This window comes from Enoplosus armatus, chromosome 22 (genome assembly GCF_043641665.1).
Source record: "Enoplosus armatus isolate fEnoArm2 chromosome 22, fEnoArm2.hap1, whole genome shotgun sequence".
Classification (NCBI taxonomy): Eukaryota; Metazoa; Chordata; class Actinopteri; order Centrarchiformes; family Enoplosidae; genus Enoplosus; species Enoplosus armatus.
The window spans coordinates 8692598-8836776 of NC_092201.1; the positions used below are offsets into that span (position 1 = coordinate 8692598).

At 41.3% G+C, this 144179-nt stretch overlaps 2 protein-coding genes and 9 non-coding genes across 11 annotated transcripts; 8 read left to right on the forward strand and 3 right to left on the reverse strand.

The window, feature by feature from the left end:
* The first annotated feature begins 1783 nt into the window (after nucleotides 1–1783).
* LOC139305367 (uncharacterized) lies at nucleotides 1784–4481 on the forward strand. The gene is made up of 4 exons (XM_070929341.1): nucleotides 1784–1976; nucleotides 2078–2146; nucleotides 3309–3512; nucleotides 4067–4481. The coding sequence occupies exons 1-4, from the start codon at nucleotides 1784–1786 to the stop codon at nucleotides 4288–4290; spliced, it is 690 nt and encodes a 229-aa protein (XP_070785442.1). The 3' UTR covers nucleotides 4291–4481.
* Nucleotides 4482–8298: 3817 nt separating this feature from the next.
* On the forward strand, nucleotides 8299–88728 carry LOC139304841 (ELKS/Rab6-interacting/CAST family member 1-like). The gene is made up of 19 exons (XM_070928728.1): nucleotides 8299–8802; nucleotides 10073–10150; nucleotides 10394–10549; nucleotides 22819–23072; nucleotides 23157–23328; nucleotides 26401–26475; nucleotides 27766–27921; nucleotides 30407–30574; nucleotides 30716–30883; nucleotides 33684–33821; nucleotides 35823–35963; nucleotides 38063–38203; nucleotides 40119–40312; nucleotides 43926–43941; nucleotides 53039–53170; nucleotides 61430–61590; nucleotides 78745–78892; nucleotides 88267–88374; nucleotides 88702–88728. Exons 1-19 carry the CDS (start codon nucleotides 8299–8301, stop codon nucleotides 88726–88728), a joined length of 2937 nt encoding a protein of 978 aa, XP_070784829.1.
* On the reverse strand, nucleotides 66111–66183 carry trnak-cuu (transfer RNA lysine (anticodon CUU)). The gene has a single exon. It is a non-coding gene; the product is annotated as a tRNA-Lys (tRNA).
* trnak-cuu (transfer RNA lysine (anticodon CUU)) lies at nucleotides 81075–81147 on the reverse strand. Its single transcript has one exon. It is a non-coding gene; the product is annotated as a tRNA-Lys (tRNA).
* On the forward strand, nucleotides 84583–84655 carry trnak-cuu (transfer RNA lysine (anticodon CUU)). Its single transcript has one exon. It is a non-coding gene; the product is annotated as a tRNA-Lys (tRNA).
* trnal-caa (transfer RNA leucine (anticodon CAA)) lies at nucleotides 87839–87949 on the forward strand. Its single transcript has 2 exons — nucleotides 87839–87876; nucleotides 87904–87949. It is a non-coding gene; the product is annotated as a tRNA-Leu (tRNA).
* A 26102-nt stretch (nucleotides 88729–114830) lies between the features above and the next one.
* On the forward strand, nucleotides 114831–114941 carry trnal-caa (transfer RNA leucine (anticodon CAA)). Its single transcript has 2 exons — nucleotides 114831–114868; nucleotides 114896–114941. It is a non-coding gene; the product is annotated as a tRNA-Leu (tRNA).
* An 872-nt stretch (nucleotides 114942–115813) lies between these two features.
* trnal-caa (transfer RNA leucine (anticodon CAA)) lies at nucleotides 115814–115926 on the forward strand. The gene is made up of 2 exons: nucleotides 115814–115851; nucleotides 115881–115926. It is a non-coding gene; the product is annotated as a tRNA-Leu (tRNA).
* A 6780-nt stretch (nucleotides 115927–122706) lies between these two features.
* On the reverse strand, nucleotides 122707–122779 carry trnak-cuu (transfer RNA lysine (anticodon CUU)). The gene has a single exon. It is a non-coding gene; the product is annotated as a tRNA-Lys (tRNA).
* A 10904-nt stretch (nucleotides 122780–133683) lies between these two features.
* Nucleotides 133684–133796, forward strand: trnal-caa (transfer RNA leucine (anticodon CAA)). Its single transcript has 2 exons — nucleotides 133684–133721; nucleotides 133751–133796. It is a non-coding gene; the product is annotated as a tRNA-Leu (tRNA).
* A 534-nt stretch (nucleotides 133797–134330) lies between these two features.
* trnak-cuu (transfer RNA lysine (anticodon CUU)) lies at nucleotides 134331–134403 on the forward strand. The gene has a single exon. It is a non-coding gene; the product is annotated as a tRNA-Lys (tRNA).
* The last annotated feature ends 9776 nt before the right edge of the window (nucleotides 134404–144179 follow it).

The window sequence follows — 144179 nt, forward strand, 5'->3', positions numbered from 1 at the left end:
TGAAGACTCTGAGCTATATGATTCTACATCAGAGAGTGCCGATGAGTATGTTCCAGATTCCACCTCCGAAAGTGAAGACAGTGATTCTGCCCTTGAACCAAACTTAAGGAAAAAATGGCGGCCTCTTGATGATTTATGGAATGACTCTGGCTCATTGAGTCCCCCTGTCTGTGACACCACAACACCAGACCACATGACCTTTGAAAGCAACAGCATTACATCTGAAGTCACTGGAGCAGAAGAACCCTGCTCAAGTCAGGACATGACTGACGGCATAGTTGTTCATGCTTTCCAAAAAAGAAACGGCAATAGAGTGTACGACAAGAGACATTATTGCTTGTATTGCAATAAGCCTTTTGCCAAGATGGCAAGGCATCTAGAAAGTGCCCATGAAAATATATTGGATGTGGCTAAAGCTCTTAGCTTACCAAAGAGTTCCAAGGAGAGAAAAAAACAGCTAGATTACATTCGCAACAGAGGTAACTATGCTCACAATGCTGCTGTTATGGAGTCAGGGAAGGGGAAACTAGTACCATGTAAACGACCTCCTAAAGAAGCACAGGGAAATTATTTCATGCACTGTGCATACTGCCAAGGACTTTTTACAAGAAAGGTCTTGTGGCGACACATGCGAAGTTGCAAACTTAAACCTGGATCAGTCCCCCCAAAACCAGGAAAGAACCGCATTCAGTCCATGTGTACATACACAGGGCCTGTGCCTTCACACGTGAGTAAACAAATGTGGGGAGTAATCGGTGCCATGATTCCTGATCCAATCACAGATATAATAAAAAATGACCATGTCATTATTGATGTTGGGCAACACCTGTTAAACAAAGGTGGGATGTCGGCCAAGAATCAACAGTGTGTACGAGAGAGGATGCGAGAAATGGGAAGACTGATTGACAATGCCAGAAGAGTTACCACCTTAAAAACAATGAAGGATTTCATAAATCCAAAGAATTACTTGGAGACGGTCAAAGCTGTCAAGAAGACTTGTGGCTATGATAGTGACACTAACAAATTCTCGATTCCATCACTTGCAAATAAACTTGGGAATGCCTTGGTTAAAGTCAGCAAACTCTTAAAAGCTCAGGGTTTGATTCTGAACAATGAAGAGCTTGTGAGGAATGCCACTGAGTTTCAAGAAGTCCACAGTGAAAAGTGGAACGAGATGATATCTGCAACAGCACTAAGGAACATCGCTGAAGCAAAATGGAATGTGCCCACACTAATGCCCTTCACTGAGGATGTTCAAAAAATGCATCAGTTTCTCAGTCAAATGCAAGATGAGTGTAGCAGTACACTATCTGAAAGTCCTTCTACAACGGCCTGGATGGACCTGGCAAAGGTGTGTTTAGCACAGATCATCCTCTTTAACCGACGCAGGGAAGGAGAGGTGGCAAGCATGCCCTTGTCTGCATTTTTGTCAAGGGACACGTCTGATCCCCACCAGGATTTGGACTGGGCACTCTCCGAAGTGGAAAAAAAACTTTGCAGACATTTCTCAAGGATAGTCATCAGGGGAAAGCGGGGTAGACCGGTTCCAATTCTTGTGACTCCGAAAATGCTGTTTGCATTACAACTCCTGGTTTCGCAGAGAGAGGCTTGTGGGGTTCTAAAAGATAATACTTATATGTTTGCAAGACCTGCAGCTAAGACGCATTTCCGTGGTTCAGACTGCCTCCGTGGCTTTGCAAAGGCGTGTGGTGCAAAGTGTCCTAAGGCACTGACATCCACCAAACTACGAAAGCATGCTGCAACCCTTTCAACAGTGCTGAACATGACAGACACAGAGATGGACCAGCTGGCCAACTTTCTTGGTCATGACATTAGAATCCATCGTGAGTTCTATCGACTCCCTGAGAAGACTCTGCAACTCGCCAAGATCAGCAAACTTCTAATGGCACTCGAGCAAGGAAGATTAGCGGAGTTCCATGGCAAGAACTTGGATGAAATCACGATAGGTCCAAATGGTATGTTTTATTTTTATTTTCCTTTGTCTACCATCATTTTTCCATCCTTTTTCTTTTTATTTGATCACATTTATTAGCTGTACTTGGTATGTCTCCCATAGAAAAAGTTCTGGGCAATGATGAGGAAGACAGGAGCGGAGAGGAAGCACACTGTTCATCTACTGTTGATGGTATGTAGTGTCAGTAGTTTAATGTCAAAAAGAAATAGGTGCGTAAGTTTATTAGAGCATAGTCACCAAAATCATTTAGTGATACAAGATGTGTGTGTGTATATATGTGTATATATATATATATATTTCTTTGTTTTGTTAAAGTCCCAATCTGTAAAAAGGCCTTCAGCAACCTTACTTTCCAACCGTCGCACCATGGTTGATTCTACCTCATTCTTTGCTGAGTGCTGTTATAGGACATGTGTCACCTAGGCAGCTGCAGAGCAACCTGGTAGTTAGATTAATTGGGCCTCGTGCAAGAACGTTTTAATATTCTTGTTCTAAAACCTGTTGGTGAGGAGGTGCACGTTTGTGAGATTTGATCATTAGCATAAGCAACACCACTAAAATGACCATACAAGACTACCTGTCTTGAATGGTTAGTTTGTGAGCATGTTTTATTTAACAAAAACATTACCATTGAGTAAATAGAAGACACACTGTGTCTTGCTTTTCTAAAATCAGCAGCTAAAAATAAGTGTGAGCAGAGGCTTCCCAGCTTTAGTGAACTAGCTTTGCTACCAGGAACAGAAATGTATTAAATAATGCTGATATTTAAACATAATTTAATTGACTTGCTAAAAAAGACGAGACAAGGAAGGAGAGAAAGAGAGGGATATAGAAAGTGTACACGCTTGGGTGATCAAGAGAGAGGAAGTGTGGACAGACAAAGAGGTCGAACTTAACTTTTATCAGGTAATGGTATTCCTCTTCTTCATCTTCCAATCGGTGCATTCATGCCACCAAATTCAAACTGTCACTTCAACGTAAAAACATGAAAGGCCCTGTTTGTCTGTTCTGGGCTACTGTAGAAACATGGCGGTGCAACATGGCGGACTCTGTGGAAGAGGACCCGCTCCCTATGTAGATATAAAGGGCTCATTCTAAGCTAACGAAAACACGATTCTTAGTTTCAGGAAATTATATTAATGTTATATTCCATTTTTGATAATGGATCCCCCTAAATCCGACACACTGAACCTTTTTAATAGTTGAATGCACCTAAATGTTTTATAATTAAGTGTTCCTGCAAAAACAAATGACACATTGATTGGGTATGGTCAGCATTCTTGTAGTACATGTGAAGTATGCATCTTATTGAGAATGTTATTTTTTTTCATAGAACCATCAGCAGAGGAGACTCTTCCACCTGCAGAGGGGAATGAAATCCCACCAACACACAAGAGACACAAACCGCCATCAACAGAGGAGACTCTTCCACCTACAGAGGGGAATGAAGTCCCACCAACACGCAAGAGACACAAACCGCCATCAGCAGAGGATGAGGTAGCTTCTGGAGTCAGTGTTGTGAGACCCTCTTCCAGAGGTAAATTTTAGTTATTCTAGTAACGGACCTATGAGCCTGAATAGGTTAAACAGTGTAACCAACGGATGGATGTATAGTAAGAACTAGTTACTCATTTGGTAGAAGCATATGTGTTAGTGTTTCAAGTAGTTAAAGTAGCTTTAATATTAATTGACATTATGTTCAAGAAGCTAACATTGCTGAAACCATAGTAATGTAGTAGTGCTTTACTTTAGCATGATGGTTATCCAAAAGGTTTTTAAACGCATTCTACTTTTTTAGTTTGATTGCATAATGCCACTTAAGCAGCCTTGTGTCAAAACCGATATCCTCAAGCACAGTATCTAATCTGGTAGAAGATGATGTATACGTGTATGATAAATATTGTTGATTTCCTCTTCCCCAGTGTTCATTTCAGCCCAAGTGGCAGAATGCACAAATTGTTGAACGCTCAATTTGTACTGTAGATGTTGGCATATACATATACTGATACCGGCTTTAGAACTTACAGGACTTGTAGCTCACACCCTTCCTTCTACTTTTATTTACAAATTAGTTTTTCTGCTCACTTACAGGTAAAGCTGGCCAGAAAAAAACACCCTGGCAGCAGACAGAGGTGCAGGCGGTGGAGAGGCACATGAAACAATTCATCACTTCTTGTGTTGTACCGGCAAAAAGTGACTGTGAGAAATGTTTAAGGGCTGAACCAGAAGCTCTCAAGAACCGGGACTGGCAAACCTTGAAATTTTATGTTTATAACCGCATTACAGCCTACAAAAGAAAAGTTCAGTGTAATTAGTATGGTGATTACCAACGCACAGGCTGGTTTACATTCAAATTCCTCAGCAAAATACTTAAGGTGTTGAATGCATGTTAAATGCATTTCCTAGTTTCAAAATATATTTGCAAAGCAGTTTTCAAATGTTTTGCATTGTTCACATTCAATATTTGCTTGCTGTCAGAAGTGAAATGTGAGAGAAAGAGACTGGGCAGGCCTCTGAGTTTTCCAGTTACCTGGAGTCATTAAAAAGTTTAAATGTGCAATTTAAATGAGAGTTTGATTTCTTGGAATTTAACTAATGACAGTCACTCCTACAAACTACATGTAACTTACGACAAATGTGTGAGATGATTGGTAGTATTATTAGGGTGGTGCTAAGTGCCATTATTGTGGTTTGTTTCCGTGTCTGTATTTGGGTATTTGGTCTCATCCCTATGGGTAGCAGGTGGCTAACTATGAAAAATTAATATGAAGACATAACCAGGGTGGTCAAGGACAACTCAATTTCAGCCAGGTAGCAGTTTACAGTACATGTCGCAGGAGCAACTGTGTATGCTCAGCCATTTTTATTGTGAGTCAACCTTGTGAGAAGTAAAATGCAATAATCTGAGGTTTGACTTGATATAGATGTATATAATTTGCCATTTTAATGTAGAAATAATACTTATAGTAATACTAATAATGATAATTCTAGCATGGTCCCCAGTAATCAAATGGGAATCTGTGTGAGTTATGCAAAATTATGCAAATTATATTTAAATTCGGTCCCCGTCAACCCTGTTCACTGTGTTTTTCATAGGTCCCCAGTTAGCATGGTGAAATCATTACTTCATCAATGTAGAGATTTGAAGGCGTGTATAGGCTAACTAAGCAGTGGCAAGTGTACCTAATTTTTTTCACACTTCTAGGCCCTCTAGAAAGGGTGGTCCCCGCAGGTGATGATTAAAAAGTTGGTCCCCATTATAAATGAAAACCAGTATGTGTGTGTGTGTGTGTGTGTGTGTGTGCGTTTGTCCAATAAATCCTTAAATAAAGGCTCAAAAAGAAGCTAGACACACTGAACAGTTTTTGCATTATAGGCAGAAATGGGACATGAGCATATACATTATCTACAGGTCAGCAGGTCCAGAGGGGAGGAGGAGGAAAGCCCTGAACACACACACACACACACACACACACACACACACACACACACACACACACACACTCTGTCTCTGCAGTCTCAGATTGACATCAAATGAAGCATTACTGTGTGTGTGTGTGTGTGTGTGTGTGTGTGTTGTTAGTGACATGATCACTCACGGCCACTGAGCTGATGTGCATGCGTGTTCATCTGTGAATATGTCGTCTATTCACGTTTGTTTGTCTGTGGATTAATATATCTGTGTGTGTGTGTGTGTGTGTGTGTTTGTCGACTGATTGTGTGGATCTGCACATTTGCACAGTTTTTGCACGTGTTTGAGTAAGTGCATATACTGCATTTAAGTGTGTGTGTGGGTGTGTGTGTGTGTGCCTGTGCTAGAGGCAGGGCCCTGGCCTGTTTCTGTCCAGGTGTGTGTTTTTGGCCTGAGGGGAGACAGAGCAGATGGTCCCCTGTTTGCGGTTGACTCTGTGTGGCTGTAACTGACTGCTTGTCAGAAACATCTCTGTGGCCAAAGATCTGTGCCTTGCAGAACATCAGCTGAAAAGATACACCACTGCAGGGCTGTCAAAGGCCTGGGTCGGGGCCCAAAGTAGGGGTCAACTGATGGGCTGCACAGTTAATCAGACTTGAAAAGAAAAGAAGTTTTGTAGCCAGTAATTTGTAAGAGGCCGCATTTTGAGGGAAAGATATTTCAGAAAACTACTCAACAAGAGATGTGTAGAATATCTGCCTTACGGTACAAGCAAAGTAGTGTTTCTATATCTTCTCGTTATATAAGCTACTTCTATCGTCCCCATCCAATGTTTATGTGTATGTTCAACTTTTGTTAGTAATGCCACTCTTTTACAGTATCTGAATATATATGTCATATTGTGCAATAATGGAAAGCGGCCCAGACTTCTTGTTAACTGAAGCTCTGGGTAAATGCAACAGCTTAACATTACAGACAAACAGTAGTAAGTAGTTTTAAGGTCAAAGCCACAGAATGCACTATACTAGAGGGTAAATATTTTAAGATATATCATGCCTTATAGAGAAGAAACAAGCCAGAGAAAAAATACTTTTATGCTGAGTATTTATGAAGTGGTTTAAGTTCGCTTTAGTTCATTCTAGTAAGGGGAGAGTGTGGATCAGATGGCCAATGTGTGTGTCCAGTGGGTCCACTAACCTGAGGATGACATCACTGTCTCCAAGGATACCCAAATGGCTGAATGATGAGTGTTGACCAATAACTTTTCCCCAAATTTCTAAATTCTACGCTGACAAGTATTCACACCAAAGAAACCTACTCTATCTTTGCTGCACTATTGTTCACTAAGTGTATAGCACATGGTGGGTAGTTCAAGGGGCCTGGGAGTTCACATTATTCACAACAGAAAGCTTGAAATCTCAGAATCTGAGGCATTTATCATCATCATCATCATTTATCATTTTTTTTGCAATAGACAGTTAAAAGTTTCTGATTACACCTTCAAAGTTCATTGATGTGATACGAGTGACATTTTTCATTATTGTCACCACTGTTTTAATTACAAGGTTTCTTTTCTTTGACCTGTTTGACTTTATCAGTTTTAGTATTTAAGTTATTTATTTCATCCAACACACACACACACACACACACACACACACACACACACACACACACACACAGACTACTCCCAGGAGGTAAAAGCATGACAAGACATGAGTTCATGGTGTTTTTGCTTCATATGAAACGTTGTGAGTGTGACTCATGATTAACAGGACAGATAAGCATGTATTTATATTTTTCCAGTATTATGTTTTCTTCCCACATTATTATTGCAGAATAAAATGGATTAATAACAAGATTTAATTGACTGAATAAAAAAACATGGATTATTCTATTTTAGTACATGTAATTCATCCAGAAGGCAAACAAATGATTAGCCTGTATGAATATTAAATCAGCTGATTGAAAGTTATTTATTACGGCTGCAGGACAGTAACTTTGGTGTGATGGTGGTAGGACATCATGTGATATTAAGAAGAAGGTGTAATGGGTGTCGGAGAGACAAAGCAGCCTGTGTGATCATGCTGTATGAACTGACACACCAGGTGATGCTTGCGCCTTTGGCAGTGTTTATCTGTTTGAACAGTTTGGTTTCCTTTACAATATGGGTTCCAGCCTTGTAGAGCCAATAATGTTGTTGTAGACGCCTTTGGTCTTTCCCATTTTATACCCTGGAAAAGTCAATACCATACTCTAAACCCAAACAGATTACATTTCAACTGGTATAAAATTAAGAGAAGTTTGACAAACCATGGCCAACAAGTGTGTAATTTTACTTTATTTATATGATTAATTAATCACTTCAATTGATTTTCTGTTGAGCGCCTAATGGATTATTTGGCCGTACATTCTGTTTTGGCTTTACAGTAGTGCACAAAGTAAATACTGTACACCAAGAGTAGGTTAATCAAAACCATAACCTGGTAAAAACCCAGTGTACTCCTTTGTACCTTAAGCGCAGTATATCTTTGTTCCACTGATCACTAAGTCTTTGTCTCTTTCTTTCTTTCTTTTTAGGTGATCCCATCATCCCTGGCCTTGTGGAGTAACTGCCTTTATCTAAAGGGATGCCCTATTGATTACTGCTTTCTAACAAAGCCCACTGATTACAGAGGGGGAGTTGGAAAGGCCTTGCTCACTATGTCAACTCTGCATCAGGATATTTAAAGTCAAGAAGGACTACAGGGACAGGAGTTTGTGTTTTCAGCCGTCACATTTAGCTTTTCAGATTTTTTTGGACATCCTTCTTACTTTTTTTGTATTTACGCTGATGTGTGTGTCATTTCGAGCATGTATTTCTGATTCACTTGCTTTATTCATTTGAACCAAATACACACCATATTCTCTTACCATGTACGGTAGCTCCCGTTCCGTCTCAAAGCTGGATGTTGTCGGATCCAATGGGAACGGGTCAGTGTCTGGGAGTCCTGGTCGCTCCCCACGCCTCCCGCGTTCCCCACGCCTGGGACACCGGCGAAACAGCAGCAGCAGCTCCACCGGCGGACTTACTGGCTCCGGTAAAACCCTGTCCATGGAGAACATTCAGTCTTTAAATGCTGCCTATGCTACAGGCGGACCCATGTACTTCACTGACTCAGTTGATGACCCGGTCGGCATTGGGAGCCTCGGCAGCGGGCTGAACCCCTCACTGCCCAAAAGCACCATGACCCTGGGCAGAGCTGGGGCCAGGGTCCCCTACGGAATCAGGGCAGCTGTCATGGGGAGCAGTCCTAATATAAACACTGGAGGAGGGGGAGGTGGTGGAGTGGTCATGCCCAGTGATGCAATAGCATTTGGGGGGGAGCTGCAAAACCAGCTTTCACAGGCGGCTACTGTGCCCCACTCCATGAGACAGGTGAGGCATCGCAGTATTTTCTTCTTTTTCTTTTTTTTAACCTTTGGTCAGTGCCAGGCAAGTCTCCAGTCTTTATGCTAAGGTAAGCTAACTATCTCCTGGTTCTAGCCTCACATTGAACAGACAGATATAAGAGAGCTTCTTATTTACTACCTCTTGGTAAGAAGTTTTTTTTCTGGGCATAAAATCATGAATCCCCTGCAACATTTCATTGTTGAAAATTGCTCTCAAATAGAAGGCAAAACTGCTGAGCTCAAATGAAGTCTAGAATAAACAGATAAGGAATGTGTGGATGAAATTGATTTAGGGCATAGATAATCTTTGTTTCACCTTTGAGCGACGAGGGAGTCTGAAGTAAACATGGAAAGATAAAAGATGAAATCAATTGTGCTTAGCAAACAAGATGTTTTGTCACACATGAATTGTCCACCTGTTCAATCTAGGAGGGAATGTGAGTGGTTAATGTTTTCTTCTTAAGTCACGCTTCAACTAAATAAAATAAGAGTTGTGTGGGTATTCATACTGTATGTTTAAATAGACTAAGGTCTGCCCTCTCACTCCCTCTGCACCATTAGTCATAACCTGAAAGATGCATCTCTCCTTCCTCACACATACCTCCCTCCTCCATTTTCTAATGTTTCTAATGATGAATGAATGAACTCTCTGAAGCTTTCCTCTATTGCATGTCACGTTCATGTACTGTATGTTATGTTTATTGTGAGGATGCTGTGACTTGCTGCAAATTTCCCCCGCTGAGGGATTAATAAAGGATCTTATCTTATCTTCAGTGTTTGATTCTATTAAAATTGTTAAACCTATTCTGCCTTTTTGCTTGCAGAACTATAAGACGCTCAGCTAAATACCTAAAATAAGTTTTTCAAAACCAAAGCAGAGTCTGTTTGTTGTTTAAAAATTAATTGAAGATTCTTTAATATACTCCTGTCCTCATGTCAAGATTAATTAAACATTTTTATGGGGAGCATTTTCTCATTAATATTGCAGTTAGGTGTGCACTATGTGAAGAAATGCGTATTTGTAGTCTTGACAAGTTTTAATCACAGTAACAGTCTCAAAGTGCTTCACATACATATTTCCATGTTTGTGCGTGGTATATTTTTCAGCTGCAGCAGTGGCTTTCAGAAGGAGTAGTTCACTCTTAGAGGTGGCATCTCCTAATAGACAAAATGTTTATACTGTGAGACGTGAACAAAAATGATGATGTTCCTGTTGTCAAACATTTTACACTGTGTGTGTTTGTGTGTGTTACCAGGTGAGAGACGGTGCAATGTCGGACCTACAGACACAGTTAAGAGAAGTGCTGAGAGAAAACGAACTACTACGCAGAGAAGTAAGGACACTTGCAGACACACACACCTCTGAAGATATAAAAAATATTGATTTCACATTTTATTTAGGTGTTTGTTTACGTGTGTGTTCCTGAATTTAAAACAAATATTATAGCTATAAGTAAATTGTAAATTGAATAAGTAACATTAGGAGGCAAGTAATCAATGTGTTTTTAAGGTCCCAGTCAATAGAAATAAACATTTGTTAAAATAAAGGAACAACGTTCAATGTTGATTTCTTTCAGCTGGAGGCTAAGGAGTCCAAGTTGAGCTCCTCTATGAACTCCATTAAGACGTTTTGGAGTCCAGAGCTGAAAAAAGAGAGGGCGCTGAGGAAGGACGAGGCCACAAAGATGACCGTGTGGAAGGAACAGTACAGAGTGGTGCAGGAGGAAACACAGGTAGGAAAGAGGCCTCTCTGTGTATGTGTGTGTGTGTGTGTGTGTGTGTGTGTGTGTGCGCAGCTATGTGTGTTGCGTGATACGTCAACAACAATATCCTGACCAGGGTTGGGTTAATGTCATTGTCATCGCAGCTAATCCAGGACCTGGAAAGTCAGGAAATCCAAGTTAGAAATTACGTTTTGGCCAAACCCTGTTAGTTTTTGCTTTGGATAAGGTTTATCCTTTGCTGCCTGTGATAAATTAGTTCTACTCAGTGTATGGACCGGCACAAAAGGAGAGCATACCCTGATCATTCTGTGGACTGTTCTGGTGGATTTGTCTTGCCGCTTGAAGACGGGTAAACAGATGAAGCGGGCTGCCTGGTTGGGGACTCCCAGCTGTCTGTTGGTTCAGAAGCCATCTGGATGAGATGGAGGCACAGCTAGTCTGGCAGGAGGCTGCAATATTATACAAGAGATGACTTGCACACACACACACACACACACACACACACACACACACACACACACACACACACACACACACACACTGGCAGTTGCTCGCTGCCTCTCAGTGACTAATTTCACACGCTGTCATCTTGAAACCGGTGCAGAAAGTGCTCAGTCCTCGCTACATTTATTCTTAATTCAAGGAAAGAATCAGGTCATTAACCGGTGCTCTTATCTCTGCATATATATGTGTGTTTGAGTTTATTTGGGGCTTTGATGTTGCTCCAAAGACTCCCAAGACAAATTTAATGTTGAAATGATATGTGGGAAAGGACTTCAGGTTGTGGAATTACATCACCAGATATTAAATCACTCGCTTACACAAATTTACAGCCAGTTTGGCGTGTGTGTGAACATGTGCAGTATGCATGTGTGTGTGTATCCATAAATCTCTTGAGTTTAACTGTGTGTCTTGTGTGTGTGTGTGTGTGTGATGCCGTGTGAGAGAGAACAAAGGAACAGATGATAAGTTGATCAATCTATCATGTATTTGGCCTCCTATCACCTCTTGAAAAATCCTCAGCTGCCTTCACACTTACACACACACACACACACACTCCTCTTCTTTGGGTATGTTATAGTCAATACACATGTTGAGACATGTAGGAGTATTTTCTGATCTCTAATGTTGGGAGATATGTGAGACACTCTCTGTCTTTCTTAATCTCTGTCACTTTCATTCCCTTTCTTTTCCTCCAGACAAATCACACCCTTTTAACCAAAGGCATCCTTTTCATTTCCTGCTCTCATTATCCCTTCACTTTCTCTCTCTTCTCCCTCTCCCTTTCTGTTCTTCTCTGGCTTTTTTCCCCCCTCTGTTCTTGCTCATTCTCCTTCTCTTCTTCTATTTCTGTCATCACATGGTGAGTCAGCTCTCACTTTACTCCCTCCCTCCCACCTTCTCTCCTCTCTCACTGTCTTTGCCATCATCTTCGTGTTAGAAATTGAATTAAGTTACCTCCCAGTAATTCTGGGACACATGCACGCTGTGTCACGCCCCTGCTGAGGAATGCGCATCTCATCTCCACCCTTCGTCCTTCCTCCACACTTCCTCACTTACTCACCTCCTCCTTCATGCTCGGCCCACTATCTTCACCTCTCTTCCGCCCGCCTCTGTCTTTATCTCTTCCTCTCCTTCTGCCTGAATCCTTTCCTCTCATGTTCTTACAAAGTGTCACCACAGATTCAAAACCAGAATAACAGACTCTCCTGATCTCATGTTTGTACTTGTTAGGCACAGGTCTTTGTAAAGAAGATCCAATAAATGATGGTATAATAATACAGTATTGTCATTATAAATGTCTTGTTGTGTATTGCATATTTTGGTAAATATACAAATATTTTTATATATGTAATGCTTACAACAATTGATCAGTTATTCATTTAAGTCATTTATTAAACAAAAATACCAAACATTTGCTGGTTCCAGCACTAACAATCGGAGGATTTGCTGTGTTTCTTTGTCTCATATAGTTAGACAAAATAGACAGTTTGAAGATGTCACCTTGGGCGCGAGGAACTTGATGGGTATTTTTTTTACTGTTGTCTTACATTCACTAGACCAAACAATTGGTCAACAACTATTGTTAAAGCTGCATGTAAGGCAGTGAGAGCTTTTTTTGGTTGAATGCAAAAATATTGAGTTATGTGAGATCAGGAAAGCAAATTCTGCATGTTGATGTTAACCAACCTGGTGGGTGTGTGATGCTTCTTACTAAAAGATAGCAAAGTGACAAGAGGGAAGAGGCTCCGATGTTAGAGGGCCCAGAGTGCTTGCTCACAGCTGTTTGGGAGAAAGATTGTTTTTTGTTTAACATTATTACTTTCTGTCTGTAGGAAAGTAAATTAAAAACAACATTTTTCATTTCTCAGGCAGATCAGATGGGAGGCTCTTTTTTTTGCTGCTTCCCCGCTGAGCTTTAAATTATTATTCTCTCTCTCTATATTGCCACGTGCTTTCTCTTGTTTCTCTTCCCACATCCAGTCATTTTCTCTTACCACACCATCCGCTCATTGTCACCACACTCTCCATCTCTTTCTCACTGGTCTCTCTTTTTCTCTCTGTCTCACCATTTCACTCCCACTTTCGGACGCCCTCTCTTTCACGGCCCCCCTGTCCTTCTTTTCCCTCTCCTCGCTCTCCATCTGGGCCTGTGGAGCAGTTCCTGCCACAGAACTAAATTCAATAGAACGGACACACCCTGTTCTAATGAACCTATTGACTTGAACACGGATGCCGGCTGTATTTAGCCTAATACTGCGGCCAGTGTTGTCTGTCTCCTTTGTCACTTTTAGTGCACTGCCTTGCTTTGGTTTCTGTTGTGTGTGTGTGTGAGTGAGTGAGTTCACCCAATTTGTTCCACCTCTTTGATCCCAGCAGGTAAGTTTGCAGAAAGAAAAGAGAAGCACAGAAAAAAAGTGAAAAAATATAGGAATGTTTGGAATGCTAAAGGAAAGCTTTACATTCTTTTTCCTTTCCGTCCCTCTTCTCTTCTCCGTGTTAGTTAGTCATCTCTTTTTTTCCCCCTCTTCTACCCTCTGCACTCCTAACAGCGGTCCGTTTGCTTTTAATAAATATACACGCTCAAGCAGAAGGCGAGCAGCAGTTAGCATTCATGATCGTAACCATGACGTCCAGGGTTCAACTCAGCATCACTGTTACCAAACTCTCCTGAAAATGAATCCATGTAAGAAGAGTTTAATGCTAAAATGAAGTCTGAAATAATCACAATAAGGTGTAATATGATATTGATATTTGCATTTTCCTCAATTAATTTATGAATAACCATTAAGTTTTGAATGAGAGTGTCTGTTCTACATGGTTTGTCCTGAATCATACCAGCTGAACAATAAACACTCTGTCTGTCCGTTTGTGGGGCTGCTAGATTCAATCTATCATCTACTGTACTCCAGGCGAGCCATGTGACGTCAGAGCCGGCATGTGTGTGAGTGTGGGAGTGTGTGTGTGTGTGAGAGAGAGAGAAAGAGAAAGAGAGGGAGACAGTTTATATGTTTGAAAAAGGGGCTTGTATGGTAATTTGGTTTTGTCAGCAGTCTCATACATGTTTCAGGTGTGTTTGAGACTGTGTGCTTCTGTATGTACACATGCATATATGCTGCATTTTTGCGTGTGCGTGACTGATTTCTTCATTTAATTTGGACATATGCATTTTTCAGGGGAAGCAGTTGCCAGCTGTGTTTGTGTGTGGGTTTGTGAGAGAGAGAGGTAGGGAGAGAGAGAGAGAGAGAGAGAGAGAGAGAGAGAGAGTACTGAACCAGGAGGGAATCTGTGTCCTTGCGTGTTTGTTGGCAGCCTTACGTGTGTGTCAGGACAATTGGGCTTTTTGTGTACACAAGTGTGTGTGTGTGTGTCTGTGGAGGTGCAAATTGCACAGTTGCCTGCATGTTTATAATTGTGTATTTACATTTGCGTGTGTGTGTGTTAGTGTGTATACAGTATGTGCACATGGAGACAAATATGCATGTTTCTGTGCATGTTCAGGACTGCTCTGTACTGCATCCACCATATCTAATTTTATCAAGTGTGTATGTTTTTGTTTGTATGCAAACAACTTGTGCGTGTTTTATGGAAGTAGAAGGTACTTGGCATTGGTATGATGTCAGAAGTTGTGTGTGTTTGTGTTTGTGTTTGTGTTTGTGTGTGTTGGAGAAAGTGCAGCAGCCAGTGGCTGTTGTACTTTGACTGCTGCACTGTTTTCATTCTCTTTAAATATTTAACCTAATAGTCAAGGTGCTGGTTGGGAATAGAGGGGTGTGTGTGTGTGTGTGTGTTTGTGTGTGTGTGTGTTTGTGTGTGTCTGCTAGAGAGGGAGAAAACATGTCTCCTCTGATAATATGTGAATCTCCATGAGATTGTTTACTGGTTCAGTAAGATCATATCATCGTATTGGTGGAAGACTATTTGTTCATAGACTTTCATCAAAATGTATATTGGTTTATTTTCAGCCCATAGGTTTTGTTTGTTTTTGGTCGAATTAAAGTGGCAAACTTACTAACTACTGAGGCCAGTGGGCGAAAGGTCTGGTGGTTTGTCAGCTCTTGTGTGTGTGTGTGTGTGTGTGTGTGTGTGTGTGAGTGAGGAGGTTAATCCAAACAGGCAGGTGAACACAGTGCCCGTTACACCAGGGTGGCACTTTGCCTTCAGGTCGAGGGCGGGATGACAGAGATAGAGAGATGAGATTGTCTTTCCTCTCTCCTACCTTCCTTTTTTCTATCATCTTTCTTTTTTCTGCCTTTTTCTCTTTTGCTAAGAGCGACAAAGTTAGAGAGACACAGAGAGAAGGAGACACAGACTGGCACTTGAGTGTATTTTCCACTCTATGAACATGGCAGTAAATCAGGCCTTCAGGTTAATGTGTAAATCCACGGTGCCACCAGACCTCTGATCTTTTCCCTGGAAGAATAAAACAACCTGAAACAAGTTAAATAATCATAGCCAACAACATTTATTAATTTGTTTTTATAAGAGCACAAGAGCAATGTTGTACTTAAACACATAACAGATATTTTACTGTAAATATACTGTAAATGCACCTTGGACTAGGAGTTTTAATCACTGCTCACTGTACTTAATGTTATTACATCTAGATTTGAATTGAGCATCTTGCATTTCTGATTTCATTACTCCAAGCTGGCATTGAGTTTGTCCCCATGGGTTCAAATTAGTTCGGATCCAATAGAAATGGACGGTGCCAAGTGTTTCCTGCGTGAGATTTCCATTTACTGTACAGGGAAAAAAAACTGTTGCCAGCAAGAGTTTCTGTGCCAACTGGCTGCAAAAAATGCTCGACTGGCAACCCGTATACCAGCATAGACCTGAGAGGAAGAGAGAGGGGGAAGATGGATTGAGATGTAAAGATCTGTAAAACGTAGAGAGGAAGAGGGAGGAAATTAGGAAAGTGGATAAGAAGGATAGATCAAACCGGAAAGATTTGGATGAGTGCCAGGAGGAGGGAGGAAAGCAGGAGAGATGAATGGATGGCATGGATGAGTTGAGCTGGAAACAGCAAATGTAATGCAGAGAAATGGAAAGAGTGGTGGATGCTGATGTGACGGGAGAGAAACGGGTGAAGAAGAGGAGGGTGGATGGAAAGATAGAAGTGACAGATTGACTTAAAGAGAGGAGTTAGCGATGAAGAAAAGAGAGATGTGGAAATACGGGTAACTGTAGGAATTTACAAAATCTCTTGTTATTACGAGCCATTTGGTAATGATGATTTTCAGTCATAACCAAGTTGAATTGTACTGAATTGAATTTTTGTTTTTTGACAAGATATCTTCTGGGTTTCCTTGTTAAAAACTTGGATGTAAATCTTTTGGATGGGAGTTATAGATGAGCCGAAGGAAGGGGAGAGGAAGGATTTATGGAAAGAGAGTCAAAGAGAAAAAGCTGAACATATACACACACACTCACACTCACACAAGGATTCTGCAAACATTTTGTGCATTCCTCAGGAGTCACGCTTCTCAACTGCAAATCTGCAACTCTGCAACTGCATGATTCTTGCAATTCTCGGGTTGTATCCACATGGTTGAATGCACTTATTAAAAGCCGCTTTGGGTAAAAAAGCATCATGTTATGTAATCTCTGCTGTCTCTCCTCTGTTCTCTGCTGAAATCAGTCAGCTGATCTGGTCATTAGACAGGTCATTAGTTTGTGTTTTTTGTCAACCAGTCATCTTGCCCAACATCTGATGAGAAGAGTGTGAATGTGTTTGACTGTTGTGAATATGATGCAGGACAGTCGTTGAAAAGACACACAGGCTCAGCAAAATTTAAAAAGTGTTTTTTTTCAGCCTGTTTTTGATACACGATACAACGCTTAAACTACAATGACCATCATCTCTCTGCCTACCTTGTCTTCCTCCTTCTCTTGCCTGCAGTCTGCTCCTCTTGTCCTCTGCTCATCACCCTATTACTCATTATTCCTCTTTCCTCTCTGTTGTGTGTGTGTGTGTGCTCATGTCAGCATACTGTACATGCGTGCAACGCTTACTGCCCCCACGTCTTAGAGTTCAAACGTCCTAACTAAAAGATAAAAACTTCCAAAAAAGCGTTGTTTATTGCATCTATTATCTCTGCATATGCACGTGTGTGTGTGTGTGTGTGTTGGGTGGGTTTTGTGTGTGCGTTTTTTCACACATGAATGCTCATCAGTAGCAGATGGTCCTCAAACCTGTGTGTTTATTTAGCCAGGATGGAGAGATAGGTGAGAAAGAGAAAGAAAGAGGGATGGAGAGGAAGAGGGGATAAGGTAAATACAGGGGATGATAGCGGGGGGAGAAAAAGGCAGATGGACGGAGGGAGGGAGAGAAAGGGAGTTGCAATGAATCGACTTTAACTGAGAAAGAGAGGAGGAAGAAGGAGAAAAAAAAGGAGGAGCCTCCTACACTCAGGAGTCTTATAAAACTTTAACTCTAATGCAGAGAGAGAGGGACTAGCTCGCTTTTCCTTCTGCTTTCCTTCTAAATAGGCACAGTGTTCCTTTTATAGTGGAAAGAAATAGAGAGAGATTTGAAACAGAAAGAAAAGAGCTTTCCTTCTTTTCCTACAAGGCTGTGATTTTGTGAGTTTCTCTCTCACTTTCTCCACTTTCTCTCTCTCTAAGTGTGTGTGTGAAGGCCTGTGGTAGCCATGTCTTTCCTTATAAGGAGTGGGTTTGGGAAGAGTTGGTGTGGAATGAACAGAATTACAGTGCAGTCACTCCCCTTTTTCTCCTGCTGTTTTTTTCTTTTCTACTCTGTCCCTCTAAAACCTATCTATATACCAGTCTATATGTCTGTCTGTCTATCTGGTTCAAAGAGCAGAACATCTGTAATGCGTTTATGTTAAATAAATGTGACAGCTGCAGTGTTTCTTCTCTTTAAACCCACGACTGACCCTGATGTTGCATCTCAAAGTGACTGATTAGGGTCAACATTTCTCTCTCCCCTCTTGGCCATTTTTTATTCATTATTTCCTTCATTTAATCTCTTGCCTCTCCCTCTCTTTCATCCTTACTCATTCTTGTCATCCTCTTTTGTTTTCAAACGTACGTACAATCTATTTTCTTCCATCAGCTTGCTCTTCTTTCGGAAAAAATTAGGGATTTTCTCTTTTGTTTCTTATGCTCGTTTGTCTTTTTTTTTAAATGTTATTTCCTCCTCTTCATTATGTTCTTCATCCTCCACCTTTATCCTCAGAGAGAGGAGAGAGAGAGAGTGCGTTAATCTCCCTGTTGTCTGATGCCTGAGTGGGCGACACTTTCAAACTGCTCACGGTCATTACACACACACACACACACACACACACACACACACACACACACACACACACACGTCAAGCACACGATAATGCCCTCGCGCAGACAGAGGCAGTGGTCATGCTGTTTTTGTGTGTGTGTGTGTTTCTGTCACAGTGTGTGTCTGTTTGTGAGGAGGGGGAAGAGAGTGACTCACCCGGCGAGGGCAGAATAAGCGAGGGACGAGACAGAGGAGTAATAATGGAGAGATGGTTAATATTGAACGACAGATGAGCAGCGGCCTGAGGGGAGGATGACGAGCGGATGGAAAAATTGTCACCATATTCACAAACGGATTTTCTCTTCTCTTCTTCCTCTAAATATGGAGTGGAATTATGCAGACTGCCCATTAAACAAGAAAGGATCATTCGTTTTTCTGTCGATGTTTTTTTCTTGCAACTTAAATTCAGTCATGTTCTGTTGTCACAGTGTTTAATATGAATTAAAGTTTAATTGTATTTCTGCTTCCAAAGATACAGTAACATATCCAGTATATTAAATGCCACCTACAATTTTCTAGTTGTAAACTCTCTGTTGCTGAAGCCATCCAATTTGTGTGAAGCCCATTTTAATCCCTCTAGTGAGGTGAATTTAGGTCTCGACCCTCATGTAGAAAATTCATAATAAGGTCACGTTGAGTCCCCCATTTGCAACCTCTATGTGACTGAAAACTAGATCTCAATTCAATCATGAAACCTTGTGTAAGGCAGTGCTGTAATGCAGTGATTCCCAACCAAGGCCGGGTAAGGGGTTACAAGTAATGGACTGAGTGCCGGCCAATGGTGGTTGCAGCTTCTTTATGAGACACTCTGAGATTCATTTTAGGTTCTTTCACCAGCTTTGTGGTCATGAAGCAACTCAGAAATATGTTGCTTAAAAGTTCAAAGAGTAAAAAAGAATGCAGTGCAGTACAGTGTGATCACATGGATCGTTTGATGCCTCCGTGCACTTTTGTTTCTGATATCGGCTAAACTGAAAACACAGGCACAGGTGGCCACCAGCCCTGATCAGAGCCAGACAAAAACACAGATGGATGCTGATGGAGGCTCTCACTTTATCAGCAGCTTGTTGGAGGACCTGGTCACATCTTCTGTTTGCATTTATTGATTTCACGACCAGAGTGGCCACTAATGTTGTAATTTGCCAGTGATAGATTGCTAAAGTTCAGCAAACAGTTCATTTTTTTTATTTACAGCAGAGGGCTGAAGCATAAACCTGCTCTCTACCTGCCGGCTTGCTTAAGCAATGTCATCCCCCTTTTTCAAGGAGGCTGTTGGAGTAAACTCTGTTTTTTGACTAACCTGGTTAGTTAAGTGCTGGTGGTTTCTACAGATAGTATTTACAGGCATCGTGACGTTTGAGGAGTTGTCTGTCTGTCTCGTGCTCACACAGTGCACAGACATGACATTTCCACTGGGCTCCAGTGTGTACACGTAAATACATTCTGTCTTATTCATAAAATATGAGGACTGTTCAATCAAACTCACAAGATATGATTTGTTAAACATCACTGGGATCAACATAATTTCCCATCTTGCACTTGTTTAGATCAGCCTGATGAATTTATCTGCTCCTCTCTTCGACATGTGAAGGAAAGATTCGTCATCTTGATTTGTCTTCTTGTTTGTCACATTTATACGCAGTTTAGATTTGTTTCTCTGTCTTGCTATTTTATCATTTGACTTGGAAAATAAACTGAAAACTGAAGTGTGAATATAGTGTTGAGACTTTGTTTTGTTTTCCTGTTTGTAGTTCAACTCACAGTGTTAATGTGTCCAGAGTGTGTACAGTAACATGTGTGCATGTTCTGTCTCTGTTCACCGTGGTGGCCGACCCTCTCAGTCCCCTGTGTAATCAGGAAGTGTCTGACAGGGTCAAAGGTCAAGCAGCCAAAGATGACTCAGCAGAAACTGAGAAGAAAAACACAACTTGTCTTCTGACCCTCTCTCTCTCTCTCCCCTCCTCTTTTCATCCCTCCTTCTTTTTCTGCTGGACACAATTAACAAACCGTTTCCTTTAACTTCTCTCGCTGCCGTCTCCTTATCTCCTTCAATGTTTTTGTTTCTTTCAGCTTGCTTCCTTTTTATATTTCACTCCCTTTTTTCCGTGTCCCTCTCTTGTGGTCTGGCTTTTCTCCGCTCTACATTCCAGCTGTGTGTGTGTTGGTGTGTGTGTGTTCATACTGTATTTGCTTGACTTCATGCAGAAACACACTCATATGCGTTTCTGTGAGCAAAGCTATTGAGGCTTTGTGTGTGTGTGTGTACGCACATTAATTTCTGCAACTCTGACATACACTGACATACTTTTGGATGCTTGATGTAAGTGTGTGTGTGACTGTGTGTGACTGACTGTGATTTCCTGACTGATTACATAATATAATGACCCATGTAGGCATGCAAGTGCATTTCTTTAATGCCTAAATAGCTCATGAAATATACTATATCCTATACATATTACTGTAATGACCGTATGTGTGTGTGTGTGTGTGTGTGTGTGTGTGTGTGTGTGTGTGTGTGTGTGTGTGTGTGTCTGTGTGTTTCTCAGGCAATCCTGAAAAATTAAATAAAGACCTAAAAACAAAAGTAAAGCCATCAACAGCAGAAGTCAGCAGAAAATACCAGGGTTTTAAGCTTGTTAGTTGGGACACACCTTAGATCCTCTGGTAATTTATTTTCAGAAAATAAGGGCAAAAGCCCATTGCAAGTTTCTAAAGGCCAAGTGGGTATCTTTCAGTTGCTTATTTTGTCTCAACAACAGTCAAAAAATCCAAAAGGATGAAGTTTATAATGAGATGAGATACAGAAAAGCTGCAGAACCATACATGTTTCTATTTTTCTTTTGATGAAGTACTTAAAACAAATTAGAATAGTAAATCATATGTTGATCGACTAATAAATCAACTATGCACCATTCAAAGCAATTGAGATTTTGTGGAAATTCTTTATTTATTATACTATTATTTATTTTCATGGTAGGGCTGCGTCAGTGTTTGCATGTCTGAGGGAGGAATCATAGTTGGCATGGAGACAGAGGGATTTGACCAGAGAGGGGATATTTAAGAATACTCAGTGTCTGCCTGTCTGTGGCTCTCAGTCTTCAGGGAAGTCCTGTAAATGTCAGTCAGCCATCAACGTGTGTGGGTGTGTGTGTGTGTGTCAGCAGACCAACCCGCTCATCCACACAAACACACACAGTGATACAATAAATGATCTCATTTATTGTATCACTGTAAAATGATCTCATTTATTGTATAAATAAGGAGAGGAAAGGATAAAATATTATAAAAATGCTTGTATATTATTCTGTACATCTGTCTCAATAGAAATATAGAAATGAACATAAATGAAGAAGAAAGAGGACACAGCCGGAGACAAACTGCCCTGGCAGTCACGCAACTGAAAGCAGTGTTATCATAAAAGACAGTTGTTTTGATATTATCTAATTACCTGTCATCCTGTTCTTTCTGTGTGTCTGTTTGTGTGTGTATTTGTGATCACAATCTGCTGCTTTGCTTTTTTCTCTTCCTTAATATCTAAGAGTTGTTTTTCTTTGCCTCCCCTCTCATCTGTCTCTTTCCCTTTCCTTTTAATCCTGCTCTTTCCCTAGTCAGAGTTGATTAACGATAGCTGCAAGGGAGCGATAGCATCTCTGCCTTTTTTAACCTCTTCACTTTCTTTTTCTTTTTTAAATCTGCGGTTTGCTTCTCCGCTCATCCGTGCACTTTCTCTCTCAGCACTTTGCTACCTGTCTCTGGAAATACTCCCATGACTCATGTGGCGATGACGTGGATGTTGTTTAGGTTATGTGTGACGCATTTTTAAAAAGCTTGGGGACATCATAGTGACAACACACACACACACAGTTTAAACTCTTCTTTTGTCTGACTCAGGGGTAGTCATGTCACGTTGTCCTCAGCCATGATGGTAGTATTACTAACCTGCCAACACACACATTTATAACATACTCACTCACTCACTCAAGATGACATGCTGTATGCTGTCTCAGTCAGATATAATCCTTCCTGCCTGGGTGGTTCTCCCAGTCCCAGACTCTGCCAGGACACCTCATAGAGGAGGTGGAAAACTGGCATCCTCGCTTTAATACAACGCCAGCAAGACTGCAGCAGATGCCCTCAAGTGACGTCAAATTTCACAGTCTTTTACCATCAAATTACCACAAACCATTTGACACACATTGAACTGAGGATCTTTAGGGGCCAGGTGCCTTGCATTGGCATCATATGGGCCGTAGGTTTGGAAAGCATCTTCTAACAAAGGTTAAGTCGATAGTACTGATTGACAAACATGGCAGATGTCTGCAAATGTTTTATAGTCCTGTTGTGCAATAGAACAGTAAAAATTTTACTTTGTACTTGCTTAGCAACTCCACCGCAACATCCACACACACACACACACACACACACACACCTGTTAATCTCTTACAACTCTAAATTGAACTTCTTTGTCTCCCTCCAGCATCTTCAGTGCAACATCCAGGCTTTACAAGATGAGCTCCGAATCCAGCGAGACCTCAACCAGCTCTTCCAGTCCGATTACTCAGAGTCCGGTCACCTCGGGCAGCCCATCCCCCCTCAGGAAATGACAGAGGAGAACTTCCTTCGTCTCCATGCCGAGTACGAGCGGCAGGTCAAAGAGCTCTTCCTCCTGAGGAAAACTGTGGAAGAGATGGAGCTGAGGATAGATACACAGAAACACACCCTAAATGCCAGGTAAAGATAAACAGCAAGGTGGAATTTACATGTTTCCAGGGACTTTCTGTGTAGCTGTTCTTCTTCTCTGTTCTTCTCTAACAGGGATGAATCCATAAAGAAGTTACTGGAAATGTTGCAAAGTAAAGGCCTGTCGTCACGGGCGACCGAGGAGGACCATGAGCGAACGAGGCGACTGGCCGATGCTGAGATGACTATCCACCAACTGGAGGGCCTCCTGGAGCAAAAAGACAAGGAGATGCTACAACTCAGAGAGGTGTGTGTGTGTGTGTGTGTGTGTGTGTGTGTGTGTGTGTGTGTGTGTGTGTGTGTGTGTGTGTATGAGAGACGGGCGAAGAAGAAACAAATGCATTCAAGCATTCCCATGTGTGCGGGTGTGTGTCTGTGTGTACAGCCAGATGTGAGTGTGTGCAAATCAGACCATGTCATATCCAGGCAAAGCCCTTGGCTGCTTCCCCTCTTGGCTCATAATTCTTGTTTTAATACAACACAGAAACATCAACACACGCACATAAATACACAGGAATGCACTCTTTATTTTTTTCTACTCTCTCCTGCTCGCTTTGTCTCTTTTCTAACGTCTCTCTCAGCTGTTCAAACTCTCTCGTTCATCGTTGTGTTTTGTTGTTTTGTACAACAGCTTCCTCTGGTGGTAAGATGTTGTTAATGTACAACAAATGATCAAATGGACGTACAACTTTTCAGTGACAAAATGTGTATTTCAGTACACAAAATACCTTTGATGCACTTTGAAACATCTTTCCACCAATAAATCACCAATTAAAGTAACGAATAAATGGAAATGGTGAAGAAACAAACACATTGAGTTACAGAAAAGAGTGTAACAGACAGGAAATGAATGAAAATGTCTCCCAAGAGAAACATACAAATACATGAAACCAATATAGTAGACAACAAATATAGCAGGAAAGCATGCACAGCAAGAATATGATATGATATGATACTAATACATAAAGATGTTATACAGTATAACATTAGATATCTGATGATAACATTTGTCTTGTTAAGAGCCACCAGGCTGACAAGTGTTTCAGTTACACTGAAAAATATACAAAACAACTGATCTCAGACCAGCCTTTTATGACCAGCTCCAAATGCACCAAGGGCCACAGCTGTGAGGGAGAAACACATATAAACACATACACTCACACACACACACACACACACACACACACGCACACACAGAAGAGCAAGTGATGCATCATTAAATGTATCAAGAGGCAGCAAATGACTGAGAAAGAGAGTTAGGAAGCAGGAACTCTGGCCCGTGTTTCTTCACATTGCATCAGTGTGCTGGATAGAGTTTTTTTTTTTTTTTGACAGTTTCTTGACAACAGATATTGTTAATTGCAAAAAAAAAGCACCTCAGGGAAACCAGAATAAGATCACGCAATATCTGGAAGATAGTGTCAGTGTAGGTTAAAGTGGAAATTACAGTAGTAAATAATGTGTCTACTGGGCATTTGTCTTTCAGACTTCCTGCTGCACTGCTGACATGTCTTTTTTGGACATTGTTCATTTCACTAATTAACAGACCAGTCCTTGCAACTTCCTGCGGCTAAAGAGAGAGCAATATTTTTAAAAACGTCCCTAGTCAGACTTCTGTATGGAAGCAAAGACAGGCTGTAAGGATTTGAATCTAAGCTACTGAATAACTAATTGTGAAATGTAATCACTTGACTTTAATCACTGATTGAAATGTAAAAATGTACATTAACACATTACATTAAATTGTGCTTCATGCCAGGAAGAAACAAAGTGAAAACATGAAGCCCGTGCAGGAAGTACAACATAGGGATTAATCTAGTAAGAGTCCACAAGAGTAAAAGTAAAAAGAGTAAAACAACAGTTATCCCAACGGTAAGTCAGCAGTTAACACTACTTAGAAAGTTGCATTAGGCAGACGGCAGTAGCTGTTAGCTGTGGTGGCTAGCTTGGTACCACATAAATGCAGATAGATGGTTTTCATAGTAAAATATCCCAATGCTAATGTATGTAAATTTCAACATCAAGTATTCAGTAGTGATTCAGTTTTACTCTTATGTATCCTGTAACACTCCCCAGGAGGTAATTACCGAACAAGAAACGTTTTTTCAGTGAATATCTGAGTGTGTGTGTGTGTGTGTGTGTGTGTGTGTGTGTGTGTGTGTGTGTGTGTGTGGCCATGAGCATTCATAGCATTCATACTAGCGCCTTAAGCCATGGCACCCTACTATCCTTTTCACATATGTGTGTTTTTGTACTTCCTGGCTCATGCATTAGCTGTTTTTGTAAGTGTGTTTTCTCCAAAGAAAAGCAGTGATGCATACACTGTTACGTCCTCTCCTCTGCTTTCACTCCCTCCCTCTCTCGCACACTTTCTCCTTTCTGTCCCTTTTTGTGCCTTTACATCTACCTCCACACTCCCCCTTCTTTCACTCCCCCTTCGCTCTCACTTCATTTGACTAGTGAGATGTGATGTGGTAACAGCCAGACAGACAGGATTTCGTTGTATGTTGCTCAGTAAATAGCTAGTAGTTGAAATTTTGACTTTGGATAATTTTTTGAGAATTTGGGGGAATCTAGTGTAGATCTGCCAAATTCTTGCAGGATTTTCAGTATGTTGCAGTAGAAGATTTCTTCAATTGAATTTGTGTCTTAACTTGGACTTCTTTTTTTAAGATTCTAATTTAAACCTAAAGGCTTCAAATCTGGAGCATCATTTCAGGCTCATTCAGATTTGAGGCTGAAACAGAGTTAGCTTAGTTCCTCACAGTTTTCAAGGATGTGGGACGGACGGATCGACCCAAGGAGGCTAAAAGCCAGCACCTTTGCAAGAGGGAAACACCTCATTCCTGCCTCCCCCTCCATCCCCATATCTCCCTCTTTTCCTGTTTCTCCCTCCATCCCTATTCCACCTCCTTTCCACGTGTCTCCCCCCTTCCAACCCTCTCCTCCTTTCTCCCCCGCACGCCATCACCCACTGTGCTCCTCTCCCTCCTTCCCCGCACCTTCCCCTCGTTCCCATCGCCACTCCATCCATCCCGTCGTTCTCCCCTCCTCCTGTCCTCCCCACTATCCCTCTTTCCTCGTCGCCTCCTCAGTCCATCCTTCCCTCCAGCGCTCGCCGTCCTTCCCTGCTCCCGCTCCTCGGCCTACCCCCGCCATTCAGCCCTCCCTCCATCCCTTTCCGCCTATTGTTGTCGCCTCCTGTCCTGGCCCTCGACCTTCTCCTCCTTTGCTCCATCCCTCGCTCCATCCCTCGCTCCATCCCTCTGTGTCTCTCTCTCTGTCGTCTGCTGACCATCGTGGTGTCTGTGTCTCTCAGGAGCTGCACAGGAGATACGAAGCAGCTCCAGAATCAACCAAGACCAAGGCCTTGCAGACAGTCATCGAAATGAAGGTAAACATGTGTTGTTGATTAGTTCATGTAAATGTGTGTCTGTGCTTTATATCAAAATACGCATTACTTTATTCTATAGTATGATAAATGTAAAGATGCCCGTTTCAGAAACTTAATCCAAACAGACACAATAAGCTTCTTATGTGTCTCCATTCAAAGTTTGTCCACCAGAGAACACTGACAAATTGATTCCTCAAGCGTAAAATGTCCCGCTCAGTATGTGTTGTGATATATCGTTACCTGATTTTTTTAAACTCCCAAATATTAATATCAGGTATCAGCTTGAAATATACAGTATCAATCAGGGGCTGTATTTATTAGCAATCAGTGTAATCATACTGATATTCTTTCAGTATCATGATACATAACCTGAAGTTAACACTATGCACTAACACTAGTTACTGATTCTGAGTTTTTGCAGGATGATTTCAGTTGGGAACATCAAACTGAAAATTACATTTTTAGTTTAAAATATCAACTAATCATCATAACAGATTATTTTTTACATGTAATCAGATGATATCAGTAGAGGGTCTTCTGAAACGTTATTGTAATATTAATTTTTATTGCCCAGCCCGACCCAAAGTGTACAGTAGAAGCATATTTACTTGCATTTATCAGTTACTTCAGTCAAAAGTTTGTCCACAATCTGTTGCAAACATGCTTGAAACATTGAAGTTTAAAAACCCACAGCTATTTTCTTTTTTTTTATCTAAATCCCACACTTTCATATGTATCATACAATAACATGCTTGACTCAAAAGAAGGGAATAGAGAAAGAGAAATGTCCTCTCCTCCACTCTACCACGACTATCGTCAAAAACCTCATATATAACTCAAATTGCTCCCTCTGGTGGAGGTACTTTGTCAACAGGAAACAGTGTTTCTGACAGCCTCCTAAATGTATCCAGTGTAAGACATCAGATAGGACAAATCGGACAAGTTAAAGTCTATACCTGACTGAAGGGTTTGTAATGTAGTATAATAATGATGCATGTTAACATCAGTACAGTTATTGTTTATTGTCAGCTACTTCATATTGTCCATGTTTACTCTGCATCTCCAAACCAGCTGGCTACATATTCTGTTCGTACCTCAGTATTAGCCTGTTCCATGTTCCATTCCTCAAACTCCTTTCACTTGGACTTTCTTTGCTTGAATTTCCATCTCTGCTCACCTCTCAGAAATACCAAAGGAGTATGTTTCAGTTTTTGATAATATTTATGGCCCAGGCACAGTGAATCACACCTGGTCTTTCCTCTTAACACGAGCATGTTGATGTCCTGCCAGGATGCGAAGATCAGCTCGATGGAGCGCGGCCTGAGAGAGCTGGAGGAGGAGGTGAACATGCTCAAGTCCAACGGAGCTCTGAGCAGCGAGGAGAGGGAGGAGGAGATCAAACAGATGGAGGTCTACAGATCCCACTCCAAGTTCATGAAAAACAAGGTGACAGATTCACACACACACACACACACACACACCTTATCTGCTTGTTCCACTAGTTTTTCTGTCCGTGTTTTGAAAGATTGCTTGCTGGGAAACAACTCGACTTCTCTACACTTTGACGGATACAACTTTAGTGTCAAGAAACAAAAAGTGTTACTGTGGGAGCCGCGCTCATTAAAACAAACCAGTACTTCTGTCATGTGGGGAGATGAAACAGTTTGGGAATTCAGTAGATGTTTTGTTTGCTTCTTTTGCTTGTTTGAGTTGAAATGTGTGGAAGAAAGTAATTTAGCTTGGTTTTTTTTGTTGTGATTTCATCGTTAGCATGCATTCTTAGATGTTTATAGTAAACACTAAATGCCTTGCTTCCTTGTTTTAGCAATACAGACATTATCAGCATGTTTGCAGATGTATTTAAGACCTGAGGCAGCTGTGTTTCAGACCTGATTCAACAGCTTTAACAACAACAAACCTCCATGTGATTTATTAGTTAAGAGAAGCTATGAACCAAGATAGCTGCTCACTGGTTCAAGGATCAAGTAAGGCTGTTTGTAAGTGCACAAAGAAGCCATAGAAACAGTTGAGAGGAGTGTATTCTGATTAAACTATAGCATCAATATCCTAGATTTTGAATTTGGGTGGGGATTACATTATTTTATGTAATTGTCAATAAAGTTATGTGTTTAATTACTAGAAAATGATGATGTTGTACTGAAAAACGTTTTTCCTATTATGGTTGTTAATGTGAGAAGCCTGTTATGTGACTCTTGTGTCCTGGAAAAAGCAAAACATCAAGTATAAAGACCGTATCATTTATTCCAAAAGACCTTTTTTTCCAGGCACATATTATGACATTATAACGGTGCTACTCATTGACACACACTCATACTAGTACATGATGGTTTCAGGGATGCAGGGTAGGATGTACTATAGGTGGTTTTCATGTATTATTACAGCATGTGAGGTGAGGTGGATATGCCGTGTGCTTTGGCAAACTAAATCACTCTGGTTACTCTCACTCGCTGCGGCACACACACTTTATGCAGAGCTGTCAAATGACAATAAGCTGAGCCTTGACATGAGCAGGTTTATTTTGCCTGACCAATTGTGGCAGCTGATTTGTTGTGGTCATGGTGACGCCCCTCCTCTCCTGCCAGGTTGAGCAGCTGAAGGAAGAGCTCACTCACAGCCAATCAGAGAAGGAGGAGCTAAAGCAACGAGCCAGTGAGCTTCAGCGGGAGGTGTCTGCAGTAAGAGACACACCTCTGTGCTCTTTCTTTCTTTCTTAGTTTCTTTCTTTTCTTAATCTCTCGCTCTTTCTGTCTCCCAGGTTGACTAATGGCTTCTGCTTGAGTAGAAAACCCAATAGTGTGACTCTGTGTTCAGACAGCAGTAAGCAACTATCACTCTCAGATGCTGTTCACTCTAAGTAGCTGACACAAAGTACTATTTTATTTTGAGAGTAGGAGAGCAAGATTTTAAATCTATGTACGTTTTGTCATTCTGTGTTATTTTCATCTTAAATCAAGACTTTTTACAGTATCACATTTGACCTTTGTGCTTTAAGTACTCCAAACACCTAGGGTTGCAAAGATGTATTTGTCAGTTGTGTAAATGTACTAGGAGACATTGTTTCATCTTTATTGTGTGGTGATAATGACTCAGTCAGTCACAGTTCAAGTAAAATTTGTCCCTGAGCAGAATAGAGGGAGCATGCATGTGATTTCTCATTTTTATATAAGTTCACATATATGTGTATATATATGTTCACATGAACAGGTTGTGTAGTCTTTACTTCCCGTCTTGTCTCTGATCAATGGCTGTTGACAGTAATAGTTGTTTCTAGCAGTCTGAACTGTACAATTACAGACTTCCAGCTGAGGACCCAGCCGCACTGTGCTGCCGTATGCTCTAACCTGCCTCTCTTTCCTCTTGCATGAGGTTTCTCTTCAACTAGTGGCTTGGATTAGTTTGCTGAGGTTTTTATACTGTGTGACAGATTTCCCTGTGTGGTTTGGGTCCATTCTTTTTATGTGTCATGTTAAATTCACTCCCAAAATTACCATCAATCACCTCGATGAGTTGCCAAAGGAACTTTGAAATGTGTCACTTATGGAGATTAAACAGGTTTTTCGCTTATTTTATTTAATCACTTTTGTAATCATAACGGAAAGAATTGACCCTGACCCTCTTGTACAGTACAAACAAGTAGTTGAGAAGTACAGTAGATGTTTTAATAGCTGTGTAATACTGCACTGCCTTTGATGTCCTTCTAACTGTTGTTTGCTTTCCAGGAGAACATTTTGAAACAAGACAACATTTTTCCTTTAACCTAAAAAGTTCCTTAATGTATCTAGATTTGATCGAACTCACAATTACATACATAACGATATAAGTAAGCATGTAATCCTCTCTAGTACACACTCTAACTGTGTCTTTCGTCTTTCTATCTCCTCTCTTCATGTGATTTGTGTGTGTTGCTCAGATGGAACAGGCAAAGCAGGACCTGAGTCGTAAGGACAGCGAGCTGTTGGCTTTCAGGACCAAACTGGAAACTTTGAACAATCAGTTTTCTGACAGTAAACAACATGTGGACGTACTCAAGGAGTCCCTCACTGCCAAGGAACAGAGAGCAGCTATACTACAGACTGAGGTACAGTTACTCTTCAACTAAGGGTTAGGGTTAGGGTATGTAATTGTTCTTATCACAAGAAAAGCTTTGGTCTGATCTTTGAAGATCTTTGGTTTGTTAATATTTATTTTCACTGTCTTTTAATTATGTGTGTGTGCGCAGGTGGATGCGCTGCGTCTGCGTCTAGAGGAAAAGGAGTCTCTCCTCTCTAAAAAGAGTCAGCAGATATCAGAGTTGACAGAGGAGAAAAGCACTCAGCATGGAGAGATCACCGACCTCAAAGACATGCTCGACGTCAAGGAGCGCAAAGTTATTGTGCTGCAGAAGAAGGTAAGAGAACAGCAAATACACCGCCACTGAAATCGTAGAACTCATCACTTCCTATTCAGTAGATTCATTTCTCCTGGAAAGACTTCGATCAGACTGATTTTGAGAACAGCAAAACTGTGAAAACTTGAATTGGACTGGCTATACTGTAGGTTCAATCAGGCTGAAGAGAAATAGTGATCACATATTTAGATAAATATGTTGGATGATAATTATTGCCTAAAGCTGTTTTGAAAAAAATGAGCAATGACATACATGGAGACACATGCAATTCACTCTTTGATTGGTTGTTATCAAGAATATGATTTTGTCATGTAATACTACAACCACTAGATGGGGCTGTAAGACAGTGTGTAGTTTGGGAGCTGAGCCAGGTCAATGCACAAACAGACAGACAGGTGAGCAGACAGACAGACAGGCAGGTATACAGGCAGCCAGAGTTACAGGTGCTTTCTGCATATTTGCATGTGTTTTTTGTGTTTGTATCTCTATGGTAATGCTGTCAGTTAGATGGACGGGCAGGAGTGACCCCCTGTGTTTGCTGTCTGGCACACACACACACACACACACACAAAGACAATGGTTTAAGATGGATGGGTAGATGAAGGGTAAGGAAGGGTTCAAACAATTGTTTGGACAGTAACGTCTAACAAAGTAAGTGTAAAAAAAAAAATCCAGTATCCAGTTGAATTCTCCCATTACCGGCCTTTTTTGCATCTCTTGCCATAAACATTCAACCTCTTCCTCTTTTTCCTCCCCGATCCCTCCAGTTGTCACTTGTAGAAAAAAATGGAGAGTGTGAGCAGGTAATTGATAGAGACAATCAAGCAGACAGACATAAAGCAGGACAGGGAGGGGGAGGAGAGAGACAGAGTGTGTTTGAAATCAGATGCATACTAATGAGTTCCTCCTGTTCAATAAATGATGACCTCTGTCGTCTTCAAATAGAATACAGTCCGGTGTCTGAGAGGGAGACAGAGATGCTGCTGACTCCTCGTTTGTCCACTCTGCACTTTCCTCATTTCTCCTCTTTTCTTTGCATGTGGAAAAACTAAAAATACCTTCTTTCCGTTTCCACTTTGTCCCCCTCCTCCTCCTCTTCCCTCTCTCCCTCCTCATGTTTTTACCTGTCATTACATGTTAGCAGTGAAGGAAATTACCATGAGTGCATATGATTAATTGTGAGGGTATTCTTCTGATCTCCCATCATCCTCGTCTCTTTGTTGTTAAATGTAATTTTCTGCTTTATGAGAGGAACGTCATGACATAGATGAAGCGAAGCGTCAGCCTGTTATTGTTTTGTTAACATATCCTGGTTCATTATCAGAGGCGATTTTAGGACTGAAATAGGACCAGACAGGCAATGAGTGGGTTTGTAAATACTGTATATGTGTGTGTGTGTGTGTGTGTGTGTGTGTGTGTACGTGTGTGTGCCAAGCATCCAGAAGTTGTCAGTTTCAGGAAGTGCAGACGGGATCAAAGAGTCTCACTGCCTCTCAATGTCAAGTGTGTGTGTGTGTGTGTGTGTGTTCGTGTGTTCGTGTGTGTGTGACAGAGAGAGTGGAGGAGATGTCAGTCAAACTGTCTGGTGAACAGTTGATTAATGAGGCGCTGGAAATGTTTTACTGTATGAACACACACACACACACTCACAATCTCCGTGGTACTGTAAATGTGTGCGTCTCACCTGCAGTGGAGTCAAAGGTTACATACCAATCTGAATTTCTTTGTGACGGCTTGTCAATTGCTTGATTTCCTTTTGTCTCTGGTGAAGCGAAGGAAAGAGAGACAGAAAGAGAGGGAGGCGGATATTTTGTAATTTTACAGCCCAAGTTCACTCATAACGTTACATAAGATTTCCATCTCTCTCCTTTTTCCTCAATTTATTATTTCTGTGCTGTTCAACCTTTTGTTCCATCCATTTTTTAATGAATACCACAAAGTTGACATAACTCCTTATCTTTGTCTGTGATCTCTCTCTCTCTTTCTCTCTCTCTCTCACACACACACACACACACACACACACACACACACACATGCAGGCAGGCACACACACTCATTATGGGCTCAGGGAAAGAGTGAGTCCTTGCTGATTTTGTGTTTTAACAGAAAATTAATCTGCTACCAAATCACTGTGAGAGGAGAGAGGAGGAGAAAGAGGTGGAGGTAAAGAGAGTGTATTTTTGGAGTAAGGGTTAAAGGTGGCAAAGCTTCGGGAGGAAGTCTGTATTTGACAAATCTCCGGATAGAATCACATGCTTTTAGATGAAGAAACATCAAACAAATCATAATCTAAATCATCATTATTTGTTTGATATTATTAATTGATATTTGTCTTATTGTATATTTATTGGTTTCTGCATATACTATATGCCGTATTGTAAGAAACAGGAATTTGCGAGAACAAAAGGAGAACATTCAATTAATTGCAAAAAAACTCATAATAGAGTAGAAGAGAATAGAAAGATCATAATACATGCCTGCCCTTATCATACATCAGATTGTTTTAATTGTACATGCTGCAGATTTGTATTTTCGAGTCTTATTCACATATATTTTATTCGATTTGTTGTTGTTTATGGTGATTATTAAAACTAATTTCATTTTCAGCTAAGTTTTAAAAACAGCATTGCTGTTATTTGGTGTTTCATTCTGTATCATCTGGGCTCTAGTTGCAAGCAGCTGCCCCAGTGTTTGAGAGCAGATACACTTGCCAACATTATATCATTCTTTGGTAAATAAGAAAATTAACTCATCATAAACATCAAAAACAGCTCTGTTTATGTGTGTTTTCTCTCTGTAGATAGAGAACCTCCAGGATCAGCTGAGGGATAAAGAGAAACAGCTGGGCGGCCTGAAAGACAGAGTCAAGTCTTTACAGACGGACACCTCAAACACGGACACAGCACTGGGAACACTGGAGGAGGCTCTGGCTGAGAAGGTACACACACACACACACACACACACACACACACACGACGCTGGTCAACCTCAGGTCAACTCCCGAGCAAGGTTACATTAATAAAACCACTATGAGCAAAACCACCGACCACCCACGCGATGACCAAATGACTCTGGATGAATGGAAATGAACCAATAATCACATTGGCTGTTTCGTTATTAAATCATTCACAGCCTTTGTTCATAAAAAATTAGAGAACCATCCAACATGCAGTCACGTGGCTCGGACTGATGGGAATAGAACCAACAACCACACGGTCACTGTCTGGGTCGAAACATTCAGGTGCCATAAAACGGTCCTGAACCACCTGAGCATGGGAACTGAACCCTCAACCGTCTGTTTGATGATCTGTTATTCCACAGTCAGGACTCGACCCTGATTCTGGGAAAGGAACCAGTGACACTTACACCAGCAGACCACTTTAAAGTGTTTGATGAGAATATATTTTTGTTCTGTAAAGCGCGATTGTGTTACCGTCTCGATCTGCTTCGCTCGCTCGCACGCACGCACACACACACACACACACACACACACACACACACTCACAGGAAACAGGGCGATTAATTGTCCGGTGACTAATATTCAGGGTGTCAGCTGGATGTGTGAGTGTTGGCTGGTGGAGGTGGCCGACGACTCTAACTCCACTCAAACGACTTTCACAAGCTTTTCCCCTCCATTCTCATTGTTTTGGTGCCTTTGGATATCTTTCCTTTTTTGCTTTCTTCTCTTCAATTTTTCCATCTCTTACTTTCTTTATTTTGTTACTCCTTTTCTCTGTCACACACACACACACACACACACACACACACACACACACACATTGTTTTGCACTGTTATGTTTCAAAGCAGAACAGTACACAATAAATTGTTACCTTTAAGTGTTTTTACCCTGTTTAACATTTTGTTTGTGTTTCATGCTATTTAGAGTTTATTGTTCAATTTTGTAGTTTTGTCTGTACAGTATAAATAACACTACCTCCACTGAATATTGAACATTCACAATCACCTGTTTGCGTGACTATACTTGTGAGGATCCTCATTGACATAATGCCCTTACCCTAACTTTAACCGTCAAAACTACATTCCTAAGCCCTATTGTTATCTTAATCTTAAACTAAACCTCTAAGTAGAGCTGAAACAATTAGTTGTTTATTCAGTTAGTCACATGACAAAATTAATCAACAACTATTTTGATAATCTATTAATAACATCAGTCATTTTTTTAAGCAAGAATGCTAAATATTCACTGGTTCCAGCCTCTCAAATATCAGGATTTGCTCCTCTCCTTTGTTTAATATCATTGTAAATATCTTTGGGTTGTGGACAGATGTTTGGATATAACAAGCATTTTGAAGACGTCAACTTGGTCTCTGGGAAATTGTGATGGCCATTTTTCACTATCTTTTGCTGTTTTATAGACCAACCGATTTATCGATTAATTGAGGAAATCATCTGTAGATGAATCGATAATTTAAATAATCCCTAAACCAAGTCTTAAACATGAAACAGCTTTTTAAAGAAACAAGGCTGGCCAAAATATCCTCACTTTCAAACGAAAAATGCTTAAAATACTTTACTTGGTCCTCACAAAGATAGAACTACAGTACAAGAACACACACACATGGCACAGCCAGGATACACTCTGGGCTTTTTTGCGCTGCTTTTGTGTGTGTGTGAACTTTTATACTTTTGCTTGAACTGGCTGCTGTGTTGTTCTATAGCTGGAGAGCGTCTATAGTGTTTTAGTGGTTGTGAATATTACATCTTGTGCCAGAACGTATTACGTGTCTAAAATCACTGTTGGCTGTTAGATCCTGTCAAAGCTGCCATGTACATAAAGTTTAATGCGACTGTTATTAGTATAGAAACTTGATATTGAGTGACTGTGAATAACTGTTGGACTCTTTCTGTCTATTCTTCTAACTTCCATCCCTCATTCCTCTCCTCCTCCTCCTCCTCCTCCTCCTTCTTCATGTCCAGGAGCGAATAATCGAGCGGTTGAAGGAGCAGCGGGAGAGAGAGGAGAGAGAGAAGGGGGAGGAGATGGAGTCCAGCAAGAAGGAGCTGAAGGAGTTGAGGGAGAAGGTCTCCCAGCTGCAGGCTGACCTGTCTGACCGTGAGGTAGAAGACACACACATACAAACACACTCACCCATATCTGTGCTGTAAGGCAGAAAAACGCACACACTCTCTCTCTCCTCTCCCTCTCTGTGTCAAGGAAATGTGATTGATCTATCACTGTAGAACAGACCTCAGATCCTCCCAAAGTCCTCGTGCTGAAGGACAACACCGATAAACACTCACATTTCCTTGACAACGATATGCTTCACAGCCAATGAAAGCGGGGATTTTTGCTTTGTGATTCATACAAAACGCCACAGCAGAGGCAGTGAGGGAGAGACAGAGGATGACAAAGCATTTTTAAGCGATGTCTTTGCTTTATTCATCCTGCAGTGGTTGGACAGCACGGTTACAATTAACCACTTCATGGAAATCAAAATTTAGCCAATGTATTTTAACTATTTTAAGTATCCCTCAGGAGGCATAAGCAGGTGTAAACCTAGTGGACAAAAATGACCAAAATGTCAATAAAGATGGCACCAAAGAGGAAACTGATTTTAGTTTATAATAAACCAAATTAAGCTAATTAAATTAATTTTCAGTAAATGTCTATAATCTGGCTATAGCTACAACAGCTATTAACATTTAACCAGAAGTCCAACTGACCAGCTTTCTTTTACTGGTTATGCTATAATTAAGGGTAAACACATTTAACGTTATGTTTGCCTCAATATAGATTTTAGGTCATAGGGTTCAGACCTAGATCTTATCCCACTGGTTGATTGGTTCAAATTCTCCCCACTTACTCCACTTCTTTCACTACCAGGAGGGACAATAAATGTTTGCCCACACACAAGTGTATGTGACTTTTTTCAGTTTTGTGCAGATAAAACAAACCACATGCAGTGTTAATTACTGTGCTTTAGAGGTGCTGCTTGGCAGATTTGTTTTTACCTTTGGACAGAGCAGGACTAGCTGTTTCCTCCTGCTTACAGTCTCTAAGCTAAGCTATCCGCAATGGAAATAAGCCTTAGGGCTTTATTGTGTTATGTAAGCACTTACTGCCTTGGCAAAGCTGCTCTTTTTGTAAATTGAAATTGTCAATCAATCAATCAATCAAGCCTGCTGGCTCCAGCTTCAACCTTAACATATAGACGTGAGAGTGGTATTGATTCCCTCATTTAACTCTCAGTAAGAATGCACACATGTTGTTGAAGTGAAAAGTCCCGTAGGCCTTTTTTGACTTGGATTCTTCAGCTAATTTTAGTGATTGTGGGGTCATAAAACCTGTTACAGTCCCATTATATAATTAGAGAAATACATGGGAAAACTACGGGGGAGAAAACAAGCATTCCTTTCTACACTGCTAAACGCAGATGTGGGGTTTGTCTGACAACAGCAATATATATGTACCTAAATATAATCTGTGTGAGCAGCAAGGTTTCTCTGACCAAAGCCCAGTCAAACATGATGATCCGTAGTCTGGAGTTGGTATTGTCAGTCAAGGGTAAAATTACACGTCTGAGTGTCTCTCCTTCTGGTCCCGTTGGTTTCTGTTTCGCTGGCCCTACCAAAAGAGGAAAAGACCAGAAAAGAAAGGGAGAGAGACTTCATGGATGGAGGGATTGAGCTGGAAGAGTGAGAAAAGAGACAGGTCATGGGAAAAGGTTTTGAAGAACAAGGGACAGAGTTGATCCCACCACTGTGTAGGGGGGCCTTAAAGGACAATTCAAGTTTTATTTTTGTAAAATTAACCATCATGCCTATTGTTAATAATAACACTGTAATAACCAAGTTCATTGCTGAGATCTGGGATTTCAGAAAAAATGCCCCAAAGGGACAAGAGACAGGAGTGGTCAGGTGATCACACGTGTTTTAAACTTATTTGGGTGAGAAAATGAAGGAGAACAGTAAAAACAATTTACAGATTTCCTGGTTAAACGTTTGACTTTACTTCATAATAAAGTTAAGAGGTGTTACTTTGGTATCATAACTGGTAGAAAAGTTTGTGGGCTAGTGGCAATACTGTGCATGTGCCGATGAGCAAGGCACTTAACCCCCAACCGCTTCAGTAGAGCTGCTCAGTGTTCAGACATCGTAGTGCTGACTTCCTTCCTTATCTCTCTTTGTCTCTGTTGTCCTTTCCTTTTTCCTTCCAGACGTCAGTGTTGGATCTGAAGGAGAAGGCGTCCTCTCTGGCTTCCTCCACTCTGAAGAAGGACAGCAGACTGAAGAGTCTGGAGATCAGCCTGGAGCAGAAGAGAGAGGAGTGTGTCAAACTAGAGAACCAGCTCAAGAAGGTTAGCTGTCCAGCTGCACAGTGCGTACATACATACTGTACCACTCAACAAGATGCTGACAAGAGTAACGAACCAATTATTAATGTATAAAAGCGTGACAATGTCCAAGTTTGGCACCTGTCTTAGACTACATTTGGACCAAAACAGGTGGTCATGATAAATGGACAACATTAACCAATTAAAAACATCAATTATATGAATCTCAGTTCAGACAGAAACACAAATGAACACAAATGGAGGATGTTAAACTAAAGAACTCCTTGTCTCTTTCTCCCCTTTGTATTCCTTTAACTGTTTCCAAGAGAGATGACTGCCGTGGTGTGTGTGTGTGTGTGTGTGTGTGTGTGTGTGTGTGTGTGTGTGTGTGTGTGTGTGTGTTTGCATATCACATATTCCATCCCACACAGCAGCCCATAAAATGGTGTGTGTGTGACGGCTTGCTGACAGCCTTACAGTCATTTTCACAGAGTGGAGAAGACAGCGTTACCACCACACCCGAGTGTGTGTGTGTGTGTGTGTGTGTGTGTGTGTGTGTGTGTGTGTGTGTGTGTGTGTGTGTGTGTGTTTGTGTGTATGTGTGTGACAGAGAGAGACGGAATGTGTATGAAGGTGTCGGTGGATCTCTGGTGTTTCTCTCATCAGAGTTTATTTCTTAGTCTCTTTCTGTTACCATGGATGGAAAAAAGACTGAAAACGTGTGTGTGTGTGTGTGTGTGTGTGTGTGTGTGTGTGTGTGTGTGTGTGTGTGTGTGTGTGTGTGTGTGTGTGTGTGTGTGTGTGTGTGTGTGTGAACTGACTGACACTGAGCATGTGACACTGTGTGATGTTTTTTTTTTTCCTTTCTTATTTGTCTTTCTCTCTCTCTTCCCTCCACCCAGATCTTCTTATAATATCGTCAGACACCCAAACATTTCCTCTCCACATAAAGATCTGTAAAAACTGTTGCGCACTTCCAAAACTAATAGGGTTTATGTATTGTGTGACCAAGGCGTGCGCACACACACACCAAGTCAATCTGTCCCAAGAGCAACATTTGCTTCTGGGAAACACACACAGCTGTTCTAACCTCTAAGCTGGTTCTAACATTTTTTTCTTTGTTTTATTTCATTTGTGCCTTTTTCTCGTTTTCTACATCTTCTGGGTTGCTTAGCAGAGCAGCAACAAGAGGACAGACAGTTTAATTTGCTTTTTACTTTACTCACCTTTTCACGCTCATGCTAATCTTTACATAAATCAGCTTTATGTGTGTTTGCGTGCTGTGTGTGTGGAAACCAACTCAAACCCAAGACACCATCACTGAGCCAGACTAAAAGGCTTCGACTTAATAATAACATACTGTAACTGAATAACACACACACTTATAACACAGCAACATTTATAAGATGACATATTTGTCCAATACTTTGGTTTATAGTCAAATACCTGCAAAATTAATGACATTCCCATGAGCCTCAGCAGTACTTTGCATTTGGTGTTAATTACCAAATGTTAGCATGTTAGCCACACTAATCTAAGAAGGTTGAACATGGTAAACATTATAGCTATTAAACATCAGCATGGTAGCATTGTATTGTGAGCGTATTAGCATGCTGACAATAGCATTTACCTCAGCTTCACAGAGCCGCTAGCGTGGCTGTAGACTCTTTGTCTTTTTTGCTAGTTTTTACTGAAAAATATGCCCAACAGTTTTTTTAGGAGCAGATCAGTTCAAACTGATTTTCAGCATTATAAGACCAATTATAGACCAATTATACTCTTAAACAGTTTACAATGGCACGTATCACTTTCATCAGATCCATCCAACCTATCCTCAACACCCATGTTGTTATTGGCGTATTCGCTTCCATGAAATGGCGGTCACCTAATTTTGAAAGCTAACGCTCGGTTTATTTATAATAATTAATTTTTGTTCCAGGCTCAGAGTGCAGCGGCAGATTCCCAGGCCAGCACTGAACTGTCTGAGCGCATCTCCTGCCTGGAGCAGGAAGTGACCCAGCACAAAGAGGATGCTGGGAAGGCCCAGTCCGAGGTGGAAAGACTTCTGGAGATCCTGAGGGAGATGGAGAATGAAAAGAACGACAAGGAGAAAAAGATCCATGAATTGGAGAGGTGAGAGATGAGGATAAAGAGATGCGTTGATAAAGAGCGATGACAAAAAGATGGTGAATTTGAAAAAGAAAAAGATATTTTAAAAAAATGAACTTCTAAAATATTACTGCATCTTTCCTCTTTTAACCGAAATCAGCAGAAAACAACCAAGACTGTCTTTACTTGTTGAATTGATCATTTAATTTTAGATTGGACTCCACTTTGTTGTCCATTTTCCATTTAATTTCAAGCTACATACTGTTGGAGTCTATGCTAATCTTGCCTGCAGTACTAATCCATTAGCTTTCCCCTTTTCTCACCCTTACCTCTCCCTTCTGTCTTCCACTTTTCTCCTTCCATTTCTGCTTCTGTCATCACTCATCTTCTCTAATGTTTGTCATTGTACCTTATTCACATGTGTGTATGCATTAATATGTATGCATTCATGTGATTCTGCATCTGTGTGAGTGCGTTTTTACGTTTGTTTGTTTGTGTTTGTGTTTGTGTTTGTGTGTGTGTGTGTGTGTGTGTGTGTGTGTGTGTGTGTGTGTGTGTCTGCGCCATCCATCCCACCCCAGAAACCCCTCTGCTTCTCATCTGTGGCGTTCTCAGCAGTCACGAAAACAGGCCCCTCCCCCTGCTGCCTCTCAGCAGCCAATGGGGGGGCTGATGTGGGACTACCTGGGCACGTGAGTGGCTGGTGGCCCTGTCAGTCAATTAGACAGATGCACGACAAAACTCACTTTGCTTGTCGGAGGACGGGATATGAGAGCACTATAAAAGCAACCAGTCCCATGTGGAAAAGCTAAATGGAATTAAATGCTTCTTTATTGCTTCAAAAGTGAATTTGGTGGACAATTTTCTCCCTAAGTGTCATAATTTTTCCCATTGGGAATTGAACCTCTAACCTCCATAGGACCACAAGTTGAGATCCTAGATGAAATACATGTAGCAGATCAGCACACATAAGTAGGCTGAGGTTAAAATGTTGTCTGATAGCATCTGACATGTACAATATATAAGCTTGAACAATAATTTCAGTCATTTTTCTAGCAAAATGTTCTGCTTCCAGCCTCTCAAATGTGAGAATTTGTTGCTTTTCTTTGTCATATAAAATGTTAAACTGAATATCTTTGGATCAGACAAAACAAGAAATTTGAATACGGAAATTGTAATGGATGTTTGTCTCTTTTATAGACAACGCAATTCATTAAATGATTGAGAAAATAATCAGCAGATGAATTGATAATGGCTGTTAAGTGCAACCCTAAAATGCTTCTTTTTCTCGTAGTGTACCATATTAAAAGAAAATAAAAAGACAAACAATTGTGACTTGTCAAGAGATTTCTCATGTTTGCAAGCCTTTTCCACATGGGACAGAGCTGAGTATGTTCACTAATAATCACCATAAAAGAGTTGCAGCATTTGTTGAATGTTCACCAAGCCTCTCTAAAACGGCTTATTTGGACTGTGTGCAGATTGAACCCCCCCCCCCCCCCCCCAAAGTTCAGTTACCAGCGCCAGTTGCACTCACACATCTGTGCATCAGCAGAAGTTTTTGTCGTCTGTTATACTGCAGTATGACAAGCCAAACTGCTCCCAAAAGTTTGTAAAATGAGGGCACAGTTTGGCACCAGAGTCTCTGCTGTGCAGCCTGAAATTCTTTGAGCCTCTGTTCCTGTCAATGATGCAACTCTTTCATTTAGTGGCTCTGTTTTCACGCTTCACTTTTGTTTTACTTTCAGCCGAGGATGCCTGACATTCAGAGTTTTAACACTTTAACTCTTTTTCTTTCATTAGGAGTCTGGACAGTTAACTCCGTTTTTATGTATTTTCTTTATGCTAATAGGAATGGTTTGTCTGTTTCTAACTACTTCTCTACCTGTCTGTGTAGTTTTGACTTAACCTGTCTGTCTCTCGCTCTTTATGTGTGCCTATGTACACTATATCTACCTCATAAACTAGTCTTAATCTATCTTTTCTTTCTGTCTATATCTGATTGTCTGTCTGCCTGCATGCCTGCCTGCCTGCCTCTATGTTTACCTGTCTCCCTGAATATCTGTTTGTGTGTTGTTCTGCCTGTGTATCTGTTCATGAGCATTTCTGTTTAAGAGGGCTACAGAAAAAAGAGCCTCGCAAGATTAAGTCAAGGCGTCTTCATCTTATGGCCAACGGTCAAATAATAAGGATAAAGAAACAGTTTGAAGTGTACAAAGAGGTTAAATTGGGTTATATTTTAGTTAGAGTTGTGAGAGCAAAGTTTGTTAGACAGATCAGAGCTGTCTGTGGTTGTGAAAACTGGTCCGTCCGTCTGTCTGTCTGTATGCCTCTCGACGCCTTTGATTTCTGAACTATCATGTCTCTTTCTGTCTCTTTAATCTTTTCCTCCGGTTTCTTCCTTGGACACGATGTCTACCCATTCCACTCTAAACTCCCCTCTCTCTCTCTTTCTATCTGTGTGTTTAGTAGTTTGACTGTAAGACTAATGGTTGTTAATGATTTTAGGGAGATTCAGTGTTTCCTCACTGTGTCTCCGTCTGGCCAGTAGAAATACTAGACTATTAATAATTCAGCACCTGCTGACTTCAAACTGGTGGGTTTTAACTGTACGTGTGTGTGTGTGTGTGTGTGTGTGTGTGTGTGTTATTTAGTCTGCCAGTAGCCACAGATGCAGATTTACAGCGGTGCTAGCTTTGTGGATAACATTGTAATGTAACTTTATAACCATTTAAAATTGCAGATGGTCTAGCTCTTAAGCTCTTACATCATTTGTATTTGAAAGATGTTTCATTCTCCCTGTGGATTACAGTAAAATAAAGGCTTCTCTGCAACTGATATTTAATATCTGAACTTTGCGGGCTGCTCTTAGGAAACTGGAAAGGTATTAAATCTGGCATAAGTACCGTATGTTTGAGAACAGTATCCTGTAATAGTAAAATTAAGATTAAGTAGATTTTTATGAGGAAATCTAACTTTGCTTTTACACACTGGCACACGCACACACACGGTCATTACTGTGAAGTAAGCGGTTTGTAGAGGTTATATTAGAGGGTGTAAGACCTATGATACTTTTTACATCTTCACATTTAGTGGTTTCATTTAGCTGTTAGATGTGTGACGAGGGAATCTATAACTGGCTAACTTAAGGCTGTGGTTAAGTGTTGACATGGTGAAACACAGTCATGAAAAGGGCAGAACTGTTTGCTAAGACTCGTCCCCCATAGTTACTGTTTCTAAGCCTTTCAAATTTTCCATTCTCGCATGAAACACACGCAAATTCACCACTCAAAATTCTTGGTAATTTTTGAAATAACACAGTAGGTCCTTGATTGCAGACAAAAGTAGACAAAAGCTTCTCATTTCTAGCCGACAATTGTCAATTTTACTTGCTGAAATGAGAGCTTTCGCTAGCAAATTAAGCTAAGGCTAGGTCCATAAGTTGTTTGAAAACACTGTATCTGGCTGACTTTTTAATGTTGCCATCATTTAAAACTAGAATCTTAAATACGCACTTAGTGGAAAACTAATATAAGATTAGACTGTTTTCATATAACTGTTTCGTATGCTTTGCCGCTTGTGTTTTTGGTTTTGGAAAGGATAAAAAAAACACTCCCCAAACTTTTTAAATCCAGAGAAGCGCTCTGCGGCATGTGGAAGAATCCAAATCTTGACAGGCCTGCCGTGCCTAGTTGCGGTTGCTGTGGTATAATTGGACAATCACTGTTCGGGAGAAGGGGTTTAGTGAACGGTGAATTGTTTTCTCCTTGTGTTAGTCGTTACTCCTGCCTCAAAAACTACTGTCAAGGCGCCATTGAGGCGCTTTAACCCAGCTGCTCTTTTAGTGGCTGTTTACAGATGTCAGTATTTGTAACTGTAAAAATATTAAACATGGTGGTTTGGAAAGGCATGGATTAACAAATGTTCCCTGTTTAAGATTATAATAACATATTCAGCAACTAGGCTTTTTTGAACCCGCAAGCACTGACCCTGTAACATAAAGTGTACTAATACTGACTTTATCCTAGGGCTACCTGAACCTGCTGTGAATTATAAGACTTAGCCTCGAGCTAACAGGTACGTCAGAGGAGGATACATTCGCCTGTGGCCAACTCTTAGCTTGGCACCAAGGCTAACCCTGGGCTACGAGTGTGCAGCGGGAACATTACTAATGAAAAGATCAGATGTGGGTGAAACAAGGGTAAAAATCAACCCTCTCTCTTTCTCCTCTAGTTTAAATCCAGCTGTAATGGTACCAGGTTATTTATTTCAGTAACTAGGATGGTAATTGGAGCAGACTGAGTGACTTCACACTGAGGGGAAATGAAGCTGAAAATCTGCCCTGATGGCCAAAATAAAGGATTTGGATGGAAGAGTGGAAAATAGAGAGGGGGAAAGAAAGAGGAAAAGGGAAAGGAAGGTGGTGGTGGAGAGAGAAAAACAGCGAGACAGGAATAAAATAACGGGTGGAGACATAGAGAGAAAGAAAAGAAGAACAGACAACATGGTGGGGAGAGGGAAAACAAAACGAAACTGACAGGAAAGACTGGAAAGGGAAGAAATAGAGAGAAAAATAAAAGAGGGTTAGAGAGATGTAGAGTATAAACCTGAGTAATGGGAAATTAGAGAAGTTTATTGCGTGTTATATTGTTCTGTAATGGACAATTTGTCTCTGGCACGCCGTCATTAGCGCGTGTTCCCAGGCATAAGCTCACCCTGGAGTTTGGGCTCTGCCAGTTCAACCAAACACACGAGGAGTGATTGTGTGGAATCCTTTCGGGGTCAACCAATTTAGGAAGTGGATTTTCTTCAAATTTCATGTCTTAATGATTACATGCCATATGCCTTTTGGCGGAGACTCCACCGTAAATCCACGAGCGGCGCACTTCTCAAGTGGCCCCAGCGGGACGCGAAAGAAGTCGTCTGCAATATAAAAAACCATTGAAGAAGAAGTAATTCATAGTGAGCACATGCTTTGATTGGCTAATTGCTCGCATTCTATGGTTTGTGATTGCAGTTTCGTCTGTGTGTGCGTGCCCTTAAATGCTTGTTGAGGTCATGTGAGGTGAGCAGGCCTCTCATAAACCTGCTTTAAACCTGTCTATGTGACTGTCTGTCTGCCTGCCCAGCTGTTTGCTTGGTCATGCCTGTCTCCCTGTGTATCTGTCTGCCCGCAGTGTCTCTATAGTTAATTATGTCTCTCTAGCTGTCTCTCTGTCAGTTCCTCTCATCTCTTTCCTCTTTGAATAGTGATCAAGCTGGCTAACCTAGCACTCAACTCCTGTCTTCCCTCTCACCTTTCCTTCTCCTTCTCTGTCTCCTTTTCCCTTTCTTTTATCTTTACAATGCAACGCTGTCTCCTGCTCTACCCAGTCTTGCCTCAAGGTTAGTACTGCATGCCTATTTTTCTTCTTCCATCACTGTCTCTCTCTCTCTCTCTCTCATCGCGCTCTCCTTCATTGTCATACTTCTTGTCCTTGCATCGAGACACTCTCTCATCTCCTTCACTCTGTCATAAACTCTGTTTTTAATCATTCTCATCGTGTCTGTCTGTCTTTGAAGGAGACACCTTGACTTTCGCTATGCTCTCTTTCTCTGCCACATCACTGCCTCTTTGAGGAGGAAACGGTATTGTTTCTTTCTTGCACCCTCCATTACAGCAACCTGCTAGTCTTGTCACGATACGAGCACTAAGTTCAAGTTTCAGGCTACCACAGCAAACAAGACAAATGTTCAAGCAACGTGTCGCCATCATTAACTCAGACAGCAGTGAACTTCTGCTCAGAGTTCTTCTAACTTTTGTTGGGTTTCTGTCTTTGTGGCTTTGTGGAAATCACAAAACATTTTGTTCCTGTCACTACTTTCGTTAAACAGTTCAGACACTATTTCAAATGTTCAACCAAGGTTTCACAATCTTTAATGGCCAGTGGCTCTATGTTTAGTTCCCAAAATTGTCATGGATGTTGCAATTTAAAGGAATAGTTCGACCTTTTTTGGAAATACTTATTTGCTTTATTGCTGAGAGTTGGAGGAAAAGATTGATACCACTCTCATATCTGTATGGTATATATGTCGCTTGAGCCAGGAGACAGTTAGCTTAGCTTAGCATAAAGACTGCAAATAGGGGAAAACAGCTAGCCTGAATCTGTCTTAAGGTATGAATAAAATCCACCTACCAGCATCTCTAAAGCTCACTAACTAAAACGATCCTGTTGTCGTCACCATGAGGTTGCCAGGCAATCAGCAAAGGCTCCAGGAAGTCGCTGTTCCTAGCCAAAGAATAATCCAGAAAATAACCGCCTGTAAAACCACAACTTGTTTTAGTTTTTCTTTGGATTAAACAAACTAGATATACCGTGGTAATTAGTGAGCTTTAGAGGTTATAGTAGGCAGATTTTTTACCTTTGGACAGAGCCAGGTTAGCTGTTCCCTCCTGTTTCCACTCTTTACGCTAAGCTAACTGGCTGCTGGCTGTAGCCTTATATTTTACAGACAAGTATCATCTTTCTCTTGTCAAGAAAGTGAACATGTCAAACTTTTTCAAAGTATGGCATCGTAAAGCATCGTCCATATCCCCAAGATTATAGAACTCTCTTCTTTTTCTTGTTCCTATCTGCGCTCAGGAGGTGACTCTTTAATGAGATTTCAACATGCAGAACCCAAAGTCTGAATTGGGTCTTTTCTAACAGACATATCAAAGTCATATTGAAATTTCTCTGACCTACGCATTGTGATCGACCACATAATAAGCACTTCTCCCTTCTGTTTCCTGCATAAATCTGGTGGTCTGAGTGTTTTGTGCGCTCTGCTCTGCTGTGAAGGTCTCGCCAGTGCAAGCTCCTTCTTTGCTCTTTCTTTTTCAACTTCCAGAGCCACTCTTCCCCCTGCCGTCTTGTCAGCTTTTTCATCGCTGTTGTTCTGGTGTTTTGTGATTCAACTCTAGAGGGGGAAAAAAACAAAAGAAAAAGTTAGCATTGCCTTGCTGTCTGGGAGACGACAGAAGACTTCTTTTTCTTCTTCTGTCCTTTTTTGTGTTTTTTTTTCCCGTCTTGTCTTTTTTCTGGTTGTTTTGATCTTGAGCTAAGGAACTCCTCATCCACTGCCAAATGTCTGACATCAAGGTTCCTGTAGCTTAAAAAGGAATTGCATTGCTTCTCTATGTGTGTGTGTGTGTGTGTGTGTGTGTGTGTGTGTGTGTGTGTGTGTGTGTGTGTGTGTGTGAGTGAGATCCCTTTGAGGTCCCGGATGACTCTGAGCATTGAGGTGGTGCAGGGATTTGTCAGCTAATGGGTGACAACAAGCAGGCACACACACACACACACACACACACACACACACACACACACACACACACACACACACACTATCACAAACCCATGCACATTGTTTTTTTCTGTCTTCCACACACAAACACACATGCAAGAAGGACTTTGCCAGCTAATAGATGACAACAATACAGCGGGGATGACTGCTGAGAGTTATCTAATTAAAATACCTGCAAATACACCATTCCCAGTTTTTGTTTGTTCAGAAAATAGACACCTACATCTACAGTTCCAGCTCTATGTAAATTATGCTTTCTTATCCTTTTATATTCTGATTCTGATTCTGATTCTGATATTTGCTTTGTAGTATTATTATATTAACCCTTGTTTTGTTGCTTCACTTCATTTCACAGACACAGAATGCAAAATCAACCATTTTTCTTCCCTTTAAATATTTTATTGACCTTATTAAAACCCAATATCTAGTATAGTATAGTATTAGTATTGTAGTATAGTATTAGATTGGTCAATTAGTTTGTGACCGAACTGTTAAAACTCCAATAACTCCAATAAATCCAAATAGGCTTATTTGGGATTTGGGAGGAGTAATGCTGCATAAAAAGTACCATCAACACTAGAGCTGCAACAATTAGTTGATTCATCGATCAACAAAAAATTGAAAGGCAGCTGTTTTCATTTTAGTCATTTTTCAAGCAAAAATGATGCCAAACCAATTCCCTTGTTCGGGCTTCTCACTTGTGAAGACTTTATGTTTTTTTCGTCATATATGATAGTAAACTGAATATATTTTGGTTTTGGTCAAATAAAACATAAAACATATGAGTGGATTTCAAGTTGATAAAACAGCATTAGATATACAGCATTAACAACAAACCAAGTATTAAGACCTAACAACAGTAGTCTTTTTGTGCTGTTGACTCGTCTACAATGTAATCCAGAGTTCAGATCAGAAGATGAATATGAGGCTAAAGAACAGAGTGTCAGCATTTAACTCTGGGACTTTGTTGTTCTCCATGTTAAACAAAGACGCTGCCAAGATCAACTCCAGCTCTCTGTCACATGCGTACACTATTACTATTATCTAAACACTTTCCCTTTAGTTGTATGTTTAGTTCTGAAATGTGGATATATCCCGTAAATGTGATTTATTTTCATAAGGACAGATGCTATTAAAAAAGACATTTCATTCTGTCTGCTGTTGTATCGTAGTAGTTTTTACAGCTCGTTTCCAGTAACCCACACTGTGGAGGTATGCACACATACACATGGGTCTCAGCTGCCTTACCTCCTTATTTACCTTGAAAATTTGCTTCTCTGCCTGAGGAATTATCTACAGTCATTCCGCAAACAACAACATAAGTATTTCTTTCTATCCCTCCAAAATGTCCTGCTTGTACTGGAAGTTTTTCTTCCGCCCCGACAGTGGGCAAGACTAAACAATTATGTTTTTTTTTCTTTTTTATGTTTTATAGTTTTTAATGGCGTAGTAAACCAAACCAATATTTCCTGTATTTTCAAAGGAAATACTGAATTCCAAATGGTTAAAAGGAAATCCTTGATGTTAATGTTGGGTGAACGATGTGCAGTAAACATACATGAGGCCCCCGAGCATTTCTGATCAAATATTTATACAGGACTCCAAATGCAATATTAATATTACCTTAATGTGGGTCCCTGAATATCAGCAGCATGCTAATGAGGGAGGTTAAAAAAAATTAAGACTTTGAGGTTTACTGAAGTTTATGAGATTGTGTGTGTATGAGTGTGTCTCATGAGTGTGTGTGTGTTTTCATTTTTACTGCTAGTTGCCACAACTTTAACTTTTAATGAAGGTTATTCTATGTTTGTGTGTATGTGTTTGTGTGTTTATATATAGCATATATAAGTGTGTGTGTGTATGGTCAGTGCATGAGGGTATTTTTGAGGTTTTGCAAAATTTAGGAAGTTCAAAGTGCTGTCAACAAGTATGTTAGAGTGTGTTTATGTTAGCGTATGTTTACTGTATATGTTGGCATGTGTATTTCTGTGCAAATGTTGTAAAACGGACACATTGTTGTTATGTTACACAACTGTGTGTGTGCTTAAAATATTTGCGTGTGGTCCGACCGAGAGACTCTAATACAAAGCAGGTTGTGTTTGGACCGACTATGCATGTGTGTGTGTGTCCCACTATCAGCACAGTTTTGATAAATTTCATGTGCACTTACACTGTGTGTCAATGATTGTGTGTACTGTGTGTGTGTGTGTGTGCAGACGTGGTTTTGCTTCACATTTGTATGTGGTGTTTACAGCGTTGTGGCTAAAGTGAACTCTCCTGTGATTCCGCCTCCTCCAGTGGTTTTGCAGCAGTTGTTGAGAGCGATTTCAGAGGGAGAGTGAAGGAAGTATTTTACATATTAAAACCGCTTCCAATGGCACTTTGCCTCCACTGAGCCGAGCCATCGAGTTCACCGAGCAACTTCTGCTCCTTAAAGCAACGAGTGTAATGAAAGTATTTTAGTGTTTAATTAAACATGCGTACATTAACGTCAACGTAAATTAGATTTACATGCAGATGATAAACCGTTATTGAGAAGATGGAAAACACCAAATTTGTCAAAAAAAAAAGTTTGTGATTGTTTGGAGGAGTCAAGGGGAAAGTAAAGCACAGGAGGTGGAAGTGACAAAAGAGGGAGTGGAAGGAACCAGGGAGAGGAAAGGAGAGACTAAATGATCCATGGTCTGATGACAGTATTTCATCCAGAAGAAAGAGTAATGTTGCATTTGGAGAGGGAGTGAGTATGGAGAACACTGAAAGGACAGGGGAGCGGTGAGGCGAAGTACATTTGTCCTTGAGCAGTGGTCGAATGCAAATAAATGATTGCTTTTCATGCAAATAATTATAATGCAACATGCAAAAAAGGGCAAATAAGTGGATGGAAAGAGTTTTTTTTTTCTTTTGATGAGCAAGAAAATTCCAATGAAAGGAGAGAGGAGGAGGAGAAGGAGAAGGAGGAGGAGGAGGAACTTGCTGTGGTCTGATGAAAATGCGCGATAGTTACCCATGCAAATGATCTACGTCCTGATACAGGCAAACAAGTGAGGTTTGAGCAAAACAAGTGTTTAGCATTAGCAGAAGAGGAAAGAGAGGGCTCGTAAGTGGGAACTGAGTGTTGAGTCAATAGGAAACGTTGCAAACTAAAAGTCTATTTCTCATGCACATGCACTCACATACGTACAGTAAATGTAGCATGAAGGGGGGAAACCTCTGAGAGCTAAGCAGATGGTTGGAGCTTCCTGGAAATCCTCCAATAGGAACATTCCTGCCTGTTTATGACCTGTTACACACTCACACAGGGCGTAGAGCATAAAATTGATCCCAAATATTCAAATAACTTTATCCCACAGTCATGGTGCAAACTCAAATCAGGACCGAACAAAGGAAACACAAAAAAACACCATCATGCATCTGACTCCACGCTTACTTCATCTGCTTTCCTGTTTAACATTTGAACCCAATTTAGATGTGATAATGATGCAACATGTAGGCCTTTGAAACGCACAGAAAAACAATACAAGTAAAAACCGCACATGTGCACTCACAGCTCAACACACTGATTATTATTCTGTGAGCTTTGGGCAGCCAGGTGCTGGAGAGCAGTTTTGGCCCCGTTGTCGCATTTCAATTTCAAATCCAGCTTCCCAAATTTCTCTGAACGGTTTGGAATTGGGCCCCCTGGACCTTTTAGCAAACACATAGAGGATTTTATGTTACCATCCTCTGCCAATATCATTTCTCAACTTTTCTGGCAGTGATGCTGATGCAAAAGCCGTTTGATGGATTACTCCCATTACTTTAGGTTAGTTTAGCAGGTAGTTTGTGGCTTTGATGGACAGGAAAGATCAAAGAAAGGGGGTGTGATCACGTATGTAGACACTAGAATATGTATATCACTCGGGATGTAAACAAATAAACTTTATACTCTTAAGACAGAAGATTGCCCCTAAAGGAGTAAAGCGGTGGAAATAAAATAAGTGAAACAGTGAGATCATATTGTAAATGGATTGTAAATGGATTGTAAATGCATGGAGTTAAGCTCAGAGATTTGTGGTGTACAGACAAGTGCACATGCTTTGCTGCTGGTGTGAGGCAGAGTTTCCCGTGGATTCCCATCATTGGAGGTCAGCTCTTTTACCGGCAGCTGCTGCAGTGGAAGTGAAGAAAATGGAGCCAGTAAAAAATATTAAAAAAATGCAAACATACAAAAGACTCACATGCGTAAGCAGAGCGAAAATAAATGACTTTTGTCGAGTTTGATCAATTTCTCAAGTGTTAGTCAGCAGTTTAGTGTCTGTTGGATGTGTGTGCGTCATACACATTTATCCTATCTGTTTGACTTATCTTTCATCTGTGTCATGATTCAATAGACGCTGTTAAACCTTACTGGCATTAGCCTGGGTTAGCCCACATCTGTGTGTGTGTGTGTGTGTGTGTGTGTGTGTGTGTGTGTGTGTGTGAAAGGTATGAAAGATCCTGATCAAGTCAAGCTGGTGTGATAGCTGATAGGTCTGTGACAGAGCCACAATGGCTTCCAGACAGCTTAAACAGGAATTAAGCCCTTTCTCCATCTCCCACCCCTGCTGCTCCCATGAGGACTCTCTCTCTCTCTCCCTTTCTCCCTCTTTTACACTTGCGCTCTCTCTCCGTCATTCCCCAGATGATGATTTAAACTCTGCTTCCCAACACCCCATAATCCCTCTGAGAAAAGACCTTCATACTTGCCAATATGGAGAAATCTGAAATGTCATCTAGTCATTAATTCATAACTTTTTATTGAATTCCTTTACTGATCTTTACATTATATTGGCCCCTAAGGGATTCCATTACGGCATTGTATTGCACAGAATAGTTAATCAGATTGTCTTGCAGTATCATCTTAATGGCACTAACAGACAGCGTGCCCTGAATATGTTTGGTGGGAGACGGTTCCACTCTATATATTAAATATCAGCTTCACTCGTGTGACCTGCCAGTGAATACAGGTGCATTCATTTTGGTAGTTGTGTGTTTGTGTACATACATGTGGGATCGATGATGGCATTTAATGCTCTTGAAGCATAAAGCTGGTACTTGTTATGGCTCCAATATTTTTTTTTATTTTGTGAACGAAATGTGATTTCAAAGCAGGAGGAAAATACTGATATTTACTGCGTACTGTAACTTCTAATTTAGGGTTTGAAAGAGAGGAGGAATGACAGCAAAAGGTCCCTGACCGGACTTGAACTGGGGATGTTGAGCTTATATGGTCAGCCACCAGAATGCACTATTTTATTGAGGCATTTCTGCATTTTTTGGAACATAATCTAAGTGGCTAAATGAATACAGGCCCATTTGTCCTTTTCCTTGAAGCTCTTACTTTTAGATTACTGTTTATAATGTGTATTGTGTGTGTGTGTGTGTGTGTGTGTGTGTGTGTACAGGCAGATGAAGGACCAGTCGAAGAAGGTTGCCAACATGAAACACAAGGAGCAGCTGGAGAAGAGCAGGAATGCCCAGATGATGGAGGACGCCAGGAAGAGAGAGGACAATCTGAACGAAAGCTCCCAGCAGATAAAGGTATGGAGGGAGGAAGAGGAGAGATTAGGTAGAGGAAGCTGGAAGTCAGAGGAGAGGGTGATGGGAGGGGTACGAGAGGGAGAGAAAAAGTGAGAAAGAAAAAGTTTCTCTCCTTCTCTCTGTCCTACCTTGAATATTGTCTGCTATCACAACAATGCTTCATCATAACGTGACAATTGTGACAGGGAGCAGCCTGAGGCAATGTCAAACACTCTCGCTCTCTCTCACACACACACACACACACACATGCGCGATGCAGCTCTGGCTAAGGGAGTGTTTGAGAGCGGGTAACTGAAGACGATGATTGACAGGGAGAGCAGATGGAGGATGGAGAGGAGAGGAGGGAAAAAATGGTAGGAGAAGTGAAGGGGAGAAAGGAGGTGAGGAAGAGACATAAGGGACCCACACGCCAAACTATGTAGTGAATGCTGTGGGTTTTAAAATGCTTCCTGTGGTGTGAGAGGATCTCCTAATTGTCTGCTGGGGTGTCAAGTGACCACAAGATGAACAGCCATGCTTTGACTCTGCTTTTCTTCATATTTCAGATTTTCTTTCTCTACCTTTAATTTCCACCTTTTTCACCCCTAATTTCCCTTAAACTCTCCCTGACTTCCTCTTCCCTCTGTTATTGGTCCATCCGCCTCTTCCTCCTCCTTCTGCTCTTCCAGTAATCGTTAACCTCCGTGGTCTCTCTGATTAGAGGCAGATGAAAACACTTTCTGTGTGTGTGTTTGTGAGAATAAGCGTGTGCTTTCTCTAGCTAAGATTGATCTTTGGTTTCAGGAGTTTGGAAGTTGTCATTTGTGTGTATGTGTGTGGTTAGGAGATGAGCTGATAGCTATGTGAGTCACTCAGACTTATGAGACCGCAGCGGTTACAACCATGACTAGTGTGTGTGTCAATTGTAAGCCATTCTGCACAGTTTAACCAGCACTGAAGGCTGTAAATGGAATGTGACTATAATTCAGACCATAAATTTCATTCAATACAATAAGAAGATTTAATCCAATTAAAGTCCAACTCAGTCTGCATAGTTAGACACCAAGTAATGCTGGATCTGGAGCAGGATTCACAGCACATGTGTTGGAGATGTCCTGGAGGTTTGATCATAGCCACTGTAATGTCTCATCCTCTGTCTCCATAAGTTATTCATTCAACTCTTAATTTAACCAGGAAAGCCAGTTGCCTGGCAAGAGGAGAAGTAGCTCTTTATGGGGAATTGGGGGGAAGTTCATGTAGTGATTTTACTTAGAAACAGCTTCATGTGTGATTGGGAATTCCTCAGAGTCCTCGGAGGCAGATGGAGATCAGATTGTCTAATTTGTGAGTCTTTTGCATCTTATTCCAGTTGCTGGGAGCCGCACACTGGAATGAGGAGTGTCCAAGGTTTTCACCCTGGGGACATGTTAAGCAGGATGTGACAGGAAAAGTTGCTATGACAGGAAACTGATGTGATTTAGTAATACGTAGTCTGTCAGATATGAAGGATGTTAAATCAATGAAAGTTTTGTACTGTATATGAGTAAGGCAATGGATTCTCTGTCTGGTGTCTCTTAAATAATAATGATGACCCAGGATGAGAAAACTCTAATATATCATAATACTGTATTTCAAGTATGTAATACTGTGTATTACAAGTATCTAGGACTGCCATTTATGAATGGTCTATAAAATATAAGAAAATGGTCATCACAATTTCCCAGACCTAAATAATGTAAGATAATCACCTTGCAATTATATAAAGCAAAGAAATCCCGACATTTGAGAAGCTGGAACCATCGAATGTTTGGCATTTTTAGCCATGCTAGCAGCTTTTAGGGATGGATGTCCATCACATTTTCCTCTAGCGCCACCATGAGGTTGCCGTTTGTGCTTATGAGTAACTTTGTCTCCACAGCTTTTGGGTGGATTAGCACAAAATTCACATTCATGTCCCCCTTCAGGATATCATAGTGTTGTTCGTTAATAAATGCTGGATTAATCAACTGGCGCTCTCAGCGCTGCAACAGTTTATGCTCTCTTTACATTGCACACTCTCTCTCTGTAGGATACGCTGCGTCAGAAGGAGGAGCGCATTGAGGAGCTGGAGGAGGCGCTGAGGGAAAGTGTTCAGATCACAGCGGAGAGGGAGGTGGTGCTCGCCCAGGAGGAGCAGGCACGCACACACTCCGACAAACAGGTACTGCTTCTCTCAATAGCAAATATATATAAGTGTGTTGCTGCATGTCTAAGGAGAATCAAGATCCCCAACCAGTAAATATGTGACCCGAACCTTTCCTCAAACTCAACCCCTATCAGTTGTTTTTTGTTCACATAATACACAAATGTCCTAACTTCTGAGGATGTCCTTAATTTTTCTGCCTCTGTGGGACATTTGGACAGACGCACAAGGAAACACACACAGACAAACATCTTCTGGGCAACATAAAAACTCTTTTTCACATAGCTAAACATTGCTAGGCAGTAGTGGCTAACGGCAGCGGTAACACACATGCTCTGTGCCGACTGAGCTCATTCAGGTGTGGCTCTGTGTGTGTGTGTGTGTGTGTGTGTGTGTGTGTGTGTGTGTTTGCCCAGTCACTCCTCATTTGGAGGAGAGGTAAACACATCCCTATTTAAAGCACAGCTTGTATTTTGTCCGCTTCAGCCGGCAACACACAAACAGCTTTTTCTTAAATAGACCGCGAGCCGACCACTCCAATTTGTAATCTCTTTTATCTATATTGAGACAGTAGGGAAGCTCATAGCGGTGTTAAGGGAGGCTCAGAAGGGAAGGGTTTAGTGGATTCAACCTCAGACCAGTGGGAGTGTGTGTGTCGTTCCCCTGGGTGCCAGTCCCTTAACGAGGCCGTAGAGATGGGAAATGTTCCTCAGAGCCTGGATGGGTTTTGACAAGTGGGAAAAAACAGCGTGGGCTGTAAGGATGAAAACTGCCCTGAGAAAACATGGCCCGCTGTAGCTGTTGGCAAAACGGCTGGACTCCATTGTTATTGCTGCCTCTAAATGTTGGCCGTCCTCTCTGGCCTTTACTTGCCAGGCTACTTCTGGACAGACACATAAAGGCAGGCATGCAAATACACGTTTTACTGCTGACACCCTAGTCCATAGTTAATGTCAATGGGTGCCACAGCAGAATTAGTTCCAGAGAGACAGATGTAAAAGAAGAAAGACAGACCACGAGGAAAGACAAGCAGATGGATGTAAGAATATGATGGACAGACAGACAGATTGTTGATGGTTGATTTGGTCATCAAGGCTTATAAAACTAATTTGTCTTCTTCAGCTCCCTGTGCCGACCTCTACTTTCAAACTCACAGAACTTTATTTCAAATTCTAGTCGAGATCCTGAATTTTCAAAGATGCTAAATTCTACAGGAAAACGTGTTTGAAATGATGCACACGACAGCTGGGATTTTCCTTTTGATGTAATGATGCAACCAAAAAGAAATAGCATTTTGGAGGTGGATATTTGACTCAAAATATGATGGGTTTGAACAAGCAGAAACAGAATATGTGTGTGTGACATTGTACGTTAAAAAAGACTTCACTATAACTAGAGATGCCTTGTTTAACATCCAGTCACATGCATTTTTTTGCCCTACAAGTTCTCCAAAGTAAATGTCAAAGTACATCATTTGTAAAGTCAATCACTGCTGAAAGATGAATCCATTTTATAATGTAACGCCTTTTGTGACTACAATAATAACCACGTGGCTAAGGTTAGAGAAGGACTGCGGTCATTGTTAAAAGAACAACAGCGTTGACTGGTGAAAGGAATCTGGAAACGAACTTGGTCTCCTTGTTTAAGTCTGAGGTTTTGTCCCTGTTCGGGCGGACTTGAGTTGATCGTCACTGTCAAACACAAACCTTATGGATGCTACGACTTGTCTGCGACTTAATTCACACAGGTAACAATCACTGGTTGCCACTAGTATCAAAGGTATGTAGTTTGGTTTCCAGAATACTAAAAAAAGCAAGTAAAAAGAGAAACAAATCTTTATTTGCAATTTGTTTCATGTAGCCTATGAAAGCTGAAATATATAACCATGAAATAGTTAGAAGATTGGATTGCAGACAAGCGTTCTGGAGTTCCCACCTCTGCAGGTCTCCTTTGCATCATTTCTTTACATCCACAGTAACTACAAAGAACAACACGATTAGTCTGTATTGTTTCCTCCTCATTTTAAAATCCATTACCAGACTAATTTGCTTAATCCTCATGGTTCTTCAGATTCGGCGGGAACGCAAACAAACGTATACGCTAAAGGGACTTTTAGTTCCTAGCTTAGTTCCTGAGTTTAGTTCCTGTGGTTCTACAGTTCCTGGAATAATTTGGTCAGAAAAGATGATGCAGTCCACAAAACAAAGGCACAGTTACAGAGAGGATTTGGGTCCTCTCTCAGAGCAAACAGGCCTAAAGCTTTGGGTTTTCACAATAGCAAAGATTGGAACAAGTGAAGGACAGATCACGTCCAACATGTTCATCCTCCTCAAGTTGACTGTGAGTTCATTTGTTTACAGGAACTGTGCCAAGCTATCACATTTAATTTGGCAGCAATATATTGAAATACTTCAAAATGCTACAAGTGGCAGCTTTAATTAGTGAGAACTGAGGCCATTTAGGCCAGGACAGGGTGCTGGAGAGCGTCCTCGGGCTAAAGTGCTCCAGTGAAGGAGGAAGGAGAAGAAACGTCAGCATGTGGTGAACGAGTGGAGATGGCAGCCAAACACTCAGTGCAGTCCTCACCCAACATCAACAACACTAACTCAGCCTTTCAGCACAGACACACACACACATGTGTGCACACGGTACACAGACAGGACAGTAACACACAAGACAGCATCCCACATACATACACACACAAACATGGCGGAAAGAAGTGCTAACTGCTATTTAAACAGCAGCAGCACAGCATTGCATTCAGCTGGAGCCAGAAGGACGCGACGTTGGTTTTCTAACTGGAAACGTGTCTCTATATACACGAGCAAATTGTAAATAAATATTTTTGTGTTCCCGTTTTACAACTGCGTCACTGCAATTAACCTTTCACATAATGATTTATAAAATGATGACAGAGGGAGAGACAATTTCCTCCCTTAATGAGGACAGCCTGTTCAAAGGCACACACATAGCTTATTATAGCGTTGGCACACACACACATGCAAATGCAGCCAAAACCAGGCATTTACACACACATCCTGACTCCATATTGGTAGACATACACGCACACACCTTTAGTATAAAGCCGTATGTTGACAACCCATGTATGTGTGTGTGTTTGTGTGAGGGACTGTCCCACGGATAGGGTTTGTCCGGCAAAATCGGTTGACCAAGACCACATGAAAATATACTGAACCTTTTCTGCTAGACATGAGTCACTACTGTATGTGTGATCACTGAGGAAAGGTGTGTGTGTGTGTGTGTGTGTGTGTGTGTGTGTGTGTGTGTGTGTGTGTGTGTGTGTGTGTGTGTGTGTGTGTGTGTGTGTGTGACAGAAGTGAGTCAACAGTATGACACACTCCATCTGTCTCTTCAGACACCAAACTAAGGAGAGACGCTCTCTTCTCCAGCTTTCCGTCTTTTATTAACCAGACAATTTTAATTTTTGAACTCGCTGCACCCTCTTCTTCCTTTCTTCCTCTTAAAATAAAGTTCTCACACACAAAAACGCACGAACACACACATTCAGGAGACTGAAGGGGTTGCTGTCCTCCTCACCCTCCTCCCCTCCAGCTCCTTCTTTTCCAGCCGGGCCTCGTCACTCCTCACCCCTCCCTGCATCCCTGCATCCCTCCATCCTTCAATCTCTACATCTCTGATGTCGGCCAAAGGTCTTTCTTTCTTCCTTTCTCTGCCTTTATTTCGGTCCCTTCCCCCCCCCCCCCCCCCCCCCCCCCAACCTCTCCTTCTTCTCTCCTCATCTCTCCTCTCCTTTGTCTGAATTGCATTTTTAACGCTGTGTTTCTGACTGCTCAGTATTTTGCGCTCTGTCTGCCTGTCTTTTATCTGTTTTATCTCTCTCTTTCATGTGCTTAGCATTTGCTTCTTTTCACTTGAGCATTTTTACAACTTTTCTCTTTCTTCTCCTCTCCTTTTCTCTGCTTTTCCTCCCTGTATGTCTGTTGTTTTAATCGTATCTCCCCCTCTCTGTTCTCCTCCTGATCACCTTTGTTTGTGCCCCATTATGATTTTGTCCTGTGTTACTCCTCTCTCCTGCTTTTATATTCTCTTTTCTCCCTCCTTCCCTCTGCCTGTTCTTTGTATCCCTCTTTCCCTCCCTAATTCTACCCGTGCTCTTTCTCTTTCCTTCCATTTTATTTCTGTCTCTTTCTCTCTCTTGCCTGCATTTTGTATCCCTTTTCTCTCCTCCCTCACTGTTACCATCCCCATCCCTTTCTCCATGTTTTCTCTCTCTCTCTCTCTCTCTCTGCTCTTTTTGTATGCAGCTCTCTCACATTCCAATGCATGAGTTCACCACAGCCGGCTTTAGGTGGTCAAAGGTAACAAACAATCATCACAAACCTCAGTCGCCAGCCTTTTACTGTCCAATTCACTAGTCATTCATGTCTTCACCATTCAGCTCTTCGTTCATTCTGCTCTGTCACATTTTTTATTTTGGTGAACCACAGGATGGGAAGTTGAACACAAATCCTCATTTACTGCCGCTGTTATGTTTTACAGTATATGCTGGCCAGTAAACTGGTGCAGCTATCGTGGAGAATGTGCCTCATCAGGATCAGACCTTGACTTGTTCTTTTATTTATTCATGCCAACGTTATAGAAAAACCTCCTGTTGCGAGCGTACAGAAGAGTCTTCTACCAGCAAGGACTTTGCACCAGATAGAATGAATGAAGAAAGTATTGTGGATTTTTTGTCTCCACTCCTTTCTCATTTTCCATCTCTTTCACATCTCTCATCAGCACTGTTTTTTCTGAAAAGAGGGAAAATGTAATTGGAAATGTATAACAATATATGTTGAGAAAGACTCCACCAACGGGTAGCATCTTCAAAGGCTCATGGAGATGTAGAAAGGAGAGAATCACTCGATGTGAGTCTAGGTGCTCATAGAGGTGGAGTAAAGCCAGAATGTATAAAATGGGATTTCTCAGGTCATCAACCTGAAGATGACGGTGGTGGTGGTGGAAGGAGGTGGTGGGTTGCCCAATCTTAAGTCTGCAAGAGAAAATGACAACAACTTGTTGGTTCAAGGAACGCTGGCAGAAAATATAGTGGCCAGATATGACGAAAGAACGTGTAAATGAGAGGAACTGACGGCTTGGGAAAGAAGAAGTGATGGAGAAGATCAGAGGAAGAAATAGCAAATATTCATCAACAGAGTAATGGCGGCAAAACATGAGAGAACTATGTTTCTTCTTCATTTGAGTCCCGTCTTCATTCATTCATTGTATTTTTTTACTCAAATGACAAGACTCATATTTTGCCTTGGTCCCCACTTCTCTCTGAACAGAAGCTTCTCACAGATCCAGCTCATCTTTAGGGTTTCTTTTTTATTTCTGCTGATGCCATCTATTTTTTGAAGGAAATAAATGTATCTTTGTGACTCTCTTTTTCTTCTGTTTTCTGTCTGACGTTCTTGCTCTTCTTTCTTTCTTTAGAGAAACAGGGAGTCTGTAACTGGAAAAAAAGGGAAAGAAGTATCCAAAGAGAAAGTGTGTGTGCTGTATTTGTGTGGGTACATGTGTTTGATGGTCTACACATGTGTTTTCGTGTGTGTGTGTGTGGTGGCAGGCCAGATCGTCGCCACGCTGTGAGAAAGACACTGACCTCGACACTCCGACCTCACAGACATTAAACTGACAAACTGATATACACTGAGAGAGAGACTTAGATAATATATGTCAGCGAAGAGAAAGAGAAACAACACAGAGAGAGAGAAAAGAAAACAGGGAGAAGAAAAATGACACGTTTGATGTTCTGCAATGGAGTGTCTCATGTAAAAACAGAGAAATTATTATATAACATTTCAAAAGCACAGTAGCTGTCAGATGCACACGCACAAACAGTGAGAGAGGAAGATACAACGCACACACACAAACATAAACATAAAGGCCAATATCTATGGAAAGCAAAAGTAAATGAAGTTGATGGAAAAAATGAAACAAAAATATCAGATTGAGACAGAGAAGATGGAAAAAGTCATGTTTGAAATGTCTTACCATTTATGTGTGTGTGTGTGTGTGTGTGTGTGTGTGTGTGTGTGTGTGTGTGTGTGTGTGTGTGTGTGTGTGTGTGCCAGGTGGAGGACCTGCTGGTCGCCATGGAGAAGGTGAAACAGGAACTGGAGGTGATGAAAGCCAAGCTGTCATCAACTCAACTCTCACTGGCCGAGAAGGAAGGTCACCTGACTGCCCTGCGGGCCGAGAGGCGGAAACACCTGGAGGAGGTCCTAGAGATGAAGTAAGAACACAAAAACACACACTTTTTATTACTTTTATTTATGTTAACATGTAAACCAGCTGAACATTAACATTGACTTATGTCCTCTGTCATGTTTCCAAAGACGCAAACACACCACTGACAAACACAGTGTGAAAAATATCTACCTACATATTCATCAGTCCATAAATCTCTCCATTTTCTATCCTTTATGCAGATGTAGACACATTCATATGCACAGAAAATTGCTCTTAAAGAGTTAATTCACCCAAATCACCGCAAAACATATTTTTCCTCTTATCCAAAGCATTCTTAGTTTTACATGCTCAGGTTTTGAGATATATCCCGCTAAATGGAATTATGTTTGTGTTCCTCAAAGCATCAATAAAATAAACTACAACACTACCCTGAATGATTCACAGACCTTTGGAACCCTCTTTTAACCAAGACATACTCCTGGAGAAATTATAGTCTTTTCAACTTTAAAAATATGAGTGTTTGGAACACACTGAGCTGGACAGACAGTTTAGACATTATGCATTATGCTGCAGGAGTGGTTTCTATGGACAGTTTTTAAACTCTACCCATGAAATTGGGTTGCCGGTAAAAAAAAAGCATTGTAACTGTGGAGCATACAAACTGGCTACAGCTGCCATCCTCTGCAAACGAGCAAGATACACACTTCTCAGTGCCACCTTTCAAGTCTTCGGAGGGCTGAGTATTTCACACTCACAGTCACAGTACTGTACATGCTGTTTTTGCACACGGGTGTTTTGAACAAAATGCTAACGTCAGCACGCTAATATGCTTACAATGACAGTGTGTTAATATGCTGTCACCATCTTAGTTTTAGCACATTCAGTCTGGACCAAAGTGTTTTTTGCTTTACTTTCCTGTATTGTTTCATCTTCACCTCTTCAGTCAACACGTACAGTATAAAGTTTCCAACCAGTTGTCAGTTACTCTAATTATTACAGCTCAGACATGACCTTCAACACTTTCCCTGAAATTAGAAACTCTTATGATATCTCCAGTAGTTTCCCATGTTGCTTCAGTGTTCTAGGAAGGTTGTCGCCGGTCACATTGACATGATATTCACCCGACACCTCATCAGCTCTCTCTTTCCTCTTACTTCCTGTCTTTACCTCTCTCTCTGTTTCTTCTTTTATCTCCTCTCTCTCTCTCTCTCCCTGCACTTTAAAGCCATAGAAGTAAGTAGTGTGTTAATGCAATAACCATGTACTGCTGTCTAGCTCTTCATATGATTGATTACATACACAGACACCCGCACACACTCGTGCACACGCTGTAACTCATGGTAAGTTTTAATGTAAATTTAATAGATGGGTTTGCACTTTAAGTGCAGTTAAGAGGAGTCCTGGAGTCCGATGATTCCATGTATTTTCTGCTGTTTTACATCCTCACTGAGACCTTACAACGAGGTCTAATTTAGTGGAACAGCGCTTTTGGCTGAAATAGAAGCCAAGGATAATGTCCGTGTTAGCGTGTCCTGCCTGTTTAAACACGCTGTGGGACTATCTTTTACTGTGGCATTATGGGAAAATTAGGGCATGTGCTGTGATTTAGTTTTCCCTCCTCTGTCCGCGGCGTTTTCTACCAGCTTTGCATTTCTTTGTTTTTGAGAGAGAGACAGAGAGAGAGTGTGTGTGTCCAGCAGTGTGTCCATTCACACGCCAGGTGAGCAAGTTATTGGCCATTTTATTGCCGTAGTAATGACCCATGTGATTATTACAGGCATCAGCGCTTCAGAATGCGTGGCCTTGTTTTCATATGTGAATTTGCATGTGTGAGTGTGCACGTGTGCAAGCACGCTATGATTGATTTATTGATGTCCGACTTGTCCAACGTTCCTTTTAAGAAAATACAGCCGCCATGATGAATATTTATGTAACAGGCACACACATGCATCCATACTTCATGTACACACACATACAAACACAGACCACACAAATGCACAACAACACACAAACATACAGACTCTACACACATGCATGGTTAGATTTAACGGTCTCCAGTGGGCAGTTCAATCTGTCATTTAACTTCACTGTCCCAATGGCAGACTATGCACATGTGTATGTAATGTATAAATCCATTGTGGTTAACATCACTATGAGGCTCCAGTCACCACTTTGTCCCAGCTCTGAACTGTGGTATGACTGTTTCCATACACAGATCATACCTACTGTGCAGAGACCAAATATTTACTCTGCTGATCGTCTCTGGTGTTTCTGTTGGAGATACACAACTGCACTTTATATGTTCCGTCATGAGACAAATATCTATGACTTATACATTCAGTATGTGATTGCAAAGTATTTATTTGACCTTTTCCATTTGATACTGAACACCATCTCTACATAGAAGTTGTGTATCTTCAGAGAGACTGAAACCTCAGATTAGGTCGTTTTTAATACCTGTGAAATTATACATTTGTAACACATAACACATTAATACATTAATAGTTAAATAAACTTTCAGTTTAAATCATAAAACCACTGCCTGCAGGCCTTACAGATGAGTTTGTTACTTTCCCCACTTTGTGCTCTAACAGTATTTCTGTCCCACCAATATTGATTGTTTTTAAAGATTTTTTTTTGTTGTTTGTTTGTATATTGTATGTTTGCAACACTTCCGTACCACTTACTTTTTCTACCTGCATACTGGTTGTTTTCTGATCAAATAAGCTCCAGTTTTCACACTGGAAATTCTTCTTTTAAAGGCTCCCATGAATCGCCTGCAGGGGCTTACAAAGAATTGTTGCATTCATATGTGATTATTAACAACTTACTGGGAAAAAAAACAACACTTCCATGCCCTGCCTTTGCATAATACATGATATCTTTCAGGCTGCAGTCAGATATTCTCCCCACATATTTGTGATATTGTGTATTTTTGTGTCTGTTCTGGTAGCTGCTAGTTGTCTCTCTGTGAGTTGTGGACATTACACCATTGCTCATATTTTTCACAAGACATTAGGGTTTGGTCAGCAAATACGTCATTTGTTTCTGGCTTTCTCCCACATGTAAAACATGAGATGTTTAAGGTGGCTGCGTCCTGTGTGTCCATATATCTTGTTGTAATGCACATGAAACTGTCTCTGCACTCGCAGGCTGCCGTAACTCTTCGGGGTTTGATGTCTGATTTGTTGCCCAGTTTTACATCGGTGTAAGGTTTAATGTTACTGTAAGACATGATATATGATACGGCATGTTGCAGAGGTTTCTGGGACAGACACAGAATATATTAACACACATGCACACACACTCACTCCCATGCAGAAATATATATACCAACTACAGCTGTAATACTGACATTCTGTCTCCTTTCTCGCCTTCTCTTGTTTCCTCCCTTTTCTTCTCTTATTGCTTTATAAACACACACACACACACTGTAATGTAGTTGTGAGAGTGTCTATCTATCTTTGTGCCATAGTTTTCACCATCTGGTTGTATATGTCTTCTTTACTCCAACACTATGCTAACCTTCAGTCCCTGATGTATATTGTTAATTTGTGTGTGTGTGTGTGTGTGTGTGTCCAGGAACACACTGTAGCTAATACCTTCACATGTATAATATGCACATAAAACCACATGCAACATCCACAAACATGTAAATACACCCATGCCAATACACACTAATCCAGAGACTGAAAATACACAAACAGACCTACACACAGATACACACATCTGCCCTGCAGGGCCCCAACGTGTGTCTTTCCCACTGATAAATCATCTGTAGCGACCTTCACACACTCGTAAAACACACACACACAGACATATTTTCTTTGTGATATACATTAAATATGCACATGCTCGTTTTCTTCCCAGGCTCATGTGTGCTTGTGGGTATGTGTGTTGTCATGTGTTTGTGTGGTTTGGAGTATGCAGGTGTGTGTGTGTGTGTGTGTGTGTGTGTGTGTGTGTGCCACGCAGCCAGCTGGAGGAATGTGCTGACAGTGTGTGTGTAACAGCAGGGCGTCAGGTCTGAAATCCCAATCTGGATGAATTAAAGGCTATTTTACTCTCCGCTGTTCTGCTTTACTGACATTTAACACACATCTCAGCCTCACTCTGATGCTCTCTGTGAGTCTTTCGCACTCCTCCAAGCTCACACATGCATGTCTCTCTGGTACAGGTATATGTTTGAATCATTTTGAGGTGTAACGTCCAATGTAGTACATGTGCAACAAGCCTTCATTATTGTAAGACTCACATACAGAAGGTTTGTTTGGCTTTTGGAGAGTTTCAGCTATTTGCAACATATTTCCTAGTGTAGTGTTTTTACCTTGATGAAAATGTCATCACTTGTGTCACCGAATGTGATTAAAATACATCTCAACACAATGATACCTACCCTGCAGTTAACTGTCTTAAACAGGTGGAATCTCACATCATTTTTCGTGAATATTACAACCGCCTCTCCTCATCTCTTGGATTATTGTAAACATTACAGCGATCCAGAGTCCAAGATATTGAAGGGAAAGTGACTTGATGAGTGGACAGAGTAGTCCAAAATGTTGTCGCCCAACGTGGGGCTCGAACCCACGACCCTGAGATTAAGAGTCTCATGCTCTACCGACTGAGCTAGCCGGGCTATGTCTAGGGAAGATATGGGTCTGGATTTCTGCGTTGCAATAACTCATGAACTGAGCACACTCAGCCAGGTGGAGGGCTGGATTTCTGCTTTGAACAGCACCCTACACCAGGTGAATTATCAGAAGCAAAAGAATATGATGTCTTTGATTCAGTTCAAAAGCATTCTTTATGTGTTATACTCAGAAAGCCCATGTTCAAAATCATTTGTGTAAATTGATTTAAAATGAGGTTTGGCACATTGGATGAGGAGAGAACAAAAAAGTAGACAAGAGAGGAGGTTAGAGGAGAGAAGATAGACAGGAGAGGACACAAAACAAGAAGAGGAAAAGAGTGAAGAGTGGACAAGACAAGGAGAAGAAAAGCGAGAAAAGAGGTCAGGGCAAAAGTTATAAATCTCCTTTTTTTGGGAGGGGGGCAGTAGGAGGATAATAAAATGAAAGAGCAGGGGCAGAAATGTTTTTATGGCAGAGAGAAAAGGAGGGAAAGCAAAGAGGAGAAAGACAGCTGTCCAACAACAACTTAGTCGAGCCAACAAAACTGCGTGATATCCCAAAGAAATTATATTTCCTCCATCTCCGTCTCCCTCGCTCCTTCCGTTCATCCATCAATCTTTCAGACAACAGTTTATATTGAATATATAACCACTTACGTTATGTCCTCCTCCCTTCCAGTTAAGCAATGTCCCCTTTTCACCTTATGCACAAAATTGTCGACTAATTTATTGGTCATTATTTCTTACCAGACAACATTTTTATGAGCATTAAAATCAGAATTCATTTGTTGCAACAAATGTTCTGAAACATAAAACAGCAAGACACTGTTTTCTGTTTATTTGCAAGGTTGTTATGGTGATTGTAACATTAATGATACTTGAAAAGGCCATTTATTATGAAAGAAAACACTGTACCGTCACAATGAAAAGACCCTGCTTTAGAGAAACAAGGGCGGCAATGCACATGGTCAAGGTTTCCAGCAACCGGCAACAAAGTGAGTTATGTTACTTTTGCTTTAGTAGGGAAATAAAACATGATGTTATAGTTGTGCTCTCTGTGTGGGGGAGGCTGTGACGAATCAGGTGTTGGGTAGTGATTCACTGAGATTTGGTTAAAACTGCCAGCAATGCCAAAATCTATTCTGATTCACTGGAACGGGATCTTCTATATGCCCAAAGGAGTAACAAAATTAAGCTTTTAGTGGATTAACCATCTAGAATTAGGACAATTTGAGTCTGTTTACACACAAACACTGTTTTGCGCCACATGTACAATTAGACTATAAAGAAAGTCTGCAGAAACACCAAGTTTCTGCCCTGACTTCAGCCTCCTGCAGAGAGAGCCTGGGCTGATGCCTCAAGGTGAACGCTATAAATTCAATTTATTTCTCCTTTGCTGCTCTGTTCTTTGTTTTATCTCCCACCCAGCCTCCCTCTAACCTCTCCCAGCACCTCTTCCGCCATCCCTCCCTTCATTCCTGCCGTCCCTCCTTCACTCCATCCCTTGCTCATGGCATTCCTTCCCTCCCACCCTCCTTTCACCCTTTTTCATCTCTTATTCTTCTTCCTTTCCACCTTCCCTCTTTCCATCCATCTCTCCATCTGTCTGGAAACATCATTATCGCCTGATTTCTGTCTGGCAGGCTGTAGTCTCACTATACGTCTATCTGTGTCTTCACTGTTGTCACTACATACTGAAACTTATCAATGTTGTGTGTGTGTGTTTGTGTGTCCCTTCTGTTTGTGTGCATGTAGTCAAAGATCCTCTTTTCAATGGAACAACTAACAATAGGACTGCACGTGTAAAAGACACACACAAACACACACTCACGGCAGCTCTCTCAAATAACAGTAACATTAGAAGTACATGTTGCCTTCAGAAAGAAGGCACACACGCATACACACAGGAGTCCCTTACAAAACCAGATGAGACAGCATGACTGCTTAGACGTTTTCACTCCCAGAGGAATGCTTGGAGATGTATATACACACACATACGCACAGACACACACACACATACGCACAGACACACACACACATGCATAAAAATACATCCTCCCACACAAATGCATGTACACATGCTTATGGCAGCACACCAAGGAGGTGTGCTGCCATAAGCCAGAGACAAGCGCTTTGATCCCCCTCAGACAGCAATGAGATTAATCCACAGTGTGCCAACGCAAGTCTGTGTGTGTCTGTGTGTGTGTGTGTGTGTGTGTGTGTGTGTGTGTGTGTGTGTGTGTGTGTGTGTGTATTTGTTGTGTGTGTATGACAGACATGTTGAGAGCTTAGTATGACAAAAAGGGGCACGCAGTTTTGACACTTAGTCTTACAAGCTCAAATCAGGGCGCCTCGCTCTCCCGTCTCCCCCTTTTCTCTCCATTTTTCATGCGCTCTCTGTACTTGCCTTTCTTGCCCTCTTCTCTCCGACTCTGGCTGTCTTCCTCTCTCCTTTTTGATTTTTTTCTTCTCCCTTGTGAGAGAGACTGAGGGAGAGATTGAATTGGGAAAATAGAAGCAATAAAATATGTGCTTGAAGTTAGAAGTTGTATTCAAATAACAGGGTTTTCTGAAAGTCTCTGAAGCCTTGCAAACCAGTGATCTTCAGCTGAATATACAGCAGAAAAAGAGACGGCCTTGTTTTATAGTGCTGACTCCTCTGTATTGTAATGTTACGTGTAATCTGTACGTGTGTTGCAGAGCTCTCACACCAATTAAGTACACTGAGCTGCTGAATAAGAAGAGGAAAAAGAACGGGATTTAGAACAAGTACAAGGAGCCGAGAACGAGAGCAAAATGTTCCGAAAGATGGAAGGGAACCAAACACATCAGAACAAAAAGAAACAAGTGGAGAGAAAGAACAGATAAAGGAAAAAAGGATGCGGCAAAACCTAAACTCGCCTGTTTTCCTCGGCTGATTACAGGTTGTGCATGCCAGGCCATCACACAGATCATTAAACAGCAATTAAAGAGGGAGAGGGAGCAATGAAGAGGGAAAACATATCAAAAAGTAGAAAACAAAACATGCCTTTTTTTTCAAAGCCTCTGATTGTACGTTACGAGTGCCAAACGATTACATTTCTATTCTGGAAATAATAAAACTGTAGTAGACAGACAGGCAGAGGAGGCCAGACTTGAGACTGATACTCTGAAAAGAAAGAAAGACATGAGATGGAGTGAGAAATTATGACGGCTCTGACATCAACAGTATAATCACGGTTATAAATTACTGCACAACTACAATGTAAAGATGCCATTTCCATTTTAAGACTTTATCCTCCTTAATAGGAAAGTTGGCTCACTGTGAGGCATTCAAGTCAGTGGATACACACAGTGAACAAAGAAACTGAGCACATCCAAACTCTGATAATGAAGTCAATCATCAGGCTTTTATTTTGCTCTTAAAATAGCAAATTTAGCCGTTAAAGATAATGCAAATAATTATCATTTTATAGTCTTTTGCAACTAACTGTGGCTGTTTTTTATTAGTGCTGTGCCACTCCAATGTAAAAACAAGTGTTAGTACTGCCTTGTTGATGATTTCGAATTCATGCTGTAGAGTTTCAGTTTCAGGCAACTATTTGTTTTCACTTATTTGTGTACAACATGAAAATCATCATTTGTCTTTTCTCAAAGGCATTCATGCTGTTGAGTTTGCATGCTGATCGACGATGCAACAAGCACCTTGTTTGAAACATACGGACACCTTTACTTGCAGTTACAGTTTACTGAGTCTGAAGAAGTCACTTTGTCTCCATTCACTTATAATATATGTATTTGAGCAGTTTGACCAACAGGCAGTAGAGTAGAGCTGCACCACAGGGAGCATCTATAGATACAGTAGATCGACAGAAACATATTTGTCACTCTCACATTGTCAAATAAAGCAAAACACGTTTTTAAGAATGTGGTCTTTCATGAGCAGTTGGGAGTCGCAGGTGTCCATTACGGTTACAGGAGTGAGTTTGTGCTGACAGATTGTAAGCAGATGTCTTGGTCTCTGTAGCGCAGCATAGAAATGGATTCACTGTAAAGAAGCACAGTGGAGACAAAGCTGCATCTTTAGTCACACTCCTCAGACTGTGTATGTGTGTGTGGTCCCATGGAAAGAGCAAACTCCCGCGGACCATGGATAATGCATTTTTACACCTTTCTTATTAGTCACAGTGTGTGTTTTTAAATGTGTGTGTGTGTGTGTGTGTATGTGTGTGTGTGTGTGTCTGAGAGACAGAGAAAGAGAGAGGTGAAGGAGCGAGAGGAGCGAGTGTTTTTTTAAGAGAAAAAAGGGAGCGAGAAAAAGGGGAAATGTGTCAAGAACAGATCCTCATTCTGTCATGCAGTAGTCCCACCTGCCCTCCTCTCTCTCTCTCTCTCTCTTTCCCTCTTACTGCCTTTGTCTCTCTGCCTCCCCTTCCTGCTACTCTCTCTCTCCCCCTTCATGTCTCTTTGATTTGTTTTCCCTCCAAATCCTCCCGTTATTTTATTCCCTTCCCTGTCAATGCTGTTTCTTTCTGTGTGTGTGTGTGTGTGTGTGTGTGTGTGTGTGTGTGAGTGTAAGCCTTCTCGCTGTCTTTCTTTAAGCCTCTCTGATGTACAACTGCTCCTTGAGGGGAGCTTTTCTCTCCCTCTCAAACACACACACACACACACACACACACACACACACACACTCTTATCCTATGCACCAGCTTTAACCTATTTTCCTAACATTCTCTTTCTCTCTCACTTTTTCCAATTCTCTCTGATGGTCTCTCGTCCCGTCTTCTCTCTCCTTACTAAATCATTCATATCCAGTGTTTCTGACCCACTTCCACTATAGTTTAAGACACACACACAGCTTTCAAAAAGATCTCACCAAAAATCCTGCTGTTCTCAGTGTGTTATTGTACATTATACAGTGGGCTACTTTAATCTAAGCAGCACCAGTCAAAAATAAAACAAAGTTTATTCTAAATCAGGACCTGGCTGCTGCATTTACACTCTTTTCAGTTATTTAAAGTCTCATAAACAAGAAAACTCTCCAGATCTGTAAACACATATTGGCGTTGAATAAAAGCCTAGAGGGCATTCTTAACTGTAATTCCCGATAATCATTTTATCATTATTCTGCATTTTCAGCGTATCCCTTTGATGTGTTTGGCTTGATGTAGCCCTCAAGAACAATTTCAAAGTTTTGAATGCACATAACGACTGCGGTAGGTGTCGATCATTTTCTCTAATAACTTCTGTTGTAATCTAGTGAAGTGAAACTCCGTGTTGCAGGAGAGAGCGAGCGGCGGTAAATGGTTTACTATCAACCAAGGCTTTATTGGCTGTGTTTGCTTTGATGCGGCACACATGGCAGGCCAGCACTAACAAATGTTTCATAAAACCAGCTCTGATGTGTGCATTCATTGCCCTGTGTTTTCTCTTGTAGGGCTATAAACCAGTAAGTGTGTGTGTGTTTGTGTGTTGGTATGTGATGCTGCTAGAGGCAGTGGCGCAAAGCCTTACTTTCAAGGTACTATCAACTCCATGTCAGATATGCATATGCTGTACATATGTATATGTATAGTTGTGTGCGTGCGTTAATGGGTGTGTCAAACTTAAAGGAGAGGCCCTGCAGCGTCATTTTCTTGTTTCTTACTTGTGTTTCTTACTTATGACTTTCACACCTCAAACGTGTGTGTGTGTGTGTGTGTGTGTGTGTGTGTGTGTGTGAGAGAGAGAGAGAGAGAGAGCATGGAGCAGATGAGAATAGGGGCCCAGTGCTCGCTGGTTGTCTGCCCCAGGACAGAAGCTGTCAGCTGGGAGAGAAATACTACTTTGCAGGGCCCCTCTCTGGAGACCCAGAAACTAAACTAGTAGCTGTGTGTGTGTGTGTGTGTGTGTGTGTGTGTGTGTGTGTGTGTGTGTGTGTGTGTGTGTGTGTGTGAGAGAGAGAGAGAGAGAGGCAAAGACAGAAACAGGAATTAGAAATGCATTTCATTTTACATCCATGCGTACAAGTAGATTATGCACAGTCATGGACACCAGAGCCAGTCATAAAGGTGTGTGTGTGTGTGTGTGTGTGTGTGTGTGTGTGTGTGTGAGGTCTGTCAACCGAAAGCCACCTGATTATCAAAAAAAACTGACAGAAAGGGAAAGAAAGAGAGGATTTAAGGAGAAAGAGTGGAAATAAAGATAAAAGGAAGAAAGTAAAGGGTTTGGCAGAAGAGAAGGATGAATCAGTTACTCACCTTCTCTATCGCAGATTTCTTCCATCCATCTTTCTATGCTACTTCTGTGTGTGTGTGTGTGTGTGTGTGTGTGTGTGTGTGTGTGTGTGTGTGCCTCCAGGCAGCATTAGCTACCACTGAGAGCCAGCTGTGCCCTCCTGTATCTCACTCCTCTCATCTCTCCTCCGCTCTCTCCTCTCTTTAAAACCACACCTTTCTTATTCAGTTATTCAAAATATTCCAGACACTCTGTCTCTCCTTCTTATTTTCTTTCCGACATACAGAACAGTGAAGACTGTGGATAGGATCCAGGATTATGAGTTCATTGCATGCATACCACGATCATACAGTTTTTTTTTTTTTAAGTATGAGCCAAAATCTATAAATGTTCCCAATGGTGGAAAACACATTGTATGTGCATATACATCAAGCTTAGACACTGTACTTACCGTATACTGTACATCTTGTGGTTCTCCTTGACGTATCCTCAGTGTCATACTTACAGGCTCATCAGGTGTTTTGCATGTTTTAAATGTCTCTTACCTTCCCCAGGGTGAGCCAGCTGAGGCTGATCTCACCTCAGCTTGTATCAGGGTGGCCACATCCCTAACTCCCAGTAGCTGTGGATGAAATAAACTTCATATTAAATCACAACAAAGTGCAATGTATTGAGGCTGAATCAGCTGCTAAAATCAACAAATTTAACTACACTGTCAGTGAAATCACAGCACCCCATCAGTGCAGTCATTGTGTTGCTGATTTGTAGGTTCTTTGATCTTCCAGTGATGCTTCTCGGACCTGTCCAGATCTAATTTCAGGTCCTGGTTTGAAATAGGCTGCCTTTGCTTTGTTTTTATTGTTTAAAATGAATATATATTAATGAAATGAAATACAAGTATACCAAAACTCGTTCAATCTACTTTTGTTTAAAACAACCCAAAGCACATAGCCCTCATGATTACAGTAGATATGATGATCACATTTTTCTAAATCCTCTGTCTTTAGCCAAGTTAATCTGTTGATTTCACTCGTGTCAGCTCACTTTCCCGAAATTGGTCAAAGTCTAGGTAGGATTAAACAAGTCTTGCATATGGGTCTCTGAAGCTCGGCATGTAGAGGGAAACCTCCCCTCACAGAAATGAGGTCGAGCTTGACACGCACCACGTCCCACAGGGGTTAAAGAGTAAACTCTGGCGTCCTACAAGCAGCCTCCTGTGTAACCAGAGCAGACAGTGTCACTGAACACAATGGAGAGCTGCTTTGTTCAGTCGGAAACAGAGAGCAGGGAGAGGGGATTATTTCTAAAATAGCTCTGTGTTTGTCTTAGACAGACACTGGCCAATGTCACACTGGACTGAATCTACTTTATACACACATACACACACGTATGCACACGTATGCACAGGATAAAGCCTTGAACACACCCAGCCAAATTGTGAACATTCACACACACTGAAACCCACATAAGTACATACTTATGAGCACATACACACAAACAGAAAGACATGTTGTCATAAACACAGACATACAACTGTCACTTGAACACACACACACACACACTATAGACTGCAGTAGAGGGTGACAGCATGGAAGAGATAACGCAGCACACACGGGAAGCTGTTTTGGAGGGTGTGTGTGTGTGTGTGTGTGTGTGTGTGTGTGTGTGTGTGTGTGTGTGTGTGTGTGTGTGTGTAGAAATATGTGAGTGATCTAAGACCAGGCATTAGTGTTTCTGATAAAGTGAGGGGCCTTAAGTGGTTTTAGGAAGGAGAGAGCCCCCGCGTATGTATGTGTGTGTGTGTCTGTGTGTGTGTTGGGCTTGGGGTCAGGTGCCTGGTGCGTTTGTATGTATCTGCTTACTGTCTTGCCTTGTCGCCACGGCGATGACATCATGGCACACGACCGCCGAACGACGGAAAGAATGCCTCCCGTCTTCTTTACAGACGGAGAGAGAGAGAGAAGAGGTGGAGAGATAGAACGAGTGACTAAGGACGGAGGAGGGGAGGTGAAGAGGAAGAGATGAGAAATGCAGGGTGGGCGAGAGATACTGATAGGGAATAGGTGAGAGAGAGCCTGAAAGGAAGTGGGAAGAGAATATAACGTCAATGGAAACTTGTTGAATTTTGAATAACCTGTCAAATGATCATATAAATACATGATTGTTCTACTGCTTACCACCTGTATGAAACACAGTCATTCAGGTGTTTTCTATATACTTTTACAGTGTTTTTTTGTAAACAAACAGTATCAGTATGACAGTTTACATCCAATGCCAATGTCCATTGCCAAGGAAGAAAGAAGTGTGTCCTGGAGGAGGCTGGAGACGTGGCTAGGAGTGTAGCACGTCCAACTTTAATGCAGTGACTGAAATTTGCGTCCCATACTAGACCTACAATATTATCTTTTTTTTAGACCATCTTTCTAATCTTTCTCCAACCCTAACCAAGTGTTTTAGTTGCCTAACTTTAACCATACCTTAACCACAGTGTATTTGCCATAACCACAATCTCTCCCTAACCTTAAGTATACCATAGTTGTCATGGACAGATATTGGAGAAAAAGAGAATTTTAAAATATTAGTATTGAACGTTTTGCAGAATTGTCCAGTATCTAAGTTCTTGTGATAGGGTTGTTGAATGAAACAGCAGAACTAGGTGTTAAGCTTAAAGCCTTGTCAGATGCCAAAACATTGCACAGAAGTTAATAATACGGACAGGATTTCTACAACTCTGGAAAGTTGTGAGGTAAACAGTAGACTTACCATGTTCACATTACAAATTAATTGTGATTATTATATTGCTTATGTTAAAAGTCTCGCCAGGTTCAACGTTTTTACTGTACAATCCTGCATTTATTGCTAGAACTCCCTACTTTGGGACCCCATCTGTGCCAACACAGTGGTCTCATTGAAATAAATTAGGATGCTGCGTTTTAGTGAGGGCTTTAGTTGGTCTGCGTGCAAGCTAACAGCAGATGCCATGGCTGAACAGTCAAAGAACAGAGTGACGCCTGAACAAACTTTATCAACACAAAAGCACTGCACACACAGATTGATAAGTAATCTCTCTAAGATGTGCAGTGCAAAACTACCACAGAATTTAAGAGAAAAGATGTTGCCAAAATAAGGAAGTATGAGTATGTGAGAGGTAACCTCTATAACAAGCTTTATTCTTCGCTCAGTAGACCTTAGTAGACCTTCTGTTATCCTGCTGTTCTCTTCATATTGCTGCAGAAAGGAAAGACTTGAAAGCAAAGTCACAGATCTAAGGCTGCATATCCACTGGGAACCTTTGTTCCTCACCGTGCTGGCTGCATTGTCTTTGTTAGTTTCAATGGTAAGGACACATTGCCAGCAGAGCTGAGAGCATACTATGTCTTTAAGTGCCCTCCGACAGTAGAATTATCTAAAGATTTGGCAAAAGAGAGCTGCACTTGAAACAGATTTTAATGATCACATAGCAACAGCAGTAGCCACAACCAGCACTTGTTATAAGCGTGTGTTTAGCTCTGCAAGCTGAGAAGGCCAAGCAGAGAGTCTTTTAAGTGTGTGTGTGTTACACAGAGATGAAGGGAGAACCATTGAGAGGCCCAGAATGAGACGAGCGCATCTGGAATAAATATCATTTTATCACCGGGGTTTATAAGTGCCATGTGCTGGCAGGTAACTCTCAGATATGGTATAAAACTAGACGCACTGTTAGCTTTAACAAGACTAATGTTCCATTAGCCTTTCTCTGCGTGTGTGTGTGTGTGTGTCAGTCTGTGTGTGTACCAGAGTTTATATGAAAAAAGAAAGGGAAAGGCTGTGACAGTGTTCCAGTGTCTCACAATCTGGAGCCAGAACGATTGAAATGGTCAAAACACTGATGAAGAGAAGGAGCAATTTGGATTCCCCAAAAATGACCAGGGGCTTGTTGAAACAGAAATAAATTAAATTTGTATGTCCAATGTAAAAGACGCCCCTCCGTGTGAGGTTATGAATGCTGGTTCTCTCAACAAACAAATACATTAAGGTTACAAATACTGAACTTCAATACTTCTTTTGGGTTCCAACCAAAATGTGTCTCTAGTACAGAGTATGAGAAATTGTTGGTTATCGAATGTTTGCATTGAACACTTGGTCAGATTCTAATAATTTTGTTTCTGCTGTATGTCAAGACAAAATTAAACACTGATGCATTTGAGAAGTTGGGCTTCTTTTGTTTGGTAGAAAAAAGGGTATTATATTAATCTATGTGGGATATTGCAAAAAGTATTGTTTGGCGCTGGTATCAAAACATTTTCAATTATTGTGAGAGTTTGAGATTTCCCTTTTTTGTTTTTCAGTTAGCACCTCCTCCATGTTAAATCACAAAAAATGCCATAAACCGCCCTTTTTATCTCAAAATGTTGCATCCATATTCACAAATATGAAACGACTTTGATTAATAAGCACTGAGCAGACTGACAGTCACCAGACTTGCCCAGGGAACCGATCTACCAACCCCAGCCTCGGCTCCCTCAGTCCCTGCTCCTGACAGGATTGCTGCAGTCCAGATGCATGATGGGACACTTGTACACCGACAGTGTGGTCAGTGAGGTTGACCAAAGAATCTGTGGGTCTTCACACAGTCCAAACATATAATCTGTCTTCATTTAGACACTCATCACTGCATTCCTCACTGCACCACTGCATCTGTGTGTGTGAGAGAGAGAAAGAAAGTGTGAACAAAAGATGTAAATGAAATATGCCCCTGTCTGCGTTAGTGTGGATTTGCGAGTGTATCTGGATAATTGTATGTCTGAGTCTGTGTGTGTCTACATGCACGCTTCTCTGTAGGTACAGTAGTGAGGAACAGGAGAGGAGTTGATGGTAAATAAGCCCTCCAAATTTTCTACATCTTTTTAGTTGACTTTAATTTTGTGATCTAGAAACTGACACTTTATCTTTTTGAAAGTCACTCTTGATAGGCCTAGTTGAATAAATAAACGTGATTGCAAAAATGCAATTTATTTTAGAAGCAAGATTCAGAGAGACGGATGAAGAGGGAATATTTTTGTTGTTTCATATGCAAGTGTGCATCTTTGTGTGTGTTTATGCGCATGTGTGATTGTGTGTGGCCAATCTTTGAGCCCTGTGGGATTGTGGAAAGAACTTCTCTCTGGAAACGGACAGAATTCCGAGAATTCGGAGCCTTGGGTGTCCTCAGAGGCGACTTAGCCAGATCTGTGGCTGAAGGGATGGATGGGATGCGGCTTGTTGCCTCCCGACCACATGGAATGCTATCTATCTGTCAGTCCGACCATGCAGGCAGCGGGAAGAGATAGAGAGACACAAGAGGGCTGGAAAGACAGAGACTAGAGAGTAATACCTGTCCTTAAGAGTAATCAGTACTTTCTCAGTATAGTCTCCCCATTAAGTGTTTCAGTATTAGAGAGAGATGTTTGTTGTTCCCCCACCAGAAAGGACAAAGCTGCTCTGCGTACATAAATGCCAAAAAGATTATTTTATGCCATCTTTGCTTTTATTGGATAGTAGATGGTATGGAGAGAAACAAGGGAGAAAGAGAAAGAGTGAACATACGTCATAAAGGTCCCCAGCATGAACAAACTGGAAACATCTTGATTGCATGGTATGCGTCATACTTGACCTCCAGGAAGCCCCATATTTTTGCAAAAATACACCACTTTTGTCCTCCTAAATCACAAAGTGGTGCTCCAATTAAGAGGACTTCCCTCGAATTGCTGACATGCTATGGGTTCACCATGACATTAAAGTATACCCAAATTAGTATGTCGCCATGCAGATAGTTTTGGTTTCCTTTGTCCAGATTTTGAAATATCCATCTCTTGGATCTCCGTCTCCACCCCCAATACAAGGGAGGTGGCTGGAATTCTTTTTGTGATGCTCATGAAGTTGTAAAATGACAATTTTAAGGAACATCCTGTGTTTGGATAATAGACATTTCAAGAAAAAGATGTTGCTGTTGAATCATTTAAATGTCATTTTTAAATGATGTGAGCACGACAACCATCATTGTATTCACCTCCATTGTGTTTGTGTGGAGGCAGAACTCTCCAATAACTCCAAAACAATCTTTGGCTGGATACCACTAGATGGAAATGCAAAAATATTTTTTTTTTGTAATTTGGGTGAACCAACGCTTTATGGTGTGTCTCTTTAATAGCAGTGATTAAGCAACAAAACGCTGAAACTGCATTCTCCAGTGTCTTTTACGCTACATCATTTTTGTGTCTTAAAAGTTATGAAATTCAAACTCTCTCGCTGCAATTAATGTCATCAACATGGGAATATCAGCAAGTGCGGCTTTAATTTAATCAAATTAAGTTAATTTCTATTGCTAACAAAATGTATGGTTGATCTGTACAGGCAAGAGGCGCTGCTGGCAGCCATAAGCGAGAAAGACGCCAACATTGCCCTGCTAGAGCTCTCCTCATCCAAGAAGAAGAAAACCCAGGACGAGGTGGCAGCTCTGAAGAGGGAAAAGGATAGTCTGGTTCATCAGCTCAAACAGCAGGTAGGATTACTGTGCACACATACTCATACTTTGACATCCAAGTGGACACCTGGAAAGGTTTTTGGTCAGTTATTTAAATGAGTGGAGAGAAGATGGGAGAGGAAAAAGTGTTGAAAGAGAGCACAGGTGAGGTGGCAATGACGAGGGGAGCAAAGAAAACAAGAGCGGCAGAGAGAAACTCCAGATGTGACCACAGTCCTCCGACCACAAAGGGTAAATTTAGGATTAACCTACCCCTCCCACACTCGCCACACACAAACACACACAGAGTTCAAATGCTCTACAAATCTCCAGTGACAACACTTTCATATGAATTGGTATTTATTCAAATTTTCTGTCTGCAGATACACACCCTAACACACACAACCTTACACGTCACTTCGCTGGTATGGATACACCTTCACAGAGCTCAAGCACACACAAGTGTACACACACACACACACACACACACACACACTGATATGTACACACTCACCCAGGCCAAAAACAAGGATATAAACATGACCAAATGCCTCTGTGGTTCCACACAGAGGTCTATTCACACACTCAGAGACACACTCACACACAGTAAAGGTTCTCGTGGGTCTAGTGAATTAACCAACCCCTTAGTGGATGAGTCTGCTGGGAGTTTGGTGGATTTCTTCTTCACTGTTCTCCTCATCTGTCCTGTTTCTTCTCACCTTCTGTCCATATCTGTTTCTCCTTTTCTTTTTTTTTCACTTGTTTCCCTCATGAGGCATTTATTTGATGCTCAAATTCAGGTTAGCTTAGAGTGCAACGGCAGATGGTTTTCCTAGATCAACATGAATAAATAATTTAATATATAAAAAGGTGCTGGACTTAGTGCATCAAAGTCAGATAATACAAAGAGTTTTTAATACAAAGAGTGTCTGGGACGCTCAGAAAATTTTTGTCATTGATTTACAGTTGTTCCTTTTGTTCCCCCCATGCCAGCCATCCATTCCTATCTCAAATGATCCCATCTAATATTAATAAAAATACAGAAGGAGAAAAAGGGCCCTACACACATTGCATGTACACCATGTTTATGTTCATCTCGTGCATTCAGCTTATACTGTTACCATAGCTACTTTCAGTACCTGCATGATGTGGCATCAACACACATGGCACCAACCGCCAAACACGCCGACACAGTAATGGCACCTAATACATCAAAAGCAAACCAAGATTGAAGAGCTTTGTGTTCACTTTTATCTCCCTTGATTCACAAACTGTGAAACCAAACTGCCGTTCAAATCATGATAATGGAGATGTCATCCTCAAAACCGCTCAAACAGATAAGATGTAACAATCCTTTCGTTGCTAAAGTTTTCCAGTTATTGAATATTGCCAAAAGTCCACTTAATGGATAGAATAAGCTCAAAAGGATTCAATAAGACAGACGCTGCACGCTTAAGAAAGAGAGAAATCATGTGCATGTGTCAAAGAGTGTTTGTAAGAGAAAAGCAAAGGGGTGTTAGAGAGACGCTGTGTCAAATGAAGTCATTATAACATGCATCACTCTCCTCTCTCGTCCTCCCTCATCCCTCCGTCTCTCTCTCCGTCCTATTTGAAGTCATTTATGACACCTCAGGGTCTCGAAGGTGGTTACTGACAACACAGAGACTCTACTGTCTGCTGCTATATGTGTGTGTGTTAGTGTGTGCAAGGGTGAGAGTGGTCTTGGTGTCTCTCCCTCTCTCTCTCTCACTTTCTCTCTCTGGTGTCATAATTTTCAGTCCCTCAATGATGGATCACAGCCGAGACTTCCTCAATATTCCTTTTTGTGTGTGTGTGTGTGTGTGTGTGTGTGTGTGTGTGTGTGTGTGTGTGTGTGTGTACATGTGTTTGCAATGTAACCATCCAGAGCTGAGGCTGGTGTAGTATATTTAGCTTGCTCCTTCAGAGGTATATATACACACACTTTGCCACTGATAACCTGCCGGCCAGTGGACAGAGACAGAGCTGTGGTATGAAATTATAAGTGAGTGTAAATCAGTGATGAAGTAAATGATTTGGTGAGCTGTAAATTCTGGTTGCCATGAGGCCAAATGTGGCAGGTATGAACAGAAAGCAGTATTTTAGATTAGTGAAGTCTGCATACATGAGACCTGTTTGTGCTCATCCATCATATCTAAGGGAAAGTGTCTTGATGAGTGGACAGAGTAGTCCAAAACTCCATCGCCCAACGTGGGGCTCGAACCCACGACCCTGAGATTAAGAGTCTCATGCTCTACCGACTGAGCTAGCCGGGCTACGTGTATGGAAAAAATGGGTCTGATTTCATCGCTGCAATAACTCTCATGAACATTCAGCCTGGTGGAAGACTGGATTTCTGGGTTGAACAGCACCCTGCAACAACCACAGATCTGCTGAGACAGTGACAGAGTTGACATACTTTAGGGTAAAAACATGGTCCATGCAAGTGACAACGCCTGGACCGGCCGGCACAAAGTTCATACATAGAGAGGAACACACTGACTGAGCTAGTAAGCTAAGTAAATACATAAAGAAGACTATAAAATGAGACGAAAACACAATTTTTGAAGCATTTTTTGGCGGCCAACACTGGTCGGTAATTCAGAGGTCAGAGTCAGTGTTTTTGTTCTTAAATGGCGCTGACATATCACGAGAGAGAGAAGACTCTGTCTATGTGCAATACTTACACTACATACATAAAAACACACCAATATATGTGTGTCCCTGAAAGTGTTTCCTGCGTTTTGCCCTTTGACCCCCAGCTGCAGTGTAGGCAGGAGGCTATAGATCAAGGTGACCTCAGCTCTCTTCACTCCTCTTCTCCTCCTGTCTTTCTCACAGCCTCCTTCTTTGTCACTTTTATTCTCATTTTTGTCTTTTTTCAGCAATGTGGTGGAGAGACAGAGACTAAAACCATGAGAGAAAGAGAGAGAGAGGGAAGTTGTGGTGAAGAGTGTGTGAAAGCAAAGAAAAGAGGGAGTGATTGTAATATTTTATGAAATGGAACAAGAGAAAGAAGAGGGGGGAGGTGAGGAATATACCACCATCTGCAGCTGAAAGAGACACATGTGGTTAACATTTCAGGTGGTGTATGTGTGGCCGAGGCCTTAGCCATTTTTGTATTGGCTCTAATATGGGCATTTTTAAGACTTTGGCTCTTCATATGAATGACTTTGGATAGCTCTGTAAGATGATGGTTTTGTTATTTTCCAAGTTCCTGGTTAAGTATTATTTTTTACGAACAACAGTCTTAAATGATATTGCAGAAACACAAAATAACCTTTAAAAAGATCCAAAAAATGGTTTCGATCTAAGACATAACACTCACTTGTGCTGTGGTGGAGACAACACCTTCAGCCACTTTAAAACTCTGAAACTTTCAATCCTTTAAACGGATGAATGTGTGATTCCTTTAATTTAGCAGTAACTGCAGTTGTAATTTGATATTTCTGGTCTTCAGGACAAAAGTCTCAATCAAAATGAGATATCAGTCCCTGTAATTCATCAGTGAACCAGTTAGACACAGATTTCATACTGCATGTATGTGCATGTCTGAAAACCATTTTTTTAGCGTTTCTCTTTTAGAGTCATGGGGATTTTATTTATGTGTGCGTCTCATCTCCTGTTACTGTCGAAAGTGAAAAAATGTGTGTCTAATTTAATTTATTACTCCATAGAGACTTATCAGAATGAAATAATTCCCCTCAGTGCTCAACTCAGACACTTTTCATTGTCATTTGTAATTTTCCACTTATCAACAACTTTCTCTTCTTGACAGAGAAATGGGGAAAAAAACTAATCTAATTTTTTATCATGATGAAATAGTTCTTGTCCAACCATGACTCAGCAACTTTTCATTATTGATAATTGCACAGATATCAACAAAGGTTCTTCTTTCACCACTGGAGGGAAAGACGAAACAATAATCTAATCTAATATTCCCCAGAGCCTTATCTCGATGAAATTATTACTTTTTTCCCCCGAAGCATGACTCAGCGTTTCCCCCCCCCCTCACTTCACTCCGTGTCCATTTGTTTCTCATACTGTCCGTTGTCAGCGGGTTACAGCGGAGCCACAGGAATTATGGATGGAGGGAAGAAGAAGAAGAAGAAGAAGAAGAAGAAGAAGAAGAAGAAGAAGAAGGGGACAATGAGGGAGGAGGAGGCGTGAAATAATTGGGTGATGATTAGATTAAGTGAGAAAGAGAGAGTTGGCACAGAAACAAGTGAGCTGAGGTCAGCATTCCTGGCAATTAGAGAAAAGGGGAAGATGTAAAGAAAGGCCAGCGAGGAAAAGGAGAGAGGAGGATGGGGGGAGTGTTCATTTTTTCTTTTCCTTCAGTTCTCTTTGTTCTCCTCTCACCCTCTTTATTTCCCCCCTCACCTTTACTCACCCTGCTCTCTCCTCTCCTCCCTGCACACCTCTTCATCCTTTTCTGTCCTCTGTTCTCTTTTTGTCTTCACTCTCCTTCTCCAATTCATGGTTTTAAGGGTTTATTGTTTTGGGTTCAACAGTATTAAATATGGATAGAGGACAGACGAGGGAATAGAGAAAGACAGAGGGAGAGAGTGATAAGTATTCTGTGTTTTAGCGAAATATTTTGTTCCAAAGGCTAGGTGAACTACTGTCGCTGGCGAGCTAACCAGGCAGCCAGGACATGCTAGTGCTAGTCAGTCACAATAGCTCCCAGAGCTTTTTTCTGTCCCTAACCCTCTGTCCTGAGCTGTTTACTCCCCCCTGGCATTTTGTTCTCAGACTTTTACATCATTTCATTCAACAAAGAGTTTTAACATCTCAGAGCTAACGAGCTTGATAAAAGCTTCTCAACTGTCAGTTAGTAAGCTCGTTAGCTTTGAAATGATAAATTCCCATGGTTTGTTCAAAACACCTCCAGCTCCTGGTGTAACCAGGCCTTTTAGTTTGAATATGGAGATTTGACCACTTGGAGAAAGATATTTTGATATGTATGTTGTTGGACTGTTGGAATCTTTGTTGCATGTGTGTTTCAGATATCGAAAAGATTGTTGAAATCAGAGCAAAATGAAAAGGGCAAAAAGAACAAAGGGGACAAACGAAAAACTGAAAACTAAAAAAGACAAAAGAAACCTGTGACAAAGACGGAATAATGACAAGAGGAGAAGGAAGGGAAAGAAATGAGGAGATGTTGCCGAGAGGAGGGAGGAAAAGAGTGGGAGAGAGAATTAGTCACGGATACAAGGGCATGTTAAGGAGCTCAAAAGTCAGGAGGGAGAGAAAGAGGAGGAAAAAACTGCTGTGTCTATAGAGGAGAGAAAGAGACTTAAAATCAATGTTCAAAGCTCAGATCATTAAAGAAAGAGGTAGAAACAAAGGACAAAGGAGCAGAGTATTAGGTACATTTTGTTACAGGATGGAGAGACTTAATCATAAACAGTACTGTGTATGAGAGCTGAGAGATAAAGACAGGAAGAGGGACAACTTTGGGGATTATTTGGATTGAGAAAGCGCTAAGATGAGGAGAAAGAAAGAACTGGACAAAGACAGATACAGTGTGTTTGGAGAAGGATAGGGAGATTTGGACTTAGAAAAGTCATGTTAGAGAGATCAGAGATCAGGCGCCCTTTCTACACAGCTTATTCTCTTCAATTTAACTCTGCCACATCTCTATTCTCCTTTGCTGTCCATGAGAGTTATTGCAGCGACGAAATTGGATCCTTTTTTTATTGTGCATAGCCCGGCTAGCTCAGTCGGTAGAGCATGAGACTCTTAATCTCAGGGTCGTGGGTTCGAGCCCCACGTTGGGCGATGGAGTTTTGGACTACTCTGTCCACTCATCAAGACACTTTCCCTTAGATATGATGGATGAGCACAAACAGGTCTCACGTACGCAGACTTCACTAATCTAAAATACTGCTTTCTGTTCATACCTGCCACATTTGGTCTCATGGCAACCAGAGTTTACAGCTCACCAAATCATTTACTTCATCACTGATTTACACTTACATATAATATATCATACCACAGCTCTGTCTCTGTCCACTGGCCGGCAGGTTATCAGTGGCAAAGTGTGTGTATATATACTTCTGAAGGAGCAAGCTAAATATACTACACCAGCCTCAGCTCTGGATGGTTACATTGCAAACAGTGTTTTCTCATCAAGGCACTTTCACATAGAGGGCCACAAACAAGGTCGAGCTACAAAAGATTTGTTACTGTTACTGTTACTTCCACTTCATATGAGAGCACGTTGAGTATGTACGAAAGTTGTGTTGTCACTTATGTCAACTCTGTCATTGGCCCACAAGATCTGTGATATTTGTAGGGTGCTGTTCAACCCAGAAATGTGTCTGACAAGTCAGACACTTTTTCTTGTCAAGTCGATTGGGTGAAGGAGCTTTTGGATGACATGGTTAGTTAGTGGTTAGAACTACCCCTTGTGTTTCAGAGTGCATCAGCAGTAACTGCAGTGTTATGCTGCTTTGAAAGCTGACAATGATAAGTAGCTTAATGGGTGTTGTCATTTTTAAAGTCTCCCATAAATCTGGAAACCTATAATTCATGTTTAGATGTAAATCGTGAAGTCCAGATTGAACTTTTAATCTCAGTTGTCAGGATGGCCGAGCGGTCTAAGGCTCCAGACTCAAGGATTGACTCCTTCCTGCGTTAAGGGACTTCTGGTCTCCAAATGGAGGGGTGGGTTGAGGAATGTTATTTTGATATGTTAAACTCACGATGAATGGACACAGACAGACTTGAGTATTCCGACTCTGTCAATGTCACCTGAACCCTGGACACCTGTGGTTGTTGTAGGCTGCTGTTCTGCTAACCAACATCAACAAATACAGTTTGAGAAGTTCATACACAGCACATACAATATTTATTAGGAGAGGACTCTTTTAAGGCTTTTAAGTTTTTTTCTTTTTCAGTGAAAGCCTGGCTAGACTCTTAATCTCAGGGTCGTGGGTTTGAGCCCCACGTTGGGCGATTGAGTTTTGGACTACTCTGTCCACTCATCAAGACACTTTCACTTAGATATGTTGGACTCGTGATCACAAACAGGCCTCATGTACGCAGACGTGTTTTAGGGTTGATCAAAAGGGAGATGTTACTACTGAGAGTAATACTTGGCTACTCATCTTACAGTTAATATGAATGGAAGGGATCAAAGAATGTGAGGACTTTATGAGAACAGTTGTGCTCTCTGTGTGGTTTTAGACAAAACAAGGTAATGGCACAGAAGGACTTCTCCATTATCAGCAAAACATATCAAGAAACAATTTTTTCTGACGTTCAAAGTTCAACAAAGGTGAACGTTGAACTGAAAATTTGCTGTGTTCAACATGATGCTCCAGGCATTGTGTGAAAGTGATGTAATTTACTCCACCACTATCTCTGCAATGTTAGAACAGTAGAAGCACCACCTCTGTGTGGTCCATGTTTCTGGTAGCATTTCACACTCATTCTGGAAAAATTAGTCAAGGTTGTGTGGCCCTGCAACACAAGTTGAAAGCTGAACTTTGACACCATGCAGAGCAGAGCTGCTTCCATGTTTTTGTGTTGAAATACTGATACCTGGACATTGTTCATTTACTTTGTCTCTCTATTAATGTTTGTTAACCAGTGCTATGATAAAACTTGAAGAGAAAAAGCTAGAAAAAGAAACAACTGTTGTGGGTTGAAAAAATAATTTGTGGAATAGATAGTCAAGACAAACAGGGACGAATAAACATCACTCTACAGCTGTCTGTGTGTGTGTGTGTGTGTGTGTGTGTGTGTGTGTGTGTGTGTGTGTTTGTGTGTGTGTGTGTGTGTGTGTACAGGTGCAGTGGGAACTCAATGTTCTGTACTTATGTGGTTTCACGATGAACTGTTTACTTTCCTTGTTTGTTTTAAATATATGCTTGTGTTTATTTTAAAGCCGTCTTTAGAAAACGAGGAAATGAATAATGTGTGTGTGCACGCCAGGGGAGGCTCTCTTGACTTATGTATGTACATAGACACACACACACATACATGTTTATGTGTTTTCCTATACACACCAAGTGAAACACTTTTAGAACCACTATCTCCTGCTCACACACACACTCTTAAAAATGCAGTCTTTCATTTAGCTTTCAAACAAACACATATGAAAGTTGGCATTCACATTTTTCTTTCAGTTTCTGTCAAACACACACACACACACACACACGTGCACACACACACACACACACACACACACAACTTCAGTCTGGCCTGCTTAGCCCCTGTTCCTTTCAGGGCTCAGTGAGAGGCTAAGGGGATTTAGATTGTACAAGACTGACAGATTTAGACTGACTCCCCCCCCTCGCTTTCTCCCTCTCACTCACTCCCTCACTCTTTCCAGGCCTACTGTAAAGCCTGAAGTGTAACTATAACATGTGAAACAGATGGAGCAGCAAGAGAGAAACAGAGAGGAGGAAGATAAAGGACATTAGGTAGATGAGGGCACAGATGAGAATGATGGAGGAAAGAAAGAAAGGGAGGAGAGGAGAGGAAATGGAAAAGACGAAATGAAAGAAAGTCTACACACTGCATGTTGATGTGTGTTTGTAAATCAAAGTGCTCCTGTAAGTGTGTGTGTGTGTGTATGTGTGTGTGTGTGTGTGTGTGTGTACAGTCTAGTTAGCAGGCCTGTTATTTTTCTCCACAAGTTAACAAGCTACACAACAGGTGGCATGTCAAAGGGTCTGTGTGTGTGTGTGTGTGTGTGTGTGTGTATGTGTGTGTGTGTGTGTGTGTGTGTGTGTGTGTGTGTGTGTGTGTGTGTATGTGTGTGTGTGCAGTTCAAAATGTGCAAAATACATGATGTCTTTATTGTTAAAAAAGACAGGGCCATTAGCGGTAACTGCAGTGCTGTCAAGCTGACAATGATGACATTTTTCAAGTTTATCTATTTCAAATCTGGAAATCTATACTTTGTGTTTACATGTAACTTGTGAAGTTCAGACTGAACTCTGAGTGTCATCTGTCAGGATGGCCGAGCGGTCTAAGGCGCCAGACTCAAGGGGTGACTCCTTCCTGAGCAAAGGGACTTCTGGTCTCCAAATGGAGGCGTGGGTTCAAATCCCACTCCTGACATAGATTTAACCTTTGTTTCTGTGTAAAACAATTTTTGCATGATGTCTTTATTGTTCTCTTTAAAGTGGAACCAACATAACATATAAGGCTCACACACACACATACACACACACACACACAAGCACAGAGTGTGTGTTAGCAAAGGCAAAGCTCATGGCAGTTGTCCAACACTCTCCTCTCTTCTTCCTCTCTGCAAATCCACTCCTGGAGGAGTTCAAGGCTCGGGTTTTCCTCTTATCTCACACACATACTGCTTTGCGCTGTTCTCTAAAACATGAATGACATGAATGTCTCTCTATCTCCTTCTCTCTCCGTAGACTCAAAATCGGATGAAGCTGATGGCGGACAACTATGAGGACGACCACCTGAAGGTCTCTTCTCCAAACTCAGAGCAGCCCAACAATCACAAGCCCTCCCCAGACCAGGTGAGATCTGTGCCCAGGACAGTGAGCCCTCACCTGGGGAAAACCTCCAAATATCATCCCAACCCCCACACACCAATCGCTAATATCATCACTCTTATGTGGATGAAAGCATGCTTTAAAATAACATCCCTAAATCTTCCTACTATTTTGTCTCATTTGTAACATTATTTATATTTGTTTCAACTATTACTAGCTAATGTTTTTTTAAAAGTTTAAATTTTTCAACATTTCTGCTCTTACTATGTTTGTCTACACTTTTCTGCTTTGACAAACTAACTCCCTGCTTTCTCCAAACTCACGCTGCGGTTGGACTGAACTAACCAATAGGACGATGAGGAGGGCATTTGGGCCTAGCGAATCACATGCCTTCTTTCTCTCTCTCGGTGCACCATTTTGTACAGAAGGGTGAGCGTCTTCTTTATCTGGATCCGATCACGTTTGGATGTGCTCATCATTCGTCTTCCGTCCTTCTTACTTTTGTTTGTGATCTGGTTCTGGTGCTGTGACATCATTTCACTTCATTTGTTGACTTGCTTTTTGATTTCTTCCATCCTTTCATTGACATTCACTCTTGAATCTCTTCTTTTCCTTGAGAGTTTCCTCCTCTCTTAGTAATTTCATTTAGCGTTGATAATTTCTCATTCTCTCGTGTGAGTGACTGCAATCTTTTTTCTCTTGAATTATGTGCTTCATCTGTTCAATATCTCATCTCATCAATTCATTTTCTTCATTTTTCGATCATTTGTTCCACAATCTTCATGTTGTGAACTTCATTTTCTTCATTTTCATTTGCTCTAGTGTGTGTGTGTTTATTTTTTTCTATATCTATATCATTACTTCTTTCCACCGGATTTCTCCGGACACATGCTGTTTTTTTCTCAAATTTTGCCTTCATCTCTCTTATTCAACATCATCTTCTACATCTTTGTTACTGATCCTCTCATCGATCAGTGCATCACTTTCTTATTTTTTATTGGATCCTTCATGCTTCAGTCTTCATGCTTTATCTTCCTTTATGACATTATAATCTCTCTGCTGAACCCACTCTATGTGTGGGATGTAGTGGATGATTTGTGTACCATAAAAAGTTTCGTTTTTTTAGGAATGATGAAAGGCAGATTTTTCTCTGTACTGATTTTTAATTGGACAATGGAGGGTTTCCAGTATTTTCATGGCCCAAAGGTCATTAATCGCACATGCATGACATCCTTCAAGTCAAGCAATGACAAAAAACACACTGCTACAAATCGATCTCAACACGTCTAATGTAGAATAGTCTTTCATAAGACAAGAAATTTCACATTTGCTTTTCTAATGCAAATCTAAATGTTTCAACAGTATTCTTTAATAAAACATGTTAACACTCGTGGAGGATCTGATAATCTGGCAAAGTTACTTGTTAATGTAAAATTCTTGAAACAAGTGAATTGGAATTTTGTAGAAGTGGCATTAAGTTTTGAAATTATGTAATTCTGAAAAATGTCTCATAAGTTTGGTCTCACATTATGAAAATGGTAGTATTGGTTTGATTTACTGACAGGACAGTGGAGGCAGCACCACATATGAGTAGCACATGCTGCTTTTAGCACTGCTCAGTTCCTCCAGTGGGATTTCCCATTGGGATGCTAAAAGCCCAGAGGTTCCGTAACGGATCTAAGTTTGACCCTGGTTATTAATTAGCGGTTGCACCTCCCTGCTGAGAGAAGCAGGCCAGCCAGCACGCACACAGCTGACACTCAGTCTCCTTCTCTTTCTGTTTTCATGAGCAGTTGTACACACACATGTACAGTATAGACACACTTCTCCTTGGTGTGTAAGGCGAGTAATTCGCCATAGCGCATTACATCAGAACAGTGAGTGATTGTGTCTCTTTCAATAAGGGAATTCTGCACTACTTGGAGAATGAAATGCTTCAGAAATAACTGTAGCAGGGAAACACAGGAGAGCACTCTTAGCACACACCGAGCATTGTCGTGCACTTTTTTTTATGGTATTTTGCATTTTTAATGGTCTTCAGTGGTATTAGATGCATCAGTGAAAAAAGACAAGGAGGAGGTGTAAATGTTTATTTCTATAAAGGAGTTCAGTGTTTTTGGTTTGTGAGGTTTTTCAGTATTTTAAAATTACTTCATTATCAAAGCTAAACAGTAGCTCAAAAAGTATATATGAAAGTCCACTGATGGATGTTTGACATCACTGCTGACGTTAGTTAAATTAAAGATTTCTTTTATAGATTATTAGTGAGGTTAATTATTCATAGCTTATGTGACAGAATACAATTAGAAGACTCTAACATTCTTTCTTGTTTGATTGATAACAATTGATAAATATTTAGTGTGTCATACACACATTGACAAAAAGAATAGATACTTAATATATTGGTTAAACTGCTTATGTGAAAAGGGTCACTTGAGTCAGCATCTGTCAGCGCTGAAGACGGCAAGTTTGAAAACAAAACATTTCCAGTCGGTGGTCGACTTGCATTGTGGGTAATGCAGGCGCCAGGTTTTGACAAGGTAGAAGAAAGAGTGGAATAAAAAAGACGATATCTCTGGTTCTGCTGCATCGATTTTGATCCTTTTTATTTTTAAACTGTCCATCGTGAGTCTGACGATGTTATAGGAGTGTAATGCTAAATGCTACTCTGTTTATATCCTTAGTTTTGATTTTTACCTATGTGATTCTCATGATTCCAGCACTGTCAAAGTGTTCTGCATTGAAATCCTACCTTCTCTATAGATGCTGTACCTGGTACCTGTATTTGTGCTTTTGTGCATGTGGGAATGTATGCCTGTGTGCATGTGTGTGTGTGTCTCAGTGGGATCTGTGGAGAAAGACAAATCCTGATTTTATCGTATAATGTGGCCATAGAAGGTTTTTCAAAAATGCGGGCAGTGAGTGAGGCTAGCTGAATGTCTCTCTTTGGAGTTGTTTCATAGTGCAGAAGGAGTGTGGTAGGCAGGCATGGGAGGCTAATAAAGACAAACACACACACACAGTGCCGTATAAAATTATGTCTCTTCTGGGATTGTTTCATAGTACAGTAAGACATTGGAAAACACTGTGGACTCATTAAACACACACACTACATACGTTGACTAGTGCAGGTTGTGTAATATAATAAAAACATGTAGGCACATACATACTGTACACCTTAATAAAATCAGTAAATTCAAAGACTTTAAGCGCTGCAAAGACCTCCAGAGTTCAGAGTTTTGTTCATATTTCATGTTATTATTACAGGCTTATTTTTAGATATTTGTTTCTGTTAGTCATTGAATATTTCTTCAAAAGGACAAGAAAGCACTGGCGTGTTATTTCTCTGTAAATGTCTTCCTTATATCGCCATCATTCCTTCCATTCTTTTCTGTCTGTCTGTTTCTCATTTGTCTTGTATTTGATCCTCAGAGCTCTGCTGCAGGTCTGGAAAGTGTGGACAGTCATTTCTTTTAAAGCTTTCTGACAGAATAGTCCGGATTAGAAAGTATGAGACTACAGCTGTTGCACACATGTTGAATATGTTTTTAAAGCAGTAAAGTCAGATTTTAAGAGATGTGTTCTCATATTGTCATATAACACAACAGTCTTGGAGCGATAATGTCAGTGTTGCGTTGCCACTGGTGGTATACAACATACATACAACATACATACAACATACAGCAACAGAGATGTTTTGAAATGCAGATTGTGTAGGATCCCTGCAGCCTTTAACTCCATCCTTTTCTCTTTGCCTCTCTTTCCTTCTCCCTCTCTCCTCCGGGGGGAAATGTTCAGTAATGTATTTCGTAATGGACTGTAAGGACTAGCAGGTCCTCGCCGGAAAATACTGTAACTAGCGCCATTTACAACTTTGATAACAACCCTGTGTGTGTGTGTTTGTGTGTGTGTTTGTGCACCCACACATAGTTTATATAACAGTGTGTGTGTGTGTGTGTGTGTGTGTGTGTGTGTGTGTGTGTGTGTGTGTGTGTGTGTGTGTGTGTGTGTGTGTTTGTGTGAAAAAAGAGCAGTTGTGAGACAGGAAGGTGGTTGAGCTACTCTTGAATACACCAATGGAGATGGTCTTGGAACACAACATTACTCCTAGTTCTCATGTTTGTGTGTGTGTGTGTGTGTGTGTGTGTGTGTGTGTGTGTGTGTTGTGTTTGCAGTAAATAAGGTAAGGACTCAGAATCAGAAGTGACAGTTACTTTGATTTACTGTCAGCTTTCATTGTTGGAGAAGAGCGTGCAATAAGACACAAAAACCACCCACATCTAGTTCTTTCATTTGTTTGCCAGGATTCTCAAACACGTGAAGTTATTGAATAATGAATGTTGGATATATATGTAGTGAGTTTTATATGTGATGTTTTATTCAGACATTATCACTGTCCTGGCATCTGCCTGTCTGCAGTTTGTTTTTTCACTGTTTTGACAGCTGAGGCTGGCTTTCAGATTTATGAAATATGTTAAAGCCGTGTGTGGGATCACATCAGTCATTTTGAACACAACACACGAGCGATGAGACAGCATCAGAGACACTTTATTTAATACAGCATATGTACAACAAGGTGTCCCTATTATGTTATATAGTTATGTATTTCTTATAGTGTTATATTTTATTGTTGTCTTTAAAATCGTCATCTGTTTGTCAGTTTAACCCATGCTTGGTTTGTTCAACCAGTCAGCTGATGTGGCATGGAGCGTCAGTATGGTTGCTATGGTTACATGCAGTTTAATATTCCCTGCACAATTATTTGGAGCAGTGTTTTAAACTGTTGACCAAAACTATGCTTGGGGTGATATCAGAATCAGAAAACTCCACACTGCGCAGAGAGACACTGTAAAAAAGTATGTCACAGACAGCTCTGAATTCTTTCTAAATTAAATGCGTAAAGAATAAAAGTGAAGTCAAAACCTGAGCTGACACCACATGCGTGTGTGTGTGTGTGTGTGTGTGTGTGTGTGTGCTGAGGGACGATGAGCATGAAGTTAAGGGTGTGGACAGACGCCGCTGGGATTGAATATACACTTTAACAGCCCTCTTAACATGCTTCCTCTGCACTTAAATCCTTCTATTCCCTAAGGAGAATAGTGTGTGTCTGTCTGTCTTATCTGTGTGTGTGTGTGTGTGTGTGTGTGTGTGTGAATGTGTCTCTTGGGGGGTCTTGTCTTGTACCTCCAAAATGTGTGGATAACTGTTTAGCTCCTCATTCCCACACTCACACACACACACATTAGTCATGGCTACTGTGAGACAAATGTTGCTGTTAAACGAGGGGATCGGATCTGCTCCTCTCTCAGTTTTATCAAAGCTGTTAACTTTGCAGTCTGGATCAATTCTCTCTAAACAAACTAGAGAAACCAAATTGTGTAACAATTGTACATTGTAGTTAGTTGGCTGCAGTTACGATCAGTGCTGAAAAAACAAAATTATTCCCAAAAAAATGTTTGGTCTTTGTCTCTGTTGTATAAAAGGCCAAGTTTTCTGAGTTCGAAAAGAAAATGAGAGGGATCGTTCTCTCGGATCTGTCTTCCCCATAGTTATATTGTCTGTGCGTGTGTGTGTGTGTGTGTGGTCATGGTGTAAGTCCAAACCAAACCAGTTATGATCAAAGTAACAAATTTCATGTCACATACACAGAAAGAGTGTTTTTTTTTTTTCCAATTTTGGCCTTTTATCATTATATCTACTGTCCGCCATGTTATTTTAGTGTCTGAATTCTGAACAAAAAAAGGTAGTGTCTATGGCATGTACACTACTCCCTGCTAACAAGCCCGCAATGCAATGTGCCAGCGAAGATGCAAAACGATGGTGATTCAAAAGAGTCCGAAATCTCAATTTACTGCTCACTAAAGAGTAAACTCTTGAGTAGTGAATGAGTGAACAAGTGCTTTCAGACTCAGCCAATCACATGTAAATACAAAGAAACTGGTGTTTTGCGTTGAGGTTAATTAGCTGGAGGTCTATATATGCACCAGAGTGTTCCTTCAGTTTGCCCTTAATGCCTGTAGAAGATCTGTGACTGAAAGCTTGTATGTCATTAAATAGAGTGCACAGATTTGTGTAAACTCACATCCGATCCATACATTATAATTAATGATTATCCTGGAATAGAATAATAACCATAACTAACAGCATTCACTGCTCTCAGACCACCTCTTTCTCTCTCCTATTTCTATGTTTCTATTCCGGTAAAATGTTTTTAACAGTTGTCATAGAGCTTTTTTTGTTGTTATATTTTGCGTAAGGAATGAAAATGAATCCCTCTCGTTTTTGTCTCCTATCATTCCCTCCCTCCTTCAGATTCTCTCTCCTCTCCTGGATCTCAATCACAATCGCAGCAAACTGAAGCTGTACATCAGTCACCTGACCTCGCTGTGTCAGGAGCGAGACCCAATCATATTGCAGGACTTCGCCCCGCCCCCCGCCTATCACCGCTCTGACTCCGCCTCCTGGCATACACAGCTGCACAGCATGACGCAGGAACAGGTGAGGCCGCTTGTGTGTATTTGTGTGTGTGTTTGCAGATGACAAAAAAAAATCATGCAGAGTGAAGACATTTGTCAGATCTCACTTACAGCTCTGTGTGTGAGAGAGAGAGAGAGAGAGAGAGAGAGAGAGAGAGTGAAAGTGTGTGTGAATGTGATGAAAAAACAAGGACATTGTGTCACTCCCAATTTATCAGTTCCTAAAATCAGCCACTGAGTGTGTGTGTGTGTGTGTGTGTGTGTGTGTGTGTGTGTGTGTGTGTGTGTGTGTGTGTGTGTGTGTGTGTGTGTGTGTGTTTTTGTGTGCTTGCTTGTACACATGTGGTGACGTCTGTGAGTTTGTGTGATTGTTCTCGCTGTGTGTGTGTCTGTAACTGTGCGGATGTGTGTGTGTGTGTGTGTGTGTGTGTATAGGAGTAGGGCACACACTGGTCGGCCTGGCAGGTTTTTGGCACTGACTTTGACATTATGGAAAAGATTTACTCCAGCGGGTCACCTGACGACAAGCTCCTGGCTGCGGAACAAATACCATTTCAGACATTTTATTTTACGGGGAGTAAACTCCGCTTGGAGCTTTTGGCAGCAGGAGGAGGAGGAGGAGGGCTGGTTCATAGAGAGAAGAGTATATTTATTTAACTGGCGAAAGGGTTGTCATCAGAGAGTGGGAGGAGAGCAAAGAGAAGGGAAATGAGGATAAAGAAAGAAAAGGTGAGGATCGGGGAAAGGTTGGCTAACCTGCTCGCTTCGATGTAGCTCCGTTGTCTGGTAACAACTTGTGTTTTCAGATATTGAATATAAACAGTATATTAGTAAAATTTAAAATTTTGTGGCTGTCTACGGCCTCATCTCTCTCTCTCTCTCTCTCTCTGTCTTTTTCCTCCATATTGAGAACATATCAGACATACATGGTCGCTACATGTGGTATACATTGAAGAACGGTAACTCTAGACACACACACACACACACTCACAGAGCAATGTGACAGAGTGTGTGGTTAGGGTACAGCAGGACTAGTTTCCTACAGTCCTCATGAAAGCCCTATTGTATGTCTTAATTCTGGGAAATGTCTCTGTTTAGCATGAGCGCTTAAGATATAGCACTGCATGGTATGGTGTCACTTTAAATAAACTTACTGAATATACTGAATTAACTTTTCATTTAATCACTGTGTACATTAAAGGCACAGAGAAATGGTCTGGGGGACTTTCATGGACAGACAATTATTGTACATATTTTTCATCATCAGCTTGTTTTCACGCGAAAAAACGCAGAAAGCAATCTGCAGTCCAGTGGCCGGGGATCCGCTTTTTTTTTTTTTTTTAAGAAAAACTGATTATGTGGGCTGCTGTGAAAACTTATCTAACAAGATTGAATGCTTTTAGACGGCCAATAAATTACCCTGCAAGATTTTATTCCCACCTTATATTTATAAAAACATTTAAAAACACTGAAAACATTTCAACCAAACTGTGCCCATGGCCATATCCAAGACAAATGTACTACTGAGGGGAAAAAAGATCTTAAAAGACAGTTCTAACTAATTTACCACAAATCATTTATACTTTAAACATTTTCAAGACATGCTGCAGTGTCTGCACATTTGATTCAGGCATTTTGAGTAAGGTAGTCCATCACAGAAAACCTTGTGTCTGCCTTTTTTTAAGTTAAGTTGCGACTACAAAGGGAGCTTATCAGTGTCTTCCAAAATCACCCGTATGCTACAAAACAACTCATATGATCACATTCGCAATGCATTACGATCTCTGGTCAAGGGCGGGTTAAGGTTAACCCTTTTAGGTTAGGAATCGTCGTGGTCATGGTGAAAAGAAACCAGTGCGGACGTTTGGTACGAGACAGGACGTGAACTGTGCTCCAGGACGTGAACTGTGCATAACTTAACATGTTAGCTGTGATCTGCCCTATCACGTATGTTTTCAGTCTCTGCACCTTGATTTTGTCCCTGGATGGAGGTGAATGAAACCAGTGAATGCATGAAAGGTCGGGAAATACATGAAACCATCTAAAACACCATTGTTTGATTTGGAAATCACAAACAGCATTGCTAGTAAATGGTTAAACACACACACTAAAACACTGGCTGCTCCTTCAATGCCAAGTTTTTCATTGTCTAAAGAATGACATAAAAACTTTTTTTAGCATGTGTAAGATTATCCTAAAATACAAAATTAGAGATAAAACCAAAAAGAGGTTATTTTAGAGAATGCTTGTTGAATTGCTGAGCGGTAAAAAAGCAGTTAATTACTATACTTGCAGAGCAACAAGCACACTTCTTTTATTCTGAGGTTTTTAGGTGAAAACTCTCAACTTCTTCATCACGTTCTTTCCATTTCTGCCACCACTCTCTCCACTTCCTTCTTTCTTCAGGCCTTTGTGTTTTCTTTCCCCTAAGGAGGACCATTCATCTTTCCCTTATTTTGCTCTAAAGTGCCTCCATCATCATTACCTTTTACTCTCACTTACTCCATGTCAGTGTAGGTAGTGAGTTTTTAAAAATGTAAGTAGCTCTTTTTTTCTTCTCTGTTTTTGGCGACATGTTTCCCTTAACAACATCACAGTTTGAATCTTTTTGCCTCTCCTTCCCTCCCTGTCTAAACCCACCCATACCCAGGCAGTGCCACTTGGCGCCATATGTCTGCTTTAGACCCCGACCCTGCCTACACACAATCGCAGACACACACTGCCTGTCTTTCATTCGGGCCCGTGTTTCTCGTTTTCCTTCATCATGTGTCACCATCACCCTGGCTGACCCCCTTAATGCACACACACTCACACACAGACTCCCTCCAGACTGCCATGTTGCAGTGTGCCAGCCTCTCTTCTCTGTCTTGTGGTGAGTGTGTGTATGTTTTACAAGCCTCTCCCTGGCTCTGTTAAAATGCCTGGCACTCTGTAAAGCCATTAGAATCATACTAAAATAGCATGTAAAACACACATGGTCAGACACACAAACACTCACATGGAAACCTACGTATCCCACCCCAACACATGCATTAACATGAAGGCACAACAATCATTAATGACCACTGGAGGCTTGTGTAGTTTACTAACACGATGTCTGATGTAACTCTCCTCTGTTCTGTTAAACTGGAGCGAGAGCCGACAAAGAAGCCTGGCTCGCATGTGAGAGGAAAGGGTGGTGGGTGAGAACAAGTCAGTCTTTAGGGTTTATCAACTGGGCACCTCCCAGTACAGATAACTGGTTGCATTAAGAGCAAGAAACCCTCAAGGAGCCTCAGCAGTAAATGCAGTGCCAAATCCCTGTTTTCTGTACTGATAAGCTAAACTGATCATACTACTGTAGATGGCTTTGACAAACCTTGAAAATCCTTGAGTATTCAAAAAACAAAATCTCCAAATAAAAGCCTTAAATGTATACGTATACTGCATTTTTAAGGGTGCAATGTTAGAGAAGTTATCAACCGACACTTCATTTTAAAACAGCAAAAGTAATGTGTGTGCCTTAGACTGCTTTTATCACAAAAGCTTAAATTTTTATCAACATGTTTCGGGTTGTTTCTCAACAGGAGATGTAACAGAACAAAACATCTGCTTCATAATATGACACACAATATGAACAACAAATGCCCAGTCGTTTTGCATCAGTCAACAGATTTTGTACAAAATGCATGTTGAATTGTTTTAATCCATCGTGTGAACTGAAGTAGGAGCCCTTTATTGAACAATACAACAATGAAAAACATTGTTAAAGCCCTCCTCCCCCATTCAGATGTGATGATTTAGACACAGCCTCGGACATTTATTGCATGTCATCTTCCAGTTTCGTCATTTTTAACCCTCTTCAATGTCATTTTAATAAAGCAACGGCTACAACAGCAAAGCTTCACGTGAGGTGATGTTTTTAGCTGCAATGTCGGTTGGCCCAACACTTTGGTCCAGACTGAAATATCTCAACAACGTTTATCTGAATCGCCATGATTCTGACACAGAGATTACAGACATTTGATTTTTGGTGCCCAGAGGATGAACCCTAATGACCCCCAGGCTTTTCCTCAAGTGCCACCACGAGGTTGACATTTGTGGTTTTTGAGTGAATTGCCTATTGTCAACTATGGGATCGATCGCCATTAAATTAGATAACATTTGCTAATTAGTGTTAATTAGTTAGCCAGCAAGCTAGCAGAGAAACACAACCCAACATCGGAGCTCCAGAGCCCCCACACCGCCGCGCAACCAACTGCTGGTCATTTCATTGAATCTGACATTTGAACGGCTGACTCCTTTCTTGTACATCTTTTGTAATGACATTTGCTTGGACTGACTCAGGTACTAGACTCATATTAAATTCAGTAAGTCTTCACACGGCATGTCTTTGACCAAAACTAAAGCACTAAAGCAGCATCAAGCACAGTGGGGACCTGTTAGCGAAGGGTAAGCTTTCAAATGATGGATTTGCTGAAGATATTTTTTGGTTGTTCTGTTCCTGTGTATTTGTTTCCATGTCTCTCTTTAACCTCGGCTGAACTACAAAAGTAATGGTGATTCCAAAAGTGAGGTTTTACTAAAAGAGCTGTTTTCTGTGCCATAGTCATAATAATAACCTTTATGGCTCAATGACGTCTCTAATGAGCACTGAAGAGAACTGGCATCGTATTCCACACACACACACACACACACACACACACAGGAAGTGTCTATCTCCCTCTCTTGCCTGAAGTGTGAAACTATAAGAATTGGTTGTTTGTGTGTATGTGCTTGTGTGTGTGTGTGTTTGTCTATTTCTACATGTTTCATTATATGGAAAAGCTATCAAGATACATTTTACACATGGTGTGTTTTTATGCATGAACGTACAAGCGTGGTGTGTGTGACTGTGAGTCTGTTTGACTCTGCACATGTACATAGGCATGTGTTTGGTATTTAAAAAAAAACGTATTAAGTGTTATTGGCTGAGTCGGACGTTATATCGCTGCTCTTATGAATCCAGTATGAATTGTCAGCCCATGACCCTCTATCTGCTGAAACTAAAACGGCTCCTAGTGAGTGACTGCGAGTGTGTCTGAGCCAACTCAAGCTGGAGAAACCTCAGTGAAAACTGAGTCCACATATTTACAACTCTACAAGTCACTGTAATGAAGGAAAATACCACACGATTACAGACTTGTCATATCATTGTTGTTACAGTGTAACCTCCAAATACAAGGTTTCTCAGCGAGGAAGAGGGGAATACTGCATATGCATTTCTAAAGTTATACAACAGGTTTCCAGGGCCGGGCAACTGAAGTGAATCAAATGACTTTAAAACGAACTTCCAATGCACGAAAACAATACTAATATGCTGCTGCAGCCCTGGCGACTTTAAGCTCTGTGGATCCCTGCTTATGTCAAAACACGTAATAAGGATCTAAGAGCGACCATTTAATTTTTATGAAGAAGAGAAAACCAGAGCAGACTGCGAGGCCATTATGTGGAGATGCTAGCAGTGAGACTGACAGTGCAGCAGTCATTCTTATGTGTGGTCCAAGTTGGATCATTCTGGTTATTTACATAGGCACATTTAACTAAATCATTGACATAATGACATGCTTGTCTCTGCACAAATGTTAGATATGAATAAAGCTTGTCCTGCAACCCTTTAGGTTTCAATTGGAGACAATCATTGTTGTTTCAGCTCTGCAGCCTGATGCCTCTGTGGCAAAGTGATGCCCTCTTCACAGACTGGCAGGAACTGTGTGATTTATGTGTCTGTGTGTGACGACCCCTTGTGGCTTCAAGGTCACTGATTGGGTGAATTTTGACTGACAGGAGATACAAAAACAGGAAAGGGCGGAGCTGGAACATCAACATCACAGCTGATAATGTAGAGGGTGACTACAGTATTACAATTGTACTGATAGTCTGGTTGTGTGTGTGTCTGTGTTTGTGGAACGTAAACATCCCTGGTGATAATAGTCTGTGTGTGTGTGTGTGTGTGTGTGTGTGTGTGTGTGTGTGTGTGTGTGTGTGTGTGTGTGTGTGTGTGTGTGTGTGTGTGTGTGTGCATGACAGAAAGTTTTCTAATGAAAAAAATCCTGGAGCTGCCGTTGTGTTTGACAACAGTGTGTCTGCCTGTTTGCTTGTCTGTCTAAGATGGTTATGCCTTTCTTAGAATAACTTCACATTGAAGCTGAAAACAGAAATAGATTTAAATCAAACCTGTATACAAAACTCTGGCAAGACCAAGGAACAAGGAATAAAGGAGCAGAAAAGGTAATGTAAGCAATAGAAAGAGATGTTGATGACTTACTGTAAATGTAAACTGATTACGTTTTTATTTACCCACGAGAAGTGTAGACTTGAGATTTGATACTTGGACTTGACTGCTTTGAGACTTGATGCCCTAAAGACTAAACTTGACTTGAGACTTGAAAGAAAAAAAACCCTCTTCAAGTTTTGACCTGGTAAAATAATTTGTTTTGTAAATAAGTTAGCAAAGACATTTGACTTGGATTTTCTAAAAAAAAACAAAAAAAACCCAGCTCTTTTTACCTCGACATGTAACAAAGGAAAGGCGTCTTTGTCTGTGTGCAAATGAACTTGTAAGACTGGACTGGAGTGAAGAGAGGACAGAGGGTGGAGGAGGTGGAGTAGAGGGGTCTGGGGGGTTGTGTGGAGCAGAGACTCAGACCCATCCATTTGTGCTGCGTTGTGGTCTGGGGTCTCTCTAGGCTTTCATTAGGCAGCTCTGCTTCCTGCTCCAAGGATGATTGTTTTCTCTCTAAATACGACGCAGAGGTCCTCAACGACCATTAGAGACACACACACAGCGAACACACACTCAGGAACACAGACAAAAGGAGAGACAGTCAGACGCACTCACACACATGTCCGACCCTCTCACACACACACACACACACACACAGGCCTTTGCTGGTCATTACAGACTAACTGCTGGGTTTTTATGCAGATTTATTGAATCCAGGCTTAATGGCTTTACCAGTCGACCTTTTTTTACATGCATTCGTCTTTTTTTGTCTGTCTCCCTTGATCTTTCCCTCTGTCTCTGGTTATCACTCTCTCCTCCCCCTCCTCTTGATTTCTCTCCTCTTTCTCTCCCTTTTCTCTATTCTTTTAAATCTTTCTCTCTTAGCCAGTCTTTCACAATTTCTCCCACTCCATCTCTTTGCTATTGTCACTCGCTCTTGATCAATCTGCCTCGCCCCTTTTCTCTGTGACTCTATCTCTCTTTCAGCTTCGGTCTCTGTCTTTCTTTTCCATCCTCTGTTGTCTGTAATTAGAAGACAAGCTGGTGATGGTGACAGGTGAAGGCCAAAGACTTAAATTAACACACGAAGAAAAGCACACAGAAACATGCGCTGCACCCTCACACTCTTCTTGTCTCTATCTGAAGCCGTTAAATCTTCACTCACAATGGCAGCCATTGTTGAAGTCCAGCCTCACGTATTTTTCTCCTGCGTTATTGCTGCAGACATTTCCTTTGACAAGTTCAAGTTCCTTTTACTGCCACATGGCCATGCTGGAGGAATTTATTTCAGGACAGCCATAAAACCATTGTGACTTTTACGAACACCGAACAAACTTCAATGGATCGATTAATTTGAATCACTTTAAAGAGTACAAAGGCCATGCATACACTGTGTTATGTAACCGAATATTGTAGAGTTGAACTCAAAGAGAAGGTTGTAAAAGAAGATGAGAGCTGGTTGTGTTAACTGAGGATGTATTGTAGTTGGTCATTTTGTTCACTTTTTAACAGATGTGTTATTTTACATCTCCAATTAATATTTGAGGATGTATTTTAATGATCTATTATAGACTGTGGCTCCCTTAACCATAAAAACATTAATTATTCACAGGTTGTATCATTGCCATATTATGCATAACACAAGATTCATCACCAGTCTGCCTTCAGTGTTTTTCATTTTACAAATTTAAAGCAGGCGGCTTATATATGGCACTACAATTGACCAAATCTTAAATTTAGGGTGAATATTTAGCGATGACGAGATGATTTATGGGATAGGAAAACAATTTCAACCATATCAATTGTACTATTTCTGTTTTTCCTGGTTCTTTTTGGCCAAATAAAACAATATCTGTCCAGGTTTAAACAGGTTGAACATTTTGCATAAGCAGCATGTAAGTGTACTGTGTCTTTCCCACAGTTATGCTCCCAAATTTGATCATTGGCCACAGACTGTGCAGGTTGGTTTAGATTAAGATAAAATACTCTCACACGCTAGCTTAAACTTGTTTAATGCACCTCAGGCTTCCTTTTGTCACACCTGTAGATTGTACTTTCATTGCCATTCGAATAAGTAAACCAAACCCAAAAATCTCTGATATACGACCTTAACACTGTGAATCGGTTTGAGCTAAATGACTTGGCCCACTGGGAGGTTACACCTATACACAGACAATGCTGGAGTCTGTTTCTGCTGTTTATTTCTGCAGCCATTAGTGCTGCTAGTCCAGCCATGTATAGTTGCTCCTAGTGGGCCAGTTTAAGGTTTAAGTCTCTTTTTATATGCTTTATAAGCCCTGTTCTCTGTGAAGGTATTCCACTATAGTTACCACACTTACATTCACAAGCCCACCTCTGTCTGTTGCTTAACTTGCATTAGTAGGTGCTGAAGTGAATGTTGGAGAATTGAACTAATAGAGTTGCCAGACTTTAATAAAATACCGGGTGGGGAGTTGTACATCTGGCCTCATGAGCAAGGCACAGGATGGTGGAGAGCTCCCAGATTTGAGTGTGTTTAATCTGTCCCCTCCTAACTAACTGCTCCCCGAGGCCAAGCCTGCAAATATGAATATGTTCCTATAGTCAATTTGGCTGATTAAATAATGTGTTAAACTAAAATTACCAAGTGATGTTGAATTGCCCACAACACACACACTTCCCTTGTGTTTTCCTTAAGCTGTTGAAGGAGTATTTTTTGTCCTCCAAGAGCAGTTTTAGGTACAAGTCCTCAAGCTCTAGTCCCACTGCAGCTCGTTAGCTGAGCTGCCTGGACTACACACACACACACACACACACACACACACACACACACATTCAGTCACATGGCTCAGGTGCTTTTTGGGCTTGGCGCAGTACAGGCAGCCAACTTACAAAGCAGTCTACATACAGTGTAAGCCTGTAAGAACCTAATGGTTTAAATAGAGACAGGCGGAGAGACAGGGATTATAATAGTCAATATAGGCCTATTATACTTTATCCCTTTGCTCTTACTTATAATGATGTTTCTGCACCGCTGCTCAGGGCTGCTGCTGAGCAGTCTGGAGCCTTTTTAAACCTCCTGATCGTATCTTTACTCCTGCAACTTGGTACGTTATTGCTGAGGAATAGTAGGTCAAACTTCGCCCTACAGACTTTTTCTGCGTCCCGACCTTCATCCTCTCCTTCCCCTGTGTCTTCCTGCTGGTTTAGTTTAAATCTGGAGTAAAAGTTTTCAGAGACAGTCGACCTTTTCACCTCAGTTTTTATTTTCTTGCTGTCCACATTTCCTACCTGGCAGTGCTGCTCTGTCACTTTTTCTTATGCTTAAGCTTATGTTCTGGCAATCGTGCAATTATTAGAAAACAGTAAGGACCATTTTAAAGCTAATTAACCCCCTTTTTTTTCATTATCATCCAAATATGTTATGTACCAACGGTAAGATTGGATGAAATTTGTAGCAGATGTGGTATTTTGCAAATACTTCAAAATGGTGGGAAATGGTTCCAATGTGTAGGGTAGCAATGTAGGAAAAAAAGTCATTTTGCTTCATTACTTAAAGCATAAAATAAAATGTATAAATTCTCACATGGTGGCGCTAATTACACTCAAAACTGAAATGCTCTTCCTTGGTCCATGATCTAATTCTTCACTTCATTTCATGAATCATTTCAATAAAGTAAAATCTTTGTGTGTTACATTTATGATCCAACTTTCTGTAGCTGTTTTTTGGCTCTCAAAATTCCTTGTTTCATACATGGCATACATGCTTTCATATGCAATGTCACAAATCAGTATTTTTTTCTCAGCTGTTCTTGTTTCTAAGTAAAACAGAAACATAAATGTAACATTCTTAAGACCACTGTAGGAGTAACTACATTACAGTGTGTGTGCAGCACTTGGTATAATAAGTGGGTCAGTGGGCCTCACTGTAAGCAGTCCTGATCTATGGACACATCATTTCCCCTAAACCAGTCAAAACAAGTTGAAGTTAACTGTTTAAAATGCACAACCATGAAGATGATGGAGACAGTTTTCTGATAAAAACACACCTCTGGCCTCAGAATCATCTATAAATTAAAAACTGTAGTTTTGTTCCAGTTTTGTCGTAAGATGTGGCTCAAGGATGGGCTGATGCTCTCCAGTTAGACAATATATTTGTCCTGTCTCGTTCCCTTCCTCTACCCCTTTGTCATATGTTGCTCTCTCTCTCTCTCTCTCTCTCTCTCTCTCTCTCTCTCTTTCTCTCTCTCTCTCTCTCTCTCTCTCTCTCTGTTAATCTCTCCGTCTCTATCTCTCTCTGCTGAGTTATGGTTTCTTTAGAAAACATTAGCATTCCTCTGCAAAGAGGTTCAAGCCCTGCAATGTGTGTCAAGGGGTCACACACACACATCTCACCCTCATCCCCGTTCTCAAGCTGACAACCTGTGTGTGCGTGTACATGTTTGTGCACAAGTGCGAGGCTTCAACTGTGTTCATTTGTGTGTGTTAGTGTGTGTGTGTGTGTGTGTGTGTGTGTGTGTGTGTGTGTGTGTGTGTGTGTGTGTGTGTGTCTCCAGGCCCCTGATAGAGCAGATAATGATCCATCACGATAATGGAGCTTTAATGGCTGCAGTAAAAATCATCTTCAACAAACCCTCTCTCTCTATATCTCTCTCTCTCTCTCTCTGTCACACACACACACACACACACACATCTCACCACTTACCTCTGTCTATCTCTCTGTCTCTGTCTAATCCTCTCTATCTCTCAGTAAATCAGAACTTGAGCTTGCAACATACACTTTAGCCTCATGCTGTGCACTCACACACACCTGTCATATCAAACACACAAACCCCTGTATCACACACACACACACACACACACACACCCTGACACAAACAGTCAAGCGCACACACACACTCTTACAGAAGTTATGAATCTGGCAACACTATCTCTCTGCCCACTTACATGATTTCATCTGCATTTCTCTGACCACACACTGTGATCGCATGAGACGTGATCCATGGGAGCTCATAAGCACAACATCCAAACTTGTACCTCATAACTGGAAACTGTATCATGCAACATTGTTTATATTTAATTTCTTCAGGCCATAAATGAAGTTTATTGCTTAGAAACATGGGGACTTTTTCCAATGTGGACGATTAAATTGTGATTACTTTCTGAGGAAAATTGGGTTTTATTTTTCTAGTTTTGGCTATCGTTCATATCAGTTACGAGAGTATTTTCCTCACCGGGTTAACTGTAGTGATTTAAGGATGTGGCAACTCTGTTGGACGCAGCTTTGCAATAAAGTCCAGTAAGGCAAACAGGTTTTAAACTTGTCCTCAGTTTAACCACATAATCTAAAACAACTTTTTCAGACCTGCTTCGTGGTGCAACCACCAATTGCAGCATGAGTGTGCACACGTAGTTTTCAGGTATACTCACCTTCGGTTCAGATCAGTGATTGTCTACCTGGGAGGTCGGGACTTTCTGATGGGTCACATGATGAATAATGGGATAAAAAATGTAAACAATTGTACTACATGCATACAATCCTTGTTTTGTGTGAAATAAAGGATAGTTTTACCTTTTTAAGAAAAATATTCAAATGAAATCATATGAGTTTCGCGGGATTCAGCTCACAGACATATTTAACCTGTGAGAAGGGAACGCAAGAAAACACTGGTTCATTTTAAGGGGTCACAAACTAAAAAACAGTCATTTAAGCCTGAACTTATTGTACTGGGATTATGTCTAAAACCTGTTTTACTGCCATTTTTTGCCCCAGAGAGTTCAGTTCTGTGCCTCACAGCGCTGCTATGTTTAGAGATTTCAGCACTGAATTTAGCGAGTACCAAATTATCAGTACCAAAACACCTGAGTTTTCCTTTAAACCTCGAAGCGAGGGGCTTTGCATGCAGTAAAAGCAGCCTGTAGCTACCGAGCGCTGATATTAACAATGTTGTTCTTTAGTTTAAGTAATAGTACTACATGGACACTAGCAGCAACTCACAACACTAACCAAACAAGAGTTTTATTTATACTGTTTTCTGAAAGACATTATTGCTTGGATGATTGATTGGCTTTCATTAAATTCCCTTCTTAAAACTGTACCGATCACCACTTTTATATAGTTATATATTATATAGACAGTGCTGTAACTTAATATCATTTCTGTATTTCTCATATTTTGTATATTCACTGTATACGATCCTGTTTTAGGTATGTGGCAGTATTCACTTTTCGCTGTTGTAGGTCAAGGCTGTGTGAGTCAGAGAGCAGAGGACAGCAGACACATACTAAACCATTTATCTCTCCTCAGTCCTCTTACAACCTTATCTTTACTGCCCTGTTTTTCTGGGGGATTGCAACTAAAATGCAAAGCCATTAAGTTGAATTGCCCGCAAACATACGTAAAGTGACATGTAGGAAATATGTCAATGTATGTGTATGCTTCACAAAGGAAGGAGGATATTGGCCAGAGGATGTTTGGGCGTCGTGGATGAGGATAAAAGATAAAAATCAAGGTGTAGACAGTGATGACTGATAGAGCTCTGTCATCTGTTCAGGTTTGGTAGCACACAGCAAAATATACTTTATGTTGTGCGTGTGTGTGTGTGTGAGTAGCTGTCTGATGCTAATGGGGCTAGCAGAATGGGCCAAATTGTGCCTAGTCATGCACACACACACACACACACACCTCATTGCTTCACTCACATAGCTTCATACTCTCCTTCACCTCCTCATTCACTCCCTCACTCTCTTTCCTCCTTTCCATTAATTTCCTTGTCTTCGTCCTCGTCTGTATTCTCTCCTCAGTGTTTTCCTCTGTCTCTCACTCTTTCCTCCTGTCTTTCAAAGATAGCATTTGCAAATACTTGCTGTTCATCAGGTTTCATGTCAGCGTACAGTGAATAACCCAGATGTAAACACAGTACAGTCTTCCACCAGATTCCAAACAATAACATCGTAGAATATTATAAATATGGGTTATTCAGTAAATAAAGCTGTTTTATTGTGTGACAAACAAGTACTTAGTATTATTGTGTATGTATTGATTACTTTTTGTTGTACTGCAGACTGTTAATCACAAAATAAAATTCAAATAGAAAAGGGCTTTATTGGCATGACCATATAGATATCACTTTTGTAATTTTAGTTTAGTGATGCACTTCCATAAAGTTGGTGCACTTTTTAAAAGGCAGATTTGGATCAGAATGATCAAGATTAATGCTTTTATTCCCTAGTATGGGCCAAGCTCCCAAATGCATCCTACATTTCCCAGTATGCAACTTGATCACGTCTTTCTTTAGACCTCGCCTGCCTGGTAAACATCCATATCTTTCAAACTCCACACGCACAGTTTTTGACACAAGCTTTCTGTTACAAATGTGTAATCTCCAATAAATCCCAAACAAACGTAGAGTGTTGCCAAAGCAATGTGTGAAAACTGACCCGAAGTTACTGTGTATTCAAAACATAAATAATACAACAACATAATAAATGGATTAGGGACCATATTTGAATGTGATTTATTGGGCAGATTTCATTAATCACTAACAGTATTATTACTTGCAGCAGTTTTACACATGAATAAAGCCACTGTAATATAAAATGCCACTGAGGTTTGCTGGCTAAGAGATGAGAGCAGAGGGAAGAGGTTGAGACTTAACGAGGAAATATTTTGCCAATATCTGACCCAGGCCTCACACACACACAGACACACACACACACACACACCAACATAAATGTGGGCTTGTGTTACATGACTGTTTGAGCGGCGCTCTTATTGATACAGATGTATTGGTCATTAAGTCAGTTAGGTTTGACGTCTCAGCTCGGCTGCAGCCAAAGAAAATAACATCAGCGCTCTCTCACAGAAATGTTCCACTCTGTATGGGCAGAAAGAACTACATTGTGGTGTTTTCAGATTACAGTCTGATATGCGTGTGTGTGTGTGTGTGTGTGTGTGTGTGTGTGTGTGTGTGTGTGTGTGTGTGTGTGTGTGTGTGTGTGTGTGTGTGTGTGTGTCACCTTAAACATGGTCCTTGATCATCCACGGGGCTGCGAGGAGAGTTTGTCTTTCTCCCTGTGCTCATGTGTTTGACTGATAATCGGATTTAAAACTCTTATCTTTCGCTTATGTCCCTCTTGCTTCTCTTTCTCAACTTAAAGGACTGTGGAATTTTAAGGAATAGTTCTACATTTTGGGAAATAAGCTTATTTGCTTTCTTCCCGAGAGTTAGATGAGAAGATTGATACCACACTAATATATGTTTATTAAATATGAAGCTACAGCCAACTTAGCTTAGCATAATACAGGAAACAGCTAGCTTGGCTTCATCCAAAGGTAACAAAATGTCATACTTTTCCTTTGCATTACTATGTTGGCTATATCACAAGATGTTGATGTACAAAATGTCTAAAATCTCTCCCCTTTTTCTGTGTCTTCCTCTCTCTCAGTTGGAGGCGGAGTTAGCGCTGTGCGAGAGGGAGGGGGCGGAGCTCCAGGAGTACGCCAATCAGGTCCTGCAGCAGATCGCCGACCGATGCCCCGACATTTTGGAACAAGTGGTCAACGCTCTGGAGGACAGCTGCTGACACGCGAATGCACACACACTGAGAGAAACATAAATAAGCTGGCATACTTACATTAATTAGCACGCAAAGTCAGAAACATTTAACACTCAGTCACACAGGACCATCAGAAGTCTCCTGCAAACCCCCATAATCCCCTGATACAACGATGAAATCACAGTGTTGGACATGAAGACTTTCTCTTCCACCTGCTCCTCTTCACTCATCTTATTTTCGCAGACGGAAAAAGGGGATACACAAAAAAAAGTCACGTCATTACTGAAAAGTATTCTTCCACTGTGTCTTTACTCGCTATAATTTTGAGCAAACCGTGCCAGCTGAGGGAAATATTGTTCATTTTTCAGTTCAAAGTGCTGTGTTGGCATGCAAATTAATTGGAAATAGTTGATGTTTGTCAAGACATTAAACACGTATTTTCCAAACTACTTTGAAACAGAAGGAGCCTTCGCTGCACTTGCCATCTGTGACGCTTCACAGCGGCCATCTTGTGTCCTTCCAGGCAATCAGCAGTTGGACTTGTAATCGTGACTTGATGTATTTTATGGGGGAAAATATTCTCAGACTGTATAAAAAGGGTGAAAGTGAGCTGAGCTTGCCAGGTTGTTCCTGATGCCAGAGTTACACGCTGTTACCACATTGTTATTTGATTGGTTCAGATACAAAAGTGTGTTTATTTCAGCTGCCTTTGATTCTTTACATCATTTGCTGCTATCTTTTTAACCTCTATTTTCTATTTCTTTCCAATTTTTTTTGTCAGACATCTGATGAAACTTGCAGTTTCTTTCAGTAGTGATGTGGACATAGTTGTGTAAATTGTATAGAGAGAAGTTTAATTGACAGAAACACTGCTTTCGTCAGGGCAACATGACACTTTCATCTATTTTTTTTCTCCATTATTGATAAAAGGCACAAACTACAATAAATCTCGCAATACTCCCTTTATTAAAACACACCAGTGTAGATGTTATGTGTTTGTTTTTAACCTGAGAAAAACATGCTTTCTTCAGTTATGCTGAAATTAGCTTGAGTTCAGATAATCTCTCACTTACCCTTTTATGACAATCCCTTTAGTGTTAACGTGGAGGAATCTGAATTTATTAATTCTCCTTCATCTTTTGTTTTTGTTATTTCTTTCTTGGGAGGGAGGGAATATAAGATAATTGCTATATATTTTTTTGCCTTTGGTAATATATATAAAACACTAATCTTGTTTAATTGAAAATATTGTCATGTATTGGTTGGTATGTTACATAATGTCTCAAAATCTTTTTTTTTTTGTTGTGATTTGCAAGTAACCACAGATTTGTTCCATAAGCAGGAGACTGTTATCGGGGAACGTATATTGCACCTACATGAAGTTCTGTGTCCACCGGGAACATTTCCTCAGAATCAGTTTCTTGTTCTTGTTGTTTACAGTGGAAATAACACTCTGATGCATGTTTCCCACAGCGCTGGCAGCCTTAGCATGATGTAAACGCTTACAGCACCGAGCACTAGAGGTTCAAATTGTTTCAATTTCAATCAAAAGCTCCTCTAACAGGTTTTTTTTTAGTCTTATACTGTAGTGAGTGCTGAATCCGTGACTGGCCACATGCAACTGTTTAGCGCTGCTCCCTGGAAAGAAATAACCCGGTGGACACAAAGCCTAAAGATGGGGATTTACACTGCACACTCACGTCTGATTTTACACCATCATAAGGTTTCATTTCCAGCACCTAAGCTGTGTATTAAAGAAGCTCCAAGCCACATGGGTGTAAATGAGGAGTTTCATCCCAAAACATTACTGTTTTTTGAGGAGATGTTCAGTGCATTTGTTCCTCAGATGTTACCAGTTTTAAATGAACTTTAATGATCATGAAGAATCTGTGTAACATTTGACAAATTGTTTTTATTTTGGAATGAAACTCCGTCAGATATGAGCTCGTGTCGTAAATCCAGTATTTTGTCGTCTGTTTTATACTGATAATGTTTGGTCTTTTGGGAATGGTGATGACCGTGACTCACCGTGACTTTGCTGTGGATTGAAAATTGTAATGAGAGAATGGAATAAAATATGGATTTATCTTTATTGTGAAAGGATCCCGTCAGTCATTTCTCTAATCTATCAGATATATGACATGTGAGAGTTGTTCCAAACCTTTTTAATCAGAATCAGAAATTCTTTATTGATCCCTGGGGGGAAATGAAACAAGGTGATGGCAGCAGTGGGATTCGGATTCACGCCTCCGAAGAGACTGGAGCCTAAATCCAGCGCCTTAGACCGCTCGGCCACACTACCGTAAACTCTACAATACAGATTGGGATGTTCTTTCTCACGTTGTTTCTTTTGAAGGTGTTTTATAGGTCGTATACAGCATCTCACAAGAAGAAAGAAATTACACTATTTTATCATCTGGTGACCCCTCCAGTTAATCCTCACTCACACACACCTTCACACAGTGGTGAGTGTTTGTCTTTTTGTAGACGACTGAGTACAAATGATAGAGATAAAAAAATAAAATAGCTTTCCTTTAGTTTCGTTTCCTTCCCTTCCTGTCCTTTCGTTCTCTCCCTCTTTCACAGGCAGACTGAACTGTGCTTCTTATCTTGTCACTAGTGGTTTATTTTCCTATCCGCCCACAATAATGACATTATTCCATACCCCAGGCCTCATCCTGTTCCAATTCCACAGTCCAGCCACACCATAACTATTGTCTGAAATGTCCAACAACACATCCAAAAATGCACAGTTTCCCATAGCCAGTAGTTTTCAACTTGACCTGTTTAGTAACTTTAAACAATGTTTTGGTACTAAATACGGTAGGTACCAATGACGACAGGGAAAGATTTGAGTTTGTGTCTGTGTGCTATAAGGGTCATTTCTACTTATCTGCTGCAGGAAAGAGACTGTAGAAAGTGCCTGACACACACACACACACACACTCCTTAATGTTTCCATCTTGCATATGGCAACAGCTCAGTGTAATGCGCTATTAGACTCATTCAACTAGAAAACCTGGTTTAACAGACCCACCCAGCTCGACTGACCTTGAACCTCGACCCTGCCCCAACCTTTGACTTCGCCTGTGAAGAATTTTTCAAAACATCATCGGGCTATTAGCGTCGTTCTGTTTTTTTCACACTATAAAACACATCAGACACGCCGAGAAGCGACTGCTTGACAGTCTGTAAATGTGGCACATGTGCTGGTGTTTACCTTCACACATGGCAACGCTTTGCACGTGTACCTGGGTTTTGTGTAGAGGAGTCGGTTCTGCTTTCTCCATCTACTGTCCTAATAAAAGCCAGTGGAGGGAGACAGGAGGGATGGACAGAGCGAGAAAGAGGAGGAGGAAGAGATACGCATGTATGACTCCCTGATTTATGTGATGGAGAAAGAGAACGAGGGAGGGAGAGCTAGATAGGAAAAGAGTGGAGGCGCAACCCACCGAGCACCAGGCATCTGTTCATCTTCGTGTCTCTGCTGTAACTCATAGAGCTCCGAGTTTCTTTTAGCTGTGTACCGAAGAGTTTCAGAACAAGAAGAATGAAAACTATTACATATTTAAACACCAAAGATATGTGTCAAACAAGGACATAGCCTTAGACATAAGACTGAATCACCCAGATTTTTGAGTGTACTGTTGACGGACACTGTTGTCCCACAGTGTGTCATACAGAGGAAATGGAGGCGATGGAAAACATTACTGTAAGACAAATTGTGCACGGTAATGACGCATCCCTAGGAACACTGCAGAAAACAAAACAAAAAACATATATATATTAAATCTGTTGTTTTGTTTGTGAAGTTTAATCGACAGTCTGTTTGCATATAATAAGCTATGAAAGAGGCTACAACATATAGCTATGCCTGTGCTGTCAACAAGGATCAGTGCTCTACACGTTTAACATGTTAAGCAATGAATATATTTAAAGACAAAATGGAAAGAGTAGCTGCAAAAACAGTGAAAATGAATACTAACTGTATACTCTTAGTATGTTTAGACCTGGACACTTGTGTTCGTTTTATCCTGCTGGGAGTGCCAGACGGGAGGGGACTGACAACTCCACACCTCAAAGTTACAATACTAATACTTTTCTGTAAGTGACAACTTGAGGCTAAACCTGATGCAGTCCAAACCCCCTGTAGGTTACAGTTTGATCCATTATTATATACTGTATGTTGTGTTTTGGAATTGCAATGATTTTTATGTTTTTATATGTTTCTCTCTCTCTCTCTCTCTCTCTCTCACACACACACACACACACACACACACACACATACCACACCCTTTGCAGAGATTGAGTGTTGATAAGATCCTGCTGATATTGGTGGTTCACAACACAAAAAACACAGATGTCCTTGAGATAGCGTTTCAACATGTGTGCAGTTAAAAGTGTATCTACTTACAGTGTAGCCTGTCTTCCCATGTATGCTGTATATATAATATATATATAGTGGAGGACTGAGACATGAGGGACCAGGAGGAGGAATAAAAATTGAGTGACTGCAGAGGAAGTGGGGAGGGCTTGCGTTGGCTTTGGGGAGATGTGGTTTCAATCATCACACATCACATCACACATGACTGAGAAGAAAAAGAAGGAGAGGGTGATGGAGAGAAAGAGAAAACAGAGGGGGGGGGGGGGGGGGGGGGGGGGGGGGCTGAGACCAAAACAAACAGCAGCTCAACTTAAAGCACACATGCCGTCCATATTACATGTTTTCAAGCTTGATAATTAATGATTTCTGTTGTGGTTTAAAGGCATAAACTTGTTGGTGTTTACTTTTTGGATTACAGATTTTATACATTTTTCCCTAATAAATGGTTTGTAAGGTCAATTAATTACTGAGCTCTCGGTGGGATGAATGGAGAGACGGGGGAGGGAGGAGTAGATGGAGAGAACTGGCAAGATGGAAGGGACAGAAGGAGGCAGTGAGCAGTAGGAAAAACTTTTGAGAGGAAATAAAAACAATGTGAGAGGAGTGGAGCTGCTAAAATAAGCTGTTAGCCACTGGCAGTCCAAACATCCACCAACACTGAGGACATTTTCCTTATCGTCTGTTACCCCTCCGTCTGTCCATTCCCGTGACTTTTATTGCCTTCAGAGGACATTTCTCCCGAGTGGCCATGTCCCAACACGATGATAGGGATAGATACGAGTCTGGTTCATGTTATAATTCAACATGTGAGAAGTCCAGATTGACTTTGCCCCCAGTTGTCAGGATGGCCGAGCGGTCTAAGGCGCCAGACTCAAGGATTGACTCCTTCCTGAGTTAAGGGACTTCTGGTCTCCGAATGGAGGCGTGGGTTCAAATCCCACTTCTGACACAAACTTTATATACAAGTCTCATTCGTGCTGATTGATAAAATAGATGTAAAACAAGTTTCTCCTTCATTATTTGCACGCAGTAGTCTGAACATGATCACTGACTACACAAGTGACTACGATCAGCTGCTCAGGAGGGACATATTAAGCTGATTGTCAGTTAGCAGATGTTTGGCATTACAACAACTTTAACTCGTTGAAGCGGCAAAGTTGGTCTACAGAGTATTTTGAATCTGCCACCACTGGTGCAAAATGATTTTATGCAGCAAAGGGAACTCACATTTATTAACAATAGTTTGCAAAGACACTCGACTTGGAGCCAAATTCACAAAGGTGCTTTTAAGACAAGGTAGGACAAATTAGCATGACCTGTTCTTTTTTCTTTTCCTCTCGCTTGTCAGGATGGCCGAGCGGAGACAAAGAGATAGTTTAGCGGTCCATCTAGACAGATGCCCGTTTCACTCTCTGGGTCATGAGTTGTTGTTATGTGTGTGTTCAGGGAGGAGGTCCAGACTGACTTTGGCGAATGTACCTTTGTCACTTGACAGGATGGCCGAGACACATAATGGGGGAAAAAAAGTCTTAATTACAGACACAAGTGTAAATGCACAACAATGAATCAGCTAAAGAAGCCTCTTCTATGTGCGTTCAGAGACAGACAGAGATTTGTGTGAGACTTGTGTTTACTGTTATCTGTTTTATTTCGTAACTCCAGATATAGTTAGAACCCTAAAGGCTGAGTATAATATGTTCAAACTGAGAAATGCTTGTTTTACTCTCTGATTTTGCATTAGTGTGAAAAGGTTGAGTCCATTCTTCAGCTAACTGAAATATCTGCTCTCATTGTTTTAAACAGAGAAGAGTTGCCTCTGAGGTCAGGATGGCCGAGCGGTCTAAGGCGCCAGACTCAAGGTGTGAATCCTTCCTGGGTTTAACGGGACTTCTGGTCTCCAAATGGAGGCGTGGGTTCAAATCCCACTCCTGACAGACTTTTACACCCCCCCCCCCCCCCCCTAATGTTTCATCCCTCGAGAGACACACCTCTCCTCTCCGATCCCCTCTGTTTCTGTGTAAACCAACTCTCTCTCTCCGCCGGTGGGCTGGTCTCCACATCAGAGCAGAGAGTCGTCACACAAACAGAGTGAACTTCTGCTCTCTCTCTCTCTCTCTCTTTGTCTCAGCTGCTCAAACTTCTCGCTCGTGTTTCTCGACTCGTAAAATCTTCGGAGCTCACCCTCCCTCCTCCTCCTCCTCCTCCTCTTCCCCTTTCCCTGCGTGCGTAATTAGTTGGAGAGCGTTTGGAAACTTGTGATGGCCGTGAAGAAATATCACTTTATTTCTGACACCTGTTGCTGAGGACACCGCGCACACAGCCGTACACACCGAGGAGGAGCGCTTGTCACTTCGTGTCTACGGTCCTACATGACAAGTTGGGAGAGTTTGGGTCCTGACAGGTCCACGGATCGCCGGAGGCTGCGTGACACTTCTGTACACCCATTAATCGACTTTTTTTTGCGTTATTTCTCTGTGAAGGTGATCGAGCAGCGAACGGAACCTTTCATGTGTCCAAAAAGTGACACTTCGGGGGAGAGTTTGTGTCTGTGTCACACAGTGAGCGCTGTGCAGCGGGCTGCAGTGCGATCTGCCTGAAGGGTTTCCCCTTTCAATAAAAAACACCGATCTGTCTGTGGTCTCCCAGCCGGGCACACAATCACACTTTTCGGACTTGAGGTGGAAAGAGGAGAAACTTTTTCTTGGAGAGCTGAGCAACAACTGTCTTCGAGCACAGCGGACCAGGTAAGAACTACATTCACTTTTTAAATCAGTTTTATAAAAGAGAAGTTTTCAAAGGGAAACCACAAAGTACAAGAAGGTCGATTAAATACAGTATAGTCGTCTGTAATGGGGATTTGTCTGTGATATACTCATTTATTCCAACCTCCTGATAGTTTGTATTTGCTGTTATATCTGTATGTAATATTTTCTGTCAGGTTTTTGACGCCATCATCTTTGTCCTGACAGTTGGAATAAGTTCAGTAAGTTTGCAGAAGTTGTTGGATTTAAACACATAGATTTGAACTTGAACACACACTGCTGTGGGTTCCCCTTTGCGCGCTCTGAGCAGGACACACACATCTGAAGTCAATGTGAAAGAGTTGGTTTAAACTTGGTCCACTGGGTTTTGGACTTTGCTCCATTTGAACTTGTAGACGTTTTGTCCCCACAATGTTTCCGTTGTCACAGTCTACTTACAGAATGGGCTCATTTCATGACTTTGGCTCCCATATGACAGTGGTGAAATGCAGCGCGCGCGCGCGTGTGTGTGTGTGTGTGTGTGTGTGTGTGAGATCTGCCAACCCCATCGGCCTAAATGAAGGCAGCCCTCTCGCTTTGCGGTGGAGACCAGGACTATTTTTGGTCGAAATGTTGCACAAATGTTTCTCTCAGTACAGAGAAGTCGCTCTGCCTTCATCTGAGGCTGCATGGCATCTGACTGCACACTGACACGAGTCTGACTGCAACTCTGGGAGGACTCCAGAGCAAGTTCACTCTCAACTTCAGTGTTGTCAGTTTAATCTAAGGGCTACAAAGGATTTCATTTATTGACAGGGTGTGTGTCTGAATGCTCTGCAAATACCATCATGCAAATGTGTTCAAATAAAGCAGCAGTTAAGACAAAAAATGTATGTATGCAGTGTATGTTGTTGACGATCAGTGGGTTATTTTAAGTAGGAGTTTGTGTGTGTGTGTGTGTGTGTGTGTGTGTGTGTGTGTTGTCCTGTTTGGCAAAGCGACATCCACAGTTCAGTACACCTATTGAGGCTTTATGACGACCTTTGACCCCAGTTTCTCTCACGCACACAAACACTCTGAAGATCTTAAGATCTAATTAAGCTTTAGAAATTGAGTCTGAGCTAAACATTTAAACCTTTTTGTTAACGTTCGAGAGCTCAGAACTTGGAGACCTTAAAACTCTGTTCAGTGTCATTGAGATGGACGTGTCTTTCTCAGTAGAGCCAAACACATCTGTAAAGAGGAAATTCACAATTCAGCCCAGTTGCAGCAGGAAAAGATAGTAACACAGGCTTTAAAAAGTAAGCGTAGACCTCATAGACAATGCAAACACAATAAAAGAACATTTGACAAGCACATTTTCTTGTTTGTAAAGGGCAGACGTAGCAAAGAAAAGTGAGTTTCATGTGAGAGCAGATTGAGAGCTGAGGTCGTTTCTGGCGGTGACGTCTCCGGTTCGCTTTTGCACTTTTCATGGTTTTAGAGTCTGAAACCCACCTGAACTGTGGAGCCGACTGACAGCCGGGCTGATAAACCCTGCAAGAGGAGAGGAAGTGTGTGTGTGTGTGTGTGTGGAGGGTAGATAGTAATGTTAGATGTGTAGATAGAGGTGGTGAAAAGTGTTGCTGTCAACAAGTTAGCCATTAGAGAGAGATAATCTCTCTTCCTCCTCCCTCCCTGTCTACCAAGTCAACTTCTGTTCTTTCTCTTCCCTCCCTCTTTCAGGCATGACATTATTTTTCTCTCTGTTCTCTTTCTTTTCTGCCTTTTGTTCGCTTTTCTGGTACTTCTTTACTTTCTGTCACCCCTGTATCCTGTTGGATTTGATGTTCAGTGTTGCATTAAAACCTTGCGACTCAAACCATTTTCACATTTTCACTTTTTAGCTGGAGGATTAAATGGTCTTGAGGCTTGTATTGCTCTTTCAGAAGCCATTAGATGAACCTAAGAATGCCTTTGGCTCATGGCTGCCTACGTTGCTGTTTGAAAAGTCGTTATACATGGAAAAATGTATGATTTGTTTCTAATGATGAAATAGCTTTATTAGTAAACCTCATTGTCAAACATTTTCTTGTTGTTTTCTTGTCTGTCTGTCTGTCTGTCTGTCTGCCCTCTAACTGGTGAGAAAGACCTTTTCTTTAACCAACCACTGAAGTGCTGCTTGAGTGTCTCGTCCCTCGGGACTCGGTAATTAGGGAAGGGGAGTAAGTGTGTGTGTGTGTGTGTGTGTGTGTGTGTGTGTGTGTGTGTGTGTGTGTCTCCACGTTGGATATTTGAGAAGATGGGATGTCTGCAAGCATCAATGGATCCTCAAGGTCATTCAAGAGTGTATTGTAAAGTCTGAGTGTGTGTGTCCCATACATTCAGACATAAGGGAATATTCCCTCATTTCACAACACTCTGAAAGTGACCGTTAAGTATGCATTTAAGGATTTTTCGCAAATTCTTAAGTGAAAAATCAGCATGAAAACTGAGACACAGCATTAGTGTGTAAATGTATGTGTGCATTTCAAGTGTCTGGGGGGGTCTTTAACACTAGATGTGTTACGTGAGTGTGTATTTTAGCCCACTGGGAGCACTAATGACTAACTTGGACTCACACATGCAGACGGTGGTCCATGTGAAGAGGATGGCCTCTCCAGCTCTCCAGTTGAAGAGCCTGTATTTTGAACGCTGTTCCCTGATTGGTTGACTTGAATCCTGGGAATTCCTCTCCGGGCTGGTGTATGACAGCGACTGGCTTAACCCCTCCACTCCTGGTGTGTGTGTGTGTGTGCTGTTGTTTGGTCTGTAGCATGATAGTGCTGACTTGGCAGAGAAAGAACTGTGTAAACTTTTTATTTAAGGTGAAGCTGCAAGTTTTAGTTGAACATCTCTGGTATTATTCTGATGATCTGATCTGACTTTTTAGATGGAGCTGAAGTGGGGCAGATCTATGGGCAGAAGATTAATTGGCAACTAGTTTGATAATAGATTTATTGTTTTAAGTCCATTTTTAAGCAAAGACTCATTCATAACATTCACTGGTTCCAGCTTCTCCAGTGTGAAGATTTGCTGCTTTTCTCTGATTTATATCATTTAAAATCTGTGACTGTTTGAAAGCACCATCCTCAGCTTAGTGAACTTTTGATGTTTTTTTTTTTTTTTAAAGATTCTGGCATTTTATAGACCAAACAATTAATTAATTAATCAAGAAAACAATTAGCTTCATTTGCAGCCTTAGTGTTACACACCACACCTGGGCTGCCCATGACTCCACAATAACAATACTGAATGGCTAAATACTTTGGTTTCTTGATTGTCCTTCTTAATGTTCACTAAAATGTTTCAGCCACTTGAAAACATACTGTAATACAAGTTTACGACTCGACTCAGAGGCAGCAGCCTGCACTTAAGCTGCTCCACTTGTGTGTGTGTGTGTGTTGACAATGCAGTGCGGCCATGCAGTAGTCATTATGGTCAAGTGCTGTGTGTGTGTATCCATTTCTACATGCATGTGTGCACTCAAAATGTGACCCTGTGGTATTCGCTGTGGTGTCTGTGCTTTCTGCATTCTCGACGCCTGCATGTGTGTGTGTGTGTGTGTGTGTGTATTTGTGCATGTTTTAGGGCTCTCTGGGCCGGTGGTTCCAGGCTATGCAGTGATGTCACCGGGGCGGCAGGGTGGGGTGACATGGGGTTAGAGTTTGGCAGAGGTCCTGACTCCAGCATCCTTCAAAATGTGTCTGACTAGGAAGTATGTGACTGTCCCTGCTCGTCGGTGTGTTTGTGCATGTGTGTCAGCATGCCAGCCCGTGTTTGTATGGTCAGTGGTCACCAGCTGTATGCTAGCAGGGTCCTACACTAATAGTAAAAGTGATTTATTGGCCACTTTATAGGGCCTGAAACCGTTTTATAAATCCGGCAGGCTGGTCAAGGGGACAGTCACAGACCAAACGGCCGCAAGACACACAGCGTCAGACCAGAGGAGCCTGAATTACTGAACACTGGTGTGTCAAAGGCAAAAGGAAAGAGCCTCCCCTGACCACGGACTATTTACATAAAATCCAGGATTCCAACCCGATAATGTCAACAAGAAATTGCCTTCAACAAGCATGATGATATTGCGAGATGTACAATTTTACGACTGATTTTTAAGAGCATTTTGCACAACTATATAGTTATTTATATATTATAAAGAGCAGTAGAATTCAATTTCAAACATATTAGTTTTTCATTTTCTACATTTTCTATATCATTATCTGGCCGTGCCTGTGGCCATAGTTGTGTCAAAGGAAGTGGGGCCTGGTTGTCTGAATATACCAGTTACCACTTTATTAGGTACATTTAGCTCCAACTAATTCAGCCTTCCAAAGGTTGAATCAGTTCTAGAGATTGATTGTTTGCTTTTTCTAGAGAAGTGTAGGTTTAACCTTATGGAGGCTTTTCTTAGTTGTGCTGTTGAATTGCATTGAGTCATATGGAAAGTGTTTCAAATAGTTTGTCCATCTCTTTTATATCAGAAAGTAGTTTTAACTAAGTGTACTTAATAAACTATTTATATGGTAAATATACTGTGTGACTTTTTGTGTGTGTACAAGGCAGTTGTGGCCACAGACACTGGTGTGTGAGAGCCCTTTGAATTATTTGTGAACTGTTGTTACACTTTGTTCATCAGATAAGAGGAATCTTAAGTTATAGACACTCTTTTTGCTCAAGGAGTACAGAAATTTGAATTACATCCTAGTATGTGACCTCTCAAGAACACCAGCATGGGGCTCGAATCCACGACCCTGAGATTAAAATGTTCTCCCTCTTGCTACCCTCCTCCACTCCTCTACCCTTTCCTCTCCTCTCAGTAACCCTGATCGAGCGCTGATAAAACTATCAACAGCACACCTGCATCGGGTTGGAAAGCTGTGTTACTCGCTCACTCGCACACACACAGATAAACACACTGTAGGCCATAAGAACACAAACCCAAACAGATGGGGACAAGAATCTTATTCAACATGTGCTCACAACAGTAAGCCTATTCTCCTCTGCTTTTAACTCTGTGTCTCTTTCTGACTTTCTCCGTTTTCATCACTCTTTTTCTTCACTCTTCCCATCTGTCTCTTTCTCTCTATCTTTTTTACGTCACTGTTCTCCCTTTACATCGTTTACTCTCTGTCGATCTCTTTCAGTTCAGTAAATTTCACTTTGCATTGTTAGCACGAATGTATTATGAATGATTTCACAATCAGTCAATGATTATAAGATATATCACTACATAGTGGGGCGAGTCCTTTTTGTTTCTCTCCAGTGTTCCTGTTCTGACTTTAACAGATATCAGGCTCAATGTTTTAAGTGAGATTCAGTTGTGCATATTTCAAGGTAATACAGCAAGAAGTGAACATTCAGTTCAGTTTATGGGCATGTACTGCAAGAATGACAGGAGCAATGTTTACTGTATTGTTCCCTTGTCATACGTAAAACCGCTGTTGCACCAAATGTTATGTCCATGTTTGTGCAGGATTATGTGTTGTAGTGATATTAGTCTGCAAGCTGGGTTGGGATACTGATACTGAGACTATAGCACTCTGCTGATGTCAGAAAGTTAATAAGAAATTTATTTTTAGTTATTAGGTTCAGTTGCAGACAAACACTCTTGAACCTCAAGGACGCTTTAGTACCCTTACCTCTACTCTTGTCCTTATTCACCCTCTCAAAAACACCAGCGCTCGAACCCACGACCCTGAGATTAAGCTAGCCGGGCCTTTTTTGATAAAAAAAAATTGGTCGGGGACTGAGACCATTCATTCAGCTCCAGCAACAACATCAAAATAACGACGTCTTTGATCTAAACCTGGATGCTTTGGAAGAGACCATATCAGAATCACCGCATCACCGATGTGGAGCTAGGATGACACTGCTGTTTCTTGTCTAGCCTGGCAGTTGCTGTGTAGTGGCTCTGTAACAACATCACTCTTTTGATCAACCCTAAAACTCCACCGCCCAACGTGGGGCTCGAACCCACGACCCTGAGATTAAGAGTCTCATGCTCTACCGACTGAGCTAGCCGGGCTATGTTTGAATTGAAAATTGATGATATTGAAACCACTCATCAACTCATCCAAACGTCTGAATCACCCTGAAAAAACATTGTCATGGTGTACGTGGGAAGAGACCCAACCCTCAGCTTCAAGTGAGCTGTGTTGACACAGAAAACTAACTTCTCCAGTATCAGTGCTTTAATATCCTGGGTTTTGTATCCATAACTGTGGTTTGGTTTGAACATCAGATCTCTGATGTATCATAAAGGTGATAGAATAATATGTTTTTACAGTTAACTACTTCCTGCCACATGACCTTAGATGGCCTGACAGGGTTTGGGCGTTAACTGTGTGTCCTGGGCCCTCCCGCTGTGTTGACCCATTGTAAATAATTTCACCCTGTCACTGTCGGCCAGTCATAACACAGCAATGAATGAAGCAGTTCAAATCAGCAGGGTGGTCCTCTATACACACACACACACACACACACATCTGTATGCCCGCTGACCCACACATTTGAGCAGGGTGAGCATGTTCATAGCAAAGGCAACACAGTTTGGCAAAAACAGGTGACAGTAAGCAGTGTGTGTGTGTGTGTGTGTGTGTGTGTGTGTGTGTGTGTGTGTGCGTGCACAGAGGATTTATAGGGACGAGGGTGAAAAAAGGGGAGAAGAAAGTAGAACTCCAGACAGAAAGAAAGAGTGAAGGCAATAAAAGAGCGATGGAGAACATTTTTGGTCAGTCAGATGAGAGGAAACGCTGCCTCTTACTGGTCATCATTGGCTACTACAACAGATCAAAGGAAATAGAGGAGAAACAAATCCAGTAAATTCAGTTGAAATACTGGGTAATATATCACTTCATATCTGTGTCTCTGTCTTTTACGCCTCATGGTTTTTGATCACTTTGCAGTCACTGCTGCTGCCTGTCCTCTTTACAGCACCAATTTTATAAATAAACACCTTTGAAATAAACAGCATGCAATAAAGAAAGCCAGATAGAGATACAGCAAATTATTCTTTTACAATCCCTGACTTTGATTGTTTGAGTCATACCACATATAATATAATGTCTGCCTATGATCCACAAATGCCTACCACAGTGAGTTTCATCCAAACACATTAGCAACTAGAAAGGCTTCTCACTCTCTGTTCTCATCGCTGTTTTTGGATTCTTGTGATTTTTCTTCCCAGCTTTTGTTTCTCTTCTTCCTTCAACCGTCGTCCTTTTTTTTTGTCTGATTCCTCCTTCTGCCTTTTCCTCTGCCGTGTGGGTGTGTGTGTTGGAGGGGTGGTTATAATATAATGAGATTCCCAGTGCCCAGGTGCTCTTTCTAGATAATTACTGAGTGTGTTTTTCTGTAGCCAATCTCCGAACTGAAGCAATACCGAATCTGTCAGCACACACACACACACACACACACAAAAGGGGAAGAAGGAGAGAGAGCATCAAATTAAATCTATTCCCACTATCTTGTTTCTGATTGCAAGCAAGCCACTCTTCTATCCTCCCTAGCTCTTGCTCTTAGATTTTTTTTTTCAATCATTCTGTTGTCAATCCTCTATTTGTCTCTTCCTCGCTTTGTCTTTCTCTCATCTCTACTTTCTCTCTCTTTTCTTTTTTTCTTCCAATTTCTCTCCTCTGACCATCCTCTCTCCTTTATCTATCCCATATCTTGTGTAGGTGTGTGTGTGTGTGTGTGTGTGTGCAGAAGATGAATTGACAAAACATTAGTCAGTTGTCTGGAGAAAAAAAAAGAAAGAGGTAGAGGCAGACAACATTGATTCACGCACACGCACATTTTTTTGTTCTTCAAAACACATCCATCACTGATTGGCTAAAATGATTTATTAATAAGTGTGCTGACTGTAGCCGACTGTAGACTGGACCGACAGGACCAGAGCACTGCATTGCGTTAAAAGAGAACACTGACTCTTTGCCAAATTAGCTTTTTGGATAACGAGGAGGCTGTTGCAGTTTCACCTTTGTCTGTCCTGTTTCCTTGTGGTTTTATGATGCTGAGCTACTTCATACTGTCCGCTGAACATCCACAGAGAGCATTGACTGCAGTTAATTAAAGAAGTTGTGGATCGAAACTATTGCACAATCTGGAAATGAAGAAATTGTCTTTCTTTAAGTGTGGAAAGACGAGAGATGTATTCTTCAGTTGCACTCTTGTACTGTGAGCTGATAAAATCATGATAACCTTTATTAAAGCAAATTAAATGTATATAGTTGCTGTCAAACATCACCAGCCTTAAATCCAGAATTTGGCTTTTCAAGGCCATGGTAACACTGGTGACGTAGCTGTCACTGTTTCAGGCTATATAGTGTCCCTAAACATCTTAATATACTGAATAATATACTGAAGATCATATGAGGAAATTGACTTTAATGTCAAAATGTTCTTATTTTATTTCAGTGTGGAATATAACATCTCTGGGTGGTTGGCTATGCTGGAATAACAAATAAATAAACATTGGCATTGTACAAAATTTTCTCCTGGAGAGCAGCGTTCTGTGGACATGTTTTTGTCTCAGCAACAGAGAGCACTTGGCATCTCTCCGAGCCTCAAACAAGCATCCTTTTCATAAAGCTGCTGGATCTCTCTGTCTGGTTATGTTTGAATCAGTGAAGGGTGGTGGTAGAGAAACAAAATGTGTTTGAGTACAGGATTCAAACTCTGAACGCTGAATCAACACTGCTCTCCAGTGCATCAGCAGCTACGATCAGACTGTGGCTAAAAGCTCTCACACTCTGCTCACACTCTGCTAATCTTTGGTTACAAAAGGGTTAAAAACACTTCTGTATCTCCTGACTTTCATCCTGCATATTTTAACGCATGCAGCAGCATATATTTCACGTCAGCGTCTGCTGCTGCCGTGCTGCTGCGTCGTCTGTCAAATGTGAACGCTGCTTGAATAGAGATCAGAATTGTGTTATTCATTACATTTAATAAATGTACAGGGATCTGTCTTGTTGGCATTGGTGCAAGGACGCACTGTATACAAGCAGCGACAGCAGGGCCTCGTGGACCTCAGACTCTCACTGTAAACATTTGCATTTAAAAGACGCAGTTTTTCCTCTAAATCATTACAGTTCTACTATTCAACCTCTTTGTTTGTTTGTGTGTTCATTCAAATACATTAATTGAGAAATTAATATATAAATAAAAAAACACTTTTTCATCTTAGGTTGCAGGATTATAAAAAACAGTGGCACACAATGGCATAGTAAATGGACCTTGAGTTTTTCCAAGGTCAAGAATAAACTCTCAAGGGAATATTGCATTTTCAAATGGTTTCTTCTCTGTGTAAATGTGGAAGTGAATTCGCAATTTCAAGCAATGTAAACTCTAAACTAGTTGTTATCTTAGTAAAGTTTTATTTCCATGCCATTCCAAACCTTTGGTCCCTCTTATGTGGGTTACCAGGACACCACTGACATCAATCCTAACATTTATGCATCTACATAACTTGAGATAACATATATATATGTGCAAAGTTTCAGACAAATTGTATAAATGAAAGACAGAAACCATTGTTGCTATAACTCTGTTTTATCTTGATAAATGGCTTTTTGTTCTCCTAGACTGGAGGTTAACTCAAATGTTATATTTCCTTTGGTCAGGAGGGTTGAAGTTTTAAAATGTGCTGCTGCAGTAACAGTGGACACAGACAGAGGGCGCTACATCACTGAAGTCACCAGTGACGTACTGGACACTTGAGAGAGAGAGAGAGAGAGAGAGAGAGAAGAGGACAGAATGACAGATGGGGGAGATGGAGGGGTAGAAATGGAGAAAGTAAGAGGGAGTACAGGAAGAGAGAGGAAAACTGAAGGAGAGAAAGTTTGGACTTGAGAATGAGGAGGTAAATGAAGAGATAGCAGTTAAAGGCGACATTTTAAACACTGGTGTGAATTCTCCCCCCATGTCTCTCTTCCTTTCTCTCCATTTATAAACCACCAAATTAATTTCACATTAATTCCACCCTTCCTTTATCTTACTTTCTCTCTCCCTCCATCTGACCACCACCACACTCCCTCCCACCCTTCCCATTATGCATGGTTGGGTCCAGGCCATTTGCTTCCACTCCAGCAGGGCTGCACCATTAGTGACCAGCAGGGGAATTGTTGTTCTCTGCATGCAGCTGGGTACAGGTGTGCTGATGCTCTCTCGGTCACTCTGTGTGTGTGTGTGTGTGTGTGTGTGTGCTGTCAGCATCAGTTTCTGTATGGTTCAAATTTTACCTACCGTCCTTTCTGTAGTTGTGCAGGTATAGTTTTCCTGTGCAATGAGAGATTATTACAGACATTTTAATATTGGTTTTACCTCCTAATAAAGTGCTTAAGATAATGTGGTTATCTATTCACTCCAATTACTTCGGAGAGTACAGTGGGTCAACGATTAGTTGATCAACAGAAAATGGATCAGCAATTATTTTGATCATCGATTTTCCATCATTTTTTAAATCAACTGGTTCCAGCTTCTCAAATGTGAATATTTTCTGGTTTTCTTAGTCTGTGATATCTAACTGAAGATCATCTGATTTTGGACACTTTTAGATGTCACCTTGACAGCAGCTTCATTCATAAAGGTTAGTTTCAGAGCCCTTATGGTAACCAATAGAAATGATGGCCAAAGCTACAAACACAAGAACCAGGTTGTAATAAACCAGAATTATCCTTTTGTGTGCACATTGCTACGTAGTTTACTGTGGTAGAATAAAAACGAACCCTGTCTTTGTGTCACACACACACACACACACACACACTAGTGCTGTTGTAGCCACACACATACTAGCCAGCAAAGCGTGACTCAACAGAAATCTGTTCTTCTCTATTGTTTCTTCTTTCTCTATCAGCGTCTCTCTTTTTCTCTGTCTCAACAACCCCCTTCTCATTTTCTTTCAATCTCTCCCCTTCCTTCTCTCTTCACTTTCTTACCCCCCCCCCCCCCCCCCCCACCCCTTTCCCCATCACTGGATACAGACAAACACACACACACACATAGACCCCTCCAGCTCTCCCCTCAGCCTTGCCCACCCTCTGTGGGCCCAGTGCCCAGAGAGAGGCAGCATGAGCTGGGCGAGGAGCCCCAGGCAGAGCCCCTCAGCCGCGCCAACTCCCTGGAAGCCTAGAAAGACATAGGAAAGGAGGGAAGGAGAAGAGGAGGACATGAGGGGTAGGAGGAAAAGAGGGGGAAGGAGAAGGGGGTAAAGAGAGGGAAGATGAGGAGAAGTGAGGAATCCAGTGGAAATAGGATGAAGAGATACAAGGATGCAAAAGCAGGGGAGACATGCAACAGAGGAGAGGATAGGGGGGGTGGAGGGGGGGCAAAAGGAGATTAGAAAAATAGATTGATCGATAGAAAGAGAGATACAGAGCAAAAGGAGAAAGTGTGAGGCAGCGAGAAGAAAAAGAGAGAGCTGGGCAGACAGCCAGCTCCCCCAGGAGAGAGAGAGAGGTCAGAGCAATGGACTCATCTCTGGAGAGATTGTGTGTGTGTGTGTGTGTGTGTGTGTGTGTGTGTGTGTGTGTGTGTGTGTGTGTGTGTGTGTGTGTGTGTGTGTGTGTGAAAGACAGCGGCGAGAGATAAAAGGAGGAGGAGAGAAGAATACAGAGGAGGAGGAGGAGGAGAGCAGTGGAGCGCAGAGACAGAGAGGAGGACTTGTATAAGATACATACTGAATGCCTGAAATGCGACCTTGGAAATCTATATCTGTGTATTTGTGTCTTTGTCTGTGTGTGCTGGCATTTTCTTCTTCTGTACTGCGTGTTTTTTTAAAGGATCAGGCTGGCATTGTCGTCTAGTCAACAAATCCCATGAAAAGCCTAAAGTTTAATGGTACATGTCTCAGTACTTTCTGACTTCCCTGCCCCGTCTGTGGCCCTCACCCTCAAGCCCATCGGCTCCTACTGCAGAAATACATCACAATTACATAAAAAAACAAATTAAAGATGTAGTTTTTAGCAATCGTTACTTAAACAGGAGTGAACTGTGCATATTGGACAATTTTCTTCACACTATTGCTGTACATTTGATGCACTCGTGAGTATTTACGATGTATATTAGCCTGATAATGAGTCATCCAGCCTTACATTTTGTTCTTGTTAGCTAATTACTTTTCCAGGAAGGGGCGGGAAGTGATGTACCTGTCATTTTCAGTTGCCATGGAAGCTGTGGGACCGGTTGTTAGGGGGAGTTTTGTGGCATTTTTTCTCATAGATCATCAGAAATATGTCGATGTAACAGTTGCTATTTCTGTAAGTCGGCTTATAACAACTTGTACAGCTGCACTGATCTCAAACACACAGCCATTTGTCTGTAGTTATTTGTGTAGCTAGGTAGCTATGTAGGAAGATGACGTCCTTATTCCTAAACTCTGATTGGTCAGTTGTCTCTCTAACAGCCGTAAATGGGCACAACAACAGACCAATCACTGAACAAATGGTTGTGAAGAAATGTGTCACACAGGGCAACAGTGTGGCTCACTGATGAGTTTTTACATAGTTTTTGGACAACAATGGAGCTCTATGGCACAGAGGAATGATATATCAGACTGGCTACACAGGCAGTGCTTGTTAGTAAGATTCATTTATTCTTGGTTTTGGTCTTTTTTGTGTACAATTTGTTGACAATAAAAAATAAAAAAAATATATATATATAGAATATCACCTGGCCAATCCTTTTAACCAGAAAGTTTCTGTTTTACTGTTTGTGTTGTTGATAACACTGAGGACATTGTGGGTTGTACTAGGACATCTGTGTATGTGAGTGTGTTCATGCACAATCTGTGTATGCAAGGGCAGTGCAGGTCATAGAGCGCTGTGTGTGTGTGTGTGTGTGTGTCAATAACAGTATCTGGAGGCCACAGGATTACGTGACCTTGCATGCCACATGTGCTGTCTTCCACTCACTCACACACACACACACACATGCTCACACACAAAGCCGCATGAAATCCTCTGACTCCTAAGGGTCTTTATGAGGCTCTTGCATTGGTCATGGAGAGCTCGGCGATGAGGAGGAGGAGGAAGAAGGAGGAAGACGAGAGGAGATGTTGTCCTGGCTAGAAAAAGACAAGAATAGAGGAGTGAATGCAGAAGAGAGCTTGAAGAAGAAGAGATGGAGAGGAAGGCAGAGAAAAGTGAACAGCGAAAAGAGGCAAATGTGGAGAGAGCATCCTTATCTCTTACACAATACATTTATATGCTGCTCATTTTCTTTGCCAAATGTGCTGTGGAGGAACTGGAATTGGTGGAAGTGTATCAAATTGCTGCCTGAATCACGTTCCAGGATGTGTGACGTCCTTATTTTACAAAAAGGTCAGAGTGGAGGATTTGGCGTACAAAGAACAGGACACCAGAGACTGGGGTTGTTGGGTTTAGGCTACTGAAACAGCTGGTTACGGTTAGGTAAATATTGTAGCTTTGGTTAAATATTAAAAAATTCAAAATGTCCCATTATGTGCTGTAAGTCAGCGTCAACTTTTTTCTTACTCTTTTCTTAACCTACACAAACACATAATAGGTTCAATATAGTAATTTATTTGTTGTTGAAAAATTTGAATCTGATGAAATGCATTTGCCAATGTAATGCTGGCCACTCTTAGCATGCTGTCTTAATAGTATCACTCCGCCTAACCAGACCTTAACAATCACTAACACAACAGGCAATGTGCAAAGCATTATGTCATGTGCATCATCATGTGTGTGTGGTACACAGAAAGGTGGACATCTTCCTGTCATCTTTGCCTACATCTCTGTTTCCCTTAATCATTCACCCTCCCACTCAATCAATCTTGAGTGTCTTCAGATCGTCTGAGTTTGAAGAGTTTGTGTGTGTGACTGTGTGTGCGCGAGAGCCAAAAATTGTATTTGGATGGTACAGTGTATACACTTGTACTGTGTGTGTGTGTGTGTGTGTGTGTGTGTGTGTGTGTGAGTGAGTGTTTTTGCATTTGTTTGCGTGTGTGTGATCTGCTTGAGTCTTTATATTTGTCGGCGTTTGTGTGTATTTGCATGTGTTTTAGCTTGTGTATGTGTGGGCTCACGTTGCTACCCTTGCTGTGTGTGTGTGTGTGTGTGTGTGTGTGTGTGTCACGAGCCCCAGTGAGATCCAGCGAGCATGACGGAGAATGACAGGTTGATTTATGGCGAGGCTATAAGTAGAATGACTACTGGTAGAGAGAGAGAGTGTGTGTGCAGAGAGGGATGGAAAAGAAGGGTGGGAAAGGAAGGATGGTGGAGAGAAAGAGGGAGCGACTGGAGATGATGATGAGAGAAAAGGGGATGCAGAGAAAAAGAGAGGTGAATGATAGAGCTAAAGAGGAAATATGGGACAAGAGAGGAGAACAGTGATGGGGAAAAGCAGGACAGACAGAGAAAGGGGTCAGAAACTGATTGGGATTGTGGGATTAAGTTGCCTATTTGCATATGAAGAATGACAGAAAGAAAGAGAGAAAATATGACCAATCAGCAAGCTGCTGGCATGAAAGGATGGATAGAGGCAAAAGAGATACAGGCGGAGAGAGTTTGGTCCTTGTTTGCGAAGGAGCCTCTGTGAGTTGGTTTAATGACAAATGTAGTGCTGCATTCTGAGTCTCAATAGGAAAATAACATTATCTCCACAATTACATTTACATTTTTAGACATTTAGCTGATGTTGTTATGCAGAACGGCATACACAGAGTGCAAATGAGCTTCAATTCCCAGATCAGTAACAACGCAGAGCGAACAACATCCCCGAGAACGTTTCTGATGATTTACTGTGAGCGTCATGAGCAGAAAGGTGTTGTTAGATGATTATAGGTGCTATATCATTATATATACTGTCTTTTTCTGTGTGTGTTTTATCAAGCAATTTGTAGCAGCAGCTGTCTTGTAAGTATGAAATGTGAAGGTACATTTTTTATCAAATATTTAAAGGCCTTACACTGTCTCATTATTATTAATCTGACATTTCTATCTAGCTTTAAAAACGATTTATACTTCTTGATCTCAGTGGGTCAGTGTGCGTTATCCAACCTGACTTCATGACTCTGCTACTAACCAGGGTCGAATATAGTTGTAACACTGGTTGGTTTTGGTATGAAAAGGTAAACACATGCTTTTATGATCTAGTCCTTGATTAACATGCCATACTTACCATTTTACAATAGATTTGACAGCAGGCAGCAGAGAGATGAGGGGGAAAGAGAGAGAGATGGGAAATGACATGTAACAAAGACTCGAACCGGGGATGTCGCAGTTCATGGCCACCATATGAGTTTAAAGTAGATATTGTATTCTACTCCTGTCAATGTTAGGGATACAGTGTTGTACTTCAACATGGATTTAGAGAGCATTAAAGGGGCATTCCACCAATTTCCAACATCAAGATCAGTTCACTCATCATGGTCGAGTACAAATTAGCCTGTGAAGACACTTGTTTCACTTTCTGAGGTCTGAAAAAGTTGACATCCCCTGAGGATGTCATCAGAGTTATCTTGGCCTGGGCTGGGAGAGAATACATTTATAACAAATAGCCTGTGTGAACAATTGGGGGTGTTGAGCTTGAAGGACGTGGGCATTTTCCAGTAATGGAAGGTCTAAAGAGACACGTTTGAGCTGCATGATGGGAAATGTAGGATCCAGTGTGTTTGGAGCTTGACCGAAACTAGGTTCTTTAAGTCAGGATGTTTCTTATCTCTACTGATCCGGTTTTGTCAATTTGTTTTTCTAATGTCTCTGACACGTCCCCTAAAAGTGCAGCAGTACACACTGACCTTTGGAAAACCAACCTGTGACTTGTGCGTGTGTGTATATGTTTTGTATAAAAGGGTCTACTGTGAACACAGCATTATGCCAAAAGACAAGGAACATTATCTCAATTAGGACATAATTGACCAGACAGTGAACCAATGATAAAGGAATTGGATGGCTTAGATTTGATTTGTGAATTTACAACCGTGCTTTATTTTGAAATGTCAGAGATAAGAGAATGCATTTTTTCCAAGAGACATGTATTCAATAACAGTGGAGCTTTTAATTTGAAATACGAGACGTTCAGTTTTTAATTCAGTCTGAGCTGTGCATCTGAAAATGAACTGTTGTCATGAGATTTGTCCGGTTTAAAGGGAAACAAGAACAGTCTGAAACACACACACACACACACACCTGCCAGAACAATTGCTCCCATGACAACCTGGCAACCAAGAGGGCTTTGAAGCACAGGTCAGTAGTTTTGTCTGTGTGTTTCCAAACATCAGTGCAACCGGCTATTTCTAATTTCCTTCTCTTCTTTTCGTTGCTTTGCTCTTTTCATCTGTTTTTCTTTTCCTTACTGTTTTGCATAGGGAACTGTTCTCATCTCTCTGCCCCGAGGTACAAAAAAAAGAGTGAGAGAATGTCGAAGAAATCAAGAAAAGCAATAACGAGTGTTTTCAAGAGAGAGAGAGAGAGAGAGAGAGAGAGAGAGAGAGAGAGAGAGAGGGGGAGAGAGAGAGAGAGAGAGAGAGGGAGGGAGGGGGAGGAAGGAGTATGAGAAATATGAGCGAGAGAGGTCGATAGAGATAGAGAGAGAGAGTCTTTGATCTCTCTCCTGGTGGGAGCTGGTCTTGGCATGCAGCCAGAAAACCCCACGGCGCACACACACCAAACAGACGCACACACATATTTAGGTCTAGCTGGCCTGCTCCGGGGCTTTGTTGATTATTTCTGCTGGGAGGATCAAAGACGTCAAACCCCCTCCTCTATCCTCCATCCATCCATCCCTCACCTATCTGTGGGTTCACCAGTCCATCAGTCCATTCCTCTATCAGATAGACAGATAGATAGATAGATAGATTGATTAACCTGTTGTATTCAATGCAACCAAATTCAAATATAACTCTACTTCACTGTCCTCAGTTTTATTAAAGGACAACATGACTTTGGTGGATGCAAAGTTTGTGTTGTCAGGATGGCCGAGCGGTCTAAGGCGCCAGACTCAAGGATTGACTCCTTCCTGAGCACAATGGGATTTCTGGTCTCCAATTGGAGGCGTGGGTTCAAATCCCACTCCTGACACAAGTTTTACCTGCAGGTTTGATAATACTGTACGTGTAAAACTCCTTGAATATCTACAACCTGTAGGGCTTAATTAACGCAAGTAACTATATGACATGAAATAAGCTGCACAGGTAACATCTGTTGTTCATTGATTAGCACTGTGTCGTCAATTAAACAAATGCAGCGTTTCCTTCTATTGGAAGCAAAATGCAAAATTATTGGAGGTGGCAGGCAATCACTTTTATTAAAAGGCCCACAGCGTTTCATAAGATGATTTTCCACTCTGCCTTCCCTTGTTTTTTTTAAAGGAGAAGCTTTTTAAAATACTAGTATTCAAATTCATAGAAGCATGTTTGGTGGATATAGATGCACCGTGGCAGCAGTTTTCAACAGTTGATGGTAAAACAACATATGATAACAACATTGAACAGTTGTGTTGCTACTATACTGCAAAGAAATGGATGAGCGGGAGCTTTTGAATGAGCTGATGATGCCCCCATTTAGGACTCAAGTCACTAACGAAAGTTTGTTGTCCGAGATAATGTATGTACAGCCCGGCTAGCTCAGTCGGTAGAGCATGAGACTCTTAATCTCAGGGTCGTGGGTTCGAGCCCCACGTTGGGCGATGGCATTTTAGGGTAGATTAGAATGGTGAGGAAGTTTGAGACTCTCAAGTGGTCTACAAGTAATTACACAGCTACATCCTAAACTGACCACTAATGCATGCGCAGATTAATGACTGCCCCACATGACTCTCAGTGTCTAAAAGCTATGCAACTGTGCATTTCTGCCAAAGAGAGGAGTATTATACAGTGAAAAAACATCATCTTCTACTAATGACATAGTTTACTTTGTTATCAAACTGTGTGGGAGATGGTTAATGTTTAGAGACAATCTAAAGCCAGCATAGCCTCTAGTGGTCTTGAGCAAATAACTGAAAAACTTCAGAATGAGTCTGAAAAAGAGGGCATTATTGAAATAACTGCCAAATGTAATCTTGAAATAGGGTAGAAATCACAAATAAGGACAATGGGCTCTGCTAATGTATAATTTAACTAAGCTAAGTACAGTATTGAGAAAATGTATTTTGTAGAGTGATATTTATAGAACGCCACCATGGTTTACATGAACAGATAATCACACGGGCAAAGGTTGAGCGTAAGGCCAAAGGGAAGAAATGTTATTCAGTAAAAGTATCTTGTGCTTATAACATTGGTTACTGTAATTTGTTATCAGGTGCTGTTTCATTATCAGTGTTTTGGTATTTATTTCAAATTGAGGGCAAATTAATGGATTATATGAGAGGGTCATTTTAGGTTTTGGCCTGGATTTATTCTGTGTGTTGTCTGTGAAATCCTGTTTAGTGTGTGTGTGTGTGTGTGTCTGTGTGTGTGTGTGTGTGTGTGCTCTGGATGGGCCACAGAGTGACGTCAACAGCTGCCATCAGCAAGGTCGGGGCCCTGTGTGTGTGTTTGTGTGTGTTTGCATGAGAGACAGTCTGGAGACACAGTAACATCTTCAGCTGTTGCTTGAGTTGTAAAAGAGTCATTATCACTCACTCAGTACATTCTGTCTGTCTTTTTCTTTCAAGTCAAAATCCTTCTCCCCTAAACTACCACATTTTACACCCTTTTTCTTTTCATTTTGTTCCCCTTATTCTTGAAATAATCTGCGTTCCTGAAGATTTCCTCTTCTCTTCTCTCTGCGTCTGCAGCAGTAATCACGCCAGTCAGTGGCAGGCTGAATCAGCTGCTTATGAATTCTCTGTCTCTGTCTTTGAGCCGTGGAGCCTGAAGGTCTAACCTCCCGTTGAACTCCCATAGCTTTGTGAGTGTGTGTGTGTGTCTCAGGGCTGTGAACCCTCACCTCTGACCCTCAGTGCATACCTGTCTGAATTTACAACTCAACTCCCACATAATCCTATACTGAGCATTATCTATCTATCTATTTATCTATGCTTTTCTTTTTTTTCGCTCTCTTCTCTCTCTCTCTCTTCTCTCTCAGAGGCCACAGTGCCTAAGGCCGGATGTAAGGGTCATTAAAGGAGCTCTGTGTCTGTTTGTGTGTGTGTGTGTGTGTGTGTGTGTGTGTGTGTGTGTGTGTGTGTGTGTGTGTGTGCACTTCAAACTGAAAACGAGGGCATTGGCCATTCCCCCCCTTGTCTAAAAAGGAAATACCAAATTACTGAGGGCCTCTCTCTCTCTCTCTCTCTCTCTCTCTCTCTCTCTCTCTCATCAATGTTTCACATGATCTTTTTGGCAGTTTTGCCAAAGAAGGCAAAAGCTAATTCTCCTGTTCTTACATCGGAAAATCAAAGAGTTACATATATCATTTCTTAAAGTCTCTATTCTCCTATTTAAACATTAAAGTCATAAGATACATATAACCATGCAGTACCATTTTTTGGATGAACACATGTTGGCATATGGTTCAAATGATTAAAGCCTGTATGCAAATATATGTAAACATACAATATATGTGAATAATATATATTGTGTGGATTATCTCATAAGTCACAGATCATTTCATACATTTGCATTTATGGCGACCTCAGCCATAATAAAGAGAAAATTGAAAAATGTTTAAACAGCTTCGATGCTTGTAGTCATAGAGTTTCTCTGGAACTCTACTGGAGGGATGCACATTATTCTCCCTAAAGATATTCTCTCAATTAATGTTTTAATGATCGTGGTGGTTGAACATGTCGGACTAAAATCTCCCGTAGATGTTCAGTTGGGTTGAGATCTGGTGACTGAAGTTTATCCACCTGGCTGCCATGTTGTTCAAACATCTGATGATGACACGTTGCTTTATATCTGATGGGTTCCTTCCATATGGTTTTCTATCCCTTTGTGATTGGGTCACCTTGCTGGCTACCTAAAATAGAAACGTTGTACTGTAGTTAAGAATGTTATCGTTTTTGTTCCCACAAGAGTCATGATGAAAGATTTACAGAAATCCTACAAGGTCCTGAGCTGGCAAATTCCCAGAATGTCTTACATGGAACATTTACTCTGTCGCTGGCTGCTGCTCCCGTATGATGCCTGCACACAAAAAACATAAGAAAGCATTTACAGAATATGGGGTATGTGGGAAAGGGAGCTAGAGACCAAACTCATGTGAAATTTATGATCCGTTCTTCCTTGTTCTTGTTTTTTAGATTGTCTAGGTTGTAATAATTAGACAAAAACAGGTCTTATACAAATTATACTGTATGTACTATTGTAAGTGCAATTTAGCATACTAATATCAGTATTAATAATTCTGTCAACACATAAATTGAATTATAAAGATGTTCAGGTCTTGTTTGTAGCACTAACTGACAAAGATGAACAGCAGAGATGCATGTTTGATGCATCAAACAACACTAAATTTAGATTGAGATAATAAATGAAAGGAGGAAAAAAGGAAAATTCTTAAAAAAGAGAAGAAAGACTGAAGAGAGGCAAGAGAGGCTGATAGAAAGAAGCCAGAAAGAGACAGCAAGCAAGCAGAGAAGAAGAAAAGCTGTGTGTGTGTGTGTGTGTGTGCTGGAGGTGTGCCAGGGAGCCTGCCAGCCAGCAAGGCTGAGCTGGAGGGCCCCTGCTGGGGGTGGAGGGTTCAGGCGAGCCCCCTGCCTCTGCTGGCCCACTGGAGCATGCTGGGAAAAAGAGGGGAAGGAGGGAGGGAGAGGGGGAAGGGAGATATGGAGAGAGAGAGAGAGAGAGAGAGAGAAGAGAAGGAAGAGAAGGAAGAGAAGAAGAGATGGAGGGAAAGTGGTGGAGACAGACAGCCGGGGGCGACAGAGGTGGAGGAGGAGGTGATGTTGATGTAGAAAGAGAGGTGGAGAAGGTAAACCCAGAGCTGGAATGTGAGAGGAATGCAGGGAATTAAGGAGTTTTCCTCTGGCTGGAAAGAGAAAAGGAGAGAAAGAGAGAGGTGGAGGAAGAGGAGGAGGAGGAGTTGGGAGGATCCTGTAGACCTAAGGCGCTGCAAAACACTCCTCTAATGTACCCCCCCCCCCCCCTCACTCCTTCACTTTAACTCCTCCTTTGTAGACACTCAACAGATCCAGATGTGTTAAGTGACTTTTTCACCAGGATCTGTTACAGATATCAATACGACTGTTTGTTTTCCTCTTCTTCTCTTGAGTTATTCATCCACACAAATGCAAACTCCAATGACGAGATGTGGCCTAATTCTTCATCTGGACATCATTTAAAAGCATCATGAACGTCTTTTTATGGTGCTTGTATTTACCTTTAAAGCATATAGCCAGAGTGACTCATGATAAATTTACTTTAATCAAGCAGCGCTGATCACAAGCCGGAAAGGGCCAGTGCATTACGTAAAGTTTGACCAGTGCAAAAATGAGCACAAGATGTATATATATACACATATATATACATATATGTGTATATATATATGTATATATATGTATGTATATATATATATATATACACACACAGAAAGGCAGACGGTCTGTCTCTGCTTACTTTTTAATAAAATGTATACATGGTATCAAACTAACTCTGTTACTATACTAAGTTAAGCTATAGTGTGATCAGGGTTAGCAGAGACAGACTGTCTGCCTTTCTGTGTGTGTGTGTGTGTGTGTGTGTGTGTGTGTGTGTGTGTGTGTGTGTGTGTGCATGTTGTGATCTTCTATTCCATGCTTTGTTCACTTAAAAGACCAACTCTTTAAATATGAATAGCCTCGTCACAGAGAGACAGGAGTGTGTGAGTTTTCTGTATGGGTGGTCGATACTAAGGTATGTAAAGAGAGAGAGTGAGTGAGTGAGTGAGTGAGTGAGTGAGTGTGTGTGTGTGTGTGTGTTGGTGCTCCACATTGCCTTCCTGTGATACCTCTTCAGCGACCTCTCTCACCTTCTTCAGATTTCTGCACAACCTCAGATCTCTACATGTGCGACACGTCAACATTTACAATCTCGTCTCTACCCGCTCACGTTTCCATGTTTGCTCTCTCGCTCTTGTTTTGACTCACACTCGAGTTACTTGATTGACACCACAGTTTATGAGAAACCATGAGAAATGGTCATTTATATATAATGTGGGGGTTCCCAACCTGGGATCAGGGCATTAAAAGTGGTCACAAGATTAATTTAAGACAGATGTTTTTTCTTTATTCTTTTAGTATGTCTTGTGAAATATTGTATAGTTTTACCTCTTCAAGCCTCTAAAAATGATTCAAATGAAACAATGTGGGAAGGGAAATATCATATTAAGGGGTCACTGATATATAGTAATGTGGAATAATAGTTCACTGGACACAAATCCACATTGAAGGATGTGATTATGATGATGATCACTGACTGAACTATAGTTTATCCACCTTTTTATTTCCCACCACAGTATACAAATGTAATGTATTCAAAGACATACTACAGTTAATTGAGTTTATATTAAAATTATACTACTAAAGCATAAACTAGTTGGTTATGTGTACTGAAACATACAGTATGCAACTGATGATCTTAGACTATAGTACAACACAATCCAGTAAGCATAACGTAGGGGTTGTAGTCTTTAAGGTTATTGGAGCCTGTGAATATTTCTTTTTCCCTCTCTTTGTACCTCTTTATGTTCCTCTTTTCTTTCTCTCTTGTTCATTTCTGTTCATGTATTGGCATGACTGTGGAGCAGTATAGCCAAAGCTTCTAAACACAGCAGGAAATCCCTGTTTCTTGCTCTACCTCGCTCTCTGGGGGATTCGTGAGACATTCTCTTATTTGTCCCTTTTTTTTATCTGCGTATGTAGCTGCTTGTGTGTTATATGTGGGTTTTCACATGTGTGTTGCCTGTGTAGCAAAGGCAAAACAAAGGGCCTGTGTCCCCCCACCTTCACATCTCCAATCACTGCCTCAATCATCCTGACAACAATCCTTTTAGGAGGAGAAAGGAAGAGGGTGCCGGGATGGAGGGAAGAGGTTGAGGAAAAGGCAGGTGAAAGAGGAGGAGTGGAGGGAGGTGCAGCTGAAATGAGCATCTGAGGAAGAGAAGAAGGAAGACGATATAAACAGCAGGATGAAGGGAAGTAGAGATAGTAATGAGATAAGAAAAGGGGGGAGGTGGCGGAGAGGTGAAGGGGAGGTGAGAAGTGTCAAGTCTCACATTTACACATGTAAGGGAGGAGAGGAGGTGGGTGAGGGAGGGGAGGTCACAGAGGTAGATCCGCACTGTATGTGGTGACAGGACAGCGTTACCACAAAATCAATAGGCCTGTCTGCACTGTGGCCATGTGTGTGTGTGTGTGTGTGTGTGTGTGTGGCCAGTGAGCTTTAATTGAAGTCCTGTGTCAGCGCCATAGTAACACAGACCACGGGATGTTCAGATGATGTATTAACATTAACTTTCACCTCTCTGACACAGAGCTCCCTGTTCTGTGTCCTCGTATTCTCTTTGTTTTTTATCCTTTTTTAGCTCATGATATGGAGGAGGAAGGAAATAATAGGTAATGTATTTAACATACAGTATATTGTATTTAACAGTGGCTCCCAGTGTGACTCAGCACATCCGACCTGTATTTTCTGATTAACAGATAATCACATACCAACAAGATACTTGTGTTGGTGGGACGGACAGCTGGTTCACCCTCCTCTTTAATTCCTGTTATCCTGCATACTAACATCCCATGTTGTTCAAGACCATTCTGCCCATTAGTTGATACTGTTAAACAATCTGACAAGCACTTCATCTGAAGCATATTGAAGCCTTTAGCATTTTCTCATCACCAGATCATCTATTGGCCGAGCACAAAGAACCAAAAGTCCCTTTTGTGTGTGACCACCACATCTGAGGGACTGTGAGGATTAGGCAAATTAGACTAATGATGGATTTGTTAGTGACAACTTTGTTTGAGACACAATGTGATGTTCTTTGTAATTTACTGTTGTGTGAGTCAAGATGCTTGTCTCCAAATTGGCTTTTGTCTGTTTTCTGGCAAATCTTCTGAACAGAACTAAATAGCATATAAAGTTTCATTTTGCTCACTTGCTTGCTCTCTTGTTAGTCCACTCTTTTAACTTTTTAGGCTAGTCTGGTAATCAGCTACAAAATGTTGTTCACATGTCAATATTTTCCCATCCTTAGTCTTAATATTGATACTACCAACAACCAGTGCTTGCTTTTACTCTGAATGATTACTGGAACAGTCATGTGTTTGACCAGTTGGCAAATTCCAGTCCTACAAACTCCACCCAAATAGTTTGTGGACTGTTTCAGCAGGAACTTCTTTTATGGTGCAGGAAGTACAAAACAGGAACCAAAACTAGAACTAGGTCCCAGCTATCAAAATGAAGGTAAAGTTTCTGAGTTCCCTAAAAAGGTTACTTAGGTCCTGGAAAAAGTTTCTGGGGTGGAAATGGGCCATAGGTTGTTTTGTTGCCTTGGTGTTGGTTCCTTAGATCTGCTCTACCTGCCGTTACCTGTTCTTATTGACCCACCTTCTGACTCTTGCCTTCCTTGCCCCTCTGAATCTGACAACTGTAAACTTGCCCTTTGACGAAGTAAAGTCAGTTTTGATACCCCTGCCCTCCTTCCCAACTCTGGTTTTGGATCTGTATTCAGTTGTTAAGACTCGCTTGTTGCAGCCTCTCTCCTCTCTCCTTGCCTTTTCCTCGCTTGTCGATCTTGCATTTTCAGCAGTTATGGAATGAAATATTGATAGATTTCCTTCAGGGAGACACTTCCCTATTGATGTAACCATACACCAAGGACACAAAACATGAGGACATCGAGAACAAAGAAAGAGCTAAAGGACTTTTGCTGCTTGTAGATGAAGTCTAGAGAAGCTTGTGGTCACCTGTGTGTGTGTGTGTGTGTGTGTGTGTGTGTGTGTGTGTGTGTGTGTGTGTGTGTGAGGTTGATCAAACTGGTCTATTTGTCAGAGAAGCCCTGGAGAGGCAAAGAAAGACAAAGAGAGAAAGGGGAGGGCAGAGGGAAAGAGTTTTGATTTAACGTTCATTCACAGCATACGCTGTTCATATAACATTCATGCCATAGTGAAGAAAACTGGAACATAAATTGGAATAAGAAAGAAAGAGAAGAAGAAAAACAGGTATTCGCTTCAAAGTGTCTCTTTCTGTTCTGACCTCCTTCCATCTTTTCTCTTTCTTCCCAATCACTCTCTTCAAATTTTCCTCCTAGTTTCCCCTTCCTTCACTCCTCTTCGGCTTCTTCCCTCCCTCATCAAACTCCCTGCCATCCATCTCTTAGACTCTGTTTCACTCTGACTCCCCCTCTTTTCTCCCTTCTTGTCACACACACACACACACACACACACACACACACACACACACACACACACTAAGGCATGCTGACACTTAAACTAAGTGCACTCACACACACCCCATTCCCTTACTCCCTCCTCTTACCACCCACACAGAAACGAGGACACATACAGGCCACAAAACACACACACACACACTTTTACACACACACAGACAGGATCACCCCCACACACCGAGTACTTTCAGCACTTTCTTCTTTACCATACTCAGCAAGATCAGATGTCAACTCAACTGACACAACACACACAGAGGCTGTATTTTTCTTTTCACCACGCTCTGTTTCCTCCTCCCTCTTATAGAATATATGCATTTTTAAAAACCCCTCCGTCACACACACACACACACACAGAGCGGGTAATGCTGCGTGGCGGGTTAACCTCTACACATACGAGAGGAAAAAAAGATGAAGAGACACAGATATTTAGGGGAGTCAGAGAGAGGAGATGGGCCAAAGAAGGAAGGATTGAGTGTGAGAAAGAGGGTTTGGAGAGGTATAAAAGGAAAAAGTTAGACAGGGATGAGTAAGGAGAACATGAACAGACATTTCACTATTCCAAATACATGATAGCCTTACATTTAGCTACACATGTAAGCAAAGAGTGTCTATTAGAGCATGCATGCGAGACACAAATGGCTCTGTATTCAACACACACACACAGAATGAAACATGAATAAATGATTTTCATGCGCTGACAAAACTTCCACGAGCCAAGACGCTCTCACACACATGCACTCAATGTGTGTCCGCATGCTGGCGGAAAACACAGTACACACACACACATGCACATAAAATTAAATGACATGCATATTTTCATGCAGGCAGCACGCAATGACACGGACATGGACACGCATGCAGAAACACACGCCTCTCCTGTCCTGACTGACATGAGAGATGTTTTCAAGATTACACGCACACACACGCTTGTCACATTCACATACACAACAACTGCACTACATAAACAGAGTGTATGACACAGTCAGCCTTTACATGTCTGCATACAGACTAATGCTAATGCTAATCCCAATTGTTTTTACCTTTTAAACACATAATTGAATGCACAATCAGACATGAACAAAAAACATGTGTAACTAACTTTTCTCACACAAGTTTACAGGTTTGACACTTTTTCATGGATTGTCAGATTTAAAGAATATTTCCAGTTTATTTTTGTATCACACATATTAAAAACAAGCCCCGAGAGAAAAACTACCCAGCGGAAACCTCCATCACAGTTTACAGATTGACTTCCCAGTTCAGACTTTGAACCATCGCACTTGCCGTAGTTGTGTAGCACACATTTTTCCTTTCCAAGAAACCACCATGTCTATTTTATTTACCTCCAAATAAAGTGGTTTAGATAATCTGGCTGAACTATCTGATCATCTGACGGCTCTTGTTTCTTGTAGTGTTTTTGTACCCAGAGCAGCATTTACTTTGGTGAGTGAAATGTTATCACCAACACATGTAACCACATGTAAAAATGGAACCTAAGCGGTAATAAACCAAGATATCCTATAAAAGACAAGGTCCTCCTTCTTAGCATTGCTGTGCTTCACATGTATTATTGCTCCTCCATTCATATTTAGGCTCTCATGCTGTGCTGAGCAGTAGCAGCCCAAGTGCCTTGCTCAAGGGCACGGTGACAGTAGCTGGCGAGGGAATGGAGAGTGGTTTCATTCGTTGGTTCGGCAGCCTTCCAGTGAAAACAGCACACCTTTAGGCAACTACTGCCCCTGATATATATTTAAGTGCAGGCTGCCTTCAGCGACACACACACACACACACCAAGGGCAGCACGGCCACACACCATGTGTACGAGCCAGATTTGGCTCCGTCCTCATGTCTGCCATACGGTTGATTCTTCCCCGCTGTGCACACCCTGCAGGCCAAACACACAGCACTCTGTGCGAGTGTGTGTGTGTGTGTGTGTGTGTGTTTGTATGAAAGTAGGAGAGAGCGAGAGAGAGAGAGAGAGAGAGAGAGAGAGAGAGAGCCAACGGACCAGTAGAGCGGGAGGAGACAGAAACATACAGTATTTTACCAAGAAGCCATGTTTCAAAACAATGACATTCACACTCTTCAACTGTTAATATGGATAAATTCACTAGCTGT

What these genes read in the sequence shown, in the direction of transcription:
- LOC139305367 (XM_070929341.1), top strand. Translation starts at nt 1,784, where the DNA reads ATGACAGACACAGAGATGGACCAGCTGGCCAACTTTCTTGGTCATGAC. An exon ending in AATCACGATAGGTCCAAATG is followed by an intron (nt 1,977 to 2,077) that starts GTATGTTTTATT and finishes TGTCTCCCATAG; the next exon opens with AAAAAGTTCTGGGCAATGAT. An exon ending in TGTGAGACCCTCTTCCAGAG is followed by an intron (nt 3,513 to 4,066) that starts GTAAATTTTAGT and finishes GCTCACTTACAG; the next exon opens with GTAAAGCTGGCCAGAAAAAA.
- LOC139304841 (XM_070928728.1), top strand. Translation starts at nt 8,299, where the DNA reads ATGTACGGTAGCTCCCGTTCCGTCTCAAAGCTGGATGTTGTCGGATCC. An exon ending in CAGCTATACTACAGACTGAG is followed by an intron (nt 30,575 to 30,715) that starts GTACAGTTACTC and finishes GTGTGTGCGCAG; the next exon opens with GTGGATGCGCTGCGTCTGCG. An exon ending in AGGAGGCTCTGGCTGAGAAG is followed by an intron (nt 33,822 to 35,822) that starts GTACACACACAC and finishes CTTCATGTCCAG; the next exon opens with GAGCGAATAATCGAGCGGTT.